The 121,896-nt window shown below is 37.6% G+C and overlaps 1 protein-coding gene across 1 annotated transcript; it reads left to right on the plus strand.

The window, feature by feature from the left end:
* Window positions 1-17,664: 17,664 nt before the first annotated feature.
* Window positions 17,665-118,633, plus strand: SLC2A9 (solute carrier family 2 member 9). The gene is made up of 12 exons (XM_050710672.1): window positions 17,665-17,803; window positions 21,091-21,189; window positions 29,455-29,615; window positions 36,397-36,521; window positions 37,792-37,937; window positions 54,025-54,157; window positions 62,300-62,487; window positions 68,183-68,293; window positions 78,422-78,523; window positions 80,748-80,823; window positions 100,821-100,948; window positions 117,567-118,633. The coding sequence occupies exons 1-12, from the start codon at window positions 17,723-17,725 to the stop codon at window positions 117,822-117,824; spliced, it is 1,608 nt and encodes a 535-aa protein (XP_050566629.1). The 5' UTR covers window positions 17,665-17,722; the 3' UTR covers window positions 117,825-118,633.
* The last annotated feature ends 3,263 nt before the right edge of the window (window positions 118,634-121,896 follow it).

Below are 121,896 nucleotides of genomic sequence, written 5' to 3' on the forward strand. Positions count from 1 at the left end.
AATGAAACAACCAGGCAAGCTTCCAGCTGTTATTAACTGTCTGAGAATTGATCCAGGTCAGGATAGAATGGGGGGTTAGCAAACAGAGTCCTTATTAGCTGAAAACTCATGATGTTTCACTAGTTTAGACAAATTTAGGCAGTGTTTCATTTCTCTGTGGTGGCTATTCTCTCTACATCTGTTAAGATCTTGAGTACAAAGATGTAAAACCTCAACTGCAGTGGCATTAACCTGTTTGCTTTTAGATTATCGTCTTCTGGTGTAGCTGATAAAACAGTCTTTGGTTCTGTTTAAATGTCATACAATTTTTTGGTAATCAGTAATTAAACTATGGGGTGAATATTTGCTCTTGGTGTTTCTTTGAAACACTGTTATGCCTTTTACACTGTTTGGTCTGAAGTCTAAGTGCCATGCAGATGACTCTTTCAGGAATAGGATTAATATAACACATTGTCTTCATCTCACCAGTTGACACGTGACATGTTATGGAAGATCAATGAGCAGTTTTACACTAAACCATCTATTGAGACGACCTCTTATTGCTGTATATCAGACTTGCTGGTTTCATGTTCAGAATTTAACTGGTGGCGGGGTGGGAGAGGAGAAGGAGAAAATGTGCATGAGACCAGAGAAGTGTTTTACTATTGCTGGAAGTTCTTATATGATGTCTATTTCTGCTGCTTACAGTTATGTGCCTGGCTACGCCTTTCTTTTTAGACCAGATCTATTCTCATAAACTGAGAATCTGCTCAATCTTATAATATACGTATGCATATAACTTTATGAAAATAAGTGAAAGGAAAAAGGTTGGGTTTGCCAATAAGCCTATGTTTCTTGTGCCCCTCTGTTCTCTGTAGTGGGACTTTAGTGTAAAGGGATGGCAGCAGTCTGTGGGGCTCAGGAGCATACCCTATACACCTGATGTGCCCAAACCTTTGTTGACCAACATCAGTGAACAAAAATGCTCTGAAAACCTACTGTGCATGCACTTCTTGTGGGTGAGGAAAATGGGCTGTGGAGGAAAATGGAGCAGGCATGACAGACACATGATATTTAACACTCTGATGTGTCGTATTCCTCTACCACAAAAAGAAAAGTAAAAGAATCTATAGAGACTTTTGCACGTTTACTATAGTACTGGTTCCTGGTCTTTAGATATAAATAGCCAGGACCTGCCAAACCCCACCTATAGCCAGTAATGATCTGCTGTATCCCAGCTGAAGTAGAAACAGTATAAGCAATTATCAAATAAAATGGGAGTGAGAAGGTGAGAACTTAAATTAAACCCATTCTGAAAAGGAAATAACTAAATAAGGGTCTTGATTCTGGTAAGTTTGTGAGGCTGGAGAAAAGGTGAGGAGAAATAAATGCCTTAAATATTGCACTTAAGGCAAACTAAGAACTTGGAACAGTCTGATAGCAGTCCAGTTCTTCTCACAATGAGATTGACTTCCTATGCTCTTTGCATCCCACTTTCAGCTTCTTGCTTTAACAGAGGGTATTTAATTTGTAGGGCTGTATTACCAATAAGCTGCTTCTGCAGGCTGCAGTGCACTATTGTGTTGATTGTTGCCCTTTACTGGCTTCCCTAGCAAGCAGTGAAGGCTGTGGTGTTCTGCTTCTCTCTGACCTGAGGGGTCTGGCACCAGATCAGTTTTACCACTGTGCTGAGTTCTCTCTTGCAACAGTTCCTGCCAGCGCTGCAGCGCCTCAGGAAAACTGGAGAATCTTTACCAAAACAGACACTTCCCGTGTGAAGTGATTCTTTAAAATAAACAACCCAAACCTCTATTGGAAGGGGAGAAACCGAAGGGTGAGGTTGTTTGTTACACTTCTAGATGAGGGGTGATTCTTTGGGCATATTGGGGAGATTATGGTGCAACCACAGTACTATTTTTGTTTGGATTGTGGTAAACCAAGACATGCTCTAGCTTGTGAGGCAGAGAAGTCGAAGCAAGTGAACTGGTTTCCTTTCAGATGAAGTTAAACCAAAAGATATACTCCAGGAGGTCATCAAATTGCTGATAATAATTCAGCCCATAGGATCAACTACCAGTAATCCAAAATAAATATTTCTTGTTTCCCTATTCTCCTCTATCCCCCAGCCACAACCAAGCTCTGCATTGTACAGATGCCAGGTCTTCAGTGTCAACTGGTTTGTTCACTGGCCACACTCCTGTTATGCCATATAAAGTAGTTTGGCTTCGTAAGCTACATATAAATGTCATAAAATTGGTTTTCACTTTTCTAACTTCACAAGACATCCTGTTTGTGCACAAATGTTCTTGTAATCCAACTCTGTTTACCAGCCCTTTCTCTTGAGTTCTTTTGCTTGGAGAACCTTTACAAGGGACAGTCAACTAACCAGTCTCAGTGTAATGAAACTAACCATTGTTTTGTTTGGTTCAGCCTTGTAGTAGCATCTCACAATGGCTAGTAAAACATGTCTAAGGAAACAATAAGAAAACCAAACAAATAAAGGAAAAGCCTTCCCCAGCTCAGCTGTCTAGTTTCTGGTTATAGGTTTCTTAGGAATATCCTAATTTACAGTATGTATTTGGACCTACTTTCCATGATTGTTTTTCTTCTTCCAATTACTTATTTGTCATTCCAACATGCTATGGCATTGGGTTACTCAGGATCAATACATGAGGTTGTTAATTTTAGCTTCTTTTCTAATGACATCTATGGGAGCTCCCTAACTCTTGTGTTGTGAGACATATCAGCCATCTCCTTCCTAAGCTAAAGAGTTCTTAGTATACGTAGTCTCACATAGTAATATTCATCATTTCTGCACTTTTCTGCGTCTTGTCTAGCTCCTTAATACTTCTGTAAGAGGAAATAGCCAGCAGTACATTCTGCTACGGATACTGTCTGGATCTGTAGCAACACAAGGACTGTTCCAAGTACCGTTATGCAAAAGCCTTTCTCACATCTGCCCTGCTTTTCAAAATAACTCAATGATTGAGCAATACAAGTCCCAGATATTGGTGGTACTGTGCATTGCTTTAACATTTGATGGAACTAATTTTATGCAGAAGTAGCTAAATTCAGCAGTATGACCAATATCCGATTTAGCATGGAGTTTTAGCACTTTATAACCTGTATGCGTGCATGTTCTTGCATTCTGTTATTGGTCTGGAACATCAAATTACCCTTCACAGATCTGGTCACGCAAAGTACTCGGAACCTTGATGTTCATTACAGTCATAAACAGGAGGTGTGGAGATCTATACCTCAAATCATGCTATACAATTAAGTTATTTCAATACTTACTTGGGAAATAAGCCTGTGTCTGCATACATTCTTCTGTATTGGCTATTGTCTGTTATCTGTAAATTCCTGCTTCTGTTTGCAGGTTTGTTTTATCAATTAACAATGTAAGTCTTATCATGAAAGTAATGCCCCTTGAACCAACAGCAAAGCAAAATGCAGTATGGTAGTGTTCTGGGATTTTCAAAATATATTGCATTAGTCATGCATTCGGTTATAGTTCAGTCATGATCACATTGTGTTGGTGTACTTGGCAATAAAACTTGAGTCTTGTGAAATGACCTAGGTTCTTCCAACAATCTAGTGGCAATCTTACTGTTAAGGACTTGCCTTGTTTCAATGTTCTTCCTTTCATATTAGATTACATCGTAAAATTATTGTAGCTTGTTCAAATTGCAAATCTTCAGCAGCAAGAGTGGACAGAGATCAACTCTGACTGAACTTAAAAGCCAGTAATTAACGTCAACAGACCAAATTGTTGCTACGACAAAATAGTTGAGCATGGGTGAAGCGGAACAGACAAAAGAAACCTTATATAGTAGCTCTCAGCATCAAGCCAAAAGGAAGCTATGGGGCTATTACAGGGTGTTCTGCAAATTTATAACGATGTATGTACAACTTTCAGGTAACGTAAAAACATGTGTCTGGAGGTTTGTGCGGTTAAAGGGAAAGCAATCTTCTTTTCTGGAAAAGATCTCTTGCTAAGAGCTATTCACCAAATGCATGATTACTTCCTGTGGGTTTTTGATATCTTTTTTGAAGGCTTGGGGTACTTTATTCAACGTCAGTGCTTGCAACAGTGCAGTGTGAAACACTGCAATGGTGCTTGGGTAGGTTTTTATTTTCTTTCTCCCCATAACAACAAATTTGTGATCTGTCCATTACAGTACAATCAGAACCACAGAAAGCACAAGAAATAATATTTATGGGACTATTTCATAGTATAATGTTGAGGATTAGAACTGATGAGCTGTTTTTCATGAAAAGTCATCCTCAAACTTCAGTCCCATGCTAGAGACATGCCCATCTCCTTGTTGAAATGGGCTTTAAGTATACTAAACCTTGTGCGAAGACCTATTCACAAATTATACTTCCTCTATGGAAGAAAAGTTTGGATTCAAAATAATGTTCTTCGGTTAATGAATAAAAATCTGTCTTATTTACTTGAAAACACAGTGAAATTAATTTCATTTCAAATGTCTTCCTGGAATATGCTCCTGTTTAAATAATTATTTGTATAAATTAAGTTGTTGAGAAGTATTACTTACCATTTTGATTAAAGGCTGACATTTCAGTTTAATGTAGAAGAAATGTTTTACAACTTGCAACTGGAGTGAAGAATCTTTTCATGGAGCATTCCTTCTGCTGATACTAGAGTTAACCAGTTAATAGAATTCCGCTACTGACAAATAAATATACTATATTAAACTTCCACAGTGTCATCCACTTCCTTTTCTAGTTGTCTAGAGATCTCAGTTAGAGAGATCACAGTTAAAGTGACTCTGGTTTCCAGAGCAGAAAAATATGCACTGGAAACACTGTTATGCTCAAGATACTGCTTATGGGCAAAGAGAAGGCACACCTTAGATATAACAGGAATTTATTGTTAGTGAAAGATTTCTGATTAATTGTGGGCTTACTGTAAGTATAATTGGAGTTTTAAAAGTCTCATCATTATCAGTCTGTATCTATTACAGAAATAGAGAGACTAACAATACAGTTAAAATTTTTATACTCACCCTCCCCAGCTCCTGCCCCTTCCCCTGGCATTATGTCCACCTTTTCCCTTCTCCTCTGAGTCCTAAGGTTGGTCATTCCGCCCTAGAGGGTGGTGGTGATGACAAGTCATCTGCACATCCAGTCTGTTTTTCTTTCTTGATTGGTCTGCAGCTGCACATGACATCTGAATTTACTATATGTGGTGCCTTTGATGTATGTTAGGTACTATATCTCTAGTCTCTTTTTTATCCCTAAAATCAATTTTGTTTGCAGCTTATGTTTCCAGTTAGCAGATGCTAACTGAGACAGGGAGACCTTATAGCAGCCTCCCAGTACCTGAAGAGGGTTTACAAGAAAGCTGGAGAGGAACTCTATCAGGGAATGTAGTGAAAGGACAAGGGGGAATGGTTTTAAACAAAAAGTGTAGACTTAGATTAGATATTAGGAAGAAATTCTTTAATATGAGGGCAATGAGGCACTGGAACAGGTTGCCCAGAGAAGCTGTGGAGGCCCCATTCCTGGAGGTGCTCAAGGCCAGGTTGGATGGGGTTTTGAGCAATCTGATTTAGTGGAAGGTGTCCCTGACTATGGCAGGGGGGTTGGAACCAGGTGATCTTTAAGGTCCCTTCCAACCCAAACCCTTCTATGTTCCTATGCTGCTGTCAGTTGGCTCTGCTGGAAACGAGGAAGGAACTATGGAGGTGGATATCGGTCAGGGTGGCAGAGAGGGGCAGAAGGGCAGTCAGGAGGCCCCACACGTCAGGGTGCAGCAACCACAAGTTGCAGCTGGAGAGGGAGCCAGGAGCACAGAGAACAGAAGTCATCTAGTGGCAGTGGCCAGGTTCAGCCAACAGCCCTGATCCACAGATGCCCCTGAGTGATGAGGCAGGCATGAGGTTAAGATGGGAACTGAAGTCAGCAAAAGGCCCCTGACCCCAGCACCCAGGGTCAGGCACAGTCCAGTGGCCTACAGATGAGTCCATGGTGAGGAGGCAGGCCTGAATTTCACCTGCAAAGTCAGGCCTGCTGGTGAGGGTAAAGGTCCGGGTCAGCTTATGCTGGACAGAGGAAAACAGCTGAGAATATCACCGTGTCATCCAGAATGAAGGCGGAGGGAGAGTCCCCGCTGTGGCTTCACCACAGATCAGCTCAAAGCAGCTCTCCTCATGGCTGGGTGCCTGCACCTATCAACCATGTTGGCCCTGAGCCCAGGGCCCTGACACCAAGAACGGCTGGAAATGGTAATAACTAACAGACTTTGACCCCACTAGCTTTTGAAATGCAAAGCAGGCACTTCTCCCCTCAGTCTTTCTAGTATTTCATAACCTATGGAAATGTGAGTTTCACATTCTTACATTTGTGTAATTGAAACCTATTAAGTGTGACAAAAGATTTTTTGTAATATTTTTTAAAGCTACAGCAAAAGACATTTAAATGTCTCTGGAAATCACAGTCAAAGGTGTGTGTATGTGTGTGGGGGGGTCCACCTCACTAGTTCCACCTCACTAGTTCTTCCACTCTCATAGCTCACAGTGGGACAAAAGCACCGATGTTCATAACATACTGAAGTCTACCATATTTATGTATGAAGCTTTACTTGCACAGAATAAGGTAATGACACTTTGAAGCCAATTCCTATAACACATTGTCTTTCCCTACTTTTAGAAGGGAATATTTTGGTAATTTCACATGAGAATAAACGTTGAGCTGCTGCTTGCCAGGCTTCATGAATCTGCAGATACACTAATTTGTTACGCAAATATCCCTGTGTTATTTTTAGTCTTAAGATGAGGAAAAACTAGATATCAGACCTAAAACTACAGCTAGACAAGCTAAAAGGGTCTGGCAACTTGAAGCGAAGCTGGGATTTGTGACTTTAAAATAACTGGGTGGGTTGTACAAGATGAAGTCTGGCAAAGCTTACTTTCCTAGCCTGATTTCCAGGACTGACTTTCACACAAAGGCAGATATTTCTACTCTGAGCTTGCTCTGCCTCCTTTTTAGGCACATTCAAAAGTGAAAGGAATGCTTGGATTCTGGGCTTCAGCAACTGCCTGTGGCTCCCAGAGGGCTGAAGTTCAAGCACTGCAACTCAAGTTTTGAGAAAGCTGGAGACTGGCTGAGGATGCAGTGCATACAAAGATATTTTGCTTTATTTACCACTCCACAGAAGTCAAGAGTGATGTCTAAGTCTGAGAAGAGTCATTATACCAACAACGATGATCCCTTTCATACATCAGAACATGGAGCTTCATCTGGAAGGGCCTTGTATTTGAGCATGATACGGTATCAGTTTGAGCGATCTTTCAAAACAGATCAGTGGTTCTCCTCTGAAGGCTTTGAGAGGAGTAGGAAACAATTCCTAAATGTAACCAGAATTGTTACATTAATTGTTGGAAAAACTGTTTCTCTAGAAATCATCTACTTGTTCTTGGTGCCTATAATGAGACCGTAATCAAAGATGTATAAAGACTTCATCTGTCTGGGCATACCTGCCTGTTGGAAGCAGCTGCTACTGCTATGGAGGGAGAGGAGGGAGGCTTATGCCTGTAGTAGTGTGGTGAGCAGAAGTTTCCTTGCTTACAGCATCAATAAAGACAATATAAACTGCTCAAGCATTTCAGTCTTGGGAATTCTGAAATTATTTTCTGAACATCAGAAAATAAATTCTTCAATCCTGAGCTCCAAATTTCCACCCTAGAAAGGCATTATTTTGGGGCAAAATCCTGCTTTCTAACAAAAGTTACTTTGAGGGTATTTCCTTTCCACCTGGAAAGAATGTACACCCAGGAGTAGCTCTGATCTTAACTCAGGGCATGACCTAACAATGTAAAAGCTTCCACTTGTCAATATTTAATTCAACATTTACTAAATGGCAGGTGGATGCCAGGCTGACCTCACTGGAAATAACCTGGCAAAGATTAAGCTAGCTTTAATTTACATGGAAGGTAATACTGGAAGTAACCCTAATGTAACAATAACATTAAACTTATGGTTCATAAGATTTTTCCTAAATGATGACATACCAAACTTGCATATGTAAATGAAAGAAAATGGTTAAAACAGCACTAATGACCAACACAGTGAAAGGTGATTATTAACCACTTTTTCCTACAAAGAAGTGGAAAATATTCTGCTGTAGCTGACCCAAGGCAGTATTATCCAATAATTAGTAAAAACCTCTTTTAAAATATTTAATATTCCTATTCTGTTTTTCCCCTTGATCTGTTAGATCTTTTATAATGAATGCAGGAACATACTTGTATGTTATAAATGACTGAAAAAGCAAGCTCTTGCTTGTACTGAAGCCTATATACTGGGGACTTTGACACTTTTAAGCTGAAAAAGCTATTAAATAAAAAAGATCAGTGTACTGGCTATTTTTTCAGACTTGTGGTTTTAGCAGCACAGGAAGAATTTGTTTCTATGAAGGACATGCAGCTATGAAAGATATGAAATCACAGTTTTGGGGTTTTGATTCAGTGAGAAGTGAGATGTTCTCTTTCACTAGTGAAGTATGTACATGCCTAATTGTCCTATGGAACTGGGTTTAAAACTAACCTATGTTCTACTGCTTTGTCAGAGTAGGAAGTTTTTGCAGAACTGAAATCTGAGTATAAGTTTGGTTTGCCAATTTGAGACTGAATTTGTGAACAGGGCTTGCTTGCATAGAAACCAACCACATCTTTAAGTGTGAACAAGCATTCACATATAGCTACAAACACTGTATGGTTATCTCATTTATTTATGGTTATTACAACTCTGGTTATCACATTTATTCTGGCATTTCTGTTTCTAACTTCGTAACAATGAAAAAATTCTTCTTGAACATGAAATTCAAATTTCACTGACTTTTCTCTGAATATTCACTTGGTGAGCTTTCAACTTAGGCTTGCTTGTAAATATTGTCTCTTTTTTTTCTCTTCAGCTTATAACTTCAATTAAAAAAAATCTTTGATTGTTTCTTGTGTGGTATCTAACAAAGTAATTCTTGATTTGTTTGTCCTATTTCTTGGTCATGACTATGTAAATTGCCCTTGAGATTGTTTCTTTGTATTCTTGCTCAAGCTGATACAAACTTCATAAACGTCAATCTAAAACTATGGAAAGTTTGGATCAAAGAAGTTGTTTTGTTTAGTCTGAAAGGATTAGTTCTAGCACAGAGTGGGCTGCTCTTAATTATAAGATATTGGGTGCCAAGTTTAAGGATACTTTTAGATAAACATGCTAGAGAATGTTATACAGAACTTCTTTCCTGTCCCTCAAAAGCGATGTTTCCATAATAGTCTCCTTGTAACTGGAGAAGGATGCCCATGTTAAGCTGAAGCAAATTTGATGGTAATATCTTTTGAGGGCTCAATCCCTTTGTTTCCTTCATTGACATTTACGCAACAGTGTTAAAAATGATCCGTAGGAGCTGCCAGGTCATAACCTGAAAGACAAACCAAGCACCACATGCTCAATAATACCAATTTGAACAAAGTTACTTCAAATCTCATCTAGAATTTGGAATTTCAGCCAACTAACATCTGTACAGCTGCCTCTCTACCTAGTGCATCTTGGATAGCTTAGTACTTGCAAGAATATAGATAATCCAATTAAATTAGCTATCAATGTCCTTGAAGAAATGCTGATGAGCCTAACTTAACATGCAATGGATTTTCAGAGTAAGCAATATGCATACTAGCACGGAAAGGCAACATGGAGCACACCTTCTCATACCTAAGATTGTTCTTATCTGCACTTAGCTTTGTGATATGTGGAACTGACAGCACAAGTAGTCAGAACTGTTACAGCCTTGTCCCAACCCACATTTTGTTTAGTAGTTAAACCAACATTGATATGAAGTTCCTCTCTATGACACAAAGCCATAACAAGAGACAGGTTAAATCTTTTATGAGCTACCATGCTGTCACTGTACAGTATGTCTTGTCTCAATGTTTCAAAGCCTTGTAAAGGAGTGACTCCTAACCAGTACTATGCACTCTTACACGCATAAGTACTGGCCCAACACATCACTATTAAAGGTCATTTATGCACATGGAATGCTGTGGGTGTTCCTGAATCAGGTCGTTTGTAAACAAGTAAGAGTACATGAATGTGGGTCCTAGCCTTAGGCGTTTGCATTTCAAATGTCTGTTGGTTCAAATGTGGGAAGTAAACCTTTTTCACACCATGCGGCAGTGGAAACAAAGTTCTCTTGTATAGTATTGCAGCCATACAAGGCAGTTCATTTTCTATTGGATAGAAAATATTTATTGCATGAATTCCAGCCAAAGTGTCTTACTATTTTTTTGTTGTTGTTATTACTGTTAATTATTTATTAGTTCTGAAAAGGTATAAAAAAGTTAAAGCTGGCATTAAGCTTAGTTCAATAATTCAACTGTTCCTATTCCAGAGAAGAGAGCTGCTCTAGCAATCCAAAAATTGGTTCTGAACTGACTGAACTTCAGAAAGCACTGAGAGTGAAGAATACTTTGGAGAAGTGGTAAGTAATGCCTAGACATTGGAGTTGATATTTTGGAGCAAATTCTCAAATTTAGCAACATTCTGAAGGGTTTGACTCAGGGAGGGAGGGATAGTTTAAACCTGATACAAACCAATTTTTTGAAATTTGTCAACAAATAATTTCCTGTGTTTGTCAAATACTCAGCTTTAAATTAAATTTTTCGTTTCTCAGTAGAGGAGATCAGATTGTAAATTCTGTGAAATACTGAAATCCAGATACAGAAATACATCACCTTGTAAACACTCTAGCACTGACACTACAGATATTGAAAAAAAAAAAAAGACAAATTATAAATTTTGTAACACTATCAATTCATTACTTAAGAGAACAGGTATTTCTGGAAGCTGAGGTGTCTACAGTATCTGTGCTGGAGGTGAGCTCTAACTAAATAGTTCAGTACCATAGGAATGCTCTGTGATGTACTGAAGTCATACCACACCTGACTCCAGCAATGGCACGTTAATATTGGAACTATTTGACATTTTACACAAATAGTATGAGAAGCATTGACTTGCATGGTCTCATTTACACAGGAATAGATCTATTTTAACAACACTACTTGCAGGGTAAATAATCCCTTCTGTTATTAATGAAATTCCTTAACACCCATTTTAATCAGATAGTTGTCACTTATAAAAATCTAATACATAAATTGTTCCTGATTTGGGTAACAAAAAAATAAGCTTTACATTTGATCTTCACATTGGATGTTGTAATTACTCAATCTTTTCAATAATCAGTGGTGGTTTTATTTTGTATTAGTATGTATGCACAATTTGTAGTATCAGAGGAACACACTTCATTGAAGTACATGCCATAGACTAGTGATGGAAGCACACAACTGGAAGAACAGGGAATTCCTCAGCTTAAGTCCATTACCTTGCAAGGATGACTCCTTTTTCTGAAAGGTGCAAGTGTTCAGCTGTAGAGAATTTTGGCTGTAAGTTGCGTGGAAAAATGTAGCAGCAGTAACTCTAAAGCACACAAGCTAGGGAAAGGAGTGAGATTCAAACTTTTCTCCTCAATCTTCTTTTACTAGAGTTTTAGGGTTGAATTAAAATAGTCTTCTGAATCACCCACCTATTTCCAATAAAATAGATAGGGAACCAAAGTACTCAAGGTGGACAGTTGAGCAATGATGAAGAAAATTAACTCTAACCCAGCTGAAACCAGAACAACTATTTTGCCTTCCCAAATAAGAGATGAGGAAAGGAGGAAAAAGGACACTCACTAAAAATAGATGTTTGCAAAGTGAGATCTAATAATTAGACATCAGTCTACCATGATACAATAGGACTTACTGAATCTATTTGGGTTATTTTTACAACAACGTGCTTTCCAAAGCTTTGCAATTCACACTGTATTTCAGTGCTGTCTCTCCAAGTGCTTCTTTTTCCCATTTGCAAAAGAAAATAAACTATTCTGTGCTACACCTGAAAGAGACCTACTCTGAGTGCAAATTTGTCCCTTTTGGTCCCTGAGAGGCTGTGATGGTTTATAATTACAGTAATTTTTTTCATCTCTAAGCTGCTCTTCTGATTTCCACATTTTCTCTGTGCATGTTACTGCAGTGTTGACACAGACATAATCTTTTAATAGAGGTAATATATTTTGTGCTTGGGAGACAGATGTGGAGGTGATGTATGCCCATCAAGAGGAATCTGTGTCACCAGGACCTTCTAAATTTTGGATGAACTGTTTGAAGCTTTGAAGCTTTCTTGTGTTGTGCCTGGTGCACTTGGATGGGGTGCTTGGTGTCTTGCTGTTAGTCCAGAGCCATCTGAACAAGATGGCAAACGGGCCCCAACTGGCCACCAGCCCAAACATACTCAAAAACTCTCAGAACTGAACAACAGTTGCTCTATTCATGGTCCTTTACTCTTCTTAGTTGGGAGGCAGGAGGGGATGTCTTAATATTTTTGGCTTAAACTCAGCTTTTCTGAGGTCGTCATCTCCTTAGCAATTTTGTCACGTAACGCATTAAACACAGCCCCTTCAACCAGAGTTTATCTGAGCTGCTTCCTTTACATATTTGCTCTTTGTGAACAGGACATCTTTCTGATAGCTTTTGTTTTTCCTGACTTGTAGTTAGTCAACAGAAGCCGAATGTTCAATTCAAACTCAAAATGAAACCTAGATTAGAGGGAGTTTATTCAGTTTATTCACACCTCTCAGAGTTCAGTTTGCTGTGCCAGCCATAATTGCTCCCTTTTTGTGAGCTGTTGAGCCATCCTTGCCAAGGCTAACAAATTATAGGAGTTGGTTGGATTAAATATCCTGCTAATGAACTCAACCTATACTTTGCTAAATAAACTGCTGGATACTTAGGTAAGCAAACTGTAGTTTTGTAATGCTGAAACGGAAGGTGTTTCAAGGCCTGACATAAATGAACTTTTCCTGATTTTTCAGTCACCTCCTGACTAACTGTATAAGTTGGGGGGCAGACAGATCTAATCTTCTATGAGAGAGAATAAAAAATGAGTGAATATTTCTGGATCTACATGTTAAGTAACTTCTCTGGCACAAGCAATATGAACTGCAGGGAGACAGAATATGCTTTTCACCCCATCTGTTAAAACGTTTCAGTGAATGGCCACTGACAACAGTAGGGCAAACCCCAGAGTTTTTATTTTCTCAAGCAAAATGTTGCTTAATTTCTTGCTTAATTTTCAATAGATTTTGTAAGACACTGAAGTCAGATCTTGTTTCTACTTGCTCTGATCCTGTGTCTCTTCCCTGTACCCAAGTCAATGAGATTGCAGAAGCAATATTGACAAATCCATGAAGGATTTCCATGATTTATACTCTCTCTCCAGTCTAGATTTCTTATTTTCTGTGTCACATTGAATGTCTGTCACAGATATGGTAACATTCCTTTTTCTACAGTCAATTGGATCTGTTTAAAAAGTAGTGAAACTAGAGTTACCCAAAATACAGGAGGGACTGTTTGATCTGAACACTTACACAGATGGTGTACCATTGGCACTGTTGGCTTTCCAGACAAGCCAGAAGTATTATTAAAGTGTTTCAGAGACTGCCCAAAGAACAAGAAGATTCAGCCATCTAAAAAAATTTGGTGGTGAAAAGGAGACATAAGTTATCTGTCCTTGCTAGTGGCATAGCTGTGAGGTTGAGTTATTTCTCTTTAGATGCTTACCTGATAGTTTGTGACTGAGTTTGTGCTGTTTCTGTTTCAGGGCTATGCCCCATATACTCTTCATCCTGTAAGCTCTTAAATTCCAGTTTGATGATGCTCTGTTGGTGCTGTCAGAAGTGCATAACTTATATTTCATTAATTTAATTATCTTCCTTAAGTATGAAAAAAATGCATGGTGTATGGGTGCCGTAGTGAGGAATTCTGACAGATTATTTTTGGTATGCTTGTTAAATGTGGCATGGGACAGGTGAAATGTCTGACAGTGAGACTAAGTGTACCTCTTATAAAGTGAAAAGCATTTGCCTTGAAAGCTCTTTTTTGAAGGGTAATTTAGCAGGGGTTGATGAAGACCTTTTGCAGCGAAAGGAATAAAGTTGTAAGAAGTTTTTCAGTGCTGACTGCTCTAGGAGGTGGAGAGGGAAGATTGTAATTTTCGTGGGTTTAATGATTATAAGACGCCATCACTTTTCTAGGTCCTCTTTGTTTAAGGCTCAGCCTGATTTCTTGGAACCATGTGAAATAATGGCCTCAGTACTGTCAATGGTATTTCTTCTATCAGACATGATCTCTTCTTAGAAAATATCTTGTATGTGTGAGGACCTGAACACAATTTCCGCTCCATCCTGCTGTTTCACTAAATTGACTGTTAGTACCTGTGTATCATAGCTCACTTTAGACAGGAGTCTAAAAGACACCTTGCATTCAAGACTAGATCTATCATTACCATTTATATTGTCATTTTACCTTAAGCAAAGCAAGGAAATATCTTGAAATGTGCTGTCCTCAAGATGTTGACACAGAAGAACCCAGTAATCCGTATACCAGATGAAATGAACAGCTTGAAAAACTGCCCAAGATCATACAGTGAAGCACAGTATAAATGTTAATCCACCCTCCCTGAAACCCCAGAAACCAGTTTAGTTTCTGAAGAAGTGATAATTAAAATGTCTTTTAACACTATTAAAGTACACATCTTGACAATAAGGCAGGAATTTTCTTGGCAGAGCAGTAAATAAGTGGACCCTTCCTTTGCAAATGTGTTCATGCAATGGCCCAGCTAATGTAAGGGGGTGACATAACCATTAAAATCACAACAATTAATCCAAATGTCCTGGCTGCAACCCAGCCATAGTAATGTAGTTCCAGTTGCCTATCTAAATTCTAAATTGCAGTTGCAGTGGGTCTGTTGCTCACATGCTAACAGAGAGAGGACATTCACTGCAGGGACTGATACTGTAGCTTTTTCCCCTTTACACTTGAGTTGTGTATGGAACTACTATGCCTGCTCCAAAGTGCATGTAGCCCTCTAAGTAAATGACTTACATATAGTTAACACGCAATTTTTGTTGTTTTTTACTGCATTCAATTTGGTGCTGCTGTGCCTTCCTGAACAAGGGTTAGATTTTTGAATGGAGTAGCTAGACTTACAGGCTTTTTATAGTCCTTCATGGGTTAGATTAATAATGTTATTAAAAATAAATAAATAAATACATAAATAATGATGTCAGCTGAATGCTGCCACAACTTTCTCTCTTTTGCTCCTCAGCTATTAACTAACAAGGTGACAGAATGGAGAACAAGCAACAAAGCAACGGTGAGATGAAAGAAAAAGTGCTGAAGAAAAAATTGGTAAGTGAATTCCTCAAATCTTCTGCCAATGTATGTGTTTGTCACTTGGGGACTGCAGACAGAAAATAACTATGTGGAACTTATGTGAATACTTGCAGGCACAGGCTCAGTTTCATATGCACAGGAATGTTGCTCTTTCCCTTCTCCCCTTGGTACCAGGACTGCTGATAGTCTCACTGAGCATCTGCACTGCAGGCCTCCATTTTTTTCCCATGCTTCTAGTATGAATGTCTAGTTTTGAACTAGCCAATAAACTGTTCAGGCAAACCATTCTGGGATTAAGTGACTTTCGGATAGGTTGAAGCCTTCCTTTTCTGGGAGGGACTTGGTCATTGAGGCCAATTGTAACACTCCGGAAGAGTTTGTGTGCCTTCACATGGAAATTCTGGGAGGATGTATTCTGTGGAAAAGAGCTTTGGTTTTGTCTCTGACACAAGAACCCTTTGTGGTGGTTTTACTCGAGTGGGCAGCCGAGCTCCACCACAACCGCTCTCTCACTCCCCCCTCCTCAAAGAGGAAGGGGGAGAAAATACAACACAAAGAGCTCGAGGTTTGAGATGAGAATGATTTAATTAAAGGGAAAGGATATGGAGAAAAAAAAAAAAAAAAAAAAAAAAAAAGGCCGTGCAGAAGCACAGAGAGAAAAGAAAAAAAAGTTATTCTCTACTTCCCATCAACGAGCGATGTTCGGCCACGTCCTGGGAAGCAGGGCCTCAAAACGCCTAACAGTTTTTCAGGAGGACAGCTCCCTCCCCCACGAGAGCCCCCCTTTTTATTGCTAAGTGTGACATAAGGTGTTATGGAATATCCCTTTGGTTGGTTTAGGTCAGCTGCCCTGGCCATGTCCCCTCCCCATCACTTGCCCACCCCCAGCCTACTGGCTCTTGGGGGCTTGGAGGGAGTCCTGATGCTGTGCCAGCACTATGCAGCAATAGACACAACACTGGAGTGATACCAGTGCTGTTCCAGCTACGAGTGCAGAGCACAGCACTGTGTGGGCTGCTGCAGGGAAAGGTGACTCCATCCCAGACAGACCCAACACACCCTTGCATCTGTGTGTTCTTCCCCCTTTTCCCTCTCTGCTCTGACTTGTAAGAGGTGAGCAAACTGACACTTGTCTCCATGGGAATGTGGAGATTTGAAGAAAAGCTGCCAGGATTAAAATTTAACGGGTGTAGAGAGTAGCACCTTTAGTTTCTGTAACTCTTATTAATGGTGATTGTAAAATGTCAAAAATCATAAGCATGTTAAAGTGAGAAACTAAGTCTGTATTAAGCACATGCAGCCATATTATTTGTATTTGAGCATCAACTGCTGTGAACTACTTGCACTGTATTATTTTAAATGAAATTAAATAAAACACAGGTGTCTGATTCATCTCAAATGCACTCCACGTATTTTAGAGGCTTGATTCTCCTAACCTGACTCTTTAACTGCTTGTAACCATTCAAAAAGATTATAAATGATGTCTGGATCATCTATCTATGCTGATGTTTCTCAATCTGAACAGTAATTTTACATGTTAACGAGTAGCATCTGGCTTTCCATTCAAAGGCTGCTTAGCTTGATGTGTGCCAAGGACACTTCAAAGTTTCTGAATCATGAACCGCTTTCAAACCTGCAGTGCTTTATGGCATTACTTATGTGTCTTTGAGGACTCTAAGGTAGTGGTGAGGTATGCAGCATGTCAGAAGTGGAAGCAGCACAGATTTACACCAATATGAACTGCAGACATCTGGGAATAGTTCCCAGATGCACTTAGTACTCATCTGAGACACATCCATTGCCAACTGGAAGGTGCAGTTTAACTCTTAGCAGTTCAAAATCCTCAGGCTTTACAAATAGGCACCTTCAAAACTAATAGCTGGAAGCTTTTATGTTCCTCGGGCAACATGTCTAATCACCACCTGCTGCACCGCAGCAGTGCCGTGTGTCAGATCTGAACCTCCCAAGGCCGCGGGAACGTCCCTGTGCCGTGTGGTTAACATCTTAATTAGTTACAAGGCTTGCGGTAGCTTCACTTTCCAGCTTCGGTGACGAAGGGAAGCTCTTCTCCTTCCTCCAGCGCCGTGTATACAGCAGGGCAGCCCAGATGGCACCGGGCAGGAACCCCCGGTGCTGCCATTCCCTCGTCCCGCTTTCACCGCTGGCTAAATCCCTGCCGAGCGGGCAGGCCAGCCTGCGAACCCCACGCCGGGCTTAATTTGCTTAAGTTACGGACGAGCCCGCTTATAAACGGGCTCGGGCAGCTCCAGCCCGTCAGCCGCGCACTCCGGGCAGAGCAGCTCTGACCCTCGGCGGTCCCCGGAGCTCGAGGCTCGGCCCCCCCGGGTTCCCCCCCCCCCCAGGGTCCCTCCTCCGGCTCTGCGCGGCTGCGGCCGCGCCCCCGCTGCGCGCTGCCCGGCGGAGATGCGCGGCCGCTGCGCGCCTGCGGCATGGACCCAGCGGCGGCGCCCGAGGAGGACACGCTGGTGGCCCCGGCAGCGGGGAAGGGTCCCCGCCGGGCAGGGAAGGGCGTAAGTAGCGCGGAGGGTGCGCGCTTGTCCCGCAGCTTTGCAGGTGGAGCGGAGGAGAAAGTGGAGCCGGTGCGCGGCCGCTGGGAATCCGGCGTCACTCCGCGTTGCTTCCCCGAGAAGGGAGGAAGGGCTCAGGTTGCAGAGCCCGAGCCTTTTTCCCCGCTCGGAAAGTTGCGGCTGGTGCAGAGCAGAGGCCGGCGGGGTTGGGCTGAGCTAAAAATATATTGCGGCTGCCCCGGCCGGGACGCGGAGGACGGGAGGAGGGCAGCGGCTGGGGCCGCAGGGGGCACCCCACGGGCAAGGGGGACCCCACGGGTGGGCGAGTGGCAAGCGCTGGGGGCTGCTTTCCCACCAGCAAGGCGAGGACACGGGCTAAGCCCCCCTAGAATCAGCAAGTCCTAAGGGCAAGGAGAAAGGCGAGGAGGGAAGCCCGGGGGGTTCCCCTTCCTCCCCGGCGGCGCAGGAGGGTATCGCAAGCCGAGGAGCGCGGTGCGGTGCCAGCACGCACCTGCCGGCAGCCACCCGGCTAGGCACGGCCACCCTCAGCCTCCAGGATCGCTCCGGTGCTCGGTGCTTCCCTAAAACTGCCTCTCGGGAAGCCTACGCGAAAGGTGTGCAGAAGTCCGGGTCCTAAATTCAGCAGACAGTCGGAGCAGTACCTGTTGAAGAATCCTAAAACTTTCTTCCGGACGTTTGTAGTTTCCAGCTTACAACCATGATTAATCTATAGCCAACTAACCAAAATGCAATAGCCCAAATTGTGCTTTGAAAACTGAAATGCAAACCAGCATGCATTTAAAACAAAGGCAACGTAAGGTGCACAGCACGCAAGTATTACACTGCATGCTGGACAAAAGAGGTGTGTTGGTAAAAGCATTTTGAAACCTCTCAGAGCACCGTGCCCTGGGTAAGAGCAACAAAAGGTGGACTTTCACAAGAAAGCAGCTCACAAGAGGCTGGAGGTCTTTGCTGGGATCTGACAGACAGCTTTCCTCACTGCACGTTTATTGCTCTGGTGACAGCAGCAACAGATGAGTGCACTCACAGTGTTAAAGGACCACCTCTGAGGAGGTGTGGTTGCAGTCTTGTTTCACAGTCTTTGTAAAACAGGTTGCTGAGTTTGTTGCTTTTTTTTTTTTTTTTAATGTTTCCACAGGGTTAATATTTTTCTGAGCAACCTTTTATTTTTTTTTCCTCCCCTTCTTGCTTCATTACGCTTTCATCTCTTATCTGGCATTGCTGAAACTTGAGCAAATATTTAAAATAGTGTGTGAGGAGACAGGTCATGGAGATATTGAAGTGCATGTTCCAAGAACGGTAAAACTTTGGGGTAAATCTGAGGCTTTGTGTGATTTCTGCAGCAGACTACATACTTGAAAAATTCTTGGTACTGAAGTAGGCTCTAAACCCTGCTATTCACAACACTTGAAAATAAAGTGGATGTGGGGTTTTCTAATTTGGCAACACTTTTGTGATTTGTACTGTATTATTTTCCACTTAACTCTATGTACATATAATTTGCCTGCGCTGTAAGTTTCAAACATTCACTGGACTTTTTAATAAACACTAGGCTATATGATCCAAATCATCTTGTCTGCAGGGTTTTTCCCAGGGTTTTAATGCTGTTGAAGCTGATGCCCTTAGCAATATTGCATCAAGATTACCACACAGCACATGTGAACCTGCACTTATCATTTGTGACCCCTTTGGGAGCAATCTGGTAGACCTCCAGGAATATTCTCTTCAGTGCCATTAGTCCAGGGCAGTAGTGATTCCTATAAGCATAGGAATGGTTGTTCATAGTAGAGAAATAACAGGCACCTAATATGAGGTGTTATGAACACCTGAATAGAGCTTTATGTCAACATTTCTACTTTTTTCTTATCAAAGTAATGGTGCAAAGCTTTGTGTGTGTGTGGCAGGTTCATTTTAAGAAGCTGGCTAATAATAAGAAATTGTATTTGGCTTATTTAACAATCTCAATGGGATATATTCCTTACACGAGGCTTTCTTCCCCCCGTACACTTTCTCCTGACCTGACTGAAAATAGGGCAGTCAATGAACTGTGTAATCTCTTAAAAAGTTACCACATCATGTGGAAGAAGTTAAAAATGCTAAGCTGTCCCACAGGGCATGTTTTAAGCCCTTGGGGAGTGCAGCTGCGGAGCATGGCAGACCCCACGCACGCCAAGCTGCCAAGCTGGACGCGCAGTCTCTGCTCCTGACGTGTGGATATCTCATCACTTCTCCATGAACCAATGTGAGTTTGCAGTGACACGGTGGCAATGCAAGCTCCGTCACGTGCCAACTGCCAAGCTGTATTCACTTTCCCTACCATGCTTGTCCTGGGGCTGGTGGAGCTCGTTCCTCTGCATCATCACCACTGTTATGCCATGTACTGCCTACACAAAGGTAGCTCATGCTTCAGATCTTCATTTTCCAAAGCAAACATGAGTCTTTGTGCAGCTGACAAAATGTATTGATTCATTAAGCTGTTGTGTCCGCTTGAAGGGATGTAGCGGAAGCCAAGTTTATTAGGCCTGCTTAATCAGGTGTTTCTCCTTTTGAAAAGATTCAGACTTCAGCAAGCAATCGGACTGGACATAAAACAATAGTCAATGGTACCTGAAATTATGGATTCTTAGTGGAGTTCTTAAAAAAAAAAAAAAAAAAAAAAAAAGTTGGGATGGCATGGGTGGAAGGAGGAAAGTCCTAAAGGGAGAGGTTCTGGAGGAAGACAGCAGATGGCATCTCTGACAGCATTTTTGAGTGGCAGCAAATTACTGCTGGAAACTTACATTTGGGTAACAAAATCTAGTTTGTAGGCATCATTTCAATTTTTTGGTCAAAGTTTCGCTAATCCTTATGCTCATAGGAGAAGGTGGACACTGTTCCTAAGTTGGGTCTACCCAAAGCCCTGTTGCATCAAATGTATGCTACTACATGCTTCATTGTTTTAACTGTATGTTGCCAAAGAGTTTCCGATGCTGAAAGTACGCTTCTGTAACATTTAGCTTTTTTGGTGTTGGGGGCTGATGGGATGCTTGAAGCAAAATCCGTGGGGAAGAAGTTTAAATGTTCACTTATGCCTTGGTAAATGTTAACTGAGATGTTGTCACTTCAAATTTACTGCTTCTAGGATTGCAGAAATGGAAAGTGTTTCAGGCCATTATTCTGCAGCAAGGAGATCTGCCTGCAGGAGCTGTGCAAGATAGCATGAGGAGTGTTTAAAACCTGAGCTATTTCATGTATACTAACAATGGCTACATTTTTTCATTGTTTTTCAGAATTGGTCTGGAAGTCTGATTGTAGCCTCTTTAATTGGTGCTTTTGGATCATCTTTTCTTTACGGTTACAATCTCTCCGTCGTGAATGCTCCTGCAGTGGTAAGTGACTGACAAAACTGGAATTTAGTTATCAGTAGAGGGCAGCCTTGTCCATCTAGTGTGTGCATTTCAACATCTTGCTTTTGTAATCCTGCCAGTGAGTTAGAAGAGGTAAAACTTTTCTTTGCTTGAAAAGTTTTCTGCTGTCTGTGAGGTTTCCAAGTAGGTTCAGTAGCTGTCAGGAAACTAAGTGCTCCTGTTGAGGTGAGTGGGTGCACAACGTTTCTTTTTCATTCTCCCAAAGCCAGAATAATGCTAAATCTTTTTTCACACTTTTGTGTTATAAGGTATTTTTAATAGCCTGTCTTTCTGGCTAGTGACTATTTTGTAGTTATAGGTGCACATTCAACAAATTCTGTTCACATTATTCAGTTTTGGAGGTTGACATGGCATTTCATTCCACAGTACAGATAATATAAATAATGTCTCTGTCTGCCTCTTAAATAATGGGCCTCTTCTGCGTTTTGTGGTGATGCCTTGTTTGTTTCTGATTTTGGATCTGCTGTGTTGACCATCTGTTGGCTGCAACATGTGGAATATGTCTGGTGAAAAGAGCATTGTAAAATCAGTGTACAGTATCTGAGGGATTTCATTAAAATATCAGCTATCACAAATGGAAATCTGAATGTTTTGGTTTTATATTGGTGGTCTACAGAGCCTTTTAATTCAATCAGACACAGAAATAACCAATTCAGTTGAAGTTGTGAGCAAGACACACACACAAAAAATACGTAGTAAAAGTTTTCAGCTAGCTGTCAAAACTTTTTTTTTTTTTAGTTTGCAGTTTGTATTTGCATTGTCTTTGGTCTTTGATAAACTGATGACCCAAAGGATTAGAAACAGACTCACCTTGTTTTAATTGTCCCCTTGGTAGCTTCTGGAAATTTTCTAGAAGTTCCTGGTACCTTCTGTACTGATAACACAGGTTTAGACAGATTGGATGTTTATTCTAGCATGGCATGTCTGTGCATCACTTCAGCTTGCAATCTTCAGGAAATAAACATGACTTAACTGAATCAGTGGGGAGCTGAAATGCTGTGAACAATGGTATTGATTGTACTGACGATAGACATCTCTCCTGCACTGAGTCAGTACTGTCAAAGGAGCAGTGTGAATTATCTGACTTCAGAGCTTGTAAGTGCCCTTTACAAAATGGACCATCTTGGTAATCGGAGCTCTTCTATCACTTTCTGCAGGAGTAAAAGAAAGAAAGGGCGATCATAAATGCTGTCTGGCAACACTCAGATGGTTAGATTAGAACCATGTAATAGATTGTAGTGGTGACCAGACAAAAGTAGAGGTGGGAAGGTTGAAGTTGCAACCATACCATGAAGAATGCTAAATTCCAGGCATCATGACTAGTAGCACTATCAGGTTTGTCTATTTTTGCTTGAAATCTTTACTGTGGCCTTTGGACAGAAAGACGGCACCATGTTGATGGCTCTTGTTGACAGGTATGATGTAGTGTTGACAGGTATGTATGAAGTCTGCCCTTTTCCAGTGTGGTATTGCTGTGTTCGGTTGAGAACATAGTGTCCTCCTTACTCATGCTAAGCCATATATTATGTAGGTCTAAAGAGTAGTCCTAGTTATACACCCTACTGAAAAGAAATACATGGCTGTGTGGTTCAAGAGCAAAATACCAGTGTGGCAAAATACGAGAGGACCAGATGGTCCTCTCTCTAGCCCCAGGATCAAGCTCTGTCATCTATTTTCCTAGGGCAGGACACCTCCCTGTCTTTGTCACGCACTGTCCAGGTTGAAGTGGAGAGTCTGTGCTCTGTTTGTAGCCATGGTGAGGAGGAATGAGCTGTACCAATGCTGTGCTTCCTGCAGCACAAGAAAAGGAACCTTTGCCCTATCTGTTTTCCCCCTGTGTGGCCATGCATCACCAAATCAGTCTGCTACGGGGTGATACTTTAGGAACACTGATGTGAGCTAATTGAGGAAAATATAAGGGAAACAGCTTTTACCTGTAGATAAGCAGCACTCTTACAAGAGGCTATATTGGGGTGCAGTATCTCCTAAAAGTTGTAAGCTGAGTTTGATTTATAAACTTGATAGGTCAAATAACTTGTTCTGGTCATATGCAGCTTACAGCTTGCATTGTAGTGAGCATCGCTGTGTAGGATGTTGGATATCTTTTGCCTCTTTTTGCTTCAGTACAATTCCTTTCAATGACTAAAGTCCCTCAGCCTTAGAGAAGGCACTGTATGACGCTTCCAGAGGTTTTTAGAAAGTGCTTGATCATGACTGTTGACTAAAATATGGGATGTTTCCAGGAGACCGGATCTGAACACGTCAGCATGATTGCTGAACTGTGTAGGGGAAGTTCATTTAAGGCTGAAGCTATGAACTGTATTTGTAAATCCTTGTGTACATTACCTTTCTGTGCTGAAGTTGTGCCAGCTCATCAAACCACAGGGGAATACCCCTGCAGTTCTCAGCTGGGAACTTTACCACAAGTCATCTCATAAGGTATGCTTGGTCCAACTTCCTTTTTGTTGCAAGGGGGAGATGTAATGCACCAGATCTGCTCAGAGCAGAGTTGTCTGTACTGACTAGTGCAGAGATGGGAAAAGATCAGTTCCCACTCAGTCCCCCACCTTTCTATGGGAAAGTGCAATGGCCAGTCACAGGTGCGCTTTCCCCTGCACGTGGTGCTTGATCATGTGAGAAACCCAGCATTAGAAGTCTGCACTGACTTCTGTGAACACCTATCAGAATTTATTAAAGTTATTATCATGTGAGAACATTCAGCAGTAGGAAGACTAAGATTTTAATTGTCTAAATGTTGAAGCTGCCTTTTTCCAAGTGGCATTTTTAAAATGTATTCCATGGACCACTTGTGAGCAAGGTCTTCAGAACAATGATGTGCTTTGTGCTCTGAGCAGGACGTGAAATCTCTTGTGCTGGCAGCAATGCCTTTCTTGCCTTCTTCCTGCTGGAAGCTGTGTTTCTGCATTCCTTTTAGAGCTGATACTGAGAAAGTGAGACTATTGCAAAAATATATAGCTGACTGTGACAGCCATTGGATAACTGTCACCAAGTGTGAGTGGCCTTTGTAACATAAAATCATTTTTAATCATTTAAAATCAACAAAATCATTTTTAATTCTCTAAAGACTGTTTCTTCTCTTCCCTTGCTCTAAGCTAATTACAGTTAGAGAGACAAGAAAAATCACCATATATATACTGCCTCTCTCTCTCTTTCTCTCCCCTTGGCACCAGTGATGCCTCACCTTGAATACTGTGTGAAATTTTGGGCTGGTGAAGACTCTAGAGGGGAAGATGTATGAGGACTGGCTGAGGTCCTGTGGCTTGTTCAGCCCAGAGCAGAGCAGGCTGAGGGGAGGCCTCATGGCGGCCTGCAGTTCCCTCACAAGGGGAGTGGAGGGGCAGGCGCTGAGCTCTTAGAAACATAGAATATCCTGAGTTGGAAGGGACCCACAAGGATCACCAAGCCTAACTCATGGCCCCACACAGGATCACCCAAAATCAGACCATGTGTCTGAGAGAGTTGTCCAAACACTTCTTGAACTATGGCAGGCTTGGTGCCACAACCTCTTCCCATTTCTTCTCTCTGGCGACCAGCAACAGGACCCAAGGGAATGGCATGGAGCTGTGACAGGGGAGGGTCAGGCTGAGTGTTAGGAAAAGGGTCTTCACCCACTGAGAGGGCAGTTGGGCACTGGAACAGGCTCCCCAGGGCAGTGGTCGTGGCATTGATTCTGCCGGAGTAGCTGATGTCAATCAGCTACCATTCCTTGCAGGCTTTGTTTAGGACCTAGAAAATTTATATACAGTTATGCTGTTAGCATTATTCAGACAACTGATTGAAATCCCGAAGGAGCCTTTCCACAGAACTCAGAAGATTTGTTGGATCTGATTTGTTTTGTGCTTTAGGTTTTCATTTCCATGCGCAAAACCTCAAACTTGTATGTGTTAATAGCTTCCCATTTGTTGGTAGTGGAAATCTAGACAAAGGTGATGCACGTGTCAACACATTTGTCTGTTATACTTGAATGTTGTAGCTTGTGCTTTCTTTTCATGAATATTTGCAGTTATTTCATGTGTCGATATAAATAACAAAGCTGTGCTGAGAAAATTAGTTATAACACAAGGGGAAAATAATTTGCATACTATTTTTAGTCATTAGCATTAGCAAGAAATGCTAATAGTGTTCTAAAAATGTTTTATCTTAGTCTTCATTACTATCAAATACAAATTCCAAATAAACAAGAAGATATCTGAATCTAAATATAATCTGAGTACTGGTATTAGAGAGAGGATTTATTACTTGATTTAGGGACAGATTTATTTGGAATTTCACTGTGAAATTCTGTTCACTGTGAAATGGACCAAGAACCAGTTTGACTTTTTTTTTTTAATGTTTTTTTTATGTCTGTTTGTATAGAGGCATATAAAATAAGATGGGAAATATAAAATATCCCTGTCCTCCTTTTAAAAGTCAGGACACAATAGTCCTACCAGAAACTTGATAGAAGGAATACATTAGGTGGTATAATATACGTCCACCTCTCTTGCATACTTAGCATGTGCAGAGGTAGTATTTCAAACTAAATGAAGCCCTCTAATTAAATAGCCCATGCATGCAAGGGTGGAATGCCTAAGACTTGAAGTGCCTCACTTAAACAGGGAGAGCGTGGTGGTAGGCTCATCCTGTTGAGTGCTGCCCCAGGATAATTTAGTAACTATGACATGCCTGAGGAAATCTGAGAGGAAACTGGGCTAAGATGCCAAGATGAGACTTTGTGGTACTGTAGAGCTTGTTGGGGAGCAGTGATGCAGAATGGCTGAGAGTATTGCACAAGCATGCAGGGCCGTTCTGTGTGAGTGACCACGGGGTACCACATCCTCACTGAAGTGCCAGACCCCCAGTGGTACTGATCTTTGCTTGTTTTCTAAACGGGAGTGACAGAAAAATGAAGAAGTTTGCCTAAAAAGAAACTAAATAGCCGACATCTTTGCAGACATTACAGAGACTATGTAAAAATGGGAATCTGAAGGCTACATTTTAGACAGATGAAGAAACTTAGGCATGATTGAACACTAGGGTAAGGGAAGTTGTTAAAGCCATCTTTCAGAAAACTACAATTGTGTTCAAATGAGTAAAGCACTCATATATAATTATAAATAAAGTTTAATAACAATAAAACTTCTGGTATATTGATTACTAAAACTGTGAGCTGGTCTTGAGGTCTGGGTATTTTCAGAAGGGAAAAAAAGCTTCCAGAAAGAGGGCTTGAGAATGTAATGCTGACAGATCAAAACGAGAAAGGGTGTTTCAGAATATACAAGGACAGCAAAAGAAATCTGAATTAGTGTTTTGGATTGGAAAAGTCCGTGGAGGTCCCAGGTCAGAACCCTTCTTTACAAGGGATGTATTGAAGAAATTTAAATGTCAGTAAAGATATAGAATAAAATTAGTGATAATTTTCTATCCAATTGACAAAATATCTTAATATTTGTTTAAGACTGAAAAAACAAACAAACAAACAAAAAAGTGAAATACATGCTACATATCACAGTTTAGCTTCTTATAAGTAGAATCATAGAATCATTAATGTTGGAAAAGACCTCCAAGATCACCTGGTCCAACCATCTCCCTACCACCAATATCACCCACTAAACCATGTTCCTAAGCACCACGTCCAACCTTTCCTCAGTAACAGAGAAATTGAATGGGCTGATATGACTTGAAAGAGAAAAAAAAAAAAAAAGTAGTTTTGAGGGGAAGATTTGGAAGACACATCTAAGAATTAGATATTTGTACCTGACAAACTAGCAGAAACAATAATAGAAAGGAGAGAATTTGAGGAGGAGGAGCTGGCATGGCTTTTGTGAAGCTGCACTGTGCCTCTGGCATCTGTTGGAGCTCTCCAAAGATTCAAGAGATGCTTGGACTTTCAAAAACTATTCTGGAAGGGCTCGTATTGAAGGCTTTTAAGAAAATTAAGTTTCCATGGGAGAAAACTGTCTGTCTTCTCTATTCCTACTTAGCTGAAGATAGGAGAGGCCAGATCTCAGGTTTTCATTTTTTTATGAGAACCCACTTGTCTGGCAGATAGATTTATATCTGGATCATAGGTGTCTAATTTCATGTTTGATACATCTTTCATTACTGAAAAGAAATTGCTTACCTTGTTCAGCAGCCTGTACTTCATTCAAAAAACAGTTTATGTAAATGTGAAGGGGAGAAGCTATAACTTATTTATAGAAGTGATTTGTGATTCTTAACAGAGTCAAACAAAGCTAGCTTTTTTTGATACTATGGGCTTTTTTTTTCCCCCCATTAGTATCAAACCAACAGCTGTCAGCTCTTGCCTCTCTCTTCTAACAGTTATTTGTCTTGGCTGTGAATTCTTTGGGAGAAAAATGTTATTTTTTATTGCTTGACTTAATAGTTCCCTGATTTTGTATGGCTTCCAGGTGCTGCACTATCATAAGTAAGACATAAAAGTGGACACAGCCTCCCTTCTTATCTCAATCCATAAAACCCCATTTTTTTCAGTTCACTCTATTTTTTTTTCCTAAACTTATGCAAAAGAATTTGCTATAGCATCACTCATTTTTACAATACTGCCCCTTGGAAAAAACAGACAAGTAAAATGCACTTCATTTTGAGCAGATCTGAATTCTGTCTTTTAGGACTGAACTACAAAATAGATATGATAAATGTTGTTTCATGGTGAGCACAGTGCAGACTTTCACCAAAAGGATTCCTACTTATATAGCTTCTAAAGTATCGTTAAAAAATTTCCAGGGAGTTTCATAAGCTAAATATGAATCAGAACAGACCACCAAAGTAGTACAAATTCCAGGAGATAAATTGCTTCATAACTGGTCTCCATTCCTGGTTTTATTTTATAACTTAATTTTAATGTGACTTTCATGCAATATAACAGACAAATATCTTTTTGGTGTGAAGACAGAGAGCAGATTTCATGTGTTATACTCAGTGGGGATTTAGAATTTGTTGCGTTAAGTCAGAAGGTTTGTTTTCCCAGGTGCTTATAAATACTGTATAGCTACCTACTCAGCTGAGCCAAATGTCTGTCTTATTATCTATATTTCTCTCCCTGTCACTGTAGTTCTGGGTTTGGAGTATGGCCTGGGACAAGGTCCTAATGCCAGAGGTGGAGATCTGCTGACTTTTGGCCATTTGGCAGCCCCAGGAGGATGGCTTTTGGGCAGACCATTCATCATGGGTAGTGAGCCTGAGGTGGGCACACTGGACCCACTGCTTCACTACCCAAAACTGTCTGATACCCTTAGAGATGTTACCTGTGAATGACTTAATCTTCTGTATGTTTGAACAAGTATACAACAGATTTTGAAATCCTCCATGAAAGGCCGTGATTCTCTGTGGTAGCTTAACACCTAGAGTATTTTCCACGTATGTGTGCTTGCACAGATTTCTGAAAGAAGCACAATGGCAGCAAGGCAAAAAAAAAGTCTCAGTAAATGGGAAAACTACCTTCATTGTGGTACGTGTGTAGAAATGCGTGGATAGTCTTAATTTAATTCGTCCTACTCCACATGCAAATCTGTCAAGATGTGTCTCTTTTCCTTCCTTCCTTCCTTCCTTCCTTCCTTCCTTCCTTGATTTCCCCCCTCCCCAATTACATGGATTACAGATCCATGAAAAAGCAGTACAATTACTTGTTGATTCACCAGCAGTAGTTAGCATTTAAGTAGTTAGCATTTAAGCATATTTTTTTAAGTCATGATGTGTGCTAGAGTGCAGTTTTGTTTATCTTGTCCAAAAAATGTTATGCTAGAATGTGATGTGATACCTTGTTTGCCTGAGGTTAAGGGTATGTACATGAGCAGCCAGCAGAGCTCAGCTGATGTGCAGCATCATGCTATGTGTGGGTAGTGTGATTATGTGCCCGAGCCCTTATCCCAGTAAGGCTAACACAAACTGTTGTTCATGTTGTACTGGCAACCTAAATTGTAACATCCTTTCTTTGAAGAAGTTTCTCTTTTATAAGCTTCTTTAATGTTCATGTCTACTGGTGTTTCCACCTTGTTTTAACTGGCTTGTCCTTGTATGCTTTGACTGGTTCAGTTAGTCTGTAGTACAGTTACATCTAGAGTTGAGTACCCTTTTTTTAGAGGAGGGAGGTAGAAATGCAAAGGTGGTCCTTGCAAACAAGCTACTGTTGTTTATTCAATTTCTGTAAATAGTGTTCTTAAAGAGTGATTTTTACATGTATTATTGTTATGTATTTTCTTTCAGTACATCAAGAAGTTTTACAATGAAACTTGGGAAAGAAGATATGGCTTCTCAGTGGACGAAAGCACCCTGACTCTCCTCTGGTCTATAACTGTATCTATTTTTGCCATTGGTGGCCTTGTAGGTGCCATTATTGTTACCCCAATTGTGAAGTTCTTCGGAAGGTAAGTACATTGGAAACCTGGTTTCTAAAGAAGTTGCCAACCTAACTCCTATAGAAAGCTTTACTTGTATTTTATTTTTTTATAACTCTTTTCACCTTTACCAGAATGCAAATTAAAACATCTTCAAATTATGAAAGCTTATATCTGAGAATTGTGAATTTCAAAGAGTAAAATTAATACCCTTTCTCTGGCCTTACTGTGCATTATTTGAATCATAGAAACCATCTGCTCTGAACTGACAGTGGGTTCAGATGTCAAGGAAGTTGAATAGGCAAGAGTGCAAAAGGAAAATACCATATAAAAGGAAGGATTTCGGAAAGGGTTGGCAGCTTCTTGTTCTGCAAGTTTGCTGGGTATCTTACCCTACACAAATAAAACTATCAATTTGCCTCATTTGCTTCTCAACCAGATTTGTTATCTTGCAGTAATAAAAATCTAGTCTTTTTTTTTTATCCTTATTGTCAACTTAAAATATGGTTTGAAGAAATAGACTAGGGTGAAGTTCATGTTTATTTTTCCACATGCTTGTTGTCACCTTCCCTGTTCTATGCAATGCAGTATTTGACCAAATCTTGGCTATAACAAATACCAGTATTTTAGAAATGTTTTTACTGGTTTGTCTGCATTTTTGCAGTAGGTAGCAACTAGATACTTCTGTCAAATTTCAGTTCATACCTTCTTCCAAAGAGTTTTAAAAGTGATTTTTAATTTCCCTGTATTTGGAAGGGGCTGGATAAAAAGACACTATAAGATGCATATTAACTCTTCATTTGGCTTTTCCTTAATTATAAATTTTATATCATTTGATAATCTCTGCTTGATTAAATCACCAAAGAAGGTCATCATAGAGTCTCAAACATAAGCAGCCCTCTCCATTGTTTTCACTTTTTTGTATTCTACATTTGACTATTTCATGTACTTTACATTGCGCTCTCCCAAGCCTGTTAGTCATCTCTCTCAACTCCTCTGCTTAGATTTTTTTTCTTAATCGTCACTATATTTTATCCCAACTCTTCCACATCCCATTTTACACCTCAAAAAATAGTTTCACATTCTTCCATTTTGCACTTACTGCAAGTCACTGCTCTCTACCCTGTAAATCTATTATCCAATTTTTATTAATTTATTCTATTCCATCAATTCACCATTTGATTTTTAATTCATAATGTTTTTCATAGTCAATTTTTTTTTTTAGGTTTGCAATTTCTTTTTTCTATTCATCAGTTTGGCTTTTACATACTTATTGAATATATGAAACTCTCCCTGAGTCAGAGTGTTTAATTCCTGGAATTGTCACTAAGTCTTCTCTTTTTTATTAAAAATGTAGTAAAAGAACAAGTTCATAGAAGACTGATTTTTGGTGGAGAGTAGAATGGTTTTGTGTGAAAGTTAAAGTGGTGGATGATGTCAGTTGTAAGAATACCACTTTGATGGGAACAAATTGTATTTCCAGGGCAGAGCTTTAAAGCTTGGAGGCTCTGTCCCTGTTTATTACGTTTATCCCTGTCAAACCATGAAAACAGCTTTCTCATAGATATGGTATAAGAGTACTTGATTAGAAATTGGAAGGAATTACATCTCTCAGAGACACTGGATAAAAGCTGCTCATAAAATGTTGTTCTTGGTTTTGCTGTTCATGTTGCAGTGTGTTTGTCTGGTCTGGGAAACCAGACTGACATATCGCTACAGTAACTGAAGAGGACATTATGAAATGTTGACAGAACAATGAAATATGCTGTTAAATTTAACTGTAAGTTAGAGAGCTGTGCATATGATGAAGCTGTGCTCCATTTATACTGACACAGAATAGTGTACTAATGGGGATCAAAAACATTAGTTGGAAATAATGTGTGACTTTAAAAAGAGCACTCTTGATTCATATTGCTGTAAGATTAATAACATAATTTTCAGATTACCAGATTGCTAGGCACTACTTATTTCAAGAGAAGTTCAGGGCAAAATTTTCAAAGAGGGCCTTCATCCACATAAGTAGAAGTCCCATGTTCAGATGTGGTTTTGACACTTTATAATTTAAATTCTTGTCTTCTAATGAAGAGTAGCTGCTGTTGCACATCCTAAACATCCTGAGAGATATGCTCAGTGAATTGCTTAAGCCACTGCTGGGGAGGAATTTGCAAAAGACGTGTAAGGCCTTACCTCTAGCCCAGTGAATTGTTTTGAGTCTGAAGCAATTAAAGGAATTTATCTGGATTATCTTAGTAATGCTACCATTTCTTTTATTCTCAGGTTATCTGCTGTAGTTAAAATAGTGATCAGTATTTGTTCTGTTACTGGACTTGACAGTTCATTATTTAAACACCTAGCTTCCTTACTATACTTTTTGTATAAGGTATCATATTTGCTTCCTAAGGCGAGCTTCTAGAGTCTTTATTGTACTGAGTCTTTATTATATTTTGAGGCAATGATAATTTTTTGAGGAAACTTAAAAATTCTATCATTCTCCTAGTTGAGAGTTTTATACAAACAGATTATTAATTCAAATCCCTAATTAAAACTGAAATTATTGCAGCTGCGGAGGTCATGTAGTTGGTAGGATTCTGTTCTGGCCTTTGTGGAACTATCCATTATCATGAGAGCAAATGACAACTTTGAAATCGCAAGATAGATGTGATTTTGCAAAAAAAAATATAAATAAATAAAAATAGAACAGTTCCAAGGAGGAGATACTCAAGTGTTTTCAATACCAAAAATATCTGTAAAAAAAAAAAAAAAGAAAAAAAGAAAAAATATATTTATTTTTTTAAAAAATATCAATAAAAAGGGGAAAATTATTTAAAGCTTAGCTCTGTCTGTGTCAAGTTGATGCGTAAATTGTCCAGCTCAACTGGGATGCTTATAGAAACTGTGATTTCTACTGAGCAAATTGCTCATCTCTTACAACTATTTCCAACTGAGCATAGAAGTAGAAATTACAGTCCTGCAGCAGAACAAATAGCCAACCTTAAGAGACAACCAATTTTTGGTAATAAGTTGCCGTGCTTATTGTTTGTCTTAGGATATAGCTGCTTGTGAAAAAATGCTCTGTGCTCAAACAATCAAAAGTTTTTTGATTGCATCTTCCTTTTGGAATGCATAAATGCTTTATTTCTTTGGGCTAGAGAAAATTCTGAATTTGAGCAGAAGAAGGAAAAAAGATCTTCACATTTAAATGAACTCTAGTCTAGGATTTTTAGTTTAATAGCTGCAGCAGAGGCAGTTTGCCATGAACTATATGATTAATAGAAATATAATTAAGCCCCCCACCCCCAATCATATTTCCTTTTGCTCTCAACTGAGACAACACGGGGCTCTTAACACAAAACAGTGACTGTCTGCATGCCTGTAAGTGCAGTATGTGGGGGTGTGGACTCACACTTGAGTCCAGGTTCCCTTTCCTAGCTCTGACACTGTTTTGCAAGTTAGCATTAGGTTGAGTTGACTTCACTCTCGATTTGCCTGTTTACCTATTTACAAAAATAGGGTTACTGCTGTGCTCTATAACCTTCAGCAAGACTGAAATGAAATGTGCTATGTGAGAGCTAGGTAGGATATTTATGTTTCAGTGGGTTTCTTGTGCCATTTGACAATTGCTTGGTCAATCAATTTGTGAAAAATGATTAGGCTGACCAATGCACCAGTATGTGACTTTTCTTCTGGTGGGTTAGTTTTGAAGTTTGTACGCTTACACTCTGTAAGTGTGGTAAGCAGTTATATGACGATATTGGTTGGAGTTTCCCAAGGGAAATTGTCTGCTACAATACCCTGTGAAGTGTGTTATCATTATATCGGTTGTATTGGAGTTATACAAGCAGTATATACAAGTTTTTTTTCTTTTCATTTTTCTTTTTCCTATGCCCTGTGTCTAGGGTAATACAGTTCTGGCCTATGTGACCAGGAAAGCATTGCTAATTTATGATTGTAGCAATTCTGAATACAACATGACCTGATTGGAAGTAAAGCAAGGCAGCATGTGGAGTCTGGAGGGTTTTGCTGTGGTTTTTTTTTTTTTTTTTTTTTTTCTTGAGAAGTGGTTATTTATGAGAAGTGGTTATTTCTGTTCATAGATGTGCTGGACTGGTCCCAGCTGACAGCTGAGCACCCTACCCAGCTGCTCATTACTCCCCATCCCACAAGCAGGACAGGGTGTCAGAGAGAAACAGGAGGAACAGGAGCGAGAAAACTCATGGGTCAAAAAAATAAGAAAGAGAAATCGCTTACAAATTACTGTCACGGTTGAAACAGACTCAGCTTGGGGAATTTAACTTAAATTATTGCCAGTTAGCATAAACATTTAATTACCGATCAGGTATTAGGAAAGAAAGAAGGTGAATATTGAAACACTTTTCCTCCTACTCCAGACTCCTCTCCTTACCCTTGCTCACCACAGGTTACACTGAGTCTCTTTGGTGAGGGGCCAGGTGGTGCAAGGGGTCAGGGTCAGTGCATAGCAGCTTCCCTCTGCCTATCCTTGCTTTTTTCCTATGCTCCAGCATGCTTCATAGAATACGTGGTTTTTGGCCAACCTTTTCTAAAAGGAGGTTACATTTTTCAGGTCTCCTCTCCCCTCCTCTCCTCTCCTCTCCTTTGTAACAACTCCAGATAAATGTATAGCACTTGTTTGACGTGACTTGTTTCCATTTTTTGGCATTATTTATTATCTTTATAATAAATAATTAATAGTATAATAATTAATAGTATCGTTATACAAACATGTACTTTAAATGTGCTGTATCTCTTTCCTTGTCTGGTCTCAAAAAATCTCATTCAAACAGTGCTCAAGCAGTTTTTTAATTAAAAAAAAAAGAAAAGGAAAGTTGGAAAAGTAATTAAAGCAAATATTTAATATACTTACTATTAAAAATACATTAATTGTTGTAACTAGTTGGATCATTTTTTCAATGGCTGGGATATTTCCATTTGGTGGCTATGTGTTGAACTCAAGAAGAATGTGGAACGTGGACCACTGTGTTGGTTTGTTACTCATTTTGGAAAAAAAAAAATGTAGACAGCCTTTCTGGTTATTCCTGTTATTTTACATGGAAGTGGCAACATAGAGAAGGTGAAAATCCATTGAAAATACTTAAAAATTTAATACCACTTCAGTTCTTTAATAAAATTTGTGTGTTGTCAGCCTACATAATTTACCGTCAAAGTTAATGGATTTCTCATAATTGACGTCATCAGTGATGTTTTTCTCCAGGTACATTTTGTTATCAAATCAGTTGTTTCCTTCATGTGTTGTTTGAACGGAGCTTGATGCTTCAGTATTGAGTTGTAATTCAAAAGCAAAATCAAAACTGTTCTTAATTAAGTGACTGCAAAACCTGGTAAATACAAAGCTCTGTTGCTTTACCACATATAGCTGAGTGAGGTGACTCATAGATGGAAAATATAGGGTTAGATCATTTTCTTGCCACGTTATTGTGAAAACAATTGTGTTTTGTCCTGTGTTATATCACAAGCAATGCAAAGCAGCTATTTCATTGTGATGTAGTGTAGAGAGGCCAACATATCTTCATTAGATATCGCAAGCCGTGGCTGTGATTCTGTCTGGGAATTACAAGAAGTTTTTCAGTCACTTGTAGGGCTGAACCTGAAGTTAATGGCTTCTCCAGCCATTCAACTACAGGCTGTAATTTAGCAAAAAGCCACTTGTGGGGAGACAACAGGATGTGTATAAGGTAGCAGTGATTTTCTGAGCTTTGGGTGGGTTTTCTATTTAATCTTTCAATGGAAGACGCAGCAGAGCTATTGATCTTATATCTTTACCCAGGCTACTCCCATCGGTTCAGAGAAAGAGTATGTCTGTGCTTGAATCTGACTGGAAAAGGCCTGTGAAATCATACATATTATTTCTTTTATAAAGTATTTCCTTCTGCAGAAGTTATGAGACTTATGAGTCACTGTTGAATTAATGAGTACTCAAATTTGAGCAGAAGGTTCTGTAAGATGAAAACTGTAAGATATACTGCTGTTGGCATAATGTGAATGAGAAATGGAGATGTTTTGAAATTTAAAAAATATATTTTCATGTCTTTTTTTTTTAACTAAGTAACCATTTTTCATAAAGAAGAGCTTTGAAAAAAATCAATTTGTTATACAAAGAAATAATTCAAAAATTGGAAAAAGTTGAAGATATAAATCAATATTTTGGTTAATTTTAACACTTTTGGAAAGAGGTTGATTTTTATTGCTGTGTTCCCCCTTCCTCCTCCCCCAAGTGTGTTTTCTAAAAATTGCAAGCAGTAATTTTCTTCCATGTATGTATTTAATGTCATGGGCTTATGGATATTATGGATGGATTATAATGACATAAATAATGTCAGTGCTTGGAAGTTCTCAAAATGGCAAAAACAATATGTAGAATAAAAATGCCTATAGTTACATCAGCTTATTGCTATTTGAAGTACATTTGCTGGTTCCTACATACATTCATTTACTCAGAATATGTTTGTTTCTATTCGTATAGAGTTTCAGGCATGGCTCTTGGGTTCTTAAGATGTGTAGGGTGGCTAATTGCCATGCCTTCAAAGTACAGCTCTTTTGTTGACTATGATATTTTTTATTTTAAAGCTGTGGTATAGATTTGGAACTGTATCCATTTAAGTGTAGCATTGTGTTATGCATTGGAACTCTATACAACATGTACAAGGCACAATTTGTTAGTCACTTTTGGGGTTTATTTATGAATATTTAAGAGTGATAGCTTAGTGTGCTTGGAATATGACAAGATTTATCTGTTATGATGCTGGTACCTACATAAAGTATCTTCTCCTTTTAGGAAGTGTACACTGCTGCTCAATAATGTATTTGCAGTGACGGCTGCATTGCTGATGTCGCTCTCTTTGCTGGCGGGATCATTTGAAATGCTCATACTGGGCCGCATTATAATGGGTGTTGATGCAGGTAAGCTATTATCATGCTGTATGTATCTGTAATGCATGCCTTACACATAACATTTCTCCTCTCCCCCAGCTGCTGGTGTCAATCCTAATTCTTTCCCCTTTACTTTATCAGCTCCCATAGAATATGCAATGAAAATCATTTCATTGATTAGGAGGATGTAGTCTATTCATTAAAGCTTCTTGTTCCTGTGTGTTTGGAAGTTGTTGGATCCAATGTTAATAGTGGTAGGATTAAACAGGACGTTTGGAACATCATCATTCACTCCTAGCAATGTTGTCTTCCCAATTTAAAAGTAAATCATGGAAGCACCTGTGCACCAGAGTAGTCTTGCACCTGGCAGTGAAGTTCTCAGCAGCTTTACAGCTTTCTAAATGGTTAGAAGTACTAGCCTGATATAGAGACAGACTTGATGAAATAAGATGGTATTATCCTCTCTGTGTAATTACATGAACTTAAGCAATGGAAAGTGTTTTGGCTTTTGCAACACTGAGCATTTCTGGCAAACTTTGGCTATCTTGTCTATAAGTACAAACTAAAAAAAAAAAAAAATTTCTTTGAAAGTAGATGTGTATTTCACTTGCAATATGCAGTTTATGAGGAATTTTGGTGCTAGCTGCCAATTTTTGTCTCAGACCACCAGCAGATGATCAAATGTTTGGAGCTTTGTCAGTATGGTCAGTCTGCTAACCAGGGTCATGCACTTGTTTTCTCCTCGTTTTGAGCAGCATTCTTGCCCTTATTTTATGTCTGCTGTCAAAAGTTCACTGCAGTTGTAAGCCTGTATTTGGAGGAACATCTGCTAATACTTTTTACAGTGAAAATGTTTCATTTGGCACTGTCTGATCTACGTGTCTGATATGTTGTTTTTTCTTCCTTACCTGAACCAGTGCAAACTTCATTTTGTTTCCTTTGGGGTGAACAAATTAAAAACAAAAAAAATCTATTCTCTTGGTGATTCTCATCTCTCAGTAACCTTTGCTGCTTCTCTTCAAATAGCAGCCAACACACATCACTGTAGATGTGTAACAGAGATAATCAATCCCATGGCTGCTAAATAGTGCAAAAGTAATTAGGCATGCAGAAAAGATAATTCATATTATCCGTGAATGTAATTCTGTTATTTGCAAATTTTTATGCCTCTCTTATGAGCAGATTAGTACTCAGACTCTTTTCAATAGATGCTCATTTTGTACTTGGTGTACGGAAAAGGTGTTATGACTTAGTTTATGTTTTTGTTTGTTTGTTTGTTTTTTCCACCTTTCTTTTGTAGGCATTTCTCTGAGTGCCCTTCCCATGTATTTGAGTGAAATATCTCCTAAGGAAATCCGTGGTTCATTGGGTCAGGTCACAGCAATTTTCATCTGTGTTGGTGTTTTCACTGGGCAAGTTTTGGGGCTTCCAGAGATATTTGGGAAAGTAAGTATGCAACAGACATTTTCTGTGAAAGAACACAAGCATGTTTAAAGAGCTGTATTTTGGTATTTTGACAGAGTTCCTTATGAAAATGGGAAACAGAACCATTACTTTTTTGTTTTGAAACACTTAAAAATGGTTTCTTCCATATCGTTTAAGTGTGTGTGAGTTTGGTAGATATGGCAACCAGTTTTGACAGCTTGAGCGGATTGTGTGTGCATATGCATGTTTTCCCGTCCCATCCCCTTTCTTTATATACATTTATTCATGCTGTTTTCCTGTTTCTTTGATTACCGTGGAAATGCTTAGGAGTTTTCATGTATTTTATTTATAATTTTTCAAAGTGAGATAGAACAGAAAAAGTCTTGTTTTGAATTTGAACAAGAAGCTGACTCTTGCCCAATAATTATAGTGCTTCTTGTCATGCACTCATGAACTAGCAGGTGCAAGAGCAGAGTTAGTATATACCTTTATGTAAAGCGAATATCTATTTTGATACAGGAGGTTATCTTGCTCCCATAGGCTGAGATTAACTTGGTGGCCACTGGATGTCGTCATTACTCTGAATAAATGAAGTCGAGGTTTATTCAGGCTAGCACTTGGAAGTACTTTTCAACCAGAGATGAGTCTTCAAGGCAGTGCAGAGGAAGTGTCTGCAGCAATCCTCTTGCAGTGAAACCTGAACTAGGAATCCCTTCTGACAGTCAGCAAAAGTAGTAAACAGCTGAAAAGTGAGGAGAGCTTGTCCTCCCATGTCCATCTAAATTCAACTCCATGTAAATACATGATAGCATCCTCCCTGACACTTTTATTTTTGTATGACCAGCTCTCCTATTCTATCTTTTTATCCTTGGGCTTACTTATCTAACATTCTATGATTCTATGATCTTGTTAAGCTCTGCTGAAGGCAAATGGTTTGATTCAACTTACCCTTCGGTTGAAGAACAGATTACTTCCCTCCCTCCCCTTTAAAGGCAGCAGATCTTAGGTAAAAACTTAAAATGACTTTCAGTTCATTGCATGGCTTCTGCAATGTCCTTTCTCTTGCTTTGAAAGCTAGTGCACTACAAAAGAGTGTATTAAATGTCAAGGAGCTGATTCAACTGCTTAGAATATATGTCAGCTCTTAAGCAGTAGATTTTTTTTTTTTTCTAAACATGCACATGCTTTTAAAGGTGAGGTGTCATGTGAAAATTCACATTTTCCTGCCAGGTCTCTGGGTTATTTTGAAAAGGATATACTTATTCCTTGGTTTCATATCACTCTTGCTCTTTTTGTTTCTGTTCTCCCCTTCCTGCTGTCTTAATTTTTGACACTCCCAAATCATGCAGATTACAATTCTGCTTCTACACACTGCTTTAATATGTTGTTAGTCAGTTAATATTACACCATTAAAGTTAACCATTAGTTTATATAAGAAGAAATATACTTTATTTGTGGAATTATTCATTTTCAAGATGAGTAACATCAGTATGTAAAAGGAGCACAGTTTTGGCTGGTGTAAATTAGCATAGTTCCAATGAAATTATTGGAGTTGGCCTGATTTTTCCAGTTGGGTATGTGGGTGTATTTTCCTTCTAATGCATTAATAAAATTTAGCACTGAGGGAAAACCTCAGGCTGTTTGAAATGTTATTCCCTCGTGCAGTCTTAGCCCTTTTTGAAGGCTTTATCAAAATTTCTTTTGGTTTCAGTCAAGCCAGGATTCTTTTCCATAGCTTGGAAAGAACCAAACATGGTGTCCTCTTTCTGAGTTCTTTGGTTCTTGCAAGACTCTCCTCCTCCCCTTCCCAGCAAACATCTTGCTTAAATTTCTGTCACTGTGTTTGATCATGTTTGAAAGTACATTCAAGACATTTGCTAACTACCTTCTAGATGTCATCTTCTCACTGATTAATGTTGTGGCTTCTGTAATGATGTGAAAGCTTATCAAATTATTCCCAGAATACTTATTTTGTTCTCCTTTTTCTTCTGTTGGAGAAAGTTTTGATGCATTTGAAGTGAGGACAGTATTCCAGATCCACAGCCACCCTATTTCAGAGATAGCTTCACATTCACAGTATCTTCTCAATGATTTCACTTGTAACTGTAAAGCAAACACTTGCTTTCCTCAGAATTCTGGGATGGTTTCCATTATAACTTAGGCCAAGGCTGTAATATGACATTCTGTGATATAATTCTACATTTGAATGGAAAACTCCAATCTGTGGGAGCTTGTCACCGGTGATCAGCATTCTGTGCCACTGTGTGCACTAGTATCTGTAAAAAACACCCTTGTTAAGTCTGTCTAGCAATGACCAAATTTTAATTATCATGGCATAAAACCTCACAAGGAATATTTTTCATTGCTCTGTGGCTAGTTGCTTGTTTCTATCAGAGTTGGTAGTAGGTAATGGTAATGTGAATAATAGAAATGTTATAAATATTTGTCTTCTGTCATGGTTTCATAAAAAATTTCTCCTGAGGTCTGTCATGTATGTATGACTTGTAACTTAAACAAATTGAAAGGTTATTAATCATAGTATTTAAGCTGTGATGCTTTTGAAGAAAGGAGGAACAAAGACCTAGTTGGGCATCTTGCTGGAAGAGGCTGTTTGGAACAGGAAGGGACATGGGGAGAGCTGCAAGCATGGCTTCTTATAAGAGGAGATGACAAGAACGTTGCTTGCTTGGCTGAGGAAATAGAGGGAAGGGAGAAGATTTGACTGCACCTTGTTAATGCAGAAGGAAGAATTAGAGAGGGAAGAGTTGCTTAATCTGAAGGACAGTATTGCTACAAGAAGAACTGTTTATAAATGCTCTGTGAATAATTGTATGCTGAAATTCAGCAGTGATGTTTGGAACAGACTTCTGGATGAAGTAGCTTGAGCATAAAATTTAACTTTTAAATTGGAGCTTGGTGCATTTATCTGGATTATATGAGGTTGTTGCCTTCAGTGGTTCTGTAGAAGTCTTTCTACAGAAAAGGAAAGCATTTACATAGACTTTGGGGCATAGCCTTACAAGCCTTTATTAACAACCAGTTTGGTAACTTCCTCAGTTATCGAATGCAACAGTGTTCCTTTAAATGTGGAAATGTGATAAAAATAGCTCTGAAGCTCTGAGTATTACTTGAGGCAATTCAGAACGTGCTTCTTTTTGTGTCAAGTAGGTTAAGCAGCCCCAAAGTGATTTTTAGTAGTTTTTTATTTATAAAGCCTCACACAGGTGAAGCAGGAGGCATGATTTGGTGCTGGGGGGCAATGGTCAGGTTTCAGTTCTTTGGCTATGTTACTGCACTGCATGAATGCAAACCTGACAGTTTCAGAGCTCATGCAGAAAATATGTGAAGCACTGAAGTGAGAGTAGGAGAGCAAGTGCTCCCCTGTATCACAGAGTCCAGTTCCCTACTTCCTAGACTAATTATGTTATAATTTCTCCTTCAGAAAAATTGTCAATGTTTGTCTTAAAGGTGGTTGCTTGTTTCCTATCACTACAGCCTTCCCAATCTTTCTACTGGAAATGTTGATGGTTGAGAATCTTATTTAATTCTTTTATCTTTTTATGGCCAATTCTGTCAATTTATTCTCATTGTTCTTTTTGTCTTTTGGTCACTCTTTTTCCCCACCTACTGAAGTGTGCTTACTTTATCCTCGTCACATTACTTGTGATTTTTGTGTTCATAGAATCATAGAATATCCTGAGTTGGAAGGGACCCACAAGGATCAACAAGTCCAGCTCCTGGCTCTGTGCAGGACCACCCCAAAATCAGACCATGTGTCTGACAGAGTTGTCCAAACACTTCTTGAGCTGCGGCAGGCTCAGTGCCATGACCACTGCCCTGGGGAGTCTGTCCCAGTACCCGACCACCCTCTGGGTGCAGAACCTTTCCCTAACACCCAGCCTGACCCTCCCCTGTCCCAGCTCCATGTCGTTCCCTCAGGTCCTGTCTCTGTCCCCAGAGAGCAGAGCTCAGCGCCTGCCCCTCCGCTCCCCTCGTGAGGGAGCTGCAGGCCGCCATGAGGCCTTCCCTCGGCCTGCTCTGCTCTGGGCTGAACAAACCAAGGGACCTCAGCCACTCCTCATATGTCTTCCCCTCTGGACCCTTCACCATCTTTGTAGCCCTCCTTTGCACACTCTCTAATAGTTTTGTATCCTTAAGGTTAGTTTCAGGTTAGATCATATCTTCTAGTAAAACAGTCTCTGTAATCTTCTTATCCTAGGTGCCTTCCTCTATACCAATTACCAATTCTGGTTTTAAATTTAAACCCAAGCAAACAGCTACAGAGATAAGATGAGATGAAATTACACTTTTTTTTTTTTTTTTGAATCAAAATACTCCTTATTTCCTGATTCTTCTGGAAAAGTTTTGGTTGAAATATTCTAGAAATACATTTTTTTTCCACGTCATACCACATTGACAAGAACTTGCTAAACACTACTACATCCAATTTTTAAATTATAGTATAAAAGAACAGATGCAAGAAATATAATAATGATTCTAAAACTTGAATACAGGCATTCTTTTGGTTTCTGAATATATAGGCTTTTATTCTATTTGTCTCCAAAGGTACTAATTTTAGAGTACTGAGTCTGAAGAATGTGTTCCTTTAGTGTGCAATGTTTACTAAGAGTGATTATTCCTAAGGAGAAAAGCTGCAATCATGACACTGGTCCTCTGCTGCTGTGCTTTGATATTCTTTCCCCTATCTTAATTCCCTCCCATTCACCAAAATCCCAGCAACTCCTTTCATTAAAGGTTCTGATTCTGACACATTCTAACCTATGGGAATCCGTATCTACTATGTTTCTGTTGAGGCTCCGGGAATTACGCTATGTTAAAGCTGGCTGGTGATCAGAATACAGAGCACAGCTACTTTATATGCTGGTGACCTGCTTCTTTTCACAATCCTGACTTCTGAGAATAGCATGTTTGTTTTCATTTGCTAGTATCTTGTTCTAGCCTTCTCTAGTCCACAGCCATTTATTCTTCAGGAAGCCCTGGCAACTGTAGATGACAACTTGGTTCTGTCCCTCAGGAATTGAATCATGTTATCTGCCATAAGGTGGGCACTGAATTACTGCTGCTCGCTACAAGATTATTTAATTTGGGGCATTTTAGGTTGTATAGCATGTGCAGCTTTCTGCATATTTGACTGAAGGAGAAAACAGATATTTATGATAAAGTATTTCAGACCTGTCACTTTTTAAAAACACTGCCCTTCAGGTGTTTCCACTTTCTCTTTCTTTATGTGATTCTGCGACTAAATAAGCCAGAGCATTTTTCTGGTGGATTGTTCCCTACAGATCTTTTGCCAGTGCATTGTCAACTTTAGTTCTGAAAGTTCAAATTTACCATTACGATCTCAGGGGAATATTCCATGGCCTTAATTCCGGTGTATTCTGGGTATTCTCAAATGGTATCTCTCTGTAACTCATCTGTTTCTTCCTGCATGTAAGATTGTGTCCCACTCCAAAGGTTTTTCTTAGCGTGTTAACATATTTTAAATGTTGTAGACCACAAAGTTGATTTTTGTCTATTGCTTCAGCTTGTTTAATGAAGGTGGGCTTTAGTCTTTCCTTTAATGACAGAGGATATAGTTTATGAATATATTTGCTGTAGTTACTCAATTCATATTTTTTATGCATTGAACCTCAGTATCTTTTTTCATTTTTGTACAGATATGAGAAAGGGCAAAAATGTTTCAGTGTGTGTGTATTCAGGACAGGTCAAACTGGAACTGTTGCATGTTGCCATCTTTTCCTCAGACTTTGCCTTTCAGAGCCCTTTTTCCTGTAGTGTGTAATGTTTTCCTAAGGTATAGTTGTTTTTCCAGCAATTTCCCCTAGTGGCTGCCTGGCTGTGGCTGCTGTTCAGACCAGAATATCTGTCTGCCATGGGTAGGCCAATGGAAAAATAGATTTCGTTTACTTCAGGAGTCCTATATTATATACTTCAAGTCTTTTTATGTCATACTTGTCTAGCTGTATTGCACTGTTTCATGGTGAGTAGCATGTCATCCTGGAAGCCTTGCTGTGCTATCTCCAAAGGCCTATTAGGGCAACACTTCCTGAACAATACCTATCGCTCCTGTAGGTCTATCCAGGGAACAAAATAAAAATAAAGCAAATGGAAAAACTGCTGATAGTATGGTAAAATTCCTGATGTGTCCATCTCTTCAATGATACAGGTAGTTTTAGTCACCCCATTTTAACAAAAACAATACAAGGTACAGGTACAGGACAGAGCAGCAGTGATCAGAGGCAGGAAGGGTTTCCTGAAGAGAAAAGACTTGTTTACAATTTGATGGCTCTTATGGGTAACCCCACGTGGGGTAAACAGATTTAAAAGAATGAAAAAAAATACCTGAGAGAAGACCCAGAATTTCTCTTCTGAATACATCTTGAAGTGATACACTGCATTTTTCTAGATTTTCCTCTGCCCCTTCTAAATACATTCAAAATTTGCTATTGCTACAGTTTACTAACTCTTTATTAGTTAGATGTTGTCTTTGTCATTGAAACAACATGAATTACAGTTTATATTCCACTTTTTGAGGAATTTGAACAGCTTTAATGCATAGCTGTCTAGCAATTACCTGTTTATACAAAAGGAATTGGAAATAAGTCTGTAACATAACGATGATACTAGGCAAAATCCTCCCACAGCTTGTTACTTTGTTCTAGCAGAAAAAAAAAATGTTGTTGATGTAAATATCAATTTGTATGGCAAAAAGAACTAAATTTGGTAAAGGACTAATGAACTTAATCTATACTGTAGTTGTACCTTATTCTAGTAAGGCTAGTAAGAAAAGATAACTGTGATGAGCCCCTTTCAAATTAGTTCTGGTATGATTCAAATGGTATCTGGTATCATTCAAATGGTATGGTGTTTTTTTTTTTTTTTTTTAATCAAACTCTAAGAACTTCTACAGATTCCTTGTCAAACTATAATTTTCTTTACAAAGACTCTTGAAAATGGCATATTTGAAGTGATAGATTTTTTTGTACTTAGGAAAGTTTATATAGTAATCTTTCACAATGCTTTACTAAGTTCTTTCAAAAGTATTCCTTCACTTGCACTAAAATAGACAGTGATGAAATAGGCAGTTTTACAGACTGTTTAGTTGAAGTCTGTTCTGAAAACTAAGCTTTGACTTCACTTGTCAAAGCTTCATTTTTAGTGTTTTTTTTTTTCTTGTTTTTCTTTTTCTTTTTAACTGATTCTTCATCTTAAAACTCTTGACTGACATTCAAGGACTCCTTAAAAACTGTCTGTATATTACAAATGAGAAAAAGCAACTCAGAATTGCTCTGGGGACCCAGAGCCTGTAGATGGACAACAATGACAAAATGGTCTGTCTGAGATGCTCTTCAACTGAATCTTACACACTAGCATTATAATACAAAATACAAATCAATCAGTCCTCCTCATATTTTTCTGTGACCTCTTTTGTTCCATACATTTATTTTCCCCTTGAACCATGACAGTGACTATGGCTAAAGATATTTATCTTTTGCCCAGAAAAGCTGTGGATGCCCTGTCCCTGTAGGTGTTCAAGGCCAGGTTGGATGGGGCTTTGAGCAACCTGGTCTAGTGGAAGGTGTCCGTGTCCATGGCCGGAGGGTTGGAACTAGACGATCTTTAAGGTCCCTTCAAACCCAAACCATTCTGTGATTCTAGAGGGAAAATAAACTAGGAACTAGGTTCATCAGTGCTGGTCCCCCAATTTTTTTGATCAGGAGTTGCCTAAGTTTGGAGTAAGCTTCATTAAATATTGAGGAGGAGTTTCCAAGTTCCTCTGTAGATGCTATGCCATTGAGACAGACTTACAAAAGGTCAGTCCAGTCTACCCTGGTCCCTATCATTCCTCTGAACAGCTGAGCTTGCACAGAGTTTCTTAGAAGCAGAGAAGCAAAGCCTCTTCGTATTCTTCTAGCAAAATGCAAAACTCTGACCTAAAAGCTAGAGCATTGCCCAGAAGAGTATTTTAAAGTGTGTCTTAAGGATACAGCAGACATATTGGTACTTGTAAATGGCTGCTCAATTCCGTAAGAGGATGGTAGCTGCTAAGTGTAGCTCACGAAAGCAGCTGTACAAAGATACAAATTTCTAAACACAATCTTAAGGGAAGAAGAAAAAAAAAAAAGAGCCTTTCAGTGCTTATTTAGATAATCACAGATTTCAGCAGGTGCTTTTCTGAGCCTGGATTGATTTGTGTATCTTTAATGTAAATCTGTCTGCACTTCTGTAAACTGGTACCAGACAGGCCAGTTAAGAGTTACTTGAGATAGTGATTTTTAAGATGACAATCCTTTTTAAAGTATTCTTTTGGTCTGTTCTTTTAAGAAATGGGAAATTTATTTCATCTTTTCAGAGTAACACACAAGACACTGAGTTACCTATTGCTGAAGCACTTTCTATGTCATGTATCAAAATATTTGCACTTAACTGCAAGCTGTGAGTTGCTGAACAGGGGCTTGGAGGTCACCTTACCCAATAGTTGAAGGGAATTTGCTGTGCAGCCACCAGGCTAGAGATGCATGGCCTTGGTCACGCTGACAAGGATACAGAAATGCTGCCAGGGCCCTTTGGGCTATTGCATATTCACAGGACAATTTTCAATATAAGATCAATAATAACCATGGGATGAGAAGGTCTGTTCTGTTACACCAGCCCTGTTGGTAGGATGTGGTGGGTATTGTTGGTATATTTATAATGGAGACATTAAGTGAGGTATTTTGCTTATATCTACTGTGGACCAGCTGAGATTATGTATTTACTAGGGATCATAAATCAACATTTTATTGGTTCCCCCAGACAGACACAAAGGTATTTATTTGTTCTTTTTCTGTACAGAACTCATTAAGTAATGCATGGGAAAACAGCTGTGAGTCCTTGTAAATGTAAATGAGTTTCATTCCATTAAAGTTGTGCTGTGAAGCTTAAATTCTTGCAGTTTTAGGAATAACACGTGGCTGATTGGCATTGTGTAATATCCAAAAGTTCCAATTTTGCATTGGAAAGGGGAATGTCCTGCAGGAGAGGATTTGTCTGAATGTGGGTCTAAGTGTGGTTATAGAAGAAAAAACTATAAATATATGTATTTATTTATTTTTAGACTTATTGCTGAACAGCAGACAATGCCAGCGCATCTAACATTTGGATGACAGTTTCTCATCTTTGAGGATTTTCTCATAGACAGTTGAAACAGTGCCCACCTAACACTTCAGATGATCAGGTTTATACGTAGATGTATTCTGTTTAACTAGATCAGATGAAAAAACAGTGGACAAGCCTTAATGGAAAGAAGGCCTTCAACAGGTCTGAAGTTAAGAAAGATTTCAAAGTACAATGAAAGTTGAGAGCAGTTATTCATAGTTTGTCAGACAGCTTTCTCTTGATCCACAAAAACATAGTCAGCACGTTGAACTAAACACAGAGTAATTGTTTTCCACTTATATTTAAGGTTTGACTTTTTGCTTTTGTCAGACTTAGAACCAAAAAACAAACAAACAAACAACAAAAAAAAAACCAAAACACCAAACAAACAATAACCTTTTTCTACCTATTGTGGTTGACTTATTAAAAAGCAATATGTGTCCACGAACCTCATCTTATCTGGTATTAGTTGGACTCTACTTCATTAATTTATGAGAAGGTGTAGACAAAGATTTAGATGATGTCTTCTTAGTGCCTGAATATCTGATAATATCTGGTATCTGATAATATTTACAAATCTGTTATTAAGGAATAAATCTGAAATGATTTGACCTGTGGCTTCCTTCCCAGTGTGCTTCACAGTCTGGGAAGATAATGACCACTTAAACCTTTTTGAAGGTTCTGGGTGATTAAAATTTCAGTTATAATTCCCATTGTCCTTTATAAAATCACCCATTACTGCAAATTCATGTCCTAATATGTAAATTTGTCCTTTACAAATTGGATATTAATACTGTGGTAAATTGGTCAAGCATCATAGGGTAGCATGCAGTCATTAGTGTTGTGTAGTATTTTGTAGACTTGCATTTCTTAGTTTGCTTTTGAAACCATTGACAACAAATAAAATCAGCAGATATATACTGGATCGGTATTGCACCTTTGAGTTGTTTTTTTTTTAATTTAAAGTAAATGTCAAATTAAAATGAGATTTTTTTTTTAAATCTAAACCAGATTGTTGCCTTTAAAAATGTGTCAAGATGAAATGTTCAGCTGTTTCAATTGATCTTAAAACAGCAATTGCTGCTTGTTTGTTTGTTTGTTTTAAATTATTTAAATATTTTTCTTAACTTTGATATACCTTAGTCTAACATTTATAACTTTAGTTTGGCAAAATATGATCACACAAGCACACAAAGAATGACATATACTGTAATTTCTAGATGCCCTGAAGCATCTTGCCTCACCTCCTGCCACAGCCCCAGAATGATGTAGGGCTCTTGGTTTTGTGTCACATCTGCCAGTCCTATGCAGATATCTAAAGTATATTAGGGCATCAAAATAATACATACAGTATGTTCAAACAACTGAATGTTATCCTCTTCAATTACTTTAATTTACTATTTCATACTGTATTATTTATGAAAGTTAACCTGATCCCACATGCTTTTCTGCAATGAAGTCTGTCAGAAATTTTGTGTAGCTTCAACATATTTTTTATGTTTCTTTCTAAATATGCTCAAGTTATGCTCGCTGCTGAAAATAATCCCATCTGAAAGCTTGCTATTTCCCATTGCTATTTTTCAGAAATGAATAAACAAAGTAGGCAGCAATTATGCCATTTAAGTGTTAGGTAAAAAAAATAGAAAAAAAGCTAGCTATTGTTGACTCCATTAAAAAGTTGGACCAATAAGCATTATGGTAACTCTTAACACTTTAATTCTCTGTCTCAATATGTACAACATGGTCTAACAAGCAATTTAATGAACAGAAGGTCACAGAAATTGGACATCAACCACTTTCAAGGCTGATCCAAAGGTGATTCAGTCTGTAACAAAGACCTCCCGCTGACTACTGTGAATTTTAGATTAGGATTGTACAGCCTTAAGTCTGGTAACTTTCTGTAGTGTATAATACCTGGGAAGATGCTGAGACTTGAGTAGTAGTATGGTCAGAGCTATATCTATAGTAGTGACATAAAAATAAACATCCACATGGGTGCAGAATTGAGGGGAAAGATGTGTACTGTTTGGGTTACCTATGTTTTAAACAAGAAAGTAAGCAATTCATAACTCTGTCATTAAAACTTGTTATGACAGATGGGGGTTACGGGTTGTATCCAGCAGGGATGCAAGCGTTGATTGATGAGGTTAGCTACCTCTGCAGGCAGAGGAGGCTGTAGAGACAAGTTTGGAGCTGCACCAGGAAAGTAAGAGGAAGGCAGTTGTCTTGCAAATTACACAAGTAGCTGGTCTTAACTGCCTCATGTTCATCATACCCTTGACTTGCAGAAGAAAAGACAATTTTAATGCTAAGAAATTAGTTCCACCTTGATGCTTTTTCAGTCCTTGGCCCCAAGCCAGTAAGGTTGTCCTTTACCATCAGGAGTATTTTCTGTGGGACAATAATAGATGAACAAAGAAATGCAGGACTTGTGCAGGCTTTTCAGCTTTGCACATGCAAGTCTACTCAGCCTGTTCAGAGCAGGGATGTGATTTTTCTGTATGACAGAATATTTGTGGTATAATATGAAGTTTTCATACCGAGTCTCTATTAAAGAGGATAAGATTCAATTGCTTGAACATAAGCATACAGTATCATTTTGATGCCCTGCCATACTTTAGATGTCCACATGGGACTGGCAGATGTGACATACAAAACCCAAGAGACCTGCATCATTCTGGGGCTGCAGCAGGAGGTGAGGCAAGATGCTTCAGGGCATCTAGAAATTACAGTAGATGTAATTCTTTGTGTGTGTGATTATATTTTGCCAAAATAAAGTTATGAAAATGCTCCCACTTCTTTTAGGAACAAGAAAAAGCAGATGATTCCATCTTGTATTAGGTGCTGTTCCGCACATACAAAATGGGGAAAATGTGTCATTTTTCATAAGAAAAGTATTACGCAAAAAATCATTATTGTTGCTAGAGTGTTAACTGTTTTTGTAAACCCACCATAACCCATTTCCCACTCCCAAAGGAATTAATTCTTGAATAAATATTTAGAGGAGTTGCAGATAGTGACTGGTAAATGGACGTTGAATACCTGCTCATGGACCAATCATATTTATGCTGTGCATTGAGTGAGAAAAAGGGATACTGTCTATTTATGCTTCTATTGTAAACATATTGTTTTAATTTAATCTGAAAGTTTCAAGCAGTAAGCTAAATGAGCCCCAAATATCTCTATGAGGTGGCATGGCTGTTATGCTTTTAAAGGTATGTTTTCAAAAAATTATATATATAAATATATATATATATGTACATATATATATACACAAAGAGTAGAGCCTGTGGCAGTCATGTATTTCCTAACTCAGTCTTTTTGCTCTTATTACACATCTTGTCTAGCAGACTTAATTGGCCTCATCATTTTTTTCCAAAAATGAGTATCCATGTGTACGGTACTTCTTCCCACCTCTGTTGTATGACTCTGACAACATCTTTTTTAATTTTTATATGTATATGTATATTCTTAGCCTTTCCTGTGTGGAAAATGTCTTCAAATTTTATCAATAAAATCTTCCTAATCAACAAAAATTTTAAATGTAACCAGAGCTTAAATAGGTCGTTGAAGTCCATATAGTCCACTAGTCCACCTGTCAGCAGTAACCATCGATATTTTCCCCATGCCAGTTTCTTTTCCACTTTTAATTCTTACAATATGTTCAATTTTCTACATTTTAATTAGTAATTTTCTGACTTAATAACATTTGCTTTACTGTATTCTGATATAAGTTAATCTTGTCTAATTGATAAACCTGTGTCATGTTTTATCTCTTTTTTTCCCACCATGTGTTTCTACAGCTTTGCACTTTATTATATCAAACTTTGAATGAGTCTGTGGATGTCAAACTTGCTCTACTATTTAGCTGTCTTTTGTAAATAGATCAAAGCTGGGTTTTTCATGCTCCAGCAAATATTCACAATGTGACAGTTTAAAATTAAAATCTTACCATCTTGACAGGTTATTTGTACAAGTTCTAAGCAGGCGATGAGTCAAGTACTCTGTAATTAAAATATTTGTTGCTTTTCTCAGTTTTTCCTGAGATAAAATGTGTTGTTTTCATTTCTCTCAGTAATGTCTGTGTTCTTCTCCTTACTGACAGCTGAGGCAAAGTGTTACAGTGTCTTCTAAGTGATGCCTAAAATGTCTTTTCTCTTCACCTTGTTACTGCTTCTGAGCATTGTCCCTGTTTGTATAGAACAGGTTCTATTAATCCTTAAAAAGGTTAGGGTACCCTACTTTTCTCTGCTTCCTTTAATTCTTTTTATACGGTCTAATTCTGCTTGATCTTCAGCAATGTGTATTTTATACTTTCAGACCAACAAATGTAGCTCTTTTATGGGTCTTTTTAAACTCAGTTTAGTCCTGATATTTCTTTTCGGTATAGGGATGAAGAATCTGAATATGGACAATGTTAATTAAGAGAAAAGCAAGTAGAATCCATTCCAAATGGATGGAAACATTTCCACTAAACTCAGTGACTTACCAATGTTTGTTGTTGTTGTTTCTGTAATATGCACACTGTTAAAAATGAAATAAATTTCTTCTTCCCTATTGAAATGAAATGTTTGCCCCTTATCTAAAGAGCAAAACACCAGTTTTATCACAAATGTATGAATTTGATTCAATTACAAGTTCAGAAATGCTCAAATATCCTTGTAGAAAACATAGAAGTGTAGAAGTATATTTATGATTGATTTACCTTAATTTTTTTCAAGTTAGCACAATAAAAAGTAAATATAAAATCTTTCATAGAGGAAATAAAGGAAGCTCAGTGTCTTATGTAGTGAAAATAAATGTCTTGTTATTATTCTGTCAGGGTCTTATTTATTGTGAAGGGTAAGTTCAGAAGTTTAGTCTCATTCATAGCTTTCTAAAAATAACACTTTCTGAAGAGTTAGTTGAGAGAAAACTGAACTGAGAAAACATGCACTATGGGAGACTTTAAAAAGGTTGAAAGATTAATCCAAGTTAAGTCCCAAAAAGATGACAATGTTAATCATAGCGATATACAGTAGAAGGTGTTTTTTTTTTAACTTAAAGAATCCTTGGCATCGTGGAAAAAAACTACTCTCAATCAGCACATTATATTTCCTGTTTTTTTTTTTTTTTTCCAGAAGTACTGTAAAAGCCTTATAAACTTTATTAAGCCTTGTAAACTTTTTATATGATATGTAGAAAGAGTATTTATATTATAGGAAGTAATCATAAGAGATTACATAAAACAATGGATTTTCTTTTACAACTTTGTATAAAATAAGTGCTTCCAGGCAGATACAGAATACAACTGATCAGACTGCCTGTTTTCTTAAGTTTCTTTACAAACAGGTGCCTGTTTTGTATATGCAATTTATTAGTTATTTTTAAAGTCTTAACCTAAGTTTAAATTTCAATTTTTTAAAATAAGACTGGTGATTGTTCATTTATAAACAGACTATTAACCAGTCTTGATGCTCCTATATTAGGTAAATTTCTTCAATCACCTGTATTAAAAAAAAAAAAAATCAGCGTGAAGGAAGAGGTTCTTTAAGTCCTCACGTCCTCATGGTAACAGGCTCCGAGGAACACTGATAACATTGAGATTTGAATTTTTTGAAAAATCCCCTTCTCAAGTTGTTTTGCTATCTCTGGAATTTTTCATTCTTTCCTTTTTTTCTTTTTTTGTATGTTTTGTTTTTCTTAAAAACAACAAAGAAACAAACAAAACAAAACAAAACACAAAAATCTCTCCTCTTATTCTGCCTGGGAGTTATTAAATTAACTCATGTTCCAGTTCAGGATCTGAGCATGGTTTACATCCTCTAGCATGCAGTGCGTTCTGTTTTGAAGTGGGAGAACGTAAAATAAAAACTGTCAACAGTTTGGGGGCCTTTTGAACTTTGATATGACTGTGGAAAATTATGTTGAAATAAAATTTATCGAGTTCTGTATAGGGGAATGTGGGCTCTGGATGGATAGATTCATTCTGAGGGAGAAACTGGATCCAAACCTCCAGTGCCTTTCAGAGTTCAATCAGACAGGATGCAATGCAATCTGCTTTTGATCTAGCCAAGTTTTTGAAAATGTGTTAGACATTATGACTGAGCAGTGGGCCCACTGAAGTCTCACCAGGCTTTTCAATTAAGAACCAAGTCTCAATTTAGAAATAATTGAATTAAATAGATAAATGATGACCTTTAATGAGAAAACTACTAAAGAAAATGAGTCTTGGCATTAGACAATTGAAACAAAAAGTATCTTAAGAACATGGACAGATAAAGGGCCATATTGTTGAGAAAATTATACTACAGGTACCTTTCTTCTCCAGCTACTTGTTAGTATTTTCTTTTCAGAGTAAACCCAGAGAGCTAAATAAGCTCTCTTTATAGCCTTTCCCAGCCTTTTACTGAAATAGTTTTCCTCAGGTGGCCCTCTAAAGCTAGTTTTAAATAATGAGTACATTTGGGGTTGCTAACAACTTTGTTTCAGTTGATTTCAAAGCGAATAATGCCACTCCTTTTTTTTGAACAAACAGACTAGAGTAAGAGACAGCTATATGTAACTATATGAAGATACTGCTGTACTGTTTATTAAAGAAAATTTGAGATATTATTGTGAATGGGGATGACTTGTAGAATACATATTTGAGTATATATCAAGATTTTTGTCTGTATGGTTGTTGATGCTGAAGGAAAGGAAAAGTATGTTATGTTTTCCAGCTCCCCTTTCTCTTTTTCTCTTTCTATAAGTTGAGGATTTAAATTCTGACTTCCTCAGCCCTCGAGTAAGGGGATCTGAGGGAAAAGTGTTCAGACTGCTTACTGATCTCAGGAAGAAGACATTACTCTGCTCATTGGCACGCTATGTCAAAGGATGAAAAGTTACAACACTTCCATTGTAGCTATTTGTGTTCCTAGTGTCAATACAGGAGAGTATTAATGACTACCATCTTTGCCCCTGTTCACAGGAATCTCGGTGGCCTTACTTATTTGGAGTGATCATCGTTCCCTCATTGGTACAAGTTGTGATTCTGCCTTTTCTTCCTGAAAGTCCTCGTTACCTCCTACTTGAAAAACATAATACCACCAAGGCAGAAAAAGGTATGAACTATTACTTGGTTTCTTGTAAGAAAGCACTTTTATCATAGGGATGCAGGCTGGAAAGAAATTTTGATATCACAGCGAAAGCAGAATATTTTAACCAGAAATACTCTCTTGACGATTATTTTTCCCTTGCTTTCTCCATTTGTCTTTATATGTCTGTAAAAATAACTGTTGCTTTGATTTTTTTTTTTTTTTTAATAAATGAATTTCTCCAGCAAGCTGACTTTGTATTATTATGCATGGTGATACAAACTTACCTAAGTCATCCCGCTGCTGTGCATCAGCCACTACATGCAGTGTTCACTAGGGAGTGTAGAGGTGATTTCAGTCTACATGAGTGTCTATTTATATAGAGTCTTTGCTCTTTGGCTAACAAAAACACTGGTTCTGTTTCTGGGTTTTGTTCCTTAGTCACTGTGTTTACCATGTGTTCTGTAACTCCATAACCTTTGTAGATCTAATAAAGACCTCACACACCTATTTAACTGAAAATATGCAGTGCTCCCATATTGCTTGCTTCAGTTTCACAGAAACAGACCAGAATATTTTGCTCTTACTTATCCATGCATAAAACAAAATAAAAAATTACTTTTGTGATCAGAGCTGTTGTATACTCTGCCCCAGTAAAATTACTATGGTCAGTTATAGCTTCCAATGTATCATGATGCTATCATTGAGAGAATGTTGTAAGTCTGTTTTTACTTTTTATAGCAATACTTTTAAAAGACGAGTGAACAAAGAAGAAAGGAAGCTGATTGTAATACCAAAATGTTTGCAGAACATTACTGTGTATTAAAAATTATTCCTGAAAACTTAAATATAACCTTTAGCATTTTCAGTCCCTAACTAGCTGTTTAGAAAATTACTTGCAAAGTGTGAAATAACCTCTGAAACTTTAATTTCATGCTACAAGATTATTACATTTATGTAACTCACTCTGTCCTGTTTCTTCTACTGTAAAATGAAAAAATGACAATTTTGTTTTGATCAGCACTCTGAAATGAAAATGACACACTAATGAAAGTCTCCCATGTTGTCTCAGTTTGGTGTTGAAGAATTTTGTAATGGAGCCTCAAACATTTAAAGATACCACTCCATGTTTTTTTGTTTTGTTTTGTTTGTTTAAAAAAAAAAAAAAGAAAAAGCAACAGGGATTTGCAGGGACAGCAGAGTTTTGATGAGGCAGAAAACAGGTTTTCCAGGGGCTGTGAAGGAAAGAGTTTGCTTGCCAACCATGGTCAGACCATCCATCAGGGAAACCATGGCAGGGAGTTTGGGGCAAACTGTCTGGGCTTGGAAGAAATGCCTTTGGGTGCCAAATTTAAACTGGCTCGGTTCTACCTGATAAAATTGTAGATGTATTTCCAGAGCTATGTCTGGCAATAAGCCTGCATATGCAAAGATATTGCATAATGTCAGACTTGCTTTAGGGATCTATTCAGAGTACTGTCACAGTGCTTGGAAACCTCACCACTGAAAGTGAATCTGGACCTCTTGTAGGTAGAGCTTAAAAAGCGTAAAAAATTGTCATGAAAATAACTCCACCTGCTTGGAAATTCACACCACTAACTGTCACTTGTAATGGGCCAACTGCAGTCTGCTGTGTTTTCAGCATACGTGTTCTGAGAATGATTTAAAAACTACTCTAGAAGCATTGGAGATAGATTCTTGGAGTAGAAAACATCAGGACAGCTATGTTACCCATACCTTATTGCCAGTGATTTGGTAGTTGAAATGAAATGGTTTCCCCACCCCAGGACATGCAGAGAACTCCAGATTAGGCATAAACTGAGCCTGAGCTGAGTATCTGGAGTAATGCAGTAGAATAATGAAAGCAAGAGGGGGGTACTCTGTGATGAATAACTGTGAATTGACAGTCAAGAAAAATCATCTGCATGTTACCATTATCTCTGGAAATGGGGGGAGGAAAAGCCTGAGTATTAAGGAGAGCAGAGGAGTTTGTGGATTATTAAAAAACCTACTGTTTGTAAGCCATTAATGACCATGCAGTGTTGTCCATTATAATGATGACAACAGTAATGCTCTTGAATTATTTGCCTCTTAGGTTAGATCTGCATATTAATATGAGAAATGTGCAAGTCTTTCTTCTAAATCCTTTTTATTTTCCGCAATGGATCAAGGCTACTCATGCAAATATCATACATTTCACTCTGGATTATATCTTGTTGGAGAAATATAAAACTATTATTTGTAAAAGGTCTACCGTATTTAAGGCAGATGACTACATTAGTCTTTTTATAAAATACTCTATCAAAAGTTAAAAAAAAAAAAAAGCTTCTAAAATGGAGATGACAATATTAATCTTCCTAATTATTTTAGAGTAGTAAAAATCCAATGGGATAATATAGGTCATTGAGTTTCCACTGAGTTCTGCGCCTGCTTTTGTCACTTCCTTGTTTTCTGCCCTCAGGAGATAACCAGACTATAGCTACCAAAACACAAGTGACTTCATTATCTTTTTTGGCAGCAGTGTAAAAGAGCACAATGCCTTTAAGTGGCAAATAAGAGCCTGAAAGAGGGAGAAGGACCAAAGTGATGAAAAAGAGGAGATGGGGGTTAGAGCAGGCTGGTGCCATGTGTGAACATAGACCACACCAGCATGAGACAAGCTATTCCATGAGCTCAGGAGTAAGGAGGCTCCAGATGAGTGATACCTCCTGAGCAATATCAGCTAGGTACCCAGTTCCCTACTTTCTCCTTTCTAACCATGCAAACACTCTGGGTAGCTGAACTGAAGTCTTGCCTGGCTGATTAGCCATATGGACACTGTGGCAGACTTGCAGTTGTTTGCTGCTGAAAGCAATGCTAACAGCCAAGCAATGCTTGTCTTCCTGGAGTCACCATCCTATGATGGCTTCCTGAGACCAACACAAGCTGAGCTATATCCCGTATTTGTGATTGACTGCTGAATGTGGGAGAACTGATTTATCTATGTGAGACAGAATGACTGAATAGACCCACAGCACAATCTATACACCTGCTTTGCTCAATAAATTAAAAGTCTGGTAATGGAGAGTGGGAAGAGTCATTCCATCTACCCTCCCAGCTCCCCTCTCTTGGGAAGAAAAAAATAAAAAAATAAAAAAGGAGAAACATGCCTGACATTTAACTTGTGTGATCCTTCTTCATAATGCTCACCAGGCAGTGGAAGAGAAATGGATACTCAGATAAGGAGAAGGAATCTGGAAGGAAATTGTCATTAAATTGCTAGGGAGCAGCGGGAGTGAAGGGTAACAGGTCAGAAATAGGAAGAAAAAGAAATCTGTGGCTGCAATTAAAACTCCATCCAAACTCTAGGAGAGTGAGACAGGAATTTGATATTAGTTGATTATTTGTTGCCCACCAAATGGATACCTGGTCTGTGTCTGTGGCTACTGGGTATGATGCAATACAAATAAAACCACTAGTAGTATTGCAATAAAATGGAACAGCTTTCTGACTAACAGCATTATTTATAGGCAGCTTCATTTGGACACCTGATGTATTTCTTTTGAAGAGTACTACTGCAAAAAGGAAGTCTGTATTTTCAATACAGCTACAGTAACGTGTCATGTAAACCAATAATGGAAATCAGTTGGCATCCTAGCTTGCCAGAGCACCATAACAATGTTATGTCTTAAGGATCAAATAACTTAGACATAATGTCACAGTAACATCTGTTGATGACGTACAAAATCTGTTAATTTGGTATGTTCAGTCACACATTTAAACTCCCATAGTTATGAAAGAAACATTGCACCAGGTATAACACAAAGTGTGGTTTTAAAATTCTTAGAGAGATGGATTAGAGTTGCTACCTTTTGATGCAACAGAAGAACAAATCTGTTTCAGATTTTTAAAAGCAATTAGTTAATTTTTTTACAAAGACCTTCACAGGGCCCACATGTATAGGAGCCATACAGAAACCAAAGTTACTACAGGAACAAATTGCTGTAAATGCAGTGTTTTAAGTGAAGTTGTTATTACTGACAAAAAGTTCACATATTTCATTTATTTCACATAAACATTTCTGTTTATGTGTGCTTTTTATATGTCTCTAAGCATTATAAGCTATGCTTATTGGAAGGGAAGAGACAACCATGACTTCTAAACTTGCTGGCTTATGGCAGAGGCTCCACCTCAAATGGTTGCTGACTGCCAAAAGCTGGAGTGATCACAATGTGTCTGCCTTGTTTGTAAGCTTTTCCTAAACCTCCTGTCTTTCAGAAAAGTTGCTTGGTTTACTGGACCTATGGTACAACTCAGTTTACCAATTCCTGTGTTATTTGTGGGTAGCATGTGGTTATTTGGTTTTATCTATACATCTTGGCTAGTTTCAAGTGGACCTGAATAGGCCTATGATAGTCCGTGAAACCAGGTGTACAAACAGGTAAAGATGTAACGCCAAACAGGATGCTAACACACAGAAGATCTCTGAGTTTTTTTTACTTACAAGAATGAAGTGGCACATGGGAAAAGCCTAAAACCATTTGCTTGCAGTTATATTTACTTAATTGGAATAGCAAAATAGAGATTTATTCTTAAACTTGTGTATGTTACATGTTAGTAGTTAATTAATATTTTGCTACATTTAAATATCTGTTTAAATCTCTTCTAGCAAGGTACATCCAAATTATTCTTCTGGCTATACAGTACTGTAATAAAATCAGTGGTATGTGAAAACACTATTTTTTCATTTTGCCAAATATTTTTATGATGTAAAGTTACTACCAGCAAATTACTACTTATCTGATTCAGAAGTACTGAAGTTATCTTTCTGCGAATGCTGAGGCAGACAGTGAGGCTCCCTGTATGTACTCCACCACTCAGAGGAGAATTTTAAAGACACTGGGTTTATTGTACTTCATAATCAGTGAAGTGAACATGAATGGGAAACAGATGACAATAATATTCATACAGTGTTTTTTTTTTTTTTTTTAAACACTTTTCTTTTAACAGCATGAATTATTACCCTAGCTACTACCTGTGACCACTCCTCTTTGCTTCTGCTTCATTATAGATGGGGTTGGCTCTATTCTGTAAACCACAAAATAGAATTTTGATTCTTTTAAATGTCTTCTTAAAGTCTGCATACTAATTCTAACAACTGCTTCCTTTGCACAGTCATGGAAGTACTACAGTGGGAAAAAAAAATTAGTAATTCCATGTGTGGCAGAGTTCTTCAATACCCAGCTTCAGTTAATTTAAAGGCCTGGTTGGTTTTAAAGATGGTACAGATTGATTTTGTCCAGACCTTTGAACCACCTCCAAATGTTTCATCTTAGCTGAGATGAATAAAAACTAGGGATGTAAATGGAAAGGTTTCCTATCTCCTTTCCCCTTGACTGGAACCATCCATTTCTTCTTCTATTTATAAAGGCAGTGTACCAGCCTTTGACAGCTGAGTATCTAGGACCTTCTGGTCCGAGAGAATTAAAAAGAAATCTGGAAAAGTTTCTAAAATTGCTAGAACTATGACTCCTTAGATGGTTGTATGCATGAGGAGGATACAGACATGATAACAAGGCATCCTTAAAGAAGGAAGCAGACAATAATGGAGGGAAATGAGTTACTGCAGTGGGGATAGGAACAGCTGCTGTGATTCTCAGTGCCAATAATGCATTGGTTTAAAACGTGAAATAAATAGAATTGAACTTCACAAATTAAAAGACCTTTGAGTTTTCCCATCTCCCTGCTAGTGCAGAATTCGTTTCCATATTAATTATGTATAAAAGTGTGATTCTTACTATACTGAAAAAGCATTAATGAAAGAAACTTGAATGTAGTGCGTAGCTGGAAAACATGTTTCCAAGTTTTAGTGTTGTCTACTGAAAACTACGCATGAATAGCATAACATTTTCTTAGCATTTCTTGACTTGTTAATTTTAAGTATCTGTCAAAGTTTCCTATTGGCATTTACATTTCTGGTCCTAACACCAGGTGGGATGAAAAGAAAGCAGGTGTCTATATATTTCCTGCCTTTCACTCGGTAATTTTTGGTAATTGTTTTTGTTTGTTTGTTTGTTTGTTTTTAACTTCCTGGTCCCTCTAGAAATACAGCAGGCTCCCTTGTGCAGAAAAGACAGATTGCTTCCTTTTTACTTGACTGCACCTATATTTTTGACTTGTGTGCCCTACAGGAATGCAGAGGATTCTAAGGACAGGAAAAATAAAGAAAATTGTGCACTGACCTAATTTACACTGATAAAACAGATGCTTAAAAATCTATGAGGATAATTTCGAAGAAGAGTACTGTGGTGTATGCCTTGTTATTTTCATCTTTATCTGATTTTTTTATCAGTGCTCTAATAATACTGAAAAAAGTGTAATTTAAGCATAAAGCATTAACTGTAACATACTAGAGGCATGCATTGTTCTAATTTTACATTTCCTGTCATAGCCTTTAAATACATAACACTCATTTTAACAAGTGCTTTGTATGTCATTTAATAAGTGGGCAGTGACACAAGGACAAAACTCAGCAGCTTAAATTCTTGGTTCTGAGGTCTGAATTTGTTACCTCATTTCTGATTATAAGGCCTAGGTGAAAAGATGGCTCTCATGCTGTCTCAGGGGTTTTTAAAAATTCTGACCTCTCCTTTCCCAGGAGAGAAACGAATATCAGAATAAATGAATGTTATGAAATGACTCAGCACCCAGAGGTGGTGAATGTTCATCCCTTAAAAAAGGATGCCTCTTGTTAACCAGAGTCACATAGGGCCTATTAAAATGCAGTAGAAATGTTAACCACATATGAAACTCTAGGCCCAGAGTTTGAGTTCCCCTTACAGCCCAAGTGGAAGCCAGGCAGAGCGTGCAGCATGGTGCATTCACCAAAGGGATGGAGCAAGCTGCTCTGGGTTGACCATCAGCTCATTATGTGGCCTATTCCTCACATCAAAACAACACTACTTGGCCTTCTTCCCTGCTGGGTGAAAAACACAAAAAAACCTTCAGAGTCTGAATCCAGGTGTTTTAGTCTTGACTAATCAGTGTATTTGGCTTCCTTGGCTATCCATATCCTTTCTGTGATCCAAAAGAATGGAAACTTAATGAAAAATGTGAAGATTATTTATTTATGTGAAATACTGTGCAAAGCAGTGGATAAGACAGAAATGGATTTGGCTCTTATGATAAATAAGTCAATTTATTCACTTAATGAAAATAACTCATTATTTCCTTTAGAAGAAACATCTTTAAATGACCTGCTGTGTAAAGGATTGTTTTTTGTTAGCGTCCTACCGGGTCACAAAGGCTTGTTGCAAGGGTTTGTTTAATGTAATTGTTTCTCTGCAGTCATTCCAAGATGATGAGCATTTTAAATATCACTTAAAAAGCCAACCCCTGAGGTATGTTCATAAATTGTGATGAAAATATCGTTGATTTATACCTTATCAGTAAAACAGGATTGATGGAGAAACACCGCCTCCATTAGGAGGTATTCACGTGCAGCACCTTTTGGAGGAGGTGTGAGATGGAAAGACAGGGTTGTTTAGTTACACTTACCAGGTAAATTCACTCCCATGTCTCCATTGTTGACAAATAGAAAGTCTTGAACTGCTTTGCATAATTCTTTCTAGTACTAAATATATTGAAGAAGTTAATTCTTGTCTATGTGCTATTGAAAATGAGATAATATGAAGACTTGTAGCTATTCCTTTCAAATGCTTTCCTTTTTTTTTGTTGTTTTTTTTTGTTTGTTTGTTTTAACAGATTTGCCAGATTCTTACATGTTATTACTACTCTATCCTGTCTATCTTTAGCAATAAAATCTGGTATATTTTTTGGTTTGCAAAAGAAGCCATGTCAAATAATGTTAAGAATTGCTTTGCTATTAAACCTTTTTTTCCAGTTTACACAAGGCTTTGACTCTGCGCTGGACCTTACACTGCATTAGATATAAGATAATATAAGGAGAGGTCTGATAGGGTGCCAAAAAAATGTATATTATTGCAGCTTCAGAGACCAATTGCAGGGATGAACCAAATCATACCCAAAATGGAATCATACTTTTGGCAGAAGAATAATTAGATTGGATCCCATGTATGTCTCCTGTTTGTCTCATGCACTTCAACTTCTTTGAAACAATTCTGTTATAAGCACCAAGTGTCTGGCCTAAAGTACATTCTCTGTTTGTAGCATTTCAGACCTTTCTTGGGAAAGATGACGTGTCTCATGAAGTAGAAGAAGTTTTGGCAGAGAGTCGAGTCCAAAGAAACACCAAATTAGTATCGGTACTACAGCTCCTGAAAACCCGCTCTGTGCGATGGCAGGTCATTACTGTGGTCGTCACCATGGGCTGCTACCAGCTCTGTGGGCTAAATGCAGTAAGTGTCCTTCTTCAGGCCACATGGCATCTTCTGGGGTGTTCCTTTTTTCTTTTTAATACAAGGATTATATTATACCATACAGCAACCTCTATATCTTTCCATTTTTAGTTGTTCCTTATTAGTAATGGTTTTGTTACAGCAGCATGTGGGAAGGCCTGCAGAATGATGTATCATGTGTTTTTGTTTGTTTGTTTAATTAAGAAAGGCACTGTTGCATTAAAGTTGATGAAAAAGATAGTGTGGATTAGAAAAAAAGGGTATGCAGCTTCTGTTTCTGATATTTGGATCCTCTGTTTCTGGCCAGTAAATATCTGGTCTGGTATGCTTTGTGTTTGTTCATGTTAGGGAAACTTTGTCCTTTCAGTAGATATTTCTGCTTGGGATAATTCAGTTCTGAACTTACAGAAGTCAGAAAAAGTGCCTGTTAACAGTTTCAAGAAGTCGAGCTGGATGGTTGATGTTGTTGTTGTTGAATAAGCTGCATTTCAATCCCTTTCTTAGAAAGGAGCAAAAGAGGAGAACAGAATAGTCAATAGAGATAAATCCAATTGACTGTTAATGTGGCTGAGGCTAATGGATATCAAGGTCTTATTTTCAGATTTTTGAGCCTATAGCATCAGCTAGGACAGAGCCATAGACTAATTTAGATTGAATGGGATCTTTGGAGCCCATCTGGTCCAACCCCCTACCCAAAGCAGGACTAACTTCAGATGTAGCTCAGACTATCAAGGGCTTTGTACAGTTGAGGTTTTATGGATCTACAAAGGTAAAGAGTCCACAACCTCCCTGGGCAACCTGCTCTAGGTGTTTTCACCATTTCCACTCCCACTGTGAAAAGTATTGAGGCAGAATTTGTCTTGGTGCAACATATGACATCTGAGTTAAATGCTTTACATTGTATGACATGAATGTTCTCATAAAGTACCTTGAAGTGAAGAGGGTTTTCATCATAGTTGAAGGGTATTAATTGCTTATACATGGAAGGCAATCTTATCACTGCTGAAAGGAGCTCTGCAAATGTAACTCCACACTGTGGTTTTGTGCATTACAGCGTGCTTCAGCTAGCATATTTATTTATTTATTTATTTATTTATTTTTCCCACAGGGCTAATCAGTGATAATAAGTGTAAATGCCTCTGATCTCTAAGTTAACTAGTTCAGAATTATCTCAGGTATCTGTATAGCTTTAAAAATCTTAATACAAAATATTTTGTTCAAGACCGTTGGAAGGATTAGAATGATTAGAATGATTAGAACTCTGGTACCAAAAAGATATTTTAAAAGGTACTAGGAAGAAGTAAGAAGATTTTCCACACTGTGGGGTGAACTATAAAAACACGTATATAGATTTTTTTTTTTTTTAACCATGGATTTCAGTGCTAATGACAAGCTATTTTATTGCTCATTGTGGATACTTTCAGAGAAGAGAATTGTAATTATCTGTCATCCAGTCTTTCTAAGGTTTATCAGCGTATAAGTGAAATGAAATGACACTTACAGTAAGAAAAAAACTGTTCAAACAATGAAGAACATTTCCTAAAAAAAAAAAAAAAAAAAAAAAGGCAACAGCCAAATCTTAAGGGGAAAGAGAAGAGTTTTGTGGCTTTGAGAATATTTAATAAATGACAGAAATTGTCCAGTATTCTTTGGTAGAGCAGAACCACACTCTCATAGCTAGAGTGTGTGTGTGTCAGGGGGTGAGACGTATAGACCAAAATGAATGCAGAAGTTGTTTTAAAGTATCATTAGGGGTTTGCTCTCTGAGATCACACCTCAGAAAAACTGCTTTTGTCAGGAAACCTGGGTGTCAAGTTGGTTATTTCAAGCCTTATCTTTTTATTGTTATTATTTTTACTTTGTTTCTCCAACTGTATAATGCCACTAAACATGAAAAAAAAAAAATTCACACACAATTTACATTCTGAAATGGATTGTTTAACTTGTTCATCCAGAAAAAAAAAAGAAAAAAAAAAAAAGGCAAATGATGAATGCGATCAAAGAGAAGTAGTTGCGCCACTCAGTTAAGAGCTCAGGTTTCAGTTCCTTGTCTCTTCTGCTTGGCTGTTGAGACTGACCTTGATAAGTCACCTGAGGCTCAGAAGTTAAAGGACAGGTACAGATGTGACAGTTAACTGCTGAACCCGGTTCTCAGTTTGTCTGGCTGTGTCTAAGTCTCCTGCTGGGTGTGAGTCACTGTCAGCAAGGTTTAACTGGCTGCGGAAGCATCTAAGTCATAGCTCTCATCCTTCTCTTTGTCTATAGTACCCTGTTAGTCAGTCTGGTCTTTTCAACAACTGCCATCTGGGTAGGGCATATGGGAAAGTTGGACCTCTTTCAGGGGAGAGTCTCAGGTCACGCTCAGGGGAAATTACCAAATGGCAGACTTCTGTAATCATCCTGCTGGTATCTGAGAATACTTACTTCATTTTAAGGTTTTAGTTTATAATGAAAAAAAACGTTTTGTTTAAAAACAGTACATTCATCAGTTTCTACATGGAACAGAAATAATGGTGAAGTCCTGATCATATTAATCTATTCAATTATAATGGAATACCAGACAGTCTGACCTAAATTGAAAAAAGTAAATGAATCCGTATCAGTCTATTTTCATCTGATAAAGTTTATTTGTGGTACGTAGCTACTTTAGCCAAGGTTCTGTGTTTCCAATGGCAAGAAATCATGCTGTGGATGGGGGTTCATGCAGAAATGTATGTTTTCGTATGAAAAAAAAAACACAAAAACAAACAAAAAAATGTAGTGTGCTATTCAAGCTTGCTTTAGAGAAGACCTGGCATCAAGTTGTAGGAAGGGATCAGTATGCATACAGCATGCAACATCATATGCATGTGTTGTTGCCCATCTTTTTTTCAGTGATTTATTTTCCCTTTTTGAAGGGAAGAATTGAAGTCTTCAGGAAGGAATGTACGTAGGGAGCTGGATGAGAGAGAAAGACTGCAAAATGGAGTGAGTGCTAGAGAGGTCCCTGGTGTGAAGAAGTTTGGTAACACCACCAATGGTGGTATAACACATGCCACTTTAAGCTAAGAGCTTATAGGAGTGAAAGCTTATGGTAAGCAAAGATAACTTAACTTTCATGCAGCTACTTGTATGCTACAGACAGGAATGCTGAAATGGCTCCAAACTCATAGAATTCAGACTGCAGAGATGTAGCTGTTTTCTTATGGCAAACATTTAGCTGGCTGCTATGGTGAAGTGTTGCTTCAGTCTGTGAAGAAACAGAAACCCACCATAAGAAGTCAGATGTTCCTGTATTGATTTGAACTAGACAGCAGTTGTTTCTGGGTTTTGGTACCTTCTGCCCCATTTTCCACATCTGTTTCATTGCAAAATGTTTAGCCCAAACCATTCATTAACAAAAGCCATGTTAAAAAATAACTTACGTGAAAGTAAAGTAGTCATCATTAGTATAGTAAATTTGTCTCGGTTATATCCTAGAATAATGTATTTCCTTGTTTAATGATACACAGGCTGAAAAACATTCACTTTTATTGTTTTTAAATGCATACATCTTGTTAATTTTTACCCTGATTTGTTTTTTGTGCTGTTACAGATGCTAGTGAATGCAACTCAGAACCTCATCCTGTCTTCACTGGGACAATTTTTTAATCTAGCTGTTTTACTACTACTCTTAGGATCGATGATCGGTCATTTTTCTCTGTAAAGCCACTTGGGAAACTTTCTGAGTTATAGTTGTTATTTTTTGCAAATGAATTCTGGAGTTTTCTGCTTAAGAGACTCTTTAGCATCTTTTTTTTTTTCTTTGTTCTTTTTCAAGATCTGTATACCTGCAATATTGCCATCATTTTCTAGAAGTTCTACCTGCTATGCAAGACTGACAACGAGAACCAAATGTCTTACATAGTTTCTAATTTTTTTTTTTTTTAACAAACTTGTTAACTTGTAGTATGTGGAAAAATGACATTTTTGTGCTCCATTGTTTTCCTTGTAATCACTGGGTAGGCAGATGAGGAGAGGTGTGTAGGATGTCAGAGTAACAGGTCCCAAAATTTTTGTTAGGGGTGACAAACTCTTCAGAGGGAATTGGAGCTGATACTTTGTTGTTTCAGTCTGCGCTTTGTTTCAGCAAGCCAAAGAAATGTGTAATTAACTCCAGCACATGTGACACGAAGGCAGACTACTTCATATAGCAAAACTTGCTGCTATCACTTACTGTCCCTGCATCTGTTTTGGTGCCAGCTGATGTAGCAGTAGTGGGCATAATATTCTTAAGTCAGCTTCCCCTTTTCTGTAAGGTGGTATAGGTGAGTTTTCAGTCCTTGGTATTTTATTTTGCTTTTGTTTTATGTAAGATAATATGGATTTTCTCCTTTGGTCCAGGACAAGCAGCTTTGCTGTAGGGTTAGTTGGGAATTTAGAATTACTGTTCTTTAACAAAGCTACCAAGTTAGCACTTTGATGAACAGATGTAGCATGTGCATAATATGCTGGCAGACAGCAATGTTTTCCTCTTGTGATAAAAACACTTTCATTCATCAGAAAAGTCTTTTCTTTAGCAGTGCTTACCCTGTTAAGGCTTGTCACATGGACAGTATATGGAAAAAATATCACTGCTGTTTTTATGTTTAGTGTCATCACTATCTCTGCCACGCGTTATCTCTGGCTTTCAATTTTGTTATCACAGGTAATCAGCTATGTGTTACAAATTCAAGGCTTTTTTCTGATAATCAATTGTTTCAATTGTTCTTCATCCCCTCCAGTGAATCTGTTATCTTTTCTCTCTCCAAGTCAGTCTCTCCTTGCTTGCATGGATTTGGCAGCCAAATTTTTTGGCTAGTTCTTTGTTGTAACCCCAAGCCCAGCATAAATATTATATGGTTTTCATACTTTGTGATGTGAATGGGTCTGTGATACTTACCAGACTTTTTATTTTGAAGTATTACCACTATATATGCTCTCTCTGGATACTGTCACTGGATATGGTTTTATTGACCAAACATGAATGTCCTCCTCTAAGTTGGCATGCTTGTGTTTCTGTCTGTTAATGGCAGGTCCTTCTAGCCTGTGGTTCATTTCATCCTAAAAACTGTTATTTACCGTTCACCAAATGACTCAATCTAACGGTATCTTTCCTCTCTGTTGATAATAAAGAAAGATTATGGTGATTACTTAACTGCAGATGTCCATGTTGCAGTGAAGCGAAAGATAAATCTCACACCTTCTGTCCAGAAAGCAGCAGTTTACATGGTGCCTCTCACTGTCTCTCTCTCTGTCTCTCTCTCTCTTTTTTTTTTTTTCTTTTTTCTGTTCTGGCCTCTGTTGTTACATGCCAATAAAGAGTTCTGTAATGCCACCCAAATTTGGTTTTATGTGGTGTGGCTCAGCCACATGAAACCTTTTTGTATCCTATTGTTCAAAGTGAGTTAAAGTGAGTTTCTTTGATTTACTCCTGAAGTGAATTAAGGCAAATTGAGTTAAAGCTACTTGTAATTCTATCTGAGTCTCCAAGCAGAAGTGTAACAGTGTTGTGACTAATCCACCTGAAATTTGCACTTTCCCTTCATTTGCCATCCTGGCCAGCCCTCAATCGTTCAGTAGTGCTCTGTATTTTAACAAGTCTGATCTCCGGCAGAAGAGATGCTTGAACTGAATGCTAATAGCTTATAGTTCAAGCCACAATGATTAATATCTCTTTTTCTTCTCTCTGATATAGATATGGTACTACACAAACAACATCTTCAGTGAAGCTGGGATCAATCCTGAAACAATTCCATATGTTACTCTAAGCACTGGTGCTGTTGAGACTTTGGCTGCTGTTTTTTCTGTAAGTGCAGTTATAGAAGTCCATTAATGTGCTTAATATTTAAATGACTGATTTTATTTCCTTATACAGGTTGAAAATAAACAAAGTGGTATTTTGAAGATTTAGTGTAGTAACTGAAAATATATATTATTTCTCGGTTTAACCCTAAACCCAGTTGTGCTTTGTATGAGTAAGGAGGAGGAAGGCTGTAAGAGCAAGGCCCAAAGAACCATAGGTAATAACTCATAAATTACCTGCTAGAGTGGCTATTGTAGCAGTTTATCTTAGAGTCTTCCCATGTACTTGCTGGAAAGGAGGCAGTGTTGCTGGTGAAGGTTTGGGCATAGTACAGGAGGGGGCATTGAGTGTGGACTCCAAAAAGAGAAGTATGTCTGTTCCACATGTTCTGACACTTATTCTATAGCAACTTATGAACAGTGCAGGAAATTCTTCAGCCATTTAAAATATGGGAGTAAATGTTTGTCACCTGGCTCACTGGAAAAGCGAGCACACTACAGCAAAATTGTCGCTTGTTGTGTTACATTCTGCTGTCTCACTCACTGAGGGCAAGCAGGCATCCTTTCATAATCCATGAGCTCCTCAGTAGGTAATGTACCTTTACCATGTGCTGAACATAGAAGAGGATGTTACAAAAGGTACAAAAAATTATCCATTCACATTCTTTTTTTTTCTTTTTTTTTTCTTTCCCTCTTCAAAATGGAGAAATTGATTAGGAAAAAGTATGGGTTAAACAAACAATTTAAAGCTGCAAGTTTCAGTAGGTGACTACACCACTGATTGCTAAAGGAAATTCATTTCTGTTTGCACTGCGATATATAAGAAACAAAGAACAGGTCTTTGGAACAGAAAGTTTCAAACAAGCAAATACTCTTTTCATTCCTTGCTAGAACTTTTTTCGTATCTTCATATATTCTATACCAAGTGAATTTGCAAAATACGGGACACAGCAGACAAGCATTTTTAAATGTCAGAAGAATGGCTTCAGCAAAAATACTTTCCAGTGGCAGAGCAACTGCTTATGACCTATAAAATGTTAAACTAAGTCCAGCTATCAAATTTATTTTGTTATAGTCTAGGACATAAGGAATCTAAAAGGTCACAAATATATTTTTATTCTGATCTTTGTAAATTTCCACCAGTCTGTTTTTGGACAAACCATCTACTTTTCACTTTTTTTTTTTCTTTTTAATTTGGGGAAATAGTTAAAAATGGAAATCCCTACCTCTTACAATTTCTTCTTTGCATACTCCAGAAACGCTTCTTTCTTACAGTAATTTAAGTGAAGAATACACCTCCTTTGTGGAAACAGATGAAAATTACATGGACATGATTCCATGATATTAAAGCCATTCTATAAATAGGGTCTGTCATCTTCAGTTGCTTCTGTGCTATCAGTTTGTGGAGCTTATTCAGAGCACTCTGTTCATATATAATGAGGTGGTTGTGTCTACCTTGGTTCCTGGTATGTGTGGTAACCTTTTTATGCATGAGAAGAGTATATTTAATATTTTTTCTGTTCAGTCTACTTTCTGTGCCTCTGGAAATGCTGATGTATTAATATCCCCACCCCCTTCAAATTTGCTCTTTCAGTTCAAGAGAAAAGCCTTAATTTTATTTCAGTAATCTTCATAGATGTTTCATTGCTGCTGTTTAAAGGAACAATATCATGAATTCATTTTTTCAATGGAAAGTTTTACAGCTTCATATTTCTATGAAGAAGTTCCTCTAAACTTCTTTCATGCCTAGAACTAAGGATGGGAAATTTCCTTCCACTTCCAACTTCTCAGCTGCAATTTTTGCTGTTTAAAAAAATATATATATATATGTATACATTTAACAGTGTTAAATATGGAGTCAGGTGTGTATGTCTTATCGACATTGCTCAGAGGAAAAAATGGGAGAAGCAGGAGAAAGTGAGGAGACAAATTAATATTCCTTGTATATTTTTATTGTGCTTGCCAGCAGAGACTAGACTCTTACTAAAAAATTCCAGGGTTTCAGTAAATACTCCTTCTATCAGTAATGGTAGAATCATAATCAGTAAAAAATATATATATACATTTTTTTTTTGGTAAATAGAATAGCTTTTGGAGAGATCCACAATGGAATCATGTACTGTTTCTGATCATTATATGTATGTTAGATAGTCATGTGCAAAGACTCTGAACTGTAGTGGAATAATTGGGGTTCATCCATTGATGAGCCCTGAATAAAAGCTAAAGAAATAGATGGAATGAAATATTGAATAGACTTCCAACTGGGAGACATGTCACAGAGGGAAGACATCTAGCTTGACACCATGCTTTGAAGCAGGATACAATATAACTAAAACATTCCCTGGTAAATACTTGTTTATTAGAAGTCTGTTTTTTAAATTCCACAAACTTAGTTAAACTTTGGTAAGAGTGGTTACTGTGCCTTTTTTGTATTTGTCAGTAATTGAGGTTAGTTTAATTTTGTTGTCCTATTCTTAATGGACAGAAATAACAATTTGCCAGTCTTTCTTCAGTGTGGTAATAGGCTGATAGATAGAGACAGAAGGAAATTTGTGAGAAGATTCCCTAAACCACCATAAAATAAAAGGAATCTTACTCAGATTAAGCATCCTGTTTCCATTTTTGCCATCTGTGGCACCACATTTGGTCTTTATGTAATGCTCACGGAAAGAGACTAGCTATGACTACGTAGAGAAGATTATGCCTTAAGCATTTCCCATAAGGTGTTGCATAAGTTTTTACCAATGTGCCTTCCAAAGCCTCTGACAGAGACAAGCCGTGCAAAGTTTTTTTGCGCGTGCAAGCTGTGGAATGAGTTAAAATATAATTCAGTAGTAGAACACAGAAGAACATAGGAAATCCTTTGCCATATCACGGAGAAGTCAAGACAACTAGCTTTCTTAAGCATGATTTGAGGGAGATAATGTTATTCTACTCTGGGATGTCATGAGAAAGGGGCATTCAACTTTTTCTCTGTTTCCTTTAATGTTAATAGATTTTAACACACAAGAAGGAATTTCTTGCTCAGAAAACAACACATCTTAAGACAAGGGTATCCCAGACACATCAGTAAGCGTCCTCATCCCCAACCCATTTCCTCCATTGTATACAAAGGGTAATGCAATTTGTCTCCATTGAAACTCTGTGGCTACACTGGTGTCAGTACAGGAAGAAATACCTTCCAATAACAGCCAGTTTGTGGTAAGTGAAAAAAAAATGGGCGGGGAATAGTTTCATCTTGAGGGTTCTTAGGAAGCCTTGTTGTAACATGATTTTTAGTGAGAATTGTAATGCAGTCCTGTGTGACATTGTTGCACTAGATCAGAATCAGCCTTCATCTACCCATAATCCCCAATAGTGTGTAAGTAGAGGACAATACAAGAATGGGGCAAACTTGGCATTTCCCCCCCTTTGCTCCCCTGGCTTCTCCTGACCCTGACAATCTCCTGCACAAGGAGTACAAGAATTAGAAGGTAATATCTCAGTCTTTAATAACCTTGATGGACTTTTTTCTTTCTATTTGTCTAGTTACTTTTCAACTTTTTAGAACCCACGGCATTCTAAGGCAGTGAATTTCCCAGTGTAACAACATATTTTATGAAAAAGTCCCTCGTGTTGAGATTAGAGAATATCAGATACAGTAGGTGTGGGCTGTATGAAATCATAGCAGTGTGGATACTGAGTTAACTGCGAAACTATCCTTAGAGAGGTAGCTATCAACACTTCACTGTCATACAAAGAAATATCTAGTGAGATCTGTCCTGGGCCAGTTAGTCCTAAAACTCATTAGTAACATGGGTGAGGTAATAAACAGCCTTTTATAATCACCTGCTTCATCCAAGCTCACCAAGGTTGAGAAACTCAAAAATGTTTGCAATAACTATAGAAGATCTAAAAAAACAGGGCTTGTGGCCTGAAATTGGTGAGATGAAATTCAGCAATGAAAGGTACACAGTGCTGTATGTTGGGAAAGAAAAAAATAATACGCACAAAAACAAAATGTCATGTGGAACTGCATCAAAAGGCTTGCTGAAGTCAAAATCTATCATGTTTTTCATTTTCTTTTCATCCACTCAGCTTTCTCCCTGACAGTGAAAGAAGTCACACTGATCTGCACTGAACAAATCTGTTTTGACTGTTCTGACCACCTTAGTATCTTCTAGCTGCTGTCAGACTGTTTGATTGGTTAATAATTTATCCTAGTACTTGGGAGAAGGCAAGAGTCAGGCTCTGTCTTTCTTCTCCCCATGTAATAGAAGGTAGGTGCTCTGTCTGCCCAGATCCAGTGCTCTTAGACGCTGCCATTGACTCACAAGATTTCTGGGATTTTCACTAATCAAGGTTATGAAAGCCTCATTTTTACTAATAAATTTTGAGGTAGAAAAGGATGATTTGGTGGGAAAAGTGACCTGGCACTGAAGACTGTTAATTTCATCCAAGAGAAATATTTATGCAGCTCATCATCTATAATTTTACGAAACTGCAAATAGTTGCCTCCATGAACAAACAGTTGGCTTCCAAAATTGCCTGTCACACTAATCTGTTTTGCCTATGTAATATTTAAATTTTGTGAAATTTTAGATGATTTACTTTACTCAGACCCACAAAAGCATTAGTGAGCATGTCTAAAAAGTAACACGAAAAAAACAAAAACTCAATGATTCATTTAGAATATAAAATACTGAATTATTTTATATGCAGGGAGTCACTAATTACTCCCTAGTTGCAAATTCATCCTCATTTCACAGCTTCAAATGTAAATGTGTGGAATCTTTATGGAGCAAATTTGTGAGTGGAAAAATGCTTGGATTTATGCCATTATATTGGAGAAAAGGAACCATAAAGAATTAGTAGAAAAGAGATACTGACCAAGAAACTTCCCAGACCATGGTATTTGCCGACAGCTGGAGTGTAGGCAGACGCATATTCACTGCAGGGTGAATCACAGATTGTGATCCTGTTAATGCATACAAGCTTAATCCAGAAATGGTCAACACAATAATTTTTAGATGAGGAAATTAGTGTTCTTAATGATTTTATTACAGCTGTGTACTTGTGGATAGGCAAAATTACAGGTGAGGAAGGAATGGTAAAAAAAAAAAAAAAAAAGCCTCCTTATGGAAGTCTACCCTACAATAACAACCCTAAGTCCTGAGGGATGGTGGGTTAGAGACTGCATTTCTTTGGTACAAATCTTTCTGCAGGACATATTCAGAAATTGAAAATTCTAAAGACATCTGCTTTCAAACACTGAAATGTTTTTTGATTTTTTTTTTCAGTCTGTTCAGACTGATCTACATCAGGGCATTCAAATACCATCATTAGAAAATAAAACACCAGCTATGGTAATCTATCATGGACCTAGTCTATCTTTTAGAAATGTGTACTTCGCACAAGACAAAACCTGGCATTTTTAACAAATAAATCATAAACAGAAGGACCTTTGCTTCAAGAATACCTGCATTTTGTTGAAGGGACACAACAGGCATTAGTGTGTTTTTTTTGTGTGCTGCCTAAGAGCTGTTCCCAGGCACTACTGAGGCAAAGGCAGCAGACCAGAGCAAATCCCTACATGGGCTGCGTCTTGGTCGTGATGGTTCAACAGGAGTTGCATATGGAGACCCTGTGCTCTGTGAATGGAAAAATCCACTACCAGGTCAAGATGATTAAGGATACTTTACTGCAAAATAGAAAGTTATAAAGTTCTAAGAAAAACTTAGAAAATCCTTTGCTTAATAGTGATCCCTATAATGGTACCTACAGAAGGTGTGAGGTATCCCATTGTGGCATTAACATAGATACAGGTAGTGATATGAGAGGCAAGGAAGGCACAGACTGATTTAAGGTTTGCACTTATGTGGTGAAATGCAGTGCTAGGCCACCACAGTCCAATTTAGGGGCTTAAATAAAGCACCCTGTTTCTTTGTTTTGCAATTGTATGATTCATACAGCAAAAAGATATACAGAACAATAGGAATCAGACCCCATTTGTAACCCCCAGTCTTTTGTTACTCTCCTTCTCCTGGATGCAAGATACTATGCACCGTGTCATAAATAGACATGACAGCAACGTAAATGTGATTATTCATTTCAGCACAGCTATTTAAAATGAAAATAACACAGAGTTGGCTTGTTGCATTGTCTGAATCTAGACATAGTCTTGCTTAGATCTATACCCAAAATACATGAGAAAGAAAGTATGGCTACTCTTTATGTTAACATATAGATCCGATTTCTGTATAGAGCTGAGAAATGAAGAAAATCTAATAGGGTTTTCTTAGTATGATTTGGGGCCAGGAAATATGTAAGTAATAGATCTCCCTTTGGGCTGTAGAACTCGCTTACGTATTCATTTTTTCCCCAGCTTGTCTGATCTTTTCTAATGCACTCTGCTTTCATTATGTCAGCCCCAGTATCAGCAGCTGACTCAAGTGAAAAGATTGACGTTTGCTTTTTAAACTTTATTCACAAGTGGTTCCTGCCAGACAAAAGAAAGTTATGTTAACTGTTAACTTAGTTTGCATATTGGTTGCCTTATTATCAGCAAATGTTTGTGTTGAGAGATTTTGATTGCAATATTTTTTTACACATTTTCAATAATTTCAGCTGTGTTAATTACCATGACTCTGGGTATAGGTTTCTACAAATGCATGTTTATGATCACACTTACATAAGTATCAGCATACACAATTTGGCAAATAATTCAGTGCGCTATCACAGAAAACAGTTGTAAGATTCTTTTTATGGCTATACTTGAGCATATGCTGAATTTCTTGTTATTTCATTTACTCTACCACATAGTATATTTTGACTTGTTGCAGGTCTTCAATAGGTAAGTGATGCCAGTGCTTACCAGTGGAGCATTCAGAACTATAAATACTTGAAAACTGGTGAATCATTTTCTACTTCCTATGAGTCATAAGCATCTTAGTGGGTTTTGCAAGATAACAAGATTTGGATTTGTATAATTAAAACCAAAAATGAACTTGTCGTCTGTTTACAACCTTATGTACTTTTTTTTTTTTTTTTTTTAACCAGGGAATCTTCAGGGTTTATTTGAGCATTTGTTTCCATCAAGAAAATGGGAACAGAAATTTGAAATACTGATGCATTGTCATAGGTTTTCTTAAGAAATCCTCAAAAATAAATTAATTTGGGAACTTAATTTTAGTTAGAAATACTGTTAACCTAAACAACTTCATGGAATGGCTGCTGAAGCATCTGTGTACTTAAACAAATCAAAAAATCCTTTTAGCCCTGATGAAAGATGGGGCTTTCTGAGAGGCTTTTCTGGTGTGGACTGGCTCCCGTTTGAACAGCTTTGACCTGTTCATGCTCCCTGGATGCTTCTGCTTTGCCTCCTGACTGCCTGCATCCCTGCTCAGGCCAGTAGCAAAGGCACGGAGCCATGGCTTTCCAAATGCTAGTGTAGCTTTTCACTGTAGCACAGCCTTGTAATTCACGGCCAGGCAGGGAGCAGGGGTTTGGTTGTTGCACTTGGCTTATCCTGAGCTTGACTCAGTGCAGAATCCCATTTCAGCAGAGACTCATTTGAATCTGTGCCATAGGCAGATGTCTGGGTGTTTTGTTTGGTTTGAATTGGTGATGCAAGAGGTGGGCCATGCATTTGAACAAATTAGAGGTTTCCTTAGCTTTAAACTGGAAACAGGTTGTTTCTCCCTATAACTGGGAAAGTTAATCATGTCTAATGGAGAAGCCTTCTTAGTCAGTATTCTGTAGATTTTGTAGAGTTGTTAGTGTGATTTATTTAGGATTAACTTTGAAAATGATTATACAATTTCCAGCAATTTCGGTACATCACAGTATCTGTGTGAATAAGTACAAAATTGCTGTTTACTTTCTCCAGTGAACAAAGTTGGTCCATTCTATAAATCACAAGAAATGCCACCAGGAATTATAGTTGCAAATTCTTTAGGGCAGAAACTGCAGGAAGAACCCATAAGTTGAAGCATTCAAGTTCCTCAGTGCTGCTGTATTAAATAAATAACAATGACTCTGTAGGACGATGAAAGATTGGGAAACCTGGCATTAGCTCACGGAAAAGAACTGTTTCATGTGGATTTGTTCTGTTGTCTTCCCCACTCATCTCTGGATAAGATAGAATTTATATATATTAGCAAGTATTATTCTCTTCTGTAAAAAGCATATGGAGCTTGCAGATCTGCTGTAACTGTGTCTGTGCTTTGCTGCTCTCAATTAAAACTGGGAGTTCCTCACCAACCCACCTAGATTTCCAGATATGTCCAGACTACTTATTCTCAATGTATGTAGGCACAAGAGTTTGTATGTATCTCCTTGGAGTCCTCTCTTACTGGGGTTTGCTTTACCTTGAGGTTGAGAGCCAGAAACTGTCTAGCACTTTTTTCCACATTTTGCTCTGTATATGAACCATTTTTCCTCTGAGAGAAACATTCATCCTTCATGCCTTTTTAATACAAAACCCACCAGCTGGTGTAACACAAAGATTGTTTAATCACAACCACCAGTCTGTAATTGAAAAAGTAAAGGAAAGTCACTGGTATGACAAATTACATGTGCAGCATCCATTGCTGAACACACTGCAGAAGTCTCCATCTTCTAATGGACCCATTGGATAAATTTACATCCTTCATAGTTATAAAAAATGTCTCTTGGTTAAGTTTATGTGTGGCCACATGTATTTGCAAGATGGATTCATTAATCAACATTCAAAATATTTGGCATCTTGTAGGGTTTTGACGGCACAGCAGCTGCAGTTTTAGAACATTTGGACTCCATGAGTACAACGTGAAACCTTAATAACATCAGAGCGGGTCTATTTTAAACACTGCTCTGAAATAACTTATGTTATGGAATCTGTGGTAACTGTCAAAATGAGTATATTTCCTCATTTAAATAAATAAGGAATGCTAAAGCTAGCTGCAGAGCTGCTAGCTGTGTTCTGCCATGTCATGGTACTCTCTGGTGTGGAAGTCCACCTCTTCAGGGTAATGAGGATGGCATGTTTCGAAGCCTTTTCTAAAAACTACTGGTAAAACTGACATTGTGGGAGAAGTGCTTACACACGAGGCATTTCCTCCTTGAACAACTGTGTGCTTTCCTGTAACACATTTCTTCTAGATGCTCACAGTGGAAGTGTATGTTGTCTCCAAAAATTAAGGGTATTGCTCCAGATTTCATTTTATTTGCTCATTTAATCTTTTGCTCGAAGGATGTCTGAAAGAGGGATTTCAGTCTCTAGCAAATAACAGTGTGACAAACAGTCACATGATTCTGACTTTAAGTTATTCAAAATGATACATTTTGGGCTTCATAGAATTGTTTTATCGTTCTCATAACAACGCCAATTGTAATTGATAATTATGGTAGTTGTCAACAAGAATAGTGTATTAGAAAATATTATGATCTAAAATAGGTATTAGCCTATTTTAATGAGTCTGACTAGCAAAGAAAATTCAGTTTCATGTTGCAGCTTTTCAGGAATCTTTTCACTGTGTTCTTTTCTAACAGAAAAGTATTCAGATTTTCTGACTGTTAACAATGTTGTGTTATCTTAAGGTGTTAAATATAAATCCAAATTGTGCATGAATGCACAGGTATCTGTTCTATAATCCCTTGTCCTAGTGAGGTTTTCTGACGGATGGATTTCATTAATATGGCTATTCAAGTGAAATCTAGATGATGACTAAATGTTTTTTGGTTTTTTTTTTTTCTGAATTCAGGTGAACCAGAAATTAAAAACAAATTTTAGATTAATAAAAATTACTTAATCTAAGCTAAAAAGTTTTTTTGCTTAAACCTTTCAAGTTTATGTTGAAAGAGATGTTGAATGAGCTGTTGAAATTAAGAAATAGTTGAAATGCAAAAGCAAGGAATTAATTTCTTTCAAAATATGACATTTAAAAATTGTATATTTTAAGAATATTATTATAGGAATTTGGTGCAAATTTGTAAGCAGTTAAATCAATGTAGAATTGTGTAAACATAATTGTGTAAACATAATTGTGAGGAGAATTATGAACATAGCATAGCTGATATGTAGTACAAAATCAATTCAGTTAGTTTTAGTTTTGGTCTTCATACTTACCAAAAGAGCATATTACATTGTCTGATGCCAATTTTTGTTTTCCAGGGCTTAGTTATTGAGCGACTGGGACGCAGGCCTCTTCTCATCGGAGGTTTTGGGTTGATGATTGTCTTCTTTGCAATTCTTACCGTGTCTCTGACTTTACAGGTAACAGTACAGTCATTAGATATTTTCGTTCTCTCTTTTGTCTATTTTAAACACCAGGTACTTGATACTTGTTTGCCCCAGTGTTCCTCTATAAGGCAATCCTTTTAATTGGTTTGATGTAAGGATTCAAAGGTCTGTCTTTTGCTTGTTTATAAATCTGGTGTTTTCAAAGCACTGTAGTTAGCTGTAGCAGGTTTTGCATTAAGAAACCATAGGGGCTTTGGAACATTCATGTCTCATCAAATGAAAGACTCAGGCATATCATGAACTATCATGAAGACAGTTTTACCCATAGTTGGGAAATGTTATATTCTGTGTTTTTATCCTTGCTTGTAAAGCAGTCTTCTTTCATACTATTTCATCATTATACTTAGGCTTGGATAAGTATCCATGTTTACTCTTCTATCAAGTCACATATTTTTATTAAAAATATAAAGACTTGGCCTTTGCAGAACATCTGCTCTTAAGTTTTCAGATGTTATTAGCAGTTAGTTCTCCAGCTCTTTCAAATGGTCAAAGGATAACCATTAAAACAATCTAAATACTGAGCCTAAATCATTTTTCCTTGTTTAGCTTCCATTTTCATAGTCATGCAGTTTCCTTCAATTTTTGAGGGCCTTAAGATGTAAAACTGACAGTTTGGAACAACATGGTTTTGGGTGATCTTTCAGCAAGCTGTTTTTTCTGCTGTTGTTTATTTCCATGTTTTTCCATTAATATGACTTTCAAATCATACTTCTTGGCTGAAGAGAGTCTGTTTTGATGAGCAGGTGCATGCAAGACCATTGCAAAGTTTTATTTGACTTACCTGTGTGTGTAACACAATAAATCTTTACTTCACATACCTGTCATGACAGCTATAAGACAGCTCTTCAGAAGAGAGCTATTAATACAAGTTTTGTAAGCTGAGTAAAAGGTGTTCTTCCAAAACTTTTAAAACATAGTTTTATACATGAGGACATTCAGCTATTGGAAATCTCTGAAGTTTGAGTGCTTTTCTGTTTTACTTCTTTTCAGAAGTGTCTCAATATCTTCAATACTAGAGGGTACAAATAGGCTTGATCTCAGGGCAGTTTGTATCTACTCTGTATTTGCACATTCCCTCTCTCAGTGCCTTTAGAGTCTTTGGATGTGAGCTCACTACAAGTCCCACTACAGATGGGAACTCCAGAATGTGTAATTTCAGTAGGTTTACAAATCACTTGCTTTCTGTTAATGCCTAGGAGACCACTAGCATGTTTTCTGCATAATAGACAGACTATAAGAAAATGGGGGTCATTATTTAGTATTGAAATAAATAAATACTTATTTTACAGTGCCACTTAGGGTGATATTACAGTTATATGTACCTTGATCAAATTTGCAAAAATAGTAAAATTCTAATAAAAGCAGTATTTAAACTTTGCTGATGAAAAAAAAAAAAAGAGAGAGAGAAAGAAAAGGGAATCCCTGAGTTTTTCCTTACTTAATAGTGTTCTTATTAAGCATTCATGTAGATAGTTAAGAAAGAGAGTCCTGAAAACTCAGTAGAAATCATGCAGAGTATTTCATGTTCCTATCATTTAGAGGTATGAATTGAGAGAAATCTACTTTGAAGTAAAATAAAAAGATTGCCTTGTGAGGAAAATAGGTGATTCCATTTACAAGTCCACTAAAGAACCATTTATATCTTGTTCGATTTTCCCAGTAGCTGTTACTTGCACACATGACCTTCCTTGTCTGCAAAATAAGGTTATGGCTAAAAATGCCTAGACTGTGGCTTTCATGTGCTATGTGAAGTTCCGGATACAGCTGTCCTACCCAAAGGCAGCCTTCCATATCTGGACTTCTGCCCAGCCTTTAACTGGAGAACTTAGAAGCTCTGTGGATGATCATAGCTGCTCTTTAAACATGCTTGAAATATCTGAGGAGGACAGAGGTGCAGAATCTGTGCAACAGAAAGAAAAAACTCTTTTCCAGATTGGCTTGAACTTTAGCACAAGAAGTTGTAGACCTTTAGAGTTGTGATTTCTGTGGTGCAGGAGGTTGGCTAATATTTCTCTTACAGAGAGCAAGACCTTCTATCCAAATAATCTAATAAAATTCTACAGAAATGTGATTTTCTAAAGTAGTCCTAGACTAAATTCTGAAATAGAGAATGAATTGTGGAAAAAACTATTTCTGATTTTTTAATACTGGAGATAAGTACAATACACTTAACATTAATGTCTTTTTTTCTTCCCAGAATAATGTGCATTGGCTTCCTTACCTCAGTATATTTTGCATTCTTGCAATCATTGCATCGTTCTGCATTGGACCAGGTATGTCTATTTTTCATGTTTCTTTGTACATCAAAGCCCAGCTATTCTTGCACTGGCAGTAATGTTTACAAATTGCTTGTTAGTAATATCACTTAATCCTTGTCAGAAGACCTCAGGGGGTGTAAGACAAGGAAAGGTAATAGCAGCACACAGTGATAGCCACATACGTAATAAAAACCCAAGTACACACGCATTCCTACTTAGGTGTCAGAACTAGTGCCTAAACTGCAATCAGTACCAAATTATAATGTTGGCAATTATTGTAGGATTGCTTCTGTTTTTTTAAATATATATAGAGAGAGTCTAGTAGCTAGGTGTTCATTTATCAATGCTTATGTTAACAGGTTAATGCTAGTAGTACACTGGGAGACAAGTGGAGAGAGGAGTGGAGCAATTGAATCTTGCAATCCCCTTGTCCTTCTGTAGGTTCAGCTAAGTCTCTAGTATTACTGGTATATGTTTTTTTTAGACTGAAGTAGTTTAGACTGAAATAGAGCTGCTCTTGCTATTTCAATACCTAATGAAAGTTAAATGTTGACTTGAAAGTTCTGAAGAACTTCCCTTCAATTGTTTTAAGTAGCTTAAATAATTTAAGTGCAGCTACTTATAGCATTTCTTTGTTTCTTCCATAAAAATGTTTTGAAGTGAGTTCTAATTTGTTGCATATTGCAAACACGTTCCACCAATTTTTAGAATCTGCAGATCAATATGTTCTTGTGTGTTGTATTTTCAGCATCTTAAAATTAATTCCCTACATTTCTCCTTTACCTCAATATTTATCATAATAGATTCCATTTTTCTTCACTTAGCTTCACATAGACCCTTGCTGAGACTATTCAGAATTTCCTGTTTTACTTTCCACTGCCTTTGGAGCAAATTGTCTGTAGATATATGCAAGATCGACAGTTTTTTTTTTTTTAATATTACTTGTTTTCTCCAGAATTTTTTTTAAAACATATCTCCTTCTCTGTTTTTCACCATGCTTATTGTTTTCAAAGCCAAAGAACATTGTAATGTACCAGCAGCTACCTAGTTGGCTTCTCCACCTCTTCTTTATACCCAACAGTAGTAGGAATATCTTGATAGTATTGAACATTGCTTTGCTTTTTATGAAAAAATTGGTAATTGACACTACAGTGGCTGAGAAGAAATTACCAAGAATCATATCTTGGCTCCTCTGCAATTCAACAGCAGATTTTTAGTTGACTTTTAATGGGGCCAGATTTATCTTCAGTGAAACTTCTCTGAGAGGGGTTATCTCTGTTTTGTTTAGTGGGGCTTAGGAGCTCTGAACTACTTTCCTACCTCTCAGCTGGGAGCATTTCTCTTTCAGAATATGAAAGCAATTTCAATTATTGGCCATGTTTTAAGATGGATGAATGAGTCTCTTGATGCTGTTTAATCATACAAGAATCTATCAGTGCAGAAGAAAAGAAGGCCGAGTAGGGCAGCTGCACTTCTTTTTGTGCAAGCAATGATATTTAGGTTCCAAAACTGGAACCAAACTATTGTACTGGTCTGCCTAGGTAGCTTGGGCCAACCCCAAGTTCCAGAATTTCTGAAGCAGAGAGCACCTGAGAGAAACTGTGCCAATTTAGTAGTAGTGGCTACAAGAGGACTTGGACCTTAGGATATCTTCATGGAAGATTGAAGTTACTTGGCAAATCTCAGAATTTACTGGGTTTCTTAGTGTGCAATATTACTTTGTATTGCTATTCTATGATCTAAAATTTAGTTGAATAACTAATCAAACTATTGTAAAACTTGCTAATTTAAAAAAAAAAAAGACAAAAATGCTGCTGCAGATGTAAGATTGCAACTGTGTGTGAGGAATAAGAGATGAATTCTGTGGAATTACTTATCCTTATGTTTCCTTAAATAAATGAAATGCTGAACATTTCAAGATAGATCAGAATTATTCCCTAACTGAAAAAAATTTCAGTGTTTCCTTCAAGCAAGTCAAGTACGGCACTACAGTCAAAACAGTAATATTTTGAGTAAAATAAATACAAGAATGAAAAGATTATTCTGAGATTCCAACATAAGAAAATTTGGAGTCCAATGGATTTCCACATTTTTTTGCAGTTTCAAGGATGTCACTCTGCAGCTGGTCCTGAAGCTGCATTATCATCATTATCATTATACCTTCTCCCATTGTAGCCTACACAGGTAGTACTTACTGATCAGTGACCAGCTGCATGTATTTATTTCTGTCCCAGTGTGCAAGACATTGTAACATTTTTCGGTTATTAGTTAACTCACATACAGTTACATAACACATTTCATTTGTTCATTTTGCATAAAAGGAAGGGCATAATTAATAAAAGGGCATAATTAATTCACAGTAGAACTAAGAAAGCAATGAATTGCATGGGTTAAATCTTCTCTTTCTGAAAGACCTCTGTTAGATGGGTAGAGGTGGGCTTATAGAAAGAAGAAGATCATTACCCACAATCCATATACTAATTAATTGATCTGGAAAGACAGAGGAATGAACCTCATCATGCTTTTGTGTAACAAAGATAAGATCCAGTTCAGCCAGGTTTCAGAAACTTGAGCATTAGGGACAATCTGTAATGCTGCTTTGAAACATTTTGACAGCATGCCTAATGAGTTCACTGGAACTCTTCCTGTGATCTTAGTTTCAAACTTTGTAAAATTTAAGTAAGGGTTGAATCATGCATCTCTTATTTATGGAATAAAACTATTAGTGTTGGCTTCTGTGGAACAAATTCTGTCTGAACAAAAATGACTCATGAGTAACGATTCTGAGTCCTAAATTACTACAGAAAGATCAAAACTGAATAGTGTGTACTTCTGTTCTTTTATTCCAGAGCTCTGCAGTCCAATGGGAAATCTGTATTTCTGGATCTTCCTAGATAGGGCAAATAACGCTCACTAGCAATTTTCAGATGACTTAAAATCTTGACTTTGTTTTTTTCAAAAATATATTGTGACAGTTATTAAACTAAGGTACCCTATATATGGCAGAAATGATGTTCATATGATACACATACTAAGGAAAAAAGTTATTTCTCAGGGAAGTGTGCAATACCATTGGAGTGTCATGGTAAACAAAAATATCATTTATTATAATGGGAAAGTCACTAATGAAAATTAACCTTAATTTTCATTTCCTTCTACTGTTGGGGTTTTAGTAAGAGCAAGTAAGTAAACAAGAACCCATTTCTGAACAGATCTCCAATGCAGTGGCTGTTAGAGAATGTCTAAAGAAAAGTATGAACAAGGCAAGCACGTAAGACACTTTTCCAGAAGGAGTGCAAAATTTTTCAGCTTAGTATGTTCCTGAGAATAGTTTCTAAGATTTTCATAGTCTTGCATGAATTTGTTCATTCTCTGTCTGAAACTGTGCAAAATTTTAACGTCTGCAGCATCATTTGGCAAAGAAATCTGCATGTCTACCACCTGCCATGTGTATAACTACATCCTTTGGCTTTGTGATGCCTTCTATGTCTTCCATTGGAAGAAATGGAATAGTTGATCCTCTTCCTCCCTCTTCAGGTTTCTTGTGATCCTGTAGACTTTTACCTTATCACCTTTTCTAGACTGAATGGCTATTTCTTATTGCTTCCTTCTCAAGAGATATTTTATGACACCCCTTTAGTAGAAAAGTTTCACACTTAAATATCTGATATTTTTTAACACTCTGGTAGTTTAATGAGACAAGACAGAGGCTTAGAAATAAATTTCCCATCTTTCTGGTCGGTAAAAAGTTTTTTCCACCAGAAAATTAATGTATTTTTTTATTATTATCAAGTTGCAACTTTTAAATATTTTTAGCCTTTCTGTGGAAGGCTGAGCATCATTTGTTTATATTGTTTAACCAAGTGCTATTGTCATGGTCAGTAAGCTCATGCTTACTATCTTATGAAATTCTTCTGTAGAAGAACCTTGGTCTTTATGCTCTTATTTAGAGCATTTCAGCATTCTTTGGAGTAAATCCCACATGGTTTGTAATGATTCTGCAGATACAGATCTTCATCTAGGATGAATTCACTTTACATTCATTGATCTATTGGTACTTGGAAGAATTATCCTATCTGAGAATAGTAAATAATGTGGACAATTGAGCTCATAAAGTACTCCTAGAACTTTCTAGATAATAAATACAGTATTTGCTCTCTTGCTAGAACATCTGATACTTGCTTGATAGCTTATATATTGTGTGGCCTCCCACTTTCAGAATAGCATATGGATGAGTACCATCTGCTCTTTACAGCTAGAATCAGCTGTTACTATATATTTTTTTTCTATTCATTTCATTTTTCTGAACTCAGATTTTCAGCTTGCAGATGTTTTTCAGGCATATTGCTAAGCACTGAAACAATAACGTTAACAACAGGTATGTTCATACATGTGAGTGATTTGGTACTTCATTTTTATCAAAGGACAAAAGAGCAGAAAGAAATCTTTCATATACTTACCAAAAAAAATAAAGTGGCCCTTATGTTCAGAATAGACAATCTGTGATGTGAAAGAGAAAAATACCCTTCAAAAATTACTCAGTTCTATAAGTTAGGGAATCATGCTATTCCAGACATTTGGTTCACTGTGCTTACTTGGTAAATTATACTCAAGTAAAGGTATTTGGTTGCAAAGAAACATACTGCTTTCCAGTGTTATTTTGGTTATGTGAACAAGTTAGTAAATATTTTTACAGTTTTCACCTCAAAATGTGAAAGCTGCATGGAAATGTTTTTCATGGTCACACATTTGACCTGAAATTAATATATAGTATGCTTCAACTGAGGAAGTGTCATCCAATATAGAGTAAACAGAAAGGACTGATGAGTTTGTTTCTCGTTCCTAAGGAGACAACAAGGAAAAAAAAAAGGTGAGAGAGAGAAATACAGAAAACAAATCAAAGAAAAAATTTAATTAGAGAACAGTTTCAATATCTCCACAAAGCATTTGTGCTGACTTTCAGCTTCAGAGCAAATGTATTGATTTGGAATGCCTTGACTGAGTGAGCAAATACTGTGCAACTTGTTGGAAATTTAGTTAATGATAGATGGGCCTAGGTACATGCAAAACGTCTTCCTGCTTTGACCTTGTCTTAAGTGATATTTTTTAATGAAAAAAAGCTAAAACCATCTATAGTTATTCCCACTTTCTCAATTAAATCCATATAGCTGCTTCTTCATGGACACAGAATAATACTACCATGTTGAACTATGCCTGCAGAATCAATGTCTAATTCAGGAAAACCACAATAAAATCGGACTTAAACAGGAAAAGTGTAGCTTATTTCTGTCTGTTTACTTGAATTCCCTGTCTACCCATTGTGTCTTTGCAGCAGTTGCTGTGCAAGCAGATGATTTTTTATTTTGCTGGGTGAATTGAAAAATATCTATATGTATGTATGTGTATTGGGGAATTTGAGGTAGTTTTACAAAGCTGCTGGAAATTGAGTCCTTTAATCTACTAGACAGTTAAAAAAAAAAACAAAACTACAAAAAACAACAAATAAACAAACAACAATAAACCAGCTTACACAAGATATGTCCAATCCATCCAGAGACAGTTTTCTGTGGAGGTGTAATACCACCTGTCAGGGAGGCTGTATTATATGCTGGGATAAGGGGTTTTCACTCTGTTTTTGAAGCTGTTCCAATTTCTTTAAAACACTTAAATATTCATCCTCTGAACCAGAAAATGACTCTTCTGCCATGTGTCAAGAGATTCACTCAAGATGGTGGTACATGTGGGGAAAAAGAAAACCAACTGTAATTGGGGATTACAGCAATGTTGGCATGGATTTACAGATAACTTTCCCAATGGAAATAAGCATGACAAAAAATACAGCAAGACCTTGATTCTTTGGGAACTTGGCATAAAGCAATTCAATAAGTTGTCTTTGTATGAAGAGATTTATTCATCTTTCTTCTTTAGAAGACCATTGTGTTTACATGTTTACATCCTTCTATCCAGTTTTGATAAATGGAGGAGGTGGTACTGCAGCTGAGGAGGTTATTTATGAGGTCTGTCTTTAAAACAACTAAATGAAGGGTAGGATGTGGACTGTTTTAAGAATATTCCTGACTTTAATGTAGTCCTTCCTTTATCACCTTCTTTCAGAAACTGAAAAAGTATTATATCTTTCAAATCAAGCCTTTGCAAATTCAGTGATGCTGAAAACAGTAAACTTGAGCACTGGACATATTTTACCATTGGCAATAAGTACAAATATCCCAAGACCTTATTGTTGTAGCAAGAGGTGTAAAACATGTCTGTGTTGCCCTTCCTTTGACCCCTCTAGCTCAGAGGGAGGTTAGCCATGTGTGTACAGGCAGGTTTGTGGTAACATTCCTTCCTCCATGGGACATTGCCCAAGTGTTACCTGGAGCACTCTGAAAGGAAAAAGCAAAAAACAAAACAACAAAAAAAACACCTTTTATTATCACAAGCAGTAACCGTAGGGAAAGTTTCAGAAATCTGAGAAGTTGCTTTTTTATCTATTGCCTGATAAGTCAAGCCATCTTTGTGTGGGGAACTTGTGTTATTTTGGTAGCACTTGAAGTCTGAGATTAGTGATATGGCTGAAGACTCACTTTATCATTCTCATTTCTTGTAATAGGTGATGCGTATGTTCAGGCAGCTGGAGCGTAAAAGAGACTTAGAAAATAAGGAGCAGAGTGAGGATTTAAGGATGTCTGAAAATGTTATTTAAGGGAGAATATAAGAATGATATCTATAAGTATCACATGGAAAACTTCACTATAGCTATTTCCATTTTATCTATAATTCATTTAAAAGACAGTTTTATGTTACCACACTATATGCACATTCTTTTACATCTTTTCTTAGAGTCCTAACATATTGCCATGTATCATCTCTCTGTATTCTAATGTGAAAAATATGCATTATACTGTCATGTGCCACATCATCATTTGTGTGATAAAGACTTAAAGTTGATTGTTAGAGCAAAGAAGTGCTCATGGAGCAGTTTGCACAGGAAGGCTGCAAAGAAAGGCTTCTGTGAAGGTGAAGTTTTATATGAAAAGATACTGAATAACTTCATAACGTTTAACAAAACAGAAGATTGAGAGTACGTTTTCTGTTTCTAAATACGTGAGCAAAAGGGAGAACAACACTGAGAAGGGAGAATAAGCTGAAGGCAAATGTTACTGCGGAAAATAACAACAAATCCCGAATCTAGGTGCTAGCTAGCCATGAAAAAAATTCAGGTAGAAATTGGAAGAAAACTCCTAACCGCTGCAGGAGCTGAGTTCCGTTTCAGCTGCGCAGTGGAAACAGCAAAAGGGGAAACTAAATAGCAAAAGGAGAAACTAAACAAACAAGCTTTATAAATTTATAAAACAACTGTATGAAATACTGCCTGAAACAGCTGAGTATGGGATTTGACCTAGATTTAATCTGATCCTGTGTTCCCTTATCTCCAAGTCCTGTGTTCTTACTCTACCTCCAAGTAGATCCTCTGTATAAAATCTGTCTTTGCTTCCATTTGTCAAAAAAGCCATTGTGCCTGCAAAGATAAAGATGTTCTTAGAGAGGATTTTCTAGCTGGTCATTATGTCGAGCATGTAGCCCATGACTTACATCAGTGCCTGTTTGTTTTTTGTTTGTTTGTTTTTAATTCAGTGGAGCTTCAGTGAGAAGAGAGCAGGAGTATGTATTTAGTCCTTACACGGTATTTTCAGGGCATCTGACTTTACTGTCTTATGTTGTGTAACATCTTCAAAATGGTTATTCTGGCCCAAAATCCCATAGGTATTTCTGTGGGTGAGTAACACTCCCCTTCAGAAGAAATACTGATGTTAGTGGTGTTTGTGTGAGGTTGAATTCAGTGTGAATAGTATCAGAAGTGAATCATTGTGATTTCCCTTCAATTTCTTCTTATAAAATAAGTTCCTGTTCAGTATGCATCAGGACGGCAAAATCAGATGAGTAGTAGGTTTCCAGAGAAACATGGTGAGAGACGCACTCTCATCACAGAAAAGTGAAATCACTAAAATTCAGTCTTTGATGGAATTTGAAAAAAATAGTAATTTTATGCTTGAGGAATCTTCATTTTCCAACTCTTGCTTTTAGTACTGATTGCACTTTCATGCACAGCTAAGAAACATTAACAGACCAGACCATTTCAGAAAAATATTTCACTTAGCTTTTGTCTCTGTTTTGAGAGTTTTGTCTTGTAACTGAGTTTTATAATACATGCTTGTCATGGTTTATTGAACGTGAGTGAAGTTTTTCCTAGTACAGCTCAATATAGACACAGTGGAAACATGATAATGGTATATTCAGCATGCGTTAAATTGACATTATAAAGTAAACAAAAGTAGACTCAGAGGAAATCATTTCTGCGCCCTGAGGTGTATCAAAGATATTTTGGTATTTAAAGTTTAAATCAGTCTGTGCTCTTATTCTGAATGCCAGTGTACAGCTGTATTGACAGCAGAGCGACTGTGATAAAAGGGTCACTTTGAAAGTCATGAGGTTTGTTCAATCTGAAATGTCATCAGAGAAGAAAAAAAAAATTATCTTGGATGTGAAACACAAACAAAGGTGTGATAGCACACGTGTAGACATAAAAGTACTGAAATGAAAGGCAGTGTCAGTATTATCACCTGAAATAGGCATTTACAGAAGCTTTGTGTGATGCTTTAACTTCTCCACTTAGAGGGGGGATGTAAGAATTTCTAATGCTTATGGCTTCCCACTGAGCCATTCTTTTAGTACAATTTGAGAAAGTGTTTGGAGCTTGCTTGTGTGGAAAAAAAATTCTCTTTATACTAGAAAAATATATCGTGTTAAAAAGAAACCAATAAACCTGTGTTGCTGTATATATAATTTAATAAGTTGTAGATTTCAAAGTTTAGGTTAATTTTCAAAGGATCTTTTATTCTATAAACTAGAAACCTTTACAGTCATTCCAGCAGGTAAGCACCTTTTGATAATGCCAAATAGTTCCTGCATCAGAGAAGAAGGGTATTTGCACAGAAATAACCTTTAGTTTTCCTTGGTATGTAATAAAAGGCTTGGTTTAACAGCTGTAAGGCTTTGGGGGAACAAGAGTAGATTTAAATCCGCTGCCCTAAGAGCGGCTAAATATTCCAAACGTGAGTTACAGTTCTGATCAGGGATAACTCATACTAACCTGGAGATATATATGTATTATGTAATAAGTAGCATAAATTTGTCTCAGTTGAAGATTTTCTGAGGGATCTCTGCCCCATCCTCTGCCCTGTTGTGCTGCTCCATTTCTGCAGAAAACCATCCATCCAACACAAGTAGCCCTACGGGTAGCATCTCAGCCTCCCAGCTGCCGGCAATCAGAGCCTGCCATATTAATGCGGAGTGCCGTTTCTTTAATTTATGTGGGCTGTGAACCAAGCAGCAGGAGTTCTGATTTACCATTCCTTTTCTATTTAGTGATGGAACAAGCTACTGCCTACACTTGGGACAGGAGTATTTTCAACTACTGCTACTAAATCAAGGAGATTAAAGAATGGGAAGTTTAAGGACTTCACATGAGAATTTCTCCTTTAGTTGCCTTTCAGTGAACAAACTGAGTTTTGGGGCTGTTAAGGAAAAAAAAAAAAAAAAATTTCTATCTGGCTGCACTTTCACTGAATTTTGTGCAGGGTAAGATAACATGTTCCTTGATTATATTAAAGACAGTGTAATTCAACACATATTTGGGATTAATACATGCTTTATGTTTTGTTCAAATGCTTCTCTCTTTAAAGAGCAGTATAGAATAAGTATAGCTTTTAACAGTTCTGTTAGAGAAGTGATTTTAATTCTTTATAATTAGTGGAAGTTCGAAAGAAAAATGATCCTCTAGTATTCTTAAGGTAACTGTAGTTGTTGGATAAAGGAACTGCTGGAGATGACATTTGGAGTTCTTAGCAGCAGGAAAACTTAACGAGCTTCCTCCCTTTAACAATAGATTTTACAAATTTTCTTAATTGAAGCTTTCAAAAAGTGAACACTTTGACACTTGAGAGCACTCCTCTTACCTGAACTAGTGTGTTTTCCTGAGTGATAGTTAATTACTTGCTGATGGCTCACAACTCAAAGACTTAGACTTAAGAAATTTGCTGCTGAAAAAATTGCATCCATGTGGTTTAGAGCTCCATTAAAAGACTGATTTATTCAAATGTGTAAATGATGTAGGTACATTATTCAGATTAATGGGGAGTAGATACAGAATGCCTAGTAAAAAATATTGAAAGTTTTGAAATTCACAATTTACAAGTAGTGTTTGTATATTATCAAAAAGACTTTTTCTTCAGTGAATTAGTATCAAAAATTTATATTTACAAAAGTGCAAACTAATAAATATGTAGAACAGTAGCTGTAGAACTAATAAATGTAAGATAATAAAAAATAATGTATTTTCCTTGTGACCAGGCATAATTCACACAAAAATAATGTTGTAAGTTCAGTTCATCTACTTTTGGCTAAGCTCCATGACCAGCATTTAAATGCAAATGATCACTAGCTTTATGTGACAACAAGAAGTTGCTCTAGCAACTAGGCAGTGTTTCTTGATAGCCACCACACAATATAGAAGGCTGAATAAACGGCACTAGGAAACTTTCAGGGGAAAGTAAAAATAGGTCAGAAGGACAAATCTATAAACAAGGACTACATCAAAAGTAGTTTGGTGGTTTGTGTTTGACAGAGTTAGCAGCTGTTTCTTTTGGATCTCCAGATGTTATTTGTCCTACTCTAGAAAATTCACTTTCTTGAGAAACATTCAATTTTGCTGAAAACAGCTGGCTTTTGTGACTGGGAGGTGTTTCCTGTCCAGTCATCAAAGTAGCTGCTAAGTATTTTTCAAAGTTACTATTAAATGGTACTGCATTACTCATCCCCTTGCATCCCCTGTAATGTCTACCTAAGGAAGGCTTTAATGAGCGGAAGCTTTTAGTTCTCCTGTGCCATTGATGTTCTTCCACTCAGTTGAAAAAATAAATCATAACTCTAATGCAGTTAAACTTTTGGGGACACAAAAAGGGGACACAAAAACACATAAACTGCTATAAAGTGTTAGACTACAACTTTATCTGGATTGCCGTCATGCAGTGCTAGTAGCGGATGTTTTGAGGGAAACCTGTGAACAGGTCATGTCTTTCTCCAGAGTACATCCATGCAATTTCTGTCATGTCATTCTGCTGGTTAGGGAATTCTTGAGACAGAGGTTGAATGTGGACCACCATATTTAGGTGCCAGCAATTGACTGTTACTGTCTTCTCTCAAGTTGTTACTTGTAGTGAAAGGTCATCTTCAGGCTATTTGTTTTCCTTTCTGTTTGGTAACAATCAGGTACCACTATTTGCTATATCTATTTTGGCTATTCAGCACAGTATCTGTGATTGTACTACTCTGCATTCTGGAGCTGCAGCCAAATTCTTTAACCACTGTCATTTGAGACCCAGTGTCCTAAAAACTTCAATAGTTTCCAGAAATCATAAACAGTGAAGACTTAGTCTGTTGCCCATCTTAAACAAGGGGAGAAGAACAGAGAGAGACTCTTCTGTCCCAGCTTCTCTGAAAATTTGGTCCACTATTCCAACCTATATCCAACCTATAGTGGACCTTTGGTCCACTATATCCAACCTTCAAGATGAATGCAGCTATACAATGACATAATTGTGCATAGCTACTGTGATTAATTTGTTTGTTAAAAGATTTCATGAGGAAAGCCTGATGTGCCACACTGAGTTTTCAAGACTGTTTTGCATAGTTTCACAACCAGCAGCATTTTGTGCTAATGGGTTGTCATCTTGAATTCATGACAGGGAAATCATGCCTGGTGTCTCTGTATTTTTTTAAGTAGATTATTATAGAAGTAATCAGCCTCAACTAGATAGGGATCTTTTTTCTGTTTTTAGTCCTTTCATAGTGCTGTGAATGTATGAACATTTCACTTACCTAAGACTGATCACTTGCGAGTCTTTATTTCAGGTATTTCCATGATATTGCTATACGTATAGTGGATGAAAATGTAAGGGGCATTTCTCTGCTTTTATTAAAGTAGGAACTCCCTTTTTAAAGATCATTGTTTTTAATAAGTTGATATTAACAGAAGTAATTTTTAATCACCATCTGATTACTATAATGATAAAGAGAATTATAAAATGAATTATATCATAAAGTCTCTTAGTCATATCTAAATAAAGAAATTTTTTCTTCACGTTCAAACAGAATAGAAAGCCAGGCTATAATTAAGGTTCTGATATGATAAAGTGAGTCTGGAAATATAACAGATGTTTAAAAGACTATTCACATGTAGTTAAAGGTTGAGTGTATTTTTGAATCATATTTTGTTCTTTAGTAGCTACACAGAATAATAATGGTGAAGCAAAACGAAATATTGCTAGTGCTACAGTAGAAATGTAATATTGATGTTCAGTTTTCATATGTTTCATGATAACTACTGCACCTAGCTCTGGTCTGGGCTATACATCACAAAAAGAGGAAAAAAATATGAAAGAAAAAGAAAGAAAAACACACACACAAATCACACAAATAACTCCACCAAACTGAAAGTGTTACCAAAACACCAAAAAGATTATGTACTAATTGTATTTGTAAATCAATTAGCAGAATGGCCTGTTTCTGGGCTGCTGATTCTATTACAATTAAAAATCAAATATTGGTTCTACAAAAAAAAAAACAACTACTGCTTAATAAAAATTAAGACTAAGAAGACAATTTGATCATCTAGCCTGCTTTCATGTGTATTAACAGCCACTACATTTCATTCAGTCTCTAAAAACTCTAGAAATGTGTACTGTAGAACAGGAAAATCAATTTGATAGAAATGTTCAAGACCCAATTAGCAGCAACTAATTGATAAAAAAGAGATGTCTTCAGTTAATACTAAAACATAAACCCACAGAAGGAGAGAGAGAGAGAAGGAAAAACTAAAAATAAAAATGGTGACGATACTCTGCTCAAATGCTGAAAATGAGGTTGATTTGGGCCAATACAAACTAGTTAGGATCTCCTTACTGATGAAGAAATATTGATATATTTTACAGTCCTTGTCACCATGGTGCAATAACATTCATATTTGGGGATGTTGCAGTGAAGTGTACCTCGTATTGAGCATATTTAGGTAGCTTCCTATTGGGAAGATATGACTCTAATAGACTGTAACACCAGAGAAGTAGTCCAGTTGATTCATTTTGGTAACTGCCCCTAGCATGACAAAACCCTTGGTTTTGGTATTTGCTTGGTCTTGTACAGTTCCAGACTACATTACTTACAGATTGCTTTGCTTTAATTTTCACCAGATCCTTTTATTGAGTGGTATTTCAAGATGTGCATCACTTCTACATACAGTTTGGTACCACCTTTGCAGACTTGAGACTTCATTTTGGAACTTAGGACTGAACGATTGGCAGAAACGATGTGGATAAGAGACAAATATAAAATGGTATAGATGAGGATGAGCAGGACTGCAAAAGAATTTTAATGCAAGATGGAGAAAATTTTAGATGCTGTTAGACTTTGATGCTGTGGAGTTGGTGGAATGAACTAAAAAGAGATGATAAAATTGAGTAACCGACAAGGAATATGATCAAAGAAGTGGTATTTGAACTTATGAAGTAGAATGTAGTGGTAAAGCACACTGGATAGAAGGACATAAGGATAATTTAAACAGGGTGTGATAATAATTTGCATATAGTTAAAACATTTATGGATGATCTAACAGCTAGTGGATATTTTGTGCTGGAAGACCTAGCACAATTCAGAGGTGAATGCAGAGCATAAATGATGCAGAGATTAGGGTGAAAACTGTATTTTACTCTTGGCTTTCAGGTCTAGGTTGCAGTGAAAAAGATTATGCTGTCAAAGCTGACTGAATTCAGGGGATGTGCAGGATTTGGGGTAAGGGGAAAAGGAAAAATTATGAAAAATTGGAAATATTACTCTGAAGAAAACAGCTGTATTTAAAACGAATTATCATAACTCCTGTCAAGGATGATATCTTGACAGTATTGAACTTACTGGGGTACTTCAATAATGTAATAAGTATTTTGCCTTCATTAAACAATTTTGCAGAGAAAAGCGGTTCAGTCAGTAAATGAGTGCTCATGAAATTGTGCTTGAGAATACTGCTTTATGGAACCAAAAATTATAAGAAAATGCATTAATTATTGCTCAAGAGGAGGAGAATTTCACTGAATAAGAAATGATCAGATGGTTTAGATAAGGGTATTCTTATGTCTTTTACATTACAAAATTATGTGGAATATCTACTTTTAATGTAATTACCAAGGCAACTATAGAAGGAATATTCTGTAGTTTCTTTATTAGCTGATAGCCTTGCTATGTCAACCATTTTAATGTGAATTACTGAGAAATGAGAATTAACATATTAACTAATGATGTTACTGCAGAGGATATGAATATGTACTTCTGTTGTACACCATTGTTTGGTTAATTTATTTACTCTAAAGTGACGTTGGCTAAACCAAATGCCACTTATTAAATGCAAAAGCCTTTTCCACACAATATTGTATTAAAAACTAGAATGTTAATACCTATAAGGTATTAGTTACTATATTACTAGGTTTTGCCAGGTTCTGTATTTTTTGTTTTCTAATTTGGTTCTGTGATGTACACTTCCTGTTTGCCATAGACTGACTTAGCTTTAAATGTCCTACGTTCAAGTGGCCCTTAATCTAAGGCAGAACAGACCCAGCTCTTCAGATGGTACAAATTAATGTGGTTAACTAACTATATTGTTTTATACAAGCCAAGTGCCTGTTTTGCTTAATTCAGTAGTACATGAGATCAACAGTTCTGCGGAAAGCTGCAGACAGATAAGAGAATCTGCAGCACAAAGCTATGACTCAGTACACACATATCACACATTCTGCTCCCAATTCGCTTAACAGGATTAGCTAGGCAATACAGTCATCCCATCTGAATACATAACACTGTTATTTTGTGGGGTATTATTCCACCACATAGAATGTACAAGGTTACACAGCATCTCTTTAAAGATCAATATAAATATTTTAGAAAATTCTTGTTCTGTTGACCTATAGATATGGAAAACATTCACAGTTTGTACTGGGTGCCTCACTAGCAGTTCTCCTACAGTATGTACTTTACAGCATTTTCATTTGTTCGTTTGGGTTTTTGTGTTTTGGTAGCTAAGGCCTGAATACAAACAGACTTTTGAGGTCTCAGTGAAGAATATTAGGTTGCTTTGCCAGGTTGCTTTCTTGCAGGAGCTTTGTCTCACTTTCATTCCTCCCCACCATAGCTGTCCTCTAGAGTTGTCTTCTTGCATTTGAATTGCACATACTGAAGCCTTTCATTGAGACAGTACTCTATTTCCCAACCCTATTAGGATGTATCAGTCTTCTCCACCTACATACCTTGCCTTGCAGTCGACTGCTGTTTCACTTGATCTTGTCTAGAGCTGCAGACATTTTTTAGCAAAACAGAACATTGTTGCGAAGTACTTGCGTGATCTGTCAAAGCATTTCATTTTGAAGATTCCTTCTTTCAGAGAACAGGGCAGAAAAGTCTGGGAGCTCTTACCGTAGTCTGAGTTTTTAGGATTTCCAGGACCTCCTGTTGGAAAGGCACTTGGCTGCATTTCCAGCTGCAGGACTACAAAGCCCAGGTCTCACCAGATGCCAAATGCTGCCTGAATACATGGAGTTTTGTCCTGAGCCTGTGCTGAGAGATGAGCAGGGGGCTCAGGGTGTACCTTTCTCTTCATTAATTCTTAGGATGCAAAGTTTCTATTGCCTTTAGGGGCAGTTTACCAATGTAATAAATCTCCCTGATTTGTATGAGGCATTTATTTTGTTAAGTTTCATTGCATAAATCATCTACGACTTTAACTCCCGGATAGGTAATGTATAGAAACAGAATGAGGATCTCAGCATTTTCCTTCCTTTTTCATGTTTTCTGTATTCAGATTTTTGTAATGAACCAAGTAACTTCTGCTAAGTGGTATTTGTAACTGCTCACTGATCAAAACAGTAACTATACGCACTTACTTTTTCATAGAAAAATATGCTACTTGCGCAAATCTAAATATATATTTGAAAAAAAAAGAATAGAATAGCATAGAATGTATGGCAAGAATACTATTTCTGTTCTATCATTCCAATTTCATGCATAAAAGACTATTGAGTTCAGATTCTGGATGTTTACCAGCAAGCGACATTGACTCTAAGTGTAACTGGACAAATTATGGAAGGAAATTAAAAAAAAATACAGAGATATAGAAGTTTTGTTGCATGTCAAATTGTGTTGTGTAGGCTTAGTCTAGTTTAATTAAACAGACCGTTGATATACAAGGCCTGTAATAAGAGATTTGCAATTTTCAGTGGAGGTAGCATTCTAACAGATATAACACTCTTTCTTTAGTGGCACTGCAGTGTGTTGAGAGCTTCTTCCGTTATGTTCACTGCAATGCTGAAAATAACAAAGTATTAGAAATGAATCACTATAAGCATTGCAGTCAATGCATTACCTGTTTAAATTAATGTTCAGAAGCTTCCTTGCTGAAAAACTCCTACAGGAAATACTAATATACATTTTATTTTATGATTAGAGCTAAAATAAAGCTGTTTCACTGAAAAATGTGTGGAAAGTATTCCAGTGGAAATACTAATGCCAGGTTCATTCCCCATGAGAAAGAATATCAGTTAGCTTTTTGGTGAAACCATTTCAACCATGTTCAAACACGTATTATGGTTGCAAAACTCATGACAAAATTTTTAAATACTGTTTCAAAAAACACAGTGGATTGATTGGATTGGTTTTAGCTGTGGTTTCCAAGCATCCATTGAACAGACACATATAGCCAATTAATTCATAGGAGACCTTGCAATGAGACTGACTGGAAGGAATGTTTGGTGAGATGCCATATTGTTGTGATGACTCAACTACTCAAAAAGCAAGGTGGAAAATCTTGAGATTTTGTAGTCAGTGAGGGAGGATCAAGCCTGTAGCTGCGAACAGTAGTGGCATACTCTACAACCTGGGCTGACCTACTCAAAGCATATTGCATCTTCCTTCAATCCCACACACCCAGATTTCTTTCTCAAAGAAACCAAGTTAAGAAGGGATCCTTGAGCACACCTCTGCACCTTGAAATGACTGGGGATGGGAGGATTCCTGGGGCTATGAGTTTAGCTGATTTTAGGTGCCTTTGCAGTTCGTGTCTTAAGGATTTGCATTTTTCCTTCAACTTGCCCTAAGTTCTATTTCATTTCATTCAGCTAAGGAATGTGTTCTTCTCAGTGACGTGGCTCTTGGCAGGCATTTGCATCCCCTGCTCCGAGTCTTAGTACGATCAAGTCTCTGCTCTTCCAGGCATATAGCAGTATACAGCAATGACCTGGCTTCATTCAGTTTTTATTTGTTTATAGGCCTGGTCTGTGTTTCAGCTAAACTGCCAATTACTTTTCAGGCTCCTTGGTTCTTCCATACAATTTCTCTTAAGTCATCCCTCTACAGAGATTGACTTTCTCTGTTTCGCAATGCTATGGAGATTCTTGTCTACGCCATAAGAAAATCTGGAGGTCTGTCTGAGCCACCTTTCCCAATTCCTGTTTTACAAAACATTTTAGAGCTCAGAGGAGGTGCTAATTTCTTTTTTCTTTTTAGACTTCACAAAATACTATTTTACTTTACTATTTTTTTAATTGATTATTTTTCCAATTAAAGAGCTTTTGTGATAAGCATGACTAATAAGTTTTAGTGATGATTAATATGTATCTAGAATTTACATCTGAATTTCAAAGAACTTATTTTTTAAAATAGTGCCCATGCATTTTTGCTTCCATAACATTTATGCTTTCTGATATGTTTCTGTCCTTTTTTTTTCCTGTACTTTTTTTATTATTATTTCTTTTGTTTGTCTCTGGCTTTTTTCCTCTCTTGTACAATGTGTATTGTTCTAAATGGATCTAGAACAGCATTTTTTATTATACTGACAAGAACAGCAACACCTCTGTAGATTGTCCTACAGCAAAGGCATGACAGAATAAATGATCATAAATAAATCATCTTACATGGTTTCTATGTTTCTAGTCCTTCACTTCTTCTCTCTAAGGGGCAAGTGCTCTGGCAAACCACTGCCTTGCATGGCACTTGAGACTTAAAACAGATATTGACAGAACAGATGTGATTGTTGTTTTGCCTGCCATAGCTTAGGATTTGAACCCAAATACCAAGTGTATAACAAAATAGATACTGGAAGCCACCAAGGATTGATAGACCATATGTTGCTAGAATTTCAATAGTTATACCTCTTCATCTGTTCATTCTGCATGGTCAAAGTGCTATTGGCAGAGGTCACATTTGTTGGTCAAGAATTCAGGTACTACATATGGCTTGCAGAAAGACATTAAACAGGGGCATAGATGGCCTCGATTCTCCATGTTTCTGTTTTCTATCTATGAAATAGGAGGAAATATGTACTTGCTGTATACTTTTTAATGTGTAATTTATACTGACAGTCTTTAGGAAAGAAAGTTGAGTTTGTTACAGTTGTAGATATATTCTCAGAAGAAGTCATATTAGTTGATAAAGGAGAGTGATGCCTACTAATGTATAATCTAGCCTTTTGCTGCATCACATTGCCTTTCTTCTACACTCGTATTCACAGTCCCTGCATTTGAAAGACCTGAAACAGAGGAATATCTGACACTGTGTGTCATTTGCATGTCCTGTTACATGTTTGCAAGTTACTATCTCATATTGCTGATAGAACAGCTTCTAGTGCATGTGTTTAAGTGCAATGCCACTGAGCACAAGGAGCTCCATGAAGACCCAATGGATGGGCAAGTCTTCAGTGGTGTTTTTATCTTAATTTATGTGTATTTTGGAAGCAGGATTGTTACAGAGACTTTTGAGAGAAGGTGTATCTATTTACATGCTTTTGATTATTAAAGTGCCTAAACCAGAGAAAGGACTCAGATAATAGATGTGTACATCGATCTTGCCTACAAAGCTAAGTGGTAATGGAGAAAATAGGGCATAATAACAAAGGCAGACATTAAGTTCTTGAGGTAGAAATTGGTAGTACCAGAATATTGAAAACCTGACTAAGGTCATGAGGTTTATATTTTTCCAAACTGCTGTGAAAAAAATCTGCAAGCATATATGTGTCTGATTTGCAATATTAACTAAAATAAGTATACAATCAGCAAATGCAATTCATGCTTTATTCTATGGAAACGGAAATATTTCTGTAGAAATATCCTATTAAAAGGAAGGAAGCCAAAAATAAATTGAGACTTTCAGATACTAGACAGCTACTCCCTGGGGGTTATTGTGAGGCCAGCAATATGCCAGTGTCGTACAAAATAGTCCACTGTTTAAGTGGAAGGAAACATGAGTGACAAATGTAGTATTCAGCTGAGCTTGTTATTATGAAGGTCAGAGTCCTTGGCTGATGGGAGAAATAGACCTTGCCAAAAGTGTCAACTAGTAAGGGAATTTGTTAAATAAACACCAATGAAAAGTATGCCTATAGAGAGACAAATGTTTTGCCTTCTTATTGTTAAAATAAAGTGGGCAATAGCTATTAAAAATATTGTTTAATCTCTTTGGACCTGTCTTTCCAATTGTTAATGTCTAAAAGTATTTTGGAATATTTCTCAGTTTTCAGAATTTCACACTTTTTAGTAGAAACAGTAATTTTTATTTTTAATAAACAGCTTCTCATGTGGTATTCTCGAAGTTGTATGAATTCTCCATACTCTTACCTGGTTGCTGTCACTGAAAGGATGCATAACAGTGGTGTGAAAGAGCAAAATGTCACATTCCTCTAAAGTACAGTTTTGACTAATCACATTTTACTGGCTCAGAAGCCCCTGTGTGCACTTGAAAAGAGAGCTGTAGAGCAGTGCTAGTCACTGAGTTGTGTAACACAGAGCATGTTCATCTCTATTATTGAAGCAGCTGTTGGCAGAGGAAGTTTACTAAAATCACCGCCTTCTTGGACCCTGTTTCAGGTGGGATTCCATTTGTCCTCACGGGAGAGTTTTTCCAGCAGTCTCAGAGGCCAGCTGCTTTCATGATAGCTGGGACAGTCAACTGGCTCTCCAACTTCGCAGTCGGATTGCTCTTCCCTTTCATTCAGGTACTCAGCATTCTTGATCTCTGATATGCTGTGATATAGTTGATATACTGTGACATATGATGTTTGAATAGTAATTTTCAGGTAATAATAAATGTATTTTCATTGAAGTGGATGAAATTCCCACCATCTTTGTGATGCATTTCAATTGCACTACCCACGTATTTCATTGTTTGAATGTCTTGGAGGAATCTGTCCTGAAAAAAAATAAAATAAAATGAATCTCTATATTGTAGCAGTGGACAACCCTATATGGCAAATTCCTCGTGGGAGTGCTGTAGCAATATAGTCTGATGGCTATGTCCGGAAGTCACAGTCAGTGATGATGATTATCCCTGCCTTCTTCTTCAGCCTTTAGACCACCCATCTTCTGGCTTATCCTATGCTTTGAGAATTCTCGTTAGTTCATTGGGGTATAAATGCTCTCTGCTCCTCGCTCTGTCTGAGCTTGTCTTCATGGCTCTCTTCTTTTCAGTCTCTGCTGACAGGCTTCTTTAGCTGGTTCCTTCTAGCTGCAGCCTAGTTTCTGCATGGATGAATTTGCTCCTGTCCCGCCTTCACCAGGCTCCCATAAGCTTCACTTCTAGTGGAGTGCTTGTTTATTTCCTCGGCTGAACAAGCGGAGGATTGAGGACAGTTTCCTTGAGACCTGTCTGACAACTAGCGTTTGTATTTTAACAGCATAAGTTTATTGTCTAAAAATTAAAAATGAATAAAATAAAATTCAAAGCTTTACATAGAACAGCATTTCCCCCCTCTGATTCCTATAAATACCTCATATTGGTTGATAAGCAATTGGCAAAGCAGGCATCTAGCAGCTTCTCATTCAAAACCACACTGAGGGCCTTTTCCTGACCATGCACTTCTCCTGGGTTAACGTGGGAGCAGCTTTTCTGTTTCAGGAGCTGAAAGGCAGGTGATCAGTCCCATGAAAAACTGTTTAAACTTTTTAAAGAGCCATCCAGCTTCACTATTAACATTTTGAGTGAGAAGCTCAAAACTACAGGACAAAGTACAGAATTCCTAACTGGTTGCTTAAAATGCACAAGGAAAATAGAAGAGGCAGGAGAAGGGCATAGAAAGGAAGGAGTCCTTCAGACTCTCTCCAGAGAGATTTTGGAACATTACACTTCAGATCATTTATGAGTAATGAGATTTGAAAAACAGGCGGGGAGGTGATCCTGCTGTTTGTGCCTTCTTAAAACTGAAAATTGTATGATACATTATCATATGCAATACTGTACAACATGTCTTACTCTAAGCCTTTATATATTAATTTTCACTTGAGAGTGGAAATGCTTTTAGTAGTGTTTGAAAGTAGCATCTGTTAGAGAACTTGAAGGCATTATAAAGTCTGACCCTTGATCTAAGTTTGACACAATTTAAAATTTCTTTTAAAAGGAAAATGTCTCCAGTCATTGTGATTACTTGGATCACCTTCAAAAGTTAACATGATTATAAAGGCTGTCATCCTTCCAAACTCTGTAGTAGTACTAACATTAACTTCAATTAGACTGCTCAGAGCTATAAGAGTTAAGGGTTTGTTTTAATGCTTAGTGAAATCGGCTGTTTTTTCACCAGTTTTATAGCTCAGAGTAAGGACTTGCAAGCTCAGACTTAAAAGTCTGATTTTCAAAAGGTGAGATTTCCAAAAGCAGGTAGAGTTGACATAATTCTTTTCCCACTGAGGTCATTAGATCCAAATTCAGCAGAAGAACGATTAGACAAATCCTCTGCCTTTTTGAAAACCTGACCTTAGTCATCAGCATCAGCCTGCTCATCCAGCATGCGGAGGCTTCTGTGTAGTTTATTAGCTTTTTCTCCAAAAAGACAGGGACTGACCATTGAAGCAGCACTGGAGAATGCCTCCTGCTCCGGCTAGCTGGGTACCAATGGTCCCTATGTTTGCCTCCATGGTGGCCGGGATGCCAGCAGGGAATGAAGTCCCAGATCTGGGGCAGTATAATCAGAATACATTAATTGTGTATTTTTTAATAATATAGAAACAATGAATAATTATGTTTCTCCAAAATTGCAGTTTCTACCTCCTGCACAAAACCAAGGAGTTACCTGAGCTCCAGCTGTCAGCTGGATCTGAATTTACACAATTCAGGACTCTTCCATTAGTGTAACCTTCCCTCTTGTTCTGCTAATCCCCCCTGGTAGGTCACCTATTAGGAACTGTTCAAAAAAGGCTCTCAGTAAATTCAAGTAAAAAGGCAAACTACATTTTCTGTTTCTTTCACATGCATATTAAAGCTTTTTGAGTGTTTTAGTATTCATGAATATGAAGTTTGCTGTTGCCTTGGGAAATTTATCATTTTGTGTCATAAAAATTTCTCTTTGAGTGCTTACAAGATTACCAGTTTAGTTTTAATGAAGGAAATTATATTTCCATGTTACAAGGGTTTGGGTTTTCTCTCCTTTAAAAAATAATAAAGAAAGAAAGCTTACAGTTTGCACCTGAAGATGAAAGCAGTGTTACTTGGACTGATTTTTTAAAGCTTTTTCACAAGATCAATCTATAATGTCTCCACATTCCCTAACTTGCCATTTTTTCCTATTTCATTCAACCTTATTCTCAAAATACAGTTTGTGTTTCTTTACAGAATGGCAGTTGCCTCTCCTTAGCTTATTTTTGTAATTCTAAAACAAGAAAAAAATCTTTAAAGTGATTTTTTTTACAATTTTTTTTCTACAAAAAATACACAGAATGAGTGAATAATCCCTTCTGTGTATTTAAATACTAATCTGATTGCTTGAGAGACAGCAACCACTTTTTTGATCATTGGTATGCTTCTATAAAATTATCCCAAACTTCTGGGAAAAAATATATTAACATTAGAGTTATTCAAAAAATCAAGCAGTGGGTTAGTTCTCCAAATATCACCAATTAATTAGTGTGAATGTCTAGATTTTCTCCCCTCAACCATCTGTAGAAATATGTAATAGAATAAAACACTGGCTTATGTAATTTAAATTCTCTATTAAAATCTGTGGATGAGATTGAAAATGCAGCATACAAACCAATTTTGAAATTAGAACTAATTTAAAATGTTGTTATATTCCAGACCTCATCACTGCCTATTTGAGACATTTGTTTGTGCAAGGAATCATAACTGAGGTTAAAATGACAACAGATACTGTAATGAATTTACAACTACATTTGATATTGTGTGATTACTAGAAGGTGTTTGATAATAGTTCTCAAAATCATGCACTTCCTTGCTTTTTTTTTTTTTTAGTATAAAGTAAAATGATTTCAGAACCACTATTGCATAGGATTTTAGAACAAAAGAAATTGTAAAAAGTCTGGTTTTAAGTCCAGAGGCATTTTAGACTTGCGTTCAACATAGATCTTGATCTTGAGAAATGTCAAAAGTCACCTTGAGTGGTACTCAACACTATCTCTCTCCCATTGCCTTCACTTGAGAATGAATCATAGGATCATAGAATCATTTAGTTTGGAAAGATTTAAGATCATTAAGGGATCTTAGGTCCAACCATCAACCTAACACTGCAACTCCACTGTTAAACCATGTCCACCATCTCTCTTAAATACCTCCAGGGACGGTGAATCCACCACTTCCCTTGGCAGCCTGTTCCAATGCTTACCCACCCTTTCCATGAAAAAATTCTTCCTGATATCCAATCTAAACCTCCCTGGTGCAACTTGAGGCCATATCCTCATGTGCTATGTGTTGTCCCTATATATAAAATTCACTTCAGCATTTTGAAATAGTGTTGGTGAAAATGGGGTTCTAGCTTCTTTATGATGTTGACATGACCCAGGGTAACTCAGTACAACAAGTATTTGAATGCAACATGTCAAACTCAGAGCAGTAATTTTCTTCTCCTTGTGTTCCTAGTATAATTTCTGTTTCCAAATATTTTAGGTTCTGGGAATATAAAACAGATTCTCATTGTGGTTTCTTTCTAAGTAAATGCTAAGCTAACTGTAACACCTGGAGCAAATGGAATATCATAAAACAGACTTCAAGTATTTGCTCATATTTGAAGAGAGTTTATGCTCAGTATGCAAACCTGTGAGTAATCAGCTTAGCTTTATTTTTTCGTGTGCAGAAAGCATATTGAAAATGAGCGCCTCTAGTCATCCACAACGTATCATTCCATCATTTATTCATATCATCTGTTGGGAATGGGTATAATAATCTGTGCCTCAAGTGAGCAGGCATAACAAACCAACAAAGATGTGAGCAATTGTGGATATAATTATAGAATTGTCCCAGCTGGAAGGGAGCCCAGGAAGTCTTTGGTCAAACCTCTTGCTCAGAGATGGCCAGCTGTGAGATCAAACCAAATTCCTTAAGTCCTTGTCCAGTTGTGTCTTGAAAATCTCCAAGAATGGGTACATCTCTGTTAGTTTTAAAATTTGGAGGACTTGGTAATCAAAACTGGCAATAGATAAAATGTAACCAGGGTTTGGCCATTTCTGAGAATAGATTTAATCTCAGTTTTAAAAATTCAATATTATTCACTATCAATCCTGAGTTGGAATAAAACATTAAAAATTTGAAAAAGAAGTGGGTAATTCCTAGTACTCATCCATATGTTCTATTGGGTAAATTATGAGAATCACCTTGTCTTAGTAAATGAATATTTGCTGGGTGTCAAAAGGTGCATGTGTTCTACTTTCCTTCTGTAAAATTAACTTTAGAAAATTAATCAGGAATAGTCCATGGGACAGAAGGTATTTGTTTATCTTGAGAAAAAGGGAGATTGTACTGTTAGATATATAGCATCAAAAGGAAATACAAATAGGACCATTTTATGTTCCTGTACAATGTGAATTTTGTGAACTTTGCACACATGAGATAGACTGAAAAATATTTGTAAAAGTGAAGTATAGAAGTTTGCCTTCAAGCTCCCCCATGTTTCAGGACAAGAAAGAAGCAGCCAAAAGTTGTTTCCTGATGCACAGGTCTGTGGTTTCCGGGGTATTTCTTGCTTTACACTTTGTGGATCAGTGATATTAATGGTCTGCAGAAGTCAATGTGAGGCAACCAATTTCTCCTCCAGAAAATGACAAAGGCTGCTTTGATGAGAACACATGAGTATCAATGATGATACTATTATTTCTTGTAGGAGCAAGCCCCTGTGAAGGTCTTTTCATGCTAAGGGTAAAACTTTCACTGTCCTGTACTAAGAGAGCAGGAAGCCCACCATCACTGAGATGTACTTGTGTGTAGAGATCTCCCTCATCACAAGGGCCTCAGTTCCATCTCTGTTCTAATCTCATTAGTGTTGATATACAACTAAATCACAGCTCAAGATAATATACCTCCATATGTCAGATTTTCAGTTTAAATACACTGACTGGAATGAGTAGCACTAGCAGAATAATTAGTACTTAGCTCCATAATTTATTTTAGCCACTGGAACTGCTAAGGGGAAGAACAAATATATTCTTAATGTATTGGGTTGGTTTTGGTGAGTGCATAGGTTTTAGTGAGTAAGTCCAGGTATTTCCATATTTGTAATATGTTCATCTGGGTGGTTGGGCTGAAACATTCTTTTCAATAATGGCAGGGGGATTGGAACAAGGTGATACATAAAGATCCCTCCAGCTCAACCCAATCTATAATTCTACGGTTGTAGGTATTTTATAAATCCTCCATGTTGCTAAAAAGTTTAGTATATGGCATCAATTAATATTTGACTAGAATACACAAAGAGGATTAACAAAAAGAAGTGAGGCTGACACACAGGGAGCAAAAGTGTACCTGTCTGTAGCCAGCATAAAGAATAATTTTGAAGGTCTGTTCTTTGTGTTGTGTGTACTTTCTTTCTAGCAATGTGCTTTTTAAATATAGACTTGTAGTTGCAAGCCTTTTAGAAATAGAGTAATTACAGCAGTGGTTATGCAGCTTCTCTTTTTTTTTTCCCAAGATAGTAGATTGTGTGGCTTAAGTTTGCTGACTGTTGTTTAACATGTAGAGCCTGCTAGATATCTTATCTTTCATTCCTAGAGCGTGACTCCACACTGGGATTGTGTGGATGTTTGTATAGCAGATATTGGAATAAATATTCTTTAAGCTCAAAGTCAGTTAAGAGCATCCCCATCACTTGTGGGAAGGGTGTTAACCTGGAAAAGATACAAAGCTATTTTCATGCACAGAGCTATTTGAATACTAAATATGGTTAGATTAGGAACAACGTTAGTGCCTGTAGTTCTCTTTCTATACTAGCACTGTACGCTCTCCAGTACAGATGCTGTATTTCAGCCCACTTCTCCCCAACCCAAATCAGCTTTGGGTTGCATTTGCACCTGAATTTCTCAAAGCTTCTCAAAAGAGAATCCTGAAATGTGAGAAACTGGGATTTGCATCCCTGCTCATTTAGAAGCAGTGTATTTAACTTTCAGCAGTGCTCTTGGACCCAGCTATACAGGTGGTAGTGTTTACTGCTGCAGGAAGATGTCCTTAGGAATCTTTTTAATGTCATCAAGGGCAGAGCTGATAGATTCTGATATCATTTAATCTGCAAGACTGAGCATAAAGTACTCAATGGTAGATAAGAACACACACATTCCAAAAGCCAGGTGATGGCAGTGGTAGTGGGATACTCTTTCTATGCAACTGATGAAAATTTAGAGCTCTCCTCTTCTGTACAAGTGAGTGATGTTGAGTGAATTGGAGCCTCTAAATGTGCAGCATCTTAATCTGAAAAAGGAGTGTTTAGTTCTGGTTATGCAGAAAGAATAAAGAACTTGAAAGATTCTAGTACGCACTTTCAAAAAAGGATGCTATTTTCTTGCTGCCTACACCATATACAGCAGCCTGCCTGTTTGGTCAGAGCTGAAACCTAATAGCAGTGAGAAGACCCAACGCCTCAGCTGCATGTGGTCCCATCCCAGGTGGCTTCTGCTGCCTCTGTCAGATCTGAACTGAGCCTTGTTTTCCTGGCTTCTGAAACACTCATGAAGAATAATAAAGCCTTTTTATCAAATTCCATTGGAATGGAATGGATTGTTTTATTGATTGCTACAGTGAATGAGAAGCTCACATTTAATGAGGTACAGCACAAAGTTCTCTTCGTCAGCTAAGCATTACAAAGGGGTTAGTTCAGCCAACAGCTTGAGCAGGGAGGTGCTTTGTTACCCAATTTAGTTTATGTTTCCAGACATACCAGACCCACTTCCAGTTGCTTATCCATCCTCCGTTTACCTGGGTCCAGATCCGTTCTGGTCACTGGTGCCACTAGCAAGTAAGGTGATGAAGCAGAGAGAATGCACATTACATTTTAAGGCACCTGCATCAAGAAGGATGTTACACAAAGCTTTTAATCATGAGACTAGTGTAACTGTAATGCTGTGTGTAGCTTGCCCATCACTGGAGATCTATAAAAGACAGTCACAGAGATGTCCATCAGGAACTGAGACTGCTTTACTAATGGGAATGGACTGGCTGGCGTCTGTGTTGGTGGTTTCCTGTAATTTTATCGACATTTTGAAGCCTTCAGAACAGGAAGTGTCTCATTAAGTGTACACACAGCATGCAGCTCACTAGGCTTCTTTAATTTTTTTTTTTTTTTTTTTTTGTCACTGTGGTACATCAGTAATGCTGCAGGTTGTGGTGGCAGAATCCCAAATCCAAAACAGTGAGCTGACAACTGCAATCACTCCTTCCTTGGAAATCATGAGGGCATAGTAGGAATAATGTAATGATGCTTTGAGCTAAATAATCTTGAAAAAAAATGCTGAGCAATTATAGGAGAAAGCAAAAATGGCAACGGAGTGCAAAAAAGCAAAGCTAAATATATTCCATCTGGGGAAAAAAAAAAAGTGAGATAGGGAGGGCTAACTGAACAACTGAAGACAGAGAAAAGTTCACTTATTTTCTTCAGTTCAAAAGGATCAGAATGTTAAACTTCTCTGGCACATCAGAGAAAGCCTTGTGAATTTCAGAACAACTTGAGCAAGAATCAAGAATCCAAGGAAATGTGAGGAATTTCTAACCTGAAGGCCTTCAAGTTTATATTAGTCATCCTTCTGTGAGCTTATTTCTGCTTAATATATTCTCTTTTTTATGGATAACAAGAGGAAACAGATCATTTTCCCTTCGGCAGTAGTGATTCATTGACCAAAAAGGAAGAAAAAAAGAAAAAAGAAACTGACCAAAGGAACCCATAAATTCTTGAATTCTTGTCAATTTTAAAGTAAAGGCCACATCAAATAGGACTGACTGACATCAGCATCTCTATTTGCTAATTTCACTAGAGTGTGTTTCACTTTTACAACACTAAACTAGTACTGAAGGTTTGCAGTAGCTTTCATATTTCTCAATAAAGTATTCAGTGATGAATTAAAAATTGCATCTATTTCTGTATTAAATTTAATTGACTTCAGCCTTCACCCATCAGTTACTTTATTTGTTGCAAATTGTTGTTTGTTTAATATCCTGTTGAACAGAACAGAGTGGAGGTTTTGATACATTTTTAATTATTGGCTGAAGAGCTCAGGTGACTATATTTCAAGCAGTGGCATTCCTGCAAGTCACTCACAAACCATAAGGATTTCATCATTCTACATGACATTTATTCCAGCTAAAGAACATATAAAGCATACGAATGGCTAAAGAACATATAAAACAAACTTGTCTGCTTGTCTATAAGCTTCCTGCTTTCTCTTTCTCACAGGCACATCTATAAAAAGAAACTATTTCCCAAACATTCAGATGAACAAATCTGGTAAATGAATATGTACAAAAGGGGATACAGGCATACCCTTATTAATTTAGCCAGACTCAAAATTATTACTTGTGGATCTATTTTATGTTGCTGGAAAGAAAATCTGGGGCTTTGCCTGACTTTTCTGGAGCTTGTGGTTCAAGAATCTGTTTTAAAGAGTGAGTGATAGGAATGGTTATGCTCAGTAGTGAGTGGTAGGAATGGTTATGCTCAGGAGGTGCTGGATTGTGGAGGGCAGGGACGTAGTACATGAGAAATTCAAGTATTAATATATGTGTGAATAGGTGCAATGAGCTGAAGCAAAAAGATGGGACAACAAACTACAGTAGCAGAAAAATGCTTGAAAATCCCTGGTACAATAGTGTTCAGCAAATGTTCAGCTGTTACTCTTCAATAAAACTTGCAGGACAGAATTCTTTAACCAGATGGGGGACCAGAACCTTAAATTCCATGTTATCTGGGGACAGGTGCTGTTTATTTTTGTAATACATTGTACAAATACAAAGAATTACTAAGCATTAATAATTAGCAATTAATTTCAGGACATGACAAGTGAATATGTTATTTTTGCTACATGCTGATGCATTCTTATTTCTTATTTCAGTTTGTTTTATTAGACAGTTCTGGGGCACTTAAAGACTACATGGTAAAGTAGTAGCGTGCTGCAGGACACCATAGCAGATTCTTCCAGAAGTTTTTTGTCATAATAATTTTTCTTTCTAAAAGACTGTGCAGAGCCTGCTTTTTAGGTGTTAAGGCCATGGAGTATGTTCATGCCATCCTCATGCAAGCTTTCAGTCTTCTGAGCCTGCTTGAGCTGGGGGAATACCTCTGTCCAGTGGCTCCATCTCAGCAACCAAAACTGGCTCCAGGAGCCCTCCTTTTCCACCTCCCTGCCCTGCAGACCAGCTGCTGCTCTGGATTTCTCTCTATCCCAGAACTCATCTTCAGGCTTTCCTTCTAATACAAACGTTTCCAGGGATGACAGAGCAAACCCAGCTATGATTACAGGCTTGCTAAGTGGAAAACTGATTCTACTAGGTGGAGCTTGACTTTTAAGTGTGGCACTGTGGGGCTGCATGCCAACAGCAAGGAAAGAAAGAGTTTGAATTCAATAGAAGTGTTTGCAAAGCAGTTGGTGGAGGTCTTCAAATCTCTCCACATGGATGTACTAAAAAATGATGTAGATCCCTGTCTAAATGACAAAGAAGAACTTAATTGTTGCTGCCATTTCCTAGGAAAAAGAAAGAGGACTTTAATAGGGCACATTTATAAATGGGTTTTCCATCTTCCGGGCTTACATACAGTCCTTGAGGACTGCAGTGATTTTTCCCTTCTTTTACATCTGCCACAGAAGTTTATGTTATCCCAAAACAGGAGACAGGCATCATTCTCTTGCAGCATTTTTGCAGCAAGGCTGAGGCTACAATAGTAATAAAATGCATGATGCTTTGCAGCTCTGGCAGAGCAATAGCACAGAATATCTCATTTTTGCAGGGACTAATAAACATCACTGTGTAGTTTGAATGGTTTGTCTGGTTATAAAAAAAACATTGATTTTATGAAGTCGTAATAGTTACATGTATCTGCTGTCATCTACTTTTCTGTGCTGCTTCCCTGTAAATGGAAACTGTGTCATGTTCAAAAAGTAGGTATATATTGTGCTATAGATCCCAGAGATGAACTCTCAGAATTTATATTAAGGACCTGCATAAAATGCTTAAGTTATAGATAGGTGCCTGGCTCTTCAGGCTGGGGAACCAAGCAACTGACAGGAATGACCTCTGTAATTCCTTTCTGGTTCAGAAAGGCAATGGAAAACAATGTGCTTTTTACTATGGATAGATTTGGTGCAGGCTTCAATAATACCTGACAAACTGATGGGATGTTTGGGGCTGTCCTATTCCACCCCATCAGTGCCCCATAGAAAACATTAGAAAAAGCTTTAAAATAAGCAACGAATCCTTTTAATGCCTTTGCTGTCAGAAAAGTAAAGCAATGAACAGTATAAGAGCATGAACAAAGAAGGTTATTAAGGAGATTGCATAATAAATAGAGAATGTGTAACAAAAGGGTCATTTTAAATATTTATTATGAAGAGCTGCCTCTGTCCTCTGTAGTTGTGGCTGGGAAACACCTTTTCAGTGAAGAAATCCTTGGCATTGAGTGCTGCTGCTTGCCTAACCTTTCTGCAAAAGGGCAACAAAATGAGGGCATGGCTGTAGATGTGCAGCGTACTGCAGCCTGTCACAGTCAGATGTGCCCAGTCTCTGAGCTGGTGGGTGGAGATCTAATTCTGGTGCCCTGGCGTAGGAGGCCAGGGTTGGTACTCTGGTTGCCAAATGCTGATGCTGAGAGGCAGAGGCAGCTACTGAGATGACAGGAGAGTAAAACAAATAGCTGGGTGGAAGGTCATGTCCCCCGAATAGTGAGTGTTTTTACTAGCTGGCTTTTTCAGTGAAGAATTCAAAGACAATACTCTTTGAATCTTTTTAGAAACTTTCTATTTGCATTAGAGTAAAAGGCACCTGAAAGAAGTAGAATACGAATCATCACTAGCTACAAATTGAGTAAGCATTGATTTTCTTTTATTTTTAAACTGAATTAGGTGTTTTGAAAAAATAACCTTCTTGGATCTGTGATCCAGATGGAGCTCAGTATAACATGGGATACAGGTGCCACACGGCTTGTAGCCTTAGTTCAAATTGCTTACTGGTGTAATGGAAAGACCTACATGTGTGTTAATTTTGACCTTTTCAGAAACTAATTTATTTTCCCCTGTGAGGTAGTACTTCTGAGTTGCTATACATTTTACTGGAGGCTCTCTTGCACTTCTGCTCTTTTTCTTCCTTATTTTTACACTCGAGATTTTTCCTCTCATACATTGAAATTCGTTTACCCAGCATGATTTTCTTTGGGTTTTCCTTATTTCATTAATGTGTGATACTACTTGATGACTTTTTCTATTATGCAAAAATTTCAATAGCAAAGGTATGCACAGAAGTCTATATGTGGATTCCCTCAATCAAGCTAATTTAAATTTTTTCATGTACATCTGATATTTAAAGTAACTGATTTTTAAAGTGTATCTGTACTTAGGGAAGTGGCTGAAGTTCCCTCAAAGATGAAATGAAATGAAACGTAGGCTATCAGGAGGTTAAACTAAAAAAAAAAAAAAAAGTCTCATAATTAATTGTGTTAACTTTTTGAGGAGGTAATAAAAGTGTGAGGGTTAGGGTTGAAGTTGTAGTTCATGCCTTTGAAAATTGCTCTATTTTTTACTTAAGAAATCCATTTAATGTACTATATTTTAGTGCTCTGTCCTTGTTCCTTGTCCTGCACCTTCAGTAGAACCTTAAATTATGTCTGAATCTGAAGAAGGACAAAGGACACATATTCTCTCATCCATTTGTTTCAGTGGGTTACACAAATTTGAAGCAAAGCAAATAAAGTCAAATGTCTACATGAATAACTGTTCTCCTGCTGATCTTTTTAGTAAGACATCTAACCCTCATTATTTGACATCATCACTTCAAAAAATCCAATTTGACCCACATCTAGTGACTCTAAACTTCATGGTAACCTCCAAATGCAGGCATCCATTGCCAGTGCCAAAGGGGCTGTGACACTGCAAGTGGAAAATGTAGAGGCGGAGAAGGTAAAGGGATTCATCTGTCATCTGCTTAAAGCTGTACTGCAGGAATCTCTCCCTTTTTTTTTTTTTCCTTCCCATGGAACTTTTAGAGAAGAAATACAAAATGATTATGTCATTGACTTCCTTATTGTGAACTACAAAAGGAAATAAGAAAACAAATGTAACAGCAGCAAGTCCTAGTGTAAGACCCTAGGGAAGCCTAGAATATCTATTTTCCCATTTTCATTATCTGATTTGGGAGAATTACCTAAGTGTTTTGACTTGGATTCCTTTTTGTGGTAATCAAATGCATGTGTTAAGTGAATTGTTTCCTGGTTTTCCACTTTTCAGCAAATTCAGAGCCTTGACCAGCTGCAGAAATTCAGAGAGGATAAAAATGAGTAATTCAAGGCAGCACATTTAGAGAAATGTTTTAAACACCCTTCTTAGAAAGCTGATACAAAAATAGAAGGTGATGAGTTTATAAGTTTATGGTTAACTTTCAAATATCCCATGTGTCAGTTGCCCTCACTGGACTTTAAAAACCCAGTGTAAATCCTGCCTTGGAGAGGATTTAGTAGCCTGCTGACTAACTAGAAAGAAGCTGCATGTAACAGGTGCTTTCCTGGAGAGACTGCAGCAATAAGCATATTTGCTGTCATCAAACCCCCTGCCAGGAGCCTGGGAGGGCAGGTAACCTTCAGTAACCTGCAGACAGCCTGGTCCTTCAAGGACTATTGTTGTGGTTTGGTTTTTTTCCATCTAACCTTTTGGTTTCCAACCTCGTATGTAAAAGCCTGACCAGGTATTGCTAAAGAAATATTTTGGTAAGTCTGCCTGGTGTTGGAAGATGAGGAACACAACACCTCTGTAACGGAGTACATGGTGTTGCAGTGTGTCTGTGCTTTGCATGGCCACCAAACATTTTAACTGAAGTTGTTCCTCAGTTTTTTACTCTCACATCATCCCATTAGACCCCTCTTTCAGACTGAGGAAAATCTGGGGCTTTTAGTCCTACGGTGGTAGCTGCAGTCTCTGTAGATGTCTTGTCTAGTTGGAAGGAATAAAACAGAAAAGACAGACTGGACTGGACTGGATTGGATTACAGATGTCAAGAAATACACTGGAGATACAAGTTTCATCAGAATAATATGAATAGTACATAATATACATAATACAATTAAGAGAAAGTTCAGAAGTTTCATGGAACAAAAACATAGATCCATTTTCCAGTCAGATCTATCCATCAGTACCTTTTTTGTAGTACCCATCATTCAGTAACTCACCCTTTTCCCAGCACATAATCCTGCCTTCAGCAGCACTTGATAGACACATCAGATATGCTGTGGCCAATCCATTCATTGATCCCCCCACTCTGGCACCAATCAATTCAGAATATGTCAGAAACAGACAAAAGAGAATTAAAAATCTAGTCTGAGCTTTATCCCACCCATGTCCCATTAAGGGTTTCTTTTGAGTTAGGAGGCAGGATTTGACATTTTCCTTCTGCTTTATCTTGTACTTCTGTTCTACATCCTTTATCAGTGTGCAGTACAGATAGAAGATTTCATGCTTATAATGAGTAATTTAATTCACATTCTTCTGTGCTGAATACAGGTTCAGGTGATATTAGCTGAATTCTGAATGAGGTACAAAAGGCTTATGAATATAAGTGTTTCTCTTTTCTGGGTGTGTAAAATGATAACCAGCTTTAAAGAAATATTATGACTGAAGACTAGCTGGTGAGAAAAAGGCATTTTGTGATTGCCCTGTGGTGTTCCTGTCCAGGAATTAGGGCTCCATTGTGCTAATGCTGCTGAATACAAGGACTACAAAGTCTTGGTCTCTTCCTGCAAAGCTCATTTGTCGAATTTATAAGAAAAGATAATTTTTAGCTTATTCTCTGTGGAACTTCATCTGGAGGCCCTTGGAGGGCTATATCTAAAGGGATCTGCAGAAATTAAAGACATCAAGTTTATTACCAATAAATGTTAATACACAATGTAAATGTAAAGTACCGATACATGTAAATACATGATGTAAAATAACTGAAAATAAGCTATAAACTCAGTTCAATTATGAAAAGTTTAAGGAAACAGATCAAAGAAGATAAACACTAATTCAGATAATGGACAGCAAAGAAATAAACAGGAGTGAGAAAGGAGGGAGAAAGCTTGTGGCTGTACCACCAAGATACACAGATGGCAAGGCTTAGTCAAACAAGGCTTTAATGGTTCATTTTCATCAAGGAGAAAGTTCAATAAAGATTTTAGAAAAGGAAAAATGTGATTACTGATTGGAGCCCTACCATTCTGCTGAACAATTTCACATGCAGAAAACCCCAATGCAAAATTTGTATTCTTAACATGACAGAATGATTTATGAGGCACTGTGAAGTTGTTTTCTCCTGTCTACTAAATCCATTTGATTCTGCCTCTGTATAAACTTGAAAGTCATATCAGTTCCCTTCCCAGATTATTTTTCCCCCTCATCACCCATGCTCATTGGTTTGTGATTGTCAGGTTGTTCAGGAATTCGTGCTTCTAGGATTTAACAAAAAAAGTGTTGATTTCAAGAGTCCATAGGCAGTATTTCTGAAGATGCGCTTTCCAGCTTTTGCTATTACAGTCAGGAATTGCAGGTCTGAACAAGGTAATGAATTATCCACAGAAAACATTGTGGCCAGGCAGGCTGGGTATCAGCCATAATATTAAAAAGCCATGGCAGAAAAGTTTTTTGTTTGTGTTTTTTTTTTTTCTTTCATGTTCTTCTTCTATGCCAGATATGATGCATATATTTCTATGTTTCACTTGCATATATTGAGCAAGTGACACATAAAAGTAGTCCTAGGAATTTTATAAACCCTTAGCCCCCAAGCAGGAACCTTACCCAGCCTACAGTATAGAGCTGAGATAACTGACAATGATGGGAGTATGTTAGAAAAATTGTGGAAAATCGGTGTTATGTCATTTTCTAGCCCTGTCTGGATTGTTTCAGACGTACACATTTAAAGGCAACTGTAAATATGTATGTATAGAAAGCTGTGTCTCTAAGGAACTCACAGCCAAAGGAAGCTTTAAAAAATGTTGAATAGGAGCTGTGGTTTCCCATGGTGATTTTGGGTTTGCTTCAGCTCCACACGGAGGATGAAGGAGCAAGATTCACAAGGTGGGGCAGCGGCTGGTGCTTGTGGCAAGGGACTCGGCTCCGTGTGGAAGTGTCTGGAGAAGTAGCTCACTTATTCTTATTTCCAGTGCCCTGGTACTCCTCACCAGTCTTCTGTTTCCTCCATCATGGGTGATTTTCCTAGGGTAGCCCCTGCCTTGAAAAACCTCATTTTACATCTGAGACATCCATTTCTCCTTGTATTCATGACCTCATGCATGGCACCACAGAAAGATTGTCTTATTTGTGGAGATAGAGGTGCCACTTTTTGCTAACTTTAGCCTTGTTAATAAAAGCAAGTCAAAAATGTTCACTGGTTTTAAGGACACATAGTGAGGTAAATCAATAGAGGAAGGCAGAAGGTCAAAAAATCTTACGGGGATCCTGGACCCTTTGACTTTCCTCAAAAATTGGGGAAAGTAATTCTTACACTAGTCTCTAGCATGAAGGAAACATATTTTGTGGTGTTTTTTTCTTTGTTTGTTTCTTTTTCCTGCTATAAGTTCCTGGAACCTTCGAAAGTACACTAATGTCTGCCATTTGTTTTTTTCCCCTCATTTATTTTGCAAATCTCAAAGCTTGTAACAACTGTGATACAGATGCTTCTGGCTATGACAGGTTTCTCATGTGTCATGTACAGGCACATGATATTGCAAAAGCATGCCTCCTTTTTTGTACCTAGAAATGGAGAGGCGGTATTCAGAATAACCTGGTGGAAAACCTGCCTCATCTCCAGCAATACCGCATGCATGCAAGGCTTGGTTAAGCTGTGCAGGCAGAAGCAGTCCTGCTTCCACCTGCTTCCTTCGTGCCTGGACCCCGTCTGGTGTCTCCCAGCGCCACCCAGATTGCAGATCCGCACCCATCTGCCAGGAGCCTGCTTTTCTGTCTATGGGCCACTGGCAGTGTTGGAAGAGCTGAAGATTCATGCATTTTTATGAACTTCTAAGGCACTGTGACTTGCAATGAATGCCAGCAGTCACTGTACTTGCTTAAAAAATTGTGCCATGCCACCCGCTTTTTCCTTCAAGTCATTCCAAATGTTGCTTTTCTTCTGAGTTTTGTCCCCTTAGTGTATGCAATGACCGTATCTCCTTTGTTTTCTGTTCACAGAGTGGTTTACAGACCTACTGCTTCCTAGTGTTTGCTGCCATCTGCTTCGCAGGAGCCACCTACCTGTTTTTTGTCCTGCCTGAAACAAAAAACAAGACACTCAATGAGATCAGCCAAGCATTTGCGAAAAGGAATAAGGTCTCTTTAGAAATGCAAGAAGTGAACCACTACTCAGGAGAGAGGAAATCAAGTGCAGAGCAAGAATCAAACTTCACTTCTTCGGTGGACAATGGGGAAACCAAAAAAGGAATCGTGTAAAAACAAGGATGTTCTTTCGAAAGGACTGGGGGAAAACATGTTCTTGTCATTCAGTATGTTTATAGCAGTGCACAACTTGTATTTTTAATGTGACAGCATGAACTGCTTCCTCCTTGAATACATTTTTAAGTGAGTACTGGTGAATTCATTAGCAGCTAGGGTGAGTGTAGAGGAAGTGGGAGGCAGGAGTAGCAGCAGCTGTTTAAATAAATAAGAGACTAAGTTTTCTTGGGCACCTGCAAAATAGGTGGTATGGCAACAGGGGTGGGCAATATAGACTTGGAGAAGCAAATTGGCCTTGCGGAGCAGAATTTGGCCGAGCACAGCTGTGTGGTAATGGTGGGGTGTGTGTGCACTTGGCAGGAGATGAAAGGGAAGCGATCCCTTCAGTGTTCGGGCTGCTGGGAATCAATGCAAGCAAACCTGAAATGGGACCAGCTTGCATTTCTCCACGTTTTCCAATGTGTCGTTAAAGTTGTACATGAGATTGAGTGCTTCAAAGAAGACCGGTGACACTCCCCTGACCTCTGAGTCCATTTCCAGCTATTTTGGCTTTCCATTGCTTCATCCAAAAACCTCCCAACTTTACATAAATGGAGAGCTGCAGGTCCCGATCAGTTTCCTCATGTCTCTCACAAATCCTGATCAACTAGTAATAGAATTGCCTGTAGTTTCTGGATTTGCTGGCACTGCATTTCTGTGGAAATTATTTATATATATATAAAAGAATAGCTGTAGAATCTTTAATATGAAAGAAAAGCTAAACCTCATGGTCAAGTGAAAGAACTCTGATGTATAGCGTGTAGCAGTAAAAAAAAAAAAAAAAATCAAACACTATGTTTCCCAAGGGTTTTTTCTTTTCTTTTCTTTTCTTTTCTTTTCTTTTCTTTTCTTTTCTTTTCTTTTCTTTTCTTTTCTTTTCTTTTCTTTTCTTTTCTTTCCTTTCCTTTCCTTTCCTTTCCTTTCCTTTCCTTTCCTTTCCTTTCCTTTCCTTTCTTTTTCTTTCCTTTCTTTTCCTTTCTTTTCTTTTTCCTTTCCTTTCCTTTCCTTTCCTTTCCTTTCCTTTCCTTTCCTTTCCTTTCCTTTCCTTTCCTTTCCTTTCCTTTCCTTTCCTTTCCTTTCCTTTCCTTTCCTTTCCTTTCCTTTCCTTTCCTTTCCTTTTTAATTTGGCTTTTCTTTTCAAGCTCATTTTAAAACAACTCCTAGGAGCCAAAATTTCCATAAATGTAGTTTCTTAACACTCAGATTTCCAAAGGAACTTGGATACCTATTTCTTATTTGAACACTAATTTTCATTTGGGCATTAGATTCTGAAACTCTGGACCTTGTTCATGTGTATAAGTTTCTAAGCTATTTAATGCATTGTAAAACTGTCCTCAAGGTCTGCTTAATTTCATGATAGCAAGACTCAGCGGGCTGCCTGGTATTAGGTGATCCATTCCCTTATATCTGGGATATTTTTAATGAACATCATCTTTCCAGTTTGCAATTATGATAATGGTTTTTCTTGACTCTTCTAGGTACCTGGATGCTGAGGGGGGTAATAAGCACTTTTAAATTCAATAGATAACTGTTGTTTTGTATGAAAAGTCAGTAAGTCTTACAGCTGCCGTCAGTAAGGAGTAAGGCAAAGAAGCAAGTGCTGCATTTAGGTGGAATGAGCTGCTTCCAGAAGTAATATTTAGTAATGCAGAAATTTGTGATTTTTAAAATATATATATATATTCACATATATACTCATATATATTCAAAATATAAATGTATATATGACTATACATATATTCACGTATATAAAAATGGAAAATTACTTTCCAGTACTTGTTTTGTTCAGATTTCCCCAACTTACAAGCTGCTTAATGTTTTGTTTTATACTGTAAATTAAAATCAGAGGTCCTGATGTTCAGCTATTACTACTAAATGTTGTATAGGTTATACTGTGATTTATTTATTTGTGGCTTATTTACTACACACATTGTAAGCTGACAACACAGATTATATAATAGGGCAATTTCACTACCAGGTAATAGAAGAAAAAATGATCTGAGACTTTATGCCTGGATTTCTGCTATTTTACTGTGACAGAGGTACATAAACAAGTAAGTTAAAAAAAAAAAAAAAAGATACATACAAGGAAAAGAATTAAGAATGAAGATTCAGATTTATGATATTGGTGCTATTCTTAAGAAACAGTAAATCAGGACGATAGCAATTGATAATCAGATATAGAAACTAATCAAATACTATGGAAGAAAACTGAAGAAAGTTGTCTTCAATAACCACTTCTAAAATTGTATATGTAGCAAATGGACATGTCACCTTTCAGTGGCTTTAGTTGCTTAGTCCATGTGTTACATGAACTTGTTAAGTGGGTGGCTATGTAAAAAAAGAGCTTGAATACCACCCCTCCAGACCATTTCAAGAATAAATTCTTCCTCTTCTGCCTGTAGGGCAAGACTGGCAAGTTCAGACTCTCTCATTCCGACTGAAAATTACTTTGCAACTAGGGCTACTAACATAATATATTGTGATCTGATTGAGTCAAGGTGGCAGGATTGGAATCCATTATTATAATTAGGAGAATTTAGCACTTAGTGATGTTCATTGATGTACATTACAGGCATTACTCGTTGATAATGTTGATATCAAGTAACTTTGATAAAATATCTTGGCCTGATACAGTATTTCAATTGGACTTCCACAACAAGATAAAATCATCTTACAATTGCTTCCAGTTGCATTAGAAGCCCAGCTCTAAATGTGTTGGTAAAGGGGTGGTTCTGTAGAATTTCCTATTGCTGCTCAGGGGCTTGTACAGTATTAACAGCAGGGGGCTGTGCCCCATTTGCCCATCTCTTGCCATACCAGAGACAGGCACACTCCAGATACGCACTTTCTGTGCAGCTGCAAACCGAGAGCGCCATGGACTGCGGCTGCACATCTCTTCTGCCATTTGCTCCAGCCCATAGTTCAGGTTAAAAACAACTCCAGTCTCCAAATGTGTATTTGTGCAGATGCTTTGCTCACTGGTTAGGGAAAGTGGTTGCAGTCTCCTCTGCCTTGGGTTGTGGAAGTTTCTGAGGAAGCTGCAGATGTGCAGGTACTGCATAACTTCTCACCTGTGACCCTAATGAGAGTTTTGTATTGCTCTTGAAGTTGTCCAGTAATTTTTTTTTCCTTTTTTTCTTTTTCTTTTTTTTCCCATCATTGTTATGCTGCTATGGCTTCTCCAGCAATGAGAGGGCAAAATGGACAATATCACTAATGTATCATTTGGTTTTCTTGTTGAATGTGTCAAATTGTCTGCAGCCCATGTATTTGTCAGTGAGTGCTGTGTGGTGCCATGTTCTGTTCTCCTGTTTGACATTTGAATGAGATACTGCTAGATGGTGTTTCTTTGTACGAGTACTGTGAGTGAGTTGTGTGTGTTTGATCAATTACGTTCACTCACAACAACTGCAAAATAAACCTTTGGAATTAAACAAGTGATAGAGGTTTTCTTCTGGGTAAATCTGAATCCCTACAACTGTCCATGTTTCACTGTACAGCTCCCTGGGCTTTCTATATGTCCCAGTACAAGGCTTCGTTTGGATGACCCAACTAATTTTGGACTCTTCTATTGGCTAGTTGGGAGTTACGGGGAAGAAAATCAGCCCTGAAACTGTATATTTGGTGAAGTATTATTTATATTTTGCTTCTCAAATCAGATTCCATGCTTCATTCTTCCATGTTTATAATAGGCTGTGGAAATAAAAATTAAGACATCAGTGAGAATTAAATGACTAAAACTGGCTAGAGGTAGTAATAACTGTATAAGAATTGTTGGATCCAGCGGGCCTTTTTTACAGAAAGTTGCCATTTGCTATGGGTGACTTTGAGTTGCTAAAGCTCTACTTTCTGATGTGAAATTCAGTCAAATGAGAATTTCTGCTACAAAGATATGCAAAACTCAAGATCTGAAATATGTATAAAAATTGAATTTCATACTTCAGGTTCTTAAGCCAATTTTCACTCCACAAGGATCTGCTTTCTAGTGGGGGAAGATGTGAGTATCTCAGCCATATGGGACAATTTT

The sequence above is a fragment of the Cygnus atratus genome, chromosome 4, assembly GCF_013377495.2.
Source record: "Cygnus atratus isolate AKBS03 ecotype Queensland, Australia chromosome 4, CAtr_DNAZoo_HiC_assembly, whole genome shotgun sequence".
In the NCBI taxonomy this organism is placed as follows: domain Eukaryota; kingdom Metazoa; phylum Chordata; class Aves; order Anseriformes; family Anatidae; genus Cygnus; species Cygnus atratus.

Excerpts from the sequence above, each read along its gene's own strand:
- SLC2A9 (XM_050710672.1), top strand. The coding sequence starts at position 17,723 with ATGGACCCAGCGGCGGCGCCCGAGGAGGACACGCTGGTGGCCCCGGCA. Across the intron at positions 21,190-29,454 it reads TCGTGAATGCTCCTGCAGTG|TACATCAAGAAGTTTTACAA; the intron begins GTAAGTGACTGA and ends ATTTTCTTTCAG. Across the intron at positions 78,524-80,747 it reads CCGTGTCTCTGACTTTACAG|AATAATGTGCATTGGCTTCC; the intron begins GTAACAGTACAG and ends TTTTCTTCCCAG.